The sequence below is a fragment of the Muntiacus reevesi genome, chromosome 22 (genome assembly GCF_963930625.1).
Source record: "Muntiacus reevesi chromosome 22, mMunRee1.1, whole genome shotgun sequence".
Classification (NCBI taxonomy): domain Eukaryota; kingdom Metazoa; phylum Chordata; class Mammalia; order Artiodactyla; family Cervidae; genus Muntiacus; species Muntiacus reevesi.
The window spans coordinates 48,444,628-48,579,330 of NC_089270.1; the positions used below are offsets into that span (position 1 = coordinate 48,444,628).

The 134,703-nt window shown below is 40.9% G+C and overlaps 1 protein-coding gene, 2 long non-coding RNA genes and 2 pseudogenes across 3 annotated transcripts; 2 read left to right on the forward strand and 3 right to left on the reverse strand.

Moving 5' to 3' along the window:
- The first annotated feature begins 16,667 nt into the window (after positions 1–16,667).
- Positions 16,668–19,221, forward strand: LOC136152849 (frizzled-5-like; annotated as a pseudogene).
- Positions 19,222–22,707: 3,486 nt separating this feature from the next.
- Positions 22,708–39,750, forward strand: LOC136152632 (uncharacterized). The gene is made up of 5 exons (XR_010660261.1): positions 22,708–22,964; positions 25,694–25,856; positions 28,881–28,988; positions 29,691–29,806; positions 39,501–39,750. It is a non-coding gene; the product is annotated as an uncharacterized lncRNA (long non-coding RNA).
- LOC136153055 (cyclin-Y-like protein 1) lies at positions 28,507–39,411 on the reverse strand. Its single transcript, XM_065914700.1, has 5 exons — positions 39,386–39,411; positions 39,098–39,218; positions 35,079–35,245; positions 31,698–31,860; positions 28,507–30,573 (listed from the first exon to the last, which is right to left on the reverse strand). Exons 1-5 carry the CDS (start codon positions 39,409–39,411, stop codon positions 30,466–30,468), a joined length of 585 nt encoding a protein of 194 aa, XP_065770772.1. The 3' UTR covers positions 28,507–30,465.
- Positions 39,751–54,163: 14,413 nt separating the features above from the next.
- On the reverse strand, positions 54,164–58,807 carry LOC136152931 (uncharacterized). The gene is made up of 3 exons (XR_010660300.1): positions 57,906–58,807; positions 56,949–57,074; positions 54,164–54,758 (listed from the first exon to the last, which is right to left on the reverse strand). It is a non-coding gene; the product is annotated as an uncharacterized lncRNA (long non-coding RNA).
- Positions 58,808–69,609: 10,802 nt separating this feature from the next.
- On the reverse strand, positions 69,610–108,317 carry LOC136152770 (centrosomal protein of 135 kDa-like; annotated as a pseudogene).
- Between the last annotated feature and the right edge of the window lie 26,386 nt (positions 108,318–134,703).

Consider the following 134,703-nt stretch of genomic DNA (forward strand, 5'->3'; position numbering starts at 1 on the left):
AGAACCCATTTCTCTCCTTCTTCATCAGCAGCCACCCGGCTGTGACCGACCCTCCTTCATCCAATATACTTGACTAGTTCTAAACCTTGTTATTATAGAACATTTCAGGCATACATGTAACCCCACCCCATCCCTCCACTTCAGCCTCAACAGCTATGCACTCATGGAGGGTCTTGTTTCATCTAAGCCAGTGGTTCTCAAACATGAGTGGGCATCAGAGTCACCTGAGGAGCTTGTTAAACCACAGATTGCTGGGCTCTCCTCTCAGGATTTCTAATCCAGTAGCCTGGGGTAGGACCTCAGAGTTAGGATTTTCCAAGTTCCCAGGTGTTGTTGATGCTACTGTTCAGGCAAGCACATCTTGAGAACCATTTATCTCTATACCCTGTCACTTTTTCCTCCAGTATTATTATTATTGAAGCCAATCTCAGACAATGTATCATTTCATCAGAAATATTCAGCGCTCTAAAAGATAATGGTATTCTCATACCTAAAAAGTAATGAAAACTCAAAAAAAAAAAAGTAATGAAAACTCATTAATGTCATTAGATATCTAGTAAGAACTCAAATCTCCAAATACCCCATAAATGTCATAAATTATTTTTTAGTTTGCTTACTTTAATCAGAATCCAAGTAAGATGTGTGTCTCATGGTCATGTGATAAGTCTTTAAGTCTCTTTTAATCTTTAACCGTTAACATTCCTTGAACTCTTTTATTCCTTGCAATTAACTTGTTAAGGGACCTCTTTTATTTTTTAAGAGGTAGAAGAACATAGTGGTAAACTGTCTCTGGAATCTTGGCTCCACCACAAGCCTTGTGACCTTGACCAAGTTAGTCAAACCTCTGTCAGCACAGGGGTACTGGTAAATGTTTAACAACCAGTCTGGGCACGGGGCAGGGGGTAGGGGCATGGGCAGAGTTCAAGCCCTAATTTGTACACTGGCCAATTTTTATGGTATAACTGCCTCCACCATGGTAGATGCAAGCCACCAACGTGATGTTGCAAAATGGAAAGCTGGGATGAGACTGTGAAGTTACACATTATTACACAATATTTCCTTCGTATGGGTACAACAGATGTATACCACCTCCAGAGCACAGATGATAGTGAAAAGTAATAAAATAATTAGGAAGTGATAAATTTGAATAGCTATTACCTTTGTTTATAATATAATTTAATTATAGTTTATGTATTTAATTGTTTAATATTTTGGCTACGCTGGGTCTTCATTGCTGCATGAGTTTTTCTCTAGCTACTCCCTAATTGCAGTGCATGGGCTTCTCACTGTGGTGGCTTCTGTCGTTGCGGAGCACAGGCTCTAGGGCACGCAGGCTTCAGTGGTTGTGGCCCATGGACACAGTAGCTATGGCCCCCAGGGTCTAGAGCACAGGTTCAACAGTTGTGGCCCATGGGCTTCATTGCTCCACAGCATGTGGGATCTTCCTGGCCCAGGGATCAAACGTGTGTCTCCTGCATTAGCAGCAGGATTCTTCACCACTGAGGCACCAGGGCAGCCCCATATATTTAACAGTTGTGTGTAACTGCTAGCTTGCCAAACTCCTTAAAGTTTACCGGTCAGTGCTGGTTCCTGCACACAGCTGTCTCTAAGTCTTGTCTCTCTTACCTGTGAAATGGCAGACATAATAGCAATGAGGCTTAGCGGTGAGGATGGAAGGAGATGGTCCATTTGAGCAAACAATACAGATTCGGAGCATGCACCTGGTCTGGTGGACATCAAATAGAGAATTACTCGCCCTGGCTGGCAGGGAAAGCAGTGATGTTGGGGCTTGTGATCACTAGATACAGTTTTCAGAATTCTCAGCCACCGAGACTCCAGGAATTGGCCCTTGGGCCTGTCTTGGTCACCACACAAATTCCAACTGCCCGAAAGAAATGCACTTTCAGCAAGCTGATTCAGGCTTGCTCCACCCTCCACTTTACACAGAGGCCACTCAAACTGTTTGATAAAGTCAAGACCCTTCTTTTGAGATAGATCAGGTTACCATCAAGGTGATTCTTGCTTCTAATGGTCTGCAAACAGGTTCTCAACTGCTAACCCCTCCAGCCTCTGGGGACACTGGGCCAAGCTGATGAGAAGAGTCAACAAAAGCACCAGAGCCTCAAGGGTTGAGAGAAGCTAAAAGAAAGAGGCTGGAGTTAGGAGGGCCCATTTCTAGTTAACGAATTGAAGCTCAATTCCAAGCTGAGTGCCCAACATCCACAGTAGTTCCCCAAACAGCCTGTGGCCCCCTCCTGGAGGTCTGAGATTCTCAGGAGGCCCAGAGTTTAAGTCGGGGGCAGGAGATTTCATAGGCACACCAATCATTTTCCACAGAATAAGTAAATAAAAGATGCAGGATGGAGTGGCACTAAATCTTCCAGTTGCTAGGCCACCACTTCCCATCTGTGAGTGTGACCTTGGACAAGTTACTGAACCTCTCTGAGCCTCCATTTCCTCATCTATACAATGATTTCCACTCTGTGAGACTGTGGGATGAACAGAAGACAATGTGTACACAGCACTTAGGAAAACACCTGGCACATAACAAGTACACAATAAATAGTGGCTGCTAGGGACTTCCCTGGTGGTCCAGTGGTTAAGACCACGCTTCCAGTGCAAGCGGCATGGGTTCAGTTCTTAGTGGGGATCCCACCTGCCATGAGATGTGGTCAAAAAGAAAAATAGTAGCTGCTAATAATTATTTAATGCTTGTAGATTCTGTCATAATTAATAAAACACTAATCTCTTTAGAGATACATTTAATTTAAAGTAGCTTTTAATTTCCATGTACTGTTTCATTCAAAAGATATTCAAGGTATTATAGGGAAGGTCTTTGGGGTGTTTTGACTTTAAGAAAGTGTCCTTATTCCTGGGGAACCACTGATCTAGCCTCTAGGAGAGCAGCACTTTCTCTATGCACCTCAGGAGGTCTCGAACCCACAAAAAGTGACAATGTTTTTTGCACAGCTGACATGGGAAGAAAAAAAAAGCCATAGGGATCAAACAGCATGATCTTAGCTATCAAGAAGACAGAGGCTGGGATGAGGTGGAATGGAAAGGTGTACCACTCTTAAGAGAAAAACTGATTAGAAAACATATCATCAGAGTGTTCTTTTTCCCCTTAGTGGTGCCCACAAAATCTTTCTAAGCACTTTCACGTGGAAAGAATATTTAACATGAAAATAGGAATTTGCTGACACTCAGAAATGTCCATCTCTGTCTTGGTGTTCAAGGCACAAAATGCCTTCCTTTGGTTCTAAACATTGCCATGACGCAGGGTACAGCCCTGTGAATAGGGTGAGCCCATTTATGTGGAAGTGTATGCCTAGAAAGAGTCCATGGAAGGTTACTGCCTGAAACAGCAAACAGTGGTTAGCTCAGAGGTGCAAAATTCGGATATAAGAATAGCTTTTTCTTACTTCATTACTTCAGGATAAAGTCTTGTGACAATCATGAACTACGTTTTCTACTTTTTAAATTTAGATATAACTTACAACGTAAAAGTGTACAGATACACAGACTGTTCTAACAAATGCATATACCCATGGAATCCACAGCTGCATCGAGATATTGAACACTTTTAACACCCCCAAAAGTTCCCTCATGCCCCATCCCAGTTAATCCTTTTCTTCTCTACCCCTTCTAGCCCCCTATTCTTCCAGCCTCTGCAAGCAAACACTACTCTGATTTCTAGTTTTACCTGACCTAGAACTTCATATAAACAGAACCATACAGAATGAACTCTTGTATCTGAGTTCTTCCACTCATCATAATGTCTGAGATTCATTATTCATACTGATACATTTGTGGTCAAATTTATCAGTAGTTGATTCCTCCTTGCCTAGAAAACACCATGAACAGAAAAGCCTGGCGAGTTATAATCCATGGGGTCACAAGGGGTTGGACACAACTTAGCGACTAAACCACATTGTATTGGTGAGTAATATTCCGTGACATAAACCACAGTTTATGTAGCCATCTGGCAATGGATACCTGTGTTGTATTTAGTTTTTTATTATTTTGAATAAAGATGCAAAAAAAAAAATTTATGTCCAAGCCGTTTTGAAGGCATATGTTTTCTCTCTCTTAGGCAAATGTCTAGGAGTGGGATTGCTGGATTCAAGTTGACTGTTTTATGCATTCCTACTCAGGGCCTCACGAGCCACTGTCAGGATGAAATGGAGGCAAAGAGAGTTGGGGAGAAAAAAGTAAATCTGGAATGAGGAGGATGTGGCATTGTAAGGCAGAAGATAGCATAGAGGGTGACTTGGGAGGCCTCTGATTTCAGCCCCAAACTGGCTCTTCGTCTTTGGGGAAATCAGTAACTCAGGGGGACTTCCCTGGTGGCCCAGTCATTAAGACTCTGAGCTTCCACTCTAGGGGGTGCAGTTTTGATCCTTGGTCTGGGAACAAAGATTCCACATGCTGCAGTCGAGCTTAAAAAACAAAAGCAATTACTCACGGTCCTGGGTTTCTCATCTGGAAAAGAGGAGCAAAAATGCTAGAGATGGAAGGTAGGAGCAGACCTTTTCAGGTAGACACACCAAGAATGCAGCAAGGATGGGGTCATTATCAGACCTCTTGCCCTTTGAGGTGGGAAAACATGGTCAGCATCCCCACTGGTGAGCATCCATGAGGAATAGGTATTGTTCATCACGACTTTCTGTATGTGGCTAGGGGAGAAAGAAGGAAGGATGAGTCTAGCTCTGCGCAGTCTCCGGCTCACAGTTTACCAGGACCAATTTCCTGTCTTCTGAAACTCTTTTTCCTTCCTCCACAACCCAGCAGAGCAGGGTATCCAAACACAGATTTCACAGACCAATATCTAAATTCTCTGGTGGGATGAGCTTGGTGCTGATGGGAGTGGTGTGCTATGTGGACGATCGAGGAAGGTATGGGGAATGCCCTTTAGTGCTTGTCCAGGGGAGCAGTGCCGGTGAGCCTTTAGCCCTGGACCGGGGGCAGGCAATGAGAGGATCCCAGGGGGTCATTGATCACTATCTACCAGGCCCTGTGGTTACTCCTGGGTTTGGTTTTCCCTGCTGCACTTAGATCTCCTAGATGTCTGGAGAGCTGTGTTTGCACTTCGTATCTCCACAAGTTCCCTGGAAATAGTGAGGGTCCTTTGAGTTGTGGCTTTTTGTTCTGTTTTGTTTTCTTGGTCCGACCACAGCACGGGGGCTTCCCAGGGGCATCAGCCATAAAGAACCTGCCTGCCAATGCAGGAGACGCTGGAGACACAGGTTCGATTCCTGGATTAAGAAGATCCCCTGTAGAAGGAAATGGCAACCCACTCCAGTATTCTTGCCTGGAAAATTCCATGGACAATGGTGCCCGGTGGGCTAAAGTCCATAGGGTCACAAAGAATTGGACACAACTGAGTGACTGAGCAGGCACACACACAACATGCAGGATCTTAGTTCCCTGACCAGGGATCAAACCCACACCCCCTGGACTGGAAGTGTGGAATTTTAACCACTGGACTGCCAGGAAAGTCCCTCCTTGGACTACTGAATAAATGAACAAACTATCCTTTTTGTGACTTCAAGTTGGGAAGAAAAGAAGCTGAAACAACATTTTTAAGGTCATTCAGGTTGGTTGTCCCCCTGAGTGACCAAGCACTGGGATCATTCTTTGCTGAGCTCTAGATTTTCCTGCTGCTCATTCCAATACAAGTCTCAAAATTCTAAGTCCCTTCCCTGAAAATTTTCCCTTTGTTTACAGGCAGGAATAGTTCCCCTCTGTATTCCTGCCTCTGGCAAGATCTTAAACATCATCAGGGCAGAAAATTACACAAAGTAAATAGAACTTGGGGCAGTGGGGTGGGAAGAAGAGAGGTGGATGTGAGCCTTAGGATTTTACAGGTTCCCACACCTGGCCCAGGCTGTGGCTCTGGTCACAGTAATTTCTCCTGGATCTCTTAGCTCTTATTTTGTCAAAATGACTTACCCTTGCTTTCCCCTCCTCCCTCCTGAAGGCTTGGCCTTGGGAGGGAGATGGTTTGGCACCTATAAGAAAGGCAGGAGCAGGAGAGAAGGCAAGGGCCTGATGCTAACGCCCACTGCAACTCCTGCACAAAGGCTGAGGCCCCTCTGATGACAGCCCCCAGGGAGCAATGGACTTAGACGTGGACTTAGATTTTCGTTTCAAAAAAAAAAAAAAAAAAAATCAGCAGAGCTTGGAAAGTAAACTCAGGTTCTTTGGATTGCAGTCCTGGCCACTGCTAACCAGGGTAGCCTGGACAGGCCACTTCAAGTCCAGGGGCCGCAGGGAGCCTTCCTTCAGACACCCAGGGAGAGCAGCAAGATAAAACTGACAGAGAAAAGAGACACAGAAGTACAGAACAGACTTTTGAACTCTGTGGGAGAAGGTGAGGGTAGGATGTGACTGGATATCTGCATGGGGACAACTCCATGCTAAGGAATGAGAATGAATGGATGGGGTGAACTGCCTCTGCATGGCCACCTTGGGGAAGAAAAAGAATATTGTCCCAGTGAGCAATGCAGCAGGAACCATTCAAGTGAATCTCAAGAAATCTGAAATCTCTCCCCAATCCTTTTGCTCCATGAAAGTGAAAGTCTTAATTGTTCAGTCATGTCCAACTCTTTGTGACCCCATGGACTGTAAACTACTAGGTTCCTCTGTCCATGGAATTCTCCAGGCAAGAATACTGGATTGGGTTGCCATGCCCTCCTCCAGAGGATGATCCCAACCCAGGGACTGAACCTGAGTCTCCTGCGTTGCAGGTAGATTCTTTACAGTCTGAGCCACCAGCGAAGCCCCTTTTTCTCTGTGTAGAAGGAAAAAGCTGTTACCATGTGGTTTTACTGAAAGCATTCAGTCTCACTCAGCCTAGACTCATTTTGCTTATTTTCTGGTCTCCTTAACATTTCTTCAACAGCTGTGATTCTTAGAACTTCATGGACTCAAACCCACTCCTTAAACTCTGCATCCGGTTGGTTTTGTTGTTGTTGTTTGTTTTTTGGCCACACATACAGCATGCAGGGTCTTACTTCCCCAACCAATGATTGAACCCATGCCCCCACATTGGGAGCATGACATCTTAACCACTGGACCACCAGGGGAATCCCTCTGCCTTCTGTTTTGTCTTATTGAATTTTCACTTTCCAACCCCAGGTGGGGGAAAGCCTTCTCATCTCTGATTTTAAAATTTATTAGAGAATTTCTACTATTGAAGATGTACCATGCATTGGGAGAACAGATTGCTTTCATTGTTGGATTAACAAACTCTATCAGTAGCAACAAGTAGCATGACAAGGTCCTACTCATCAGAAACCTCTTTGCAATGTTAAAAACAAAACAACAAAACCCCTGAGGTCTTTGTAATTCATGGAGGATAAAGATTTAGACAAAACTTCAGGTAACAAGTAGGAGAATAACAGCAGTGAAAGTAATTAAATAATATATAGCTAGTGTTTAGAAGAACTTTTTGAAAATATTCTAAAGAAGAATCCTCCCACACTTTCCTTAATAAGACACCTCATGTATGATTACTCATGTCTCCTTCCTTATCATCAGCATTATATGCAAGAACTTTTTAAAAATTTACAACGATTTCCATTTTGTGGGTGCCTAGACACAGAGAACTGAGTTGAGGTTAATTCTTTCTCTGGTCAACCAGAAGGCCTTGGGTGTGCCGTGATGGAGAGCAGTCACTAGCTAAAATCCACTGCTCTCCATCACGGCACACCCAAGGCCTTCTGGTTGACCAGAGAAAGAATTAACCTCAACTCAGTTCTCTGTGTCTAGGCACCCACAAAATGGAAATCGTTGTACTTGGGGAAGAACAAGAGGACAAGATGAGATGAAAAGGAAGTATGTTTAAAATGGATAAAAGGAGGTACGTTTTTCCCACTATACACAAGTGACCTGGGGAACTCACTGCAGCAGGATATTAAGATCAATGGTGAAGATTTGTGTTTTAAAAGATTAGGCATTTCACATGCATATCATCAACAGCCACACACAATAGGATGAAAGTAAGATGGATGAAAGTTCTCAAGCTTCAGTGCAGAAGCTGATCACCAACTGGGTTAGGTGAAAAGAAAAAAGTTATCTACTCAAGTAAGATTTCACACAAGGGCAGAATTGGGGGGATTCCAGGCATCGCTGCCAAGTAACACCACTCCAAAATAGTGGTGTAAAACAACAGGCATTTTATTATGTGCCTGGATACTGTGGGTCAGGAATTTGCAGAGGGCACAGTAGGGATGGATGATATCTGTGGCCTCAGTTGGGAAGATTTGAACAGCTGGGGGTGACTTGAGGCTGGAGGCTGGAATCATCTGGAAGCTTCTTTACTCATATATCAGACACCTAACCTGGAATGACTTGAAAGCTCACTCGACTGGGACTGTCAACTGGAGCCACATCTTATGCAGGTGTCAAGTGGGTGTCCCAATCAAAGGCACTTCCAAAAACCAGGTGCCCCTAGGGAACCAGGTAGAAGCTACATGGCCTTTTATTACCTATCTGTGAAAACCCCATTGCATTACTTCCAACATAGTCTGTAAGTCAAAGCCATCACAAGTCCATTGAGATTCAAAAGGAGGAGACTTAGGACCTTTTACATCCCTCCCTTATGGGGAACTGCAGAAAAATATGTAGGATGGGAGACGTTTTTGCAGTCATCTTTAGAAAATGCAGTCTCCCAAGGAATGATTGGGTGATATGAGGTTGCAAGAACACAAAATCTAGTGGGAAAAACTGACGTATAAAGAGATAATCACAGCACAATAAAATAAATATCAAGGTAGTTATTTCCCCTCTTTTATAAGACTCCTTTTTTTTTTTTTTCTTTTTTGGTCCCTTTTATAAGAGTCATCACATTTAAATTTTTTCATTCATTTTCTGTCTTCCACTAGATTGGAATCTCCATGCATTTAGTTCCCTACCATAACCCCTGTACCTAAAACATTACCAAGCAACAAATAGGTGCTCAATAAATATTTGTTGAAAGAGTAAGTGCTGTAATAGAGAAGCAGTAGAAGGACTGAGGAAGTAAAGGCAACAACAAAGAACTCAGCTTGATGGAAATGGCATTTAAGTGGGTCTTGAATGCTTTTGAAGGATAGATACAATTTTTCTGGTAAAAGGAGAGGAATAAATTTTTGTCTTTAAATCTCCTCCAGAGTCTTCCATTAGCCCAGTTTAAGTGGGCAGATCCTCATCCTAAATATACAGATTTCATATAGTAGTTACAATGTTCTTGGTTGAAAGAGAAGGGAAAGAGGAACTCAGATGGATTAAGAAATAAGTAGTGTATTGTGTCACATAACAAGAAGTCTGGAGGCCTGCGGTCCAGGCAGCCTCAATGCCATCCTTCCTCATGGGGTCAGCTTGGTACTTTCACGGCTGCAAGCTGGCACCTACAGTGGTAGACATCACAGGCGGACAAAACAATACCCAGCAGGGGAGAAGACTGTTTCTTCTTTGGAATAAATCTTTCCCTTAATCCCCTGACAGATTACCTCACACTGGCCCCCATGGCATGCTTTATTGGCCACAATTGTGTCCCATGCACACATGTCACCCAAATACTGATAAGAAAAAGGGGAGCAACATGAGCAAATGGACTAGTCACACGTTACTCCTAGGGGTGTGCTGGAAGTTCCTGCTTATCCTAAAACACAGGGCTGTTCAGTAAAGGGTGGACACCCCAAAAGAACGAAACAAACCATTGGGGTTTAGTTAGAAGAAGAAAAGAGAGGTGACTCTTTAGCATATAATCAACCGTACATGGAAGTTCCCAAAACTTTCGCCTTGGAGAAGGTTAAGGTTTTGTTTTCTTTGTAGACAGATATTATCTAACGTTTCTATTTATTCTTTTTCATGCTTTTTGCTCCTTTCCTTTCTCCTTCCGTATAAGTAACTAGTTGAATAAATCAAGTGCTGTATCAAAAGGAAAGAGTGTTATGTGTAGAGTGTATATATAAGTGGAATTAGTCAAAAATACGTTGATTATACATGAGTGCACTTTCAGGTAAAAACCTTGATTCAGATGCTTCTGATGGCCTAGCCATGCCCAGCTGCTCACCACTTATATCATACACTTTCATGGCCTTGTGCCTTTTATTTGTACCAATTTTTCTGTCTAGGAAGTCCTTCCAGTTGCCTCACCTGTAGTAGATACTGGGGATTGCCTTTCTAGCCTCCATTCTGCTGCTAAGTCCCTTCAGTCGTGTCTGACTCTGTGCGACTCCATAAATGTCAGCCCACCAGGCTCCCCCATCCCTGGGGTTCTCCAGACAAGAACACTGGAGTGGGTAGCCTCCATTCTATCCTTCTAGCAATTTACTTAAAGAGATTGGGAATTGCGAAACTACTTCTTGCAGACTCCCTTGCAGCTAGGATCTGGCTCTGAAGTAAGTTCAGTCAATGAGGTACACTTGTGGGAGATTTGGAGACAGATGCAAGAAGAAGGTATCATTCTGCTGCTGGTGCTGCTGGCAAGCAAGGTTTCAGCAATAATCCTAAGAGGCATTTAATGCTGTTGGACTCCATGTCCTGTTTTGGGGTCTAGTCACCAGTTTCATGGGTGTGAAGAGCTGTTGCTGCAGAAGCACCATCCCGACTTCTGGAACACAGCTACTGTGGTGGGCCCTTGAACTCAATAGCCCAGGAGTAGCCCCCTGACTTCTGGCCCCCAGCCCATCAATTTTGTAAGCCTCTGCTTGATTCTCAGTGTTAAATCTTTCTCTATTTGAAATACCTAGAGTGCTTTCTGTTTCCTGTGCTAAACCCTGACTCATAGATCACCTAATTCACGTTTAGCCTGCTAGACACCAGATTGGGCCAGATGCCCCCTCTGTCCTCCTTCCATGCTCTTCCTGCTGAGCCATGCCTCTTCACCTTTGTACCCCAACACCAGTGCTTGGCTCACAGCACGTGCAGTGTCAATATTTACTGAACTGAAACTTCCTCTGCCAAGATACTAGGAAGGTCCTGAAATCTAGACAAAGGTTTAGATTATGCCCATCTCATGCCTGTTCTGCAAAGTCCAAAGGACAAGTTCATTCTAGACTACAACTGCAATTCTAGAGGAATCCAGAGCCCTCAGCAATTCCATACTTTAGCCCACTACACAAGAAGTCACACCAGAATTGAAGATCCAACCTGGTGCCCAGGAAAAGGATGATAAGGAGCAAGGGAAGCTGCTTATCTCAAGAACTATGATCTGGTGGTTCTCAGGACCTTCTACTGCTGGGCCTACAACAGGGCCTGCAATTAGCGGCATAGGCTTTGGAGTGAGCAAAACCCAAGTTGGAAGGTATGTGTCCCTGTGTAGCAAGTTATTAACCTGTCTGGACCTCAGATTCTTCATCTATAAAATGAGGTTGATAATATCAACCTCACAGGATTCTTGGAGTAGAAGAGATTATATATGTAAAGTGCTTAGCAAAGTGTGTGAAACATTGGAAATGTCCAGTACCCATCCATCAGTGGCTTTTATTATGGTCACCACTGTTCTTGACTGTGCCATCACTATAAAATTCTGTTACATATTTTTTTACTTTGCATACATATATTTTCCTTCAGCCCAAACAGACACACACACAATCAGACTAGAATACGCTTTTCTATATCCTCTCCCGAGATGTTCCATTTTGTATTCTGTTGTGATTAACCCTTTTTTGCAGAAGATCCATTTAGGCACAAGACTGGGGCTGTGCTGAGAAAAAACAAAAACCATTTGTGTCAGTGGTTCTCAACCCTACCTGAAGTTCAGGATCACTTGAGAGTTAGAACACAACAAAAATAAACAAAACAAAAGCAAGAAACAACGTGTGGGTCCCTCAGCCAGAGACTCTGATTCAATAGGGCCCAAGCATCAGTATTTCTTAAGGCTCCCTACGTGCTTGTAATGCACCTGAGAGCCACTGCTCAGTGGGGAAAAGATTAGTACGTCTATTGCCTCTGGGAAAGAGGAAAGCAGCTCTTACTTTTCTATAATCTCCACTACAGTGGCAGAGGGAAGAGGACTAAAGATTATAGTTACATGATTCCACTTACAATGTGAACAAGGCATTCTTATTATGAACTTGGATAAATGACTCATGTTAATCCTTTGGTTAGTGTCATGGTTTCTCCTTTAGAGGTGTCTCATGAGAAGAGGAGTGATTAAAAATGCTCTAGGACATGAAAAAAACTAGTCTGGAAATACCCAGTTGGCTTATAGGTATTTGTTCTGTGCCAGCTCTGTGTAAGCTTGCACACTTTTGGGCTGATTGCTGATGTCAGGTGAATGTACTTTGTACTTTGATCCAGAGCAAGTGAAATGATCCCTGCTTTGGCATAAAATCTAGCTAATATCTAAATACTAGAGACAGTTGGTGACAGCTGGAAGTGTGCTTGGACATAAAGTACAAGCCTACCTCATTTTACTGTGCTTCGCAGATATTGCTTTTCTTACAAACTGAAGGTTTGTGAAAACCCTGAGTTGTCAGATGATTACTAGTATTATTTAGAGAGAAAATATTTTTTAATTAAGGTATGTGCATTTTTTAGACATAATGCTATTGCACACTTAAGAGACTGGAGAATAGTATAAACATCAGTTTAGACACTATTGGAAAAGCAAAGAATTTGTGTGATTCAGTTTATTGTGATATTTGTTTTATTGCAGTAGTCTGGAATCAAACCCATAAAATCTCTGAGGTATGCCTATACATCTAAAAACTGCAACTTTTTTTCCCATTTTTAAAGTGACACAAAAAAGAAAATAAAGAAGAGTACTGTGCTAATTCACTTCAGTCATGTCTGACTCTTTGTGGCTCTGTGAGCCTGCTAGGCTCCTCTGTCCATGGGATTCTCTAGGCAAGAATACTGGAGTGGGTTGCCATGCCCTCCTCCAGGGGATCTTCCAGACCCAGGGATCGAACCCACGTCTCTTATGTCTCCTGCATTGGCAGGTGGGTTCTTTACCACTAGCACCACCTGGGAAGCCCAAAGAAGAGTGGAGAAACAGAAAAATACAATAAAGCCAGTAGAAACTAATAATAGAATTACATAGCGTTCGTTACAAGGTGCAAGGCATGGTTCTAACCCTTTACTACGTAAATGCATTTACTCCTCTCTACAGCTCTACAAGGTAAATAACTATCTGTGACTCCACTTTACAGATGAAGAAAGAGGATCTGGTGCTGTTAGGCGACTTGTCCAAGGTGGCACAGCTAGTAGAGGGAGAGCCACGGTCTGGACGCATGTTGCATTCACAGGGCCTGGTCAACCTCAGAGACAGCGCATAATATAAGCTTTATTCACGGATTCAATACCACTTGCTAAAGTTAAAAAAGTTACTCTCAGTTGCCATTCACTCATCCATTTATTTCACAAATATTTATGGAAGGCATCTATGGGCAGCATACTGTTCCACACTGGGTTATCAAGATATTGAAGAGTAACAGAGGCTAATCGTCCAGTCATCCCTATAGCACTAAACTCTCAAGTGTCTCCCCAGAATAATTACACAGTTATAATCAACAAAAGTCTTAAGATTAGAAATGCAGTAACTATTCCCTGAATACAAAATCCAACACTGATAACTTCAAAACTTTTGGAGTGTTACTAGATGGAATGTTTAGCTTACTAGATGGAATGTTAAGCATGACCCTCCGTATTTTCATCAATTAATAAGTACACCTGGGACAATAATTTAAGTTGAATCTCATAAATTTCACTTTGGAGTAACATGCTTAATATAGCAGTAGTGTCTTCAACTCAGAAATTTGATGCTTTTGGATGGATGGATAGATGAATGGATGGTTAGATGGAAGACAGATAAGTGAATTAATAGGTGAAAAGGCATAGCAATGTTCTAGTTGCTTAAAAATTGCATCTTTAAAAATAAAGATGTGTTTTCCAGTTTTGTTAAACAGTAACTATTACTCAGGAGAAAAATCAAGATTTCTGCCCTTTCCATGGACTAAATATGTAATTTCAAGCAAGTCATTATGGTGCCAATTCTATCAGATTGTTGTGAGGATTAAATGAGCTAACTGAAATGAATTATGTAGCACATAACTCATGTTAAACAGCATATTTTAAACTGCCTTTAAAGTGAGGTAATATAGGTGAAAAAGCAAAAATTCAAATGACATGAAAAGCTATACAATGCAAAATAACTTTCTTTTGGCCAAATTTTCCCACTGTTATTACTATTATAATACTCTTATTAGAGATCTCCAAGCAAAAATAACACCCTGTTGACTGAAAAGGGAAAAGCTTACAGACCAGGAGATAACATCCTTTGAGTCAGAACCAAGTGAAATAACACATGTATTCTGGCTAAATTCCAGCATGAGTGATTAACATTCTCCAACTTCAAATAATTTTTATCATTAGCCAACACTTGTCCATCCCCAATAATACACACTTTGCATAAAGGCCACAGAACGAGGCAGCCTCTCTTGGCATGTTCACAATCTGTGCATACTTTCCACTGAGGGTTTCCCTCTCTTTTGGATTGCTATTCCATAGCTGAAAACTCCCACTGCTTTCACCCCTGGGATGTTTGCCGACACTGACTGCCAAGTAGTTCCCCAAAACAAACAAACAAACAAAATATATAAGCACAGGTACAATCACAGGGAATGAATATAAGTAGTATACATTTTAAACATATTTATTAATAGTTTTGATGTTTGTGAAGCGATTGATATTTAACTTTGAGGCTGGAATTAACACACATATTCTTCATTACAAGTCTTGTTGATAAGCAGGGAGGAGAGGACTGTTCTGCAATTTAGTTTCCCAGTCTATGTAAGTGGGATACAGGACACAAGAATGACAATAGCCGCGGTGTGTCTCGGTCCTTTAGTCCAGTCCTAAGTATTTTGAGAACTCAGGCCCTCCTGCCCTTTTTTCAACCTTCTTCCCAGTAGAAGGAAGGGGCTGGGGAAAGGGAAACAATTCAAACCCTCTTTGTAAGCGTGTGAATGAATTTCAAGAATGCCAAACACCTCAGTCTTCCAGCCTAATTAGAACACGTAGAAAAGAGGCATTTTCAGGACATTTAAAACTTGCAGCATAACAACCCATCTGGAGAGCGCCACAGTGCGTCCCAGTGGTTGGGGCTCCCAGCAGGTCTTCCCGTGGGCTCCCGCTGCTCCGTGTGCCCCGGATCCCTGGCGGCCAGCGGTGTAGGCCTCGGGAGCGACCGGGGCTGGCGGGGTAGGGGTAGGGGGTACAGCCCCGTGCATTACACCGCCGGAGCCAGTGTTGCTTTTCTCTGCAGGCAGCTTCGGAACTGCCTGGATTTTTAACCCGATAAACTGATAAAGGACTAGCATGTTTGGAGTCTTCCAAAGACGGAAAGAAAATCACTTTCTTGTTGCAACAGTAAGATTTTGTTACGAAATGCAAAAGTAAAGGTTAAAGCCTGGGAGATAACCAGTAGAATATGAGGCGGGGGGGGGGGAGGGGAAAGAGGTGGTAGAAATTGTGGATGTCGCGGCCCAACTATCTCGATTCGAATCCCGGGTTTCTCGATTGGAATCCCGGGTTTCCCATTTGAGCGCCTACTCTGCGCCAGGCGCTCGGAATACCGTGCTGAACAAGATTATCTACGTTGTGGTTTTCTTGGGGGGCATTAACATTAGCTCGGTTGCCTTGGTCAAGTTTCTAAACTGTTTCTTCACCTGTAAGGAGTGTCTGATTCATAGAATTATTTTAAAGATCTGAGACATCCTGTATTAAGATGTGAATGACGAACGCGCTGTCCGACACAGTTAGGACTTGGTAAGTGTTTGTTCCTCTCTAAATCTGAGCTCACCGGGTGTGAGGGTGGCTGCAGAGTGGAGACAGGTGCCACGGTTAAGAGTGATTCTTTGAGCAGTCTTTTAAACAAGCGCTGGACTGTAAGGATACTTAACTGCTGAGAAGAGATCTGGTAGGTGCCCTGGAAGCAAGCGTTCATAAGCTAGAACATTACGGGAAAGTGAGCCCCGCATAAGCGGGAATCAGCAGAGAACTCTGGAGGGACTTCTAGGGTTTCCCGCTCAGGGTCTCAAGAAGGCGTGATTAGCATTCGCCCCGCCCCCCCCCGCCCCCCCATAGCTTCCCGGCCGGCGACTGGCCAGCGCTCCTCGGCTACCCGCTCAGGGCTGGACCCGAGGGCTCCTGGGGCGAGGCCGAACCGGCGGGGCAGTGGGCGGGGATGCACGGAGAGTGTGGCGGGGCGGCCCACCAACCGAGCCCCAGCGCGAAGGGGCGGGGCCAGGGCGGAGTCTCCCGGCGGGCATTAGAAGCAGGTGACCCGGGCGGGGCGGGAGAGGCCAGTCCGACCGCGACCGTGACTCTGCTGTGGCCACCGCTGCCGCCGCCGCGTGCAGTTCAATACCGGGCGGAGGTGGGCGAAAGGGTGTTAGAGTGCGGGGGAGGAGCCGAGCCCGGCGCGTCCCGGGAGCACCGCCACCGCCCCCAGGAGTCCGCTTGGAGCGCGGAGCCCCCTGCAGGGGAGGAGGCCAGCGGCAGGCGGGCTGGACGCGGCGGCGGGCGCGCACCGTGCAGTTCCGGCAGGGCCAGCGCTGGCTGCTCGCGGTGCTGTGAGGCGGCGGGATCCGCCAGTCGCCTTCCTCTCGCCCAGGTGCACCAGACGCACTCGCCCCTCTGTCCAGCTCTCAGACCCTGGTGGAACACACGGCCTGTCCCCGCCCTGCCCCCGCCCGGATCAGGCGGGGAACCCCGGAGGAGGAGAGGGCGAGTGACCGGTCTGCGGCGACCTCGTTCAGGGGGCGACCCCCTCTCTGAGACGCCCCCACCTGCTGCCATGTGCTGCTGCCTCGGATACCCAGCCTCTCGCCAAACTTGCCCGATGCCAGTCCGTCTCTGAGAAACGGGGAGTGTCCCAGAGACGGGGGACCCAGGCTGGCTACGGACTATCTGCTTCTCTCCGGATTCTAGGAGGTGAGAGCCCCCGCCTTCCCCTTCTCCTCATTCTTTTCCCTACCCCTCAGCCCTTTTCCTGGGGGGCTGAGCGCTATGACCTCGGCAGGCCCAGGGAAAAGGGAGGAAGGGTGAGGGACGGGGAGTCTGTAGTTGTGTTCCAGGAGGTGAAGGGGAGGGAAGGGAGAGAGGTTAACTTAGAGATTTGGAGACCGCTTGCGGGATTGTACCATTGACGCCCCTCTAATTGGGAGTGGTTGCCATTTTTCTTCTTCCCCACTTTTTTTTTTTTTTTAAGAGTACTTTCCCCAGAATCGGAGCCTAACCGTCCCTCTCCAGCCCTGTCCAGCGAAGAGCTGAGCGCTCCCTGCGGAGGTAGCGTCCTCCCGAAACAGTTGGTCTTTGGACGGATTTCTTGAAAAAGAAACCAACAGGTTGCCAGCCCCGGCGCCACACAAGTCCGCGGAGAGGGAAGCTCCGATCCCGGTTTCCTCCTGCCTGAGCTGGCCCCAAGCGGGCTGCGGGAGACGCGGGGAGGGAGGGGGCTATGGCTCGGCCTGACCCGTCCGCGCCGCTTTTGCTGCTGCTGCTGCTCTTCCTGGCGCAGCTGGTGGGCCGGGCGGCCACCGCCTCCAAGGCCCCAGCGTGCCAGGAGATCACAGTGCCCATGTGCCACGGCATCGGCTACAACCTGATGCACATGCCCAACCAGTTCAACCACGACACGCAGGACGAGGCGGGCCTGGAGGTGCACCAGTTTTGGCCGCTGGTGGAGATCTACTGCTCTCCGGACCTGCGTTTTTCCTGTGCTCCATGTACACGCCCATCTGCCTGCCAGACTACCACAAGCCGCTGCCGCCCTGCCGCTCGATGTGGTAGCCGCCAAGGCCAGCTGCTCGCCACTCATGCGCCAGTACGGCTTTGCCTGACCAGAACTCATGAGCTGCGACCGCCTCCCAGTGCTGGGTCGCGACGCCGAGGTCCTGTGCATGGATTACAACCGCAGCGAGGCCACCACGGCTCCCCCCAGGCCCTTCCCGGTCAAGCCCACCCTCTCCAACCTGCCGGGGTCGCCGGCCTCAGGGAGCGACTGCGCCGCCGGGGGCCGTCGGTGTTCATGTGCAGCGAGCCCTTCGTGCCCATTCTGAAGGAGTCACACCCTCTTTACAATAAGGTGCGGACGGGCCAGGTACCCAACTGCGCGGCGCTCTGCTACCAGCCGTCCTTCAGCGCCGAGGAGCGCACGTTCGCCACCTTCTGGGTCGGCCTGTGGTCTGTGCTGTGCTTCATCTCCACCTCCACCACAGCGACCACCTTCCTCATAGACATGGAACGCTTCCGCTACCCGGAGGGCCCCATCATTTTCCTGTCAGCCTGCTACCTTTCCGTGTCGCGGGGCTTCCTGGTGCGCCTGGTGGTGGGCCATGCCAGCCTCTCCTGCAGCCGCGAGCACAGCCACATTCACTACGAGACAACGGGGCCTGCGCTGTGCACTGTCGTCTTCCTGCTGGTCTACTTCTTCGGCATGGCCAGCTCCATCTGGTGGGTCATCCTGTCACTCACCTGGTTCTTGGCGGCCGGCATGAAGTGGGGCAACAAGGCCATCGCGGGCTACGCGCAGTACTTCCACCTGGCCGCGTGGCTCATCCCCAGCATTAAGTCCATCACCGCGCTGGCCCTGAGCTCCGTGGACGGGGACCCGGTGGCCGGCATCTGCTACGTGGGGAACCAGAACCTGAACTTGCTGCGCGGCTTCGTGCTGGGCCCGCTGGTGCTCTACCTGCTGGTGGGGACGCTCTTCCTCCTGGCGGGCTTCGTGTCGCTCTTCCGCATCCGCAGCGTCATCAAGCAGGGCGGCGGCAAGACGGACAAGCTGGAGAAGCTCATGATCTGCATCGGGATCTTCACGCTGCTCTACACGGTGCCGGCCAGCGTCGTGGTGGCCTGCTGCCTGTAGGAACAGCACTATCGCGAGAGCTGGGAGGCCGAGCTCACGTGCGCGTGCCCGGCCCGGACTCCGGCCAGCAGTGCGCCAAGCCCGAGTGCTGGGTGCTCATGCTCAAGTATTTTATGTGCCTCGTGGTGGGCATCACATCGGGCATCTGGATTTGGTCCGGCAAGACTGGAGTCGTGGCGACGCTTCACCAGCCGCTGCTGCTGCCGTCCGCGGCGGGGCCACAAGAGTGGCGGCGCCACGGCCGCGGCCGCGGGGGACTGCGCCGAGGCAAGCGCTGCGCTCACGGGCAGGACCGGGCCCCCAGCCCAGCCGCCGCCGCCGCCTACCACAAGCAGGTGTCCCTGCCGCACGTGTAGGAGGAGGCGGCCAAGGGACCAGGAGCTGGGCGGGAGTTGAGGGAGCTAGGTTGTTTTCCTTTGGTAGCTTTGCCAAGGTCACTTCCGTTTTACCTTAATGGTGCTGACGCCCCCTCTTGGGGCAACTTGGAGAGGAGGGGCAGGGGCTGTTTCCAGGGGGCACCTGTCCCAGGACTTCTCAGAGGGGCTCAGCTGACGTCTGCTCTATCTTCCTGCCTTTTTGAGGGGAACCATGTTTTTAATTTATATGTCGTTTTCTTAATTTTTAACTTTGTTGCATTTTGGCAACAAAATTTACCTTTGCTTTGGGGGGGTTACAATCCTGAGGTTGGCATTATAATGAAGGCCCACTTGGTTCAGGGTTCTGTGAACTGTGTGGTCTCAATTGGGAAAATGTATTTCTTATACTTGCGTCTTTAAAAATAATGTGAACAGTGAAAGTTTAGGTTGCTGTGAGCAGGAAGTTTCCCGTGGGCTTCTCCAGCTTACTTCTCCTTCCACTGCTTAAAGTGTCCCAGATGCTTTAAGATGAGCTGCTTGGCCCTTTCCCTAACTTTGGGGACACCCTAAGTCACACTGAGGAGGGGGAGCATAATGGGTTTACGCCTCCGGAAAGTGACAAGGTTAGGAAGTGTTGAGAGTTTCTGTGTGTGTCCTAGCTTTGTTTAGCAAGCTTGAGTTTCTTTTCTGTAGTCCTTGTAATCATTCTCATTCTTAACGGTGCAAGCTTTGCTTGAATGACTTAGAGGTAGCATTGTAAGTGTCCAGAATAAATGTTTGGAATAGTGCTAACCTAAGGGATGGCGATTGGTTGAACTTCAATTCCAGACTGTTAAGATGGCAGCTTTGTGCTGGAGGAGTGGGTGGTTCTTAATAGACTCTAGTGATCTTACTTAAAAAAAAAAAAAAAAAAAAAAAACTTGTGTTATATTTTGGTAAAAATGAGCCCACTTCCTTCTTCTGAAAGTACTTAGTGATAGAGCTGAAGGGGTCTCCTTTTTACATTTAAGTACTAAACTGGATATACCTCCTGTAATTAACTAAATTTCCAACACTTCTCTTATCTGCTCCTCCCCCATCCCACCTCCTTTATCATGTTAAACAGTCCTTTTGCTTTTCTTATTCCTCCTCTCCTGGAGAGCTGTGATTAGAAACCACACCCAACCTTGAATGAGGTGCTTGAAAGGGAGGCTGGCTACCTGTGAACAAATATTGGCAGCAATGAGGGAAAATGACTGTCCCTGGACATTGGACTAGATTACAGCCAGATATTTCAAAAGCAGCGAGACACTGCTCTCTGCAGCCTCTGACAACAAATGAGACCCATAACACACTTGCTTAAGCTTTTGAAACGTGAATCAGTGTAGCAAAAGAAAGCCGTTTTCCCCACCCCACCTCAATATATTTTTCTTTTCCTCCTCTTCTGAGAAAGCCTATATATTGGTGAGCACACCCTCACACACTTTACTGTTAGAGAATTCTGTTTGCTTTTCTAATCTGTTGAACCATTCCCTCATTCATATATGAAAGCCTGCGTATTGTTGAATACACACGTACACACACTACACACACACACTTTACTATTAAAAATGCTGTTGCTTTTCTAATCTGTTTAACCATTCATTCAAGAAGAGTGTGAGGCTATAGTTGGGGAAGGGAGTGACAGTGCATTTTCCGGTAAAATACTGGGGACTAAATTTAAGAAGCTAAAATGGCAAATGCAATTAAAATTTGGGAAGGCCTCTCTAGAAAAATGACAAGTATAACGATTTGCACTTCATTTATACCAAAGTTGGAAAAGTAAGATTTAAGCCCAGGTCAGCTTTTACTTTATGGATATTAAGTAAACAAGTGTGTATTTTCCACAATGGATTTAATAACTATGCTGATGGAAAGAAGCATGATGTTAATAGTTTTCATGAACTTTCAAAGGCTGTTCATGTTTATAAAAATGCACTGCTCTTAAACACTCATCTAAATCAAAATTAAATTTCAGTATATTTGACAAAACATGGTACACTGAGCTACAGAACTTTCTGCCCATCTAATTCATCTGCTTTTTTTGCAGCTGCTTAGAACCTTGAAATAGATCCCCTGCCTGAGGGCCAGTTCCTCTCCTGTTTTTCAAATGAGGACCTTTTCTGATCACCTTGACCTCTTCCCAGAAAGTACAGAGATTATTCTGCTGCCTTCAGTCATTGTGTCTAATTTGGGTTGTTCCTTTTCCTTTTATTTTTGTGGAAGAGTGCAAAGATGATGCAGAATTTATCTAAAAGTTGTGAGAGGATGTGGTTGAAGTGATTTAATTCTTACTTTTAAAACAATTATTTTTTTATTTCGGCAACATACCAAACCTAAAAAGAACAACCAATTTACTGTAAAAACAATTTAAGACAGTTAAGAGAAAGGATACTAAGGCAAACAGCAGTAATAGAGGTAATGCACTGGAGGTTTTTTAGGTTCATCCCAGTTCTTAGCGTTGCCTGTTTTCAGTCTCTCTCTCTCTCACCCCTGCTCTCCCTTCCCTCAAAGATTAAGCCCACCTGCTTCCTGAATTCTTGCATCAACCACCCCTCCCCCTACCCAGGCAGAGAAACCCATCTATTTATGCTCACCCCCTGTTTCCATCTCATACTCAGTTCTCTCCTGATTTTTATTTTCATTAGGCAGACCATCCATACTCATGAAAGCAATGATAAAATGAAAGGTTGTGAGGTAGCTTACCAGCTTCTTTACAGCCAGCTCTGATTTTAGTGAGGATTTAAGGCCCCGTTTAGTCTCATGCACAGCTTTGGGCTGTCCCTTTCGTGGTTCAGTTTTAAGCAATGTCTCTCAGCATAGATAGGAGGGTGAAGATTTAGAAGGAACTAACATGCGACCTATCAGTGAATCAGCTGACAAGAACCTTAGGAAGTCTTTTTACTATGTATTATTAACCTCACATTCTGAAGCTGCCTAAATTGACTGGAAGAAAGTTCTCTTGGTGCCTTATTGGTTTATCCTTGCAAACCTATGTCATACTTTCTTGCCGTCGCTTCCAACAATGGGCCCATGTGTGTGTTGTGTGCCACTGTGCGCATGTACAGGCTTAAATAATGTGCCAGCAGCCCTGTTTCCAAGTTGGTATTCATTAGGCCCTTTCCTCCTGGGCTAGGGCTGCACTAATCCTGACACCGGCTGCCAGGAGAAAACCTCATGGATCCCACACCGAACATTAGTAACAGCATCCGTGACCTGCCGTCTCAAGTACAGAATGGGAACCCCAGAGCTAGGAGACATAGTTGTATATTTTAATGAACTGCCACCCCTGCTAAGGAAGCTTCTTTCACTTTTGTGCTCTACAGAAAGACCAAGGGGGGTAGGAGGGACAAAGCTTTGAATCACTGCTTTCTAACACCAAATGGGGCCAACAGGACAGAGAACATCACAAATCTTGGCAAGTGTGAGGTACAGTGGCAGAGAATTGCCTGCTCCCTCTGCATGCCCTTTCTTGCCTCCAGAGTCCAATCAAGTGATCCTGGGAACGAAATCTGCCTGGGTTGAGGAGGGTGGTTCTGAAAGAAAAAGCTACCAAGACATGAAAGCAGGGTGAAGGGTAGGCAGGATGAAAGTAACTAAGTAACCCGACTCAGAACTCTGAAAAGCTTCTGGCAGCTTGATGACAACTACAGGATTTATTTCAGCCAGGATAATGTCTGTGGTACATCATTTGAAGACAATATTACTTCATGTTGTTAAAAACTGTATGTATAGTATGTATGTGTTGTGGGTGTATATAAATAATTTATATATATGGGAGATTTAGTGATTTTGATACGGGTTTGGTGCAGGTGAATTTATTACTGAGCCAAATGAGGCACATACCGAGTCAGTAGTTTGAGCCCAGGGCATTCACTACTTTTTCTGATTTCCACATATGTGTATTGCCTGTCCCATGAGGTATTGTCGATGTCATGTCAAATCCAGAACTCATAAAGCAATGCCAGTGGTATTTTATTTGTAGACAATCAACTCAAATCTATAAATTATTACTGGCATATGATTATAATATTGAATCTCTTAATACTAACAAAAGGAAATCCAGATCGTCTTGATAAGAAGTTTTTTGTTTTGTTCCTGGAAGTCAGTAGAACAGCAGTTGTATGTGGTTATGTTAGTTTCAAGGTACTTAATTTGCTGACACTATTTCAGATAAAAAATCTGTATGTATTATATTTGTGGGAAGCTAAAATAATGGTTTGAGGTTTTTATCAAATATGGAGAGTAGTTATTTATGAAAAACCAAGAAATGTCTGTTTTTGTTTCTTTGTTCCCAATTAATATAGATAAATTTTAAAGTGCATTAAAGCAATGGTAAAGTAAGTAAAAAGATGCTACACAAGTATTTTTCTCTTCATGCTTTTACAAAGAGAGACACTGCTTTCTAAGTGATTCCCTGGAGTAGGAAATGGCAAACCACTCCAGTATTCTTGCCTGAAAAATTCCAAGGACAGAGGAGCCTGGTGGGCTACAGTCCACAGCATCTCACAGAGTTGGACATGAATAGCATGGGCTGGCTGAAGGCGCTATGTGGATTCTAACTTAATTATCAGATTTCTCAGATATGAGTGGCAACCTTTTTATTGATAATGAAATTAAGCAAACTCCAATCACAGAAGCAGAACTAATGAAAACATGTTTTACTTGAATATACTTCTTAGGTTTCTCCTGCCAATCCTGTGATTGTTTTATGATTCACTTGAAGAAGGGAAATACACAAGAACAGAGGCACTGCCTGACATTGTGTTGTTTCGTCAGCTCTGTCTAGACTGCTGAAGCAATTTGGATGAAAGCGGTGCTGTTCTGTGTGTGTGCTTCCCAGTCATGAACTCCCCAAACTTGATCATTCAATTTACAACTTGGTATTAAGGCCTCCCAGGTGGCTCAGACAGTTAATTATGTGCCTGCAATGCTGGAGACCTGGGTTCAATCCCTGGGTCTGGAAGATCCCCTGGAGAAGGAAATGGCAACCTACTCCAGTATTCTTGCCTGGAGAATTCCATGGACAGAGGAGCCTGGCGGGCTATAGTCCATGGGGTCACAAAGAGTTGGACATGACTGAGCAACTAACACCTTCACTTTCATTAAGGTCTAAACACCAGTCAAGGAGCCCAGATAAGGAGATATATATTCTCCCTCTATATTTGTGGAGAACTGGTTCCAGGAACTTTCCCTCCTGCAAATACCAAAATCCACAGATGCTCAAGTCCTTTATGTAAAATGGTGCAATATTTCCATATGACCTACACACAGTCCTTCCGTCTTCCCCCTGCATCCTCCCATATACTTTAAATCATGCCTAGATTACTTCTAATATCTAATACAAATCCTCAGTAAGGAGTCGTTTTAAGTATAATGCAAATGGTTGGTGGTATGCAGCAAATTAAAGTTTTGTTTTTCGGAACTTTCTTAAATTTTTTCCCCAAGTACTTCCAACCCATGGTGATTGAATCCACTGATCAGAACCTGTGGATACAGAGGACCTAGTGTAAGTTGATTTAAAGTTGCCACTTCCCTGACAATATGGACAGATGCTTAGCAAGCCTGAGAGAATGTAGTGTCAAAGTAAGATGAGCATTGTTAGATTGGTACACATTAGGGCATTTGAGAGAATAGAAAATACAGCAGTTGAGCTGGATCCTGGTAGAAGAGCCACTGTGCCTTCCCCATACAGGTCTCCATAGTTGACACATCTTCCTGATGCTTTCTCATTGCTTATTCCCCACCAGTAGGAAAGGGGCCTGTTAGACTTGGGTGGCTAGAGAAATAGGTCATAATGCATTGTTAGTGGTTTAGTTGCACAGCTCTTTAGTTGGTCACATCCAACAGAAGGAGAGGCAGTATAATTGTTCTATGCATAGATTTGGGAGCTAGACTGACTAGGGACTCAAATTCCAGCTCCATCAATCATGGGCTGCTTGATCCTAGACAGATTGTTTAACCTTTTAGTACTCTCATCTTAGTACTTTCTCATCTATGAAAGGGCGATAATGATAGTATTTATATTTTAGAGTTGAGAGGATCTGAAGGATTAAACCAGGTTGAGGTAAGTATCAATAAAATGAGGAGGAAGCAGCCATTCAGGCATGGGATGGGAGAGAATTGAAAGACTAGTTTTCAAGTTTGTGTCTGTGTAAGAATCACTGGGGGTTCCTATTAGAAATGTAGATTTCCTGGCTTCACTCCAGGAACTGAGATTCGTTTAGTCTAGGGTCCAGGAAGTGGTTCTTTTTGTTTTGTTTGCTTGTTTAAACTTTTAGAATTACTTTAGGTTTACACAGAAGTTGCAAAAATGTATACATCTTGCCCTAATATTAACATATTATCATAGCACTTTTGTTAAACTGAAGTCAAGATTATCATATTACTATTAACTCCAGTCTTCATTTGGATCTCACCAGATTTTCTACTAATGTTTCTTTATCTGTTCCAGGATTCCACTCATTTCTTACAGGTTTTCAGCCCATGAGAAGCAGATGGTCTAGGGACCACATCTTGTGAGATACTGGGACACGTAAAGGACCAAACAAGGTCAAACTGCCCTATCCTCATGTTGGGAAGATGAATGCAATTTTGAAGCAGAAGGGAATAAACCGGTGAGGCTCTGGAGGGGATGGGGGTGGATATAGCAGTTTGATTTTAAGCCTTGGGATGGAATTGCCTCCGTTGGATGACAGGGGTTACCTTAAGAGTGAGGCATCTGTTCCTAACACCAGGTGAAACAAGTTGTGGAGTCTGGAACGTGGGGTTGCTGCTTAGCCTGAGGTGATACGTCTAGAATTGTGGGCAGGTCAGGGGACTGAGTGCAGCAGATGGGGAACAAGCACCTTGAGGAGGGCCCAAGTAGTTGATTAAAGGGGATCACAGGGACCAGTTAGCCTGTGAGCCATATAAATCCTGTACTTCCTGGAACCTGCTAAGGCTTTGAAAGTGGATCACAGTAGTAACCAGCATCAAGCACTGCCACATTTGGCACTAGCAGAAAGTTAGAGGGTGAAGCTGAGATGATCCTCTTGAGAGAGGCCAGTGGGAGGTGACCAAACACTGAACCTTTGCCCTTGGAAGAGTCAGTTCTCACAGGGAGGAAATACAAGGCCACCGTCTGGGGAGCCAGAAGTAAAGGTTGGAAATGAGAATGCTAGGATGAAGGAATAGATGTTTTAAGAAAAAGTAAGGAGAACAATCTGAGTAGATATGGACACATTCTTGAGTACCTTAGGTTCTGAGGCTGTCACTGAATTTTTCTAATATTCAAATTACTAGCTCCCTTCACATTTACCTGGGCCTTTTTTAAAGAATGTTAACCACCTTTCATTTGACTCTGGATTCCTCTTAATTTCTATTTCACTTTCCTAGTTCTTTCTGCATCCTAGAGTTCCCTAAACCACAAAATGGTATTCTTAAAATTTGTTTCACATTAAGTAAATTGTTCTCTCATCTGCCAAACCCATTTAAAATAGACTAAATTGCCTCAGAAACCAGACTGCACCTGTGTACAAGGGACCAGACTTTGCTGAAGGGCTCCTGGATTTTATTTTTGCTGGCAGTATCAGGCTAGCCAGGGTGGTAAGTGGCCAACGGTTGAGATCTTAGGTGATCTAATCCTTGGTAGATGCTAGGGATAATCAACAGATTCTGCACAGAAACTAGCGCTTGCCTGAGAGAGGCTCTGCCAGCCATCAGGTGCTTTACCTAGTAGCTCTGAACTCACAGACCACAGCTTCTGGGCGAGGAACAATCCTTGTCACTCTACACATGGTTAGAAGGCTTATGTGATCAGAGTCCAGGTAACCTACATGCTGTATGGAAACACTTCCCAAAACATTGCATAACCTGAAATATAGAGTGAATGATTTTCCAGTAAATACTGACTTCATCAGCACTTTTAAAAAATCAAGTAATGGTATATCTTATAAAATGGGAAAACTAACAAATGAAACATGAGTTGTTATAAAACCAGGATTTAGCAATGTTGAATTTCAATAATGGGCATACAGGGTACTTTAGATGTGATAGAATAGGATCAGGAGAATCTGATACAGAATGGAAAAAACTTCTCAGAAACACTGGGCCCTAAGTTGTCTTAGGGTGAACCACGTGAATTTAATGTAGAAAAATGACAATTTCATTTGGTTCAAACATAGATTTGAAACCTTTGTCTTGTCCTTATAAAGTTCAGTTCACAGTATTCCAGTTAAAATTGCACCGTCAGTATATTCCAAAAACCAAAAATGAAAATAAATTTGAGTTGAGGTATTCTTTTATAGTCTTAGTACTTTAGGGAATAAACTCTTCCTAGGTATAAAATCTCAACACTACCCTATGGCCCCTACTAGGAACTAGTTTTCATGCCCTATAGTACTTATGAGAACCTTTAAGTTTTCCATTTATCAAAATGGCTGTAATTGTCTCTAGAATTAACACTGAAAGAGCAATTTTTAGTGATTCTAACTTGTCTTCAAGCTACAGTCGTGTCCAAGCAGTGTTCCTACCCCCACTTTTTTTTAACCTTTGACCACTCAAGATGTGACAGCATTTCTGCTTAGTAACTGGCATATTATTACATGGTACAAGCTATCTTAGTGATTTGTCATAGTTTTTCTCTCCTTCTGCACTAATTCAGATTATTTCTCCTAATCAACAACTTACCAAGAACAAAGTTAAAAGATCTGAACTTAGGTAGTGAATTAAGGTGGATGAAGACACAACAATACTATCAGGAGTGATGGAATATTGTGCGAGTGCAGTGACTAGGGTCTTAAAGAAACCTTATGGTGATCTGGTATATTACATGGCTTGCTTAGCAGTCACCCTCTTTATAACAACCGCAGTTCTACCTCCTCTTCTTCCACTTTCTTTCCTGTTCAGTGGCTTGAAATCCTCAGTAACTCACGTTCTGATTCACCAGTACTTCTGTAACTCTTTCCTGTGTTTTACCTTTTATCTTCCAATGTGCTTTTTTCCCCTGTTGGTACAATAATACACAATTCCAAAGTGCCATCGAATGCACTATGCCACTGAGCGCCACAGCCAGTGATTTTAAGTGTACTAAATTATCTTCTGGTTGAAAATAACATAAGCCAAAGAAATAAATGCCTCTTAACTAAAGGCAAAGGTCAAAGCAACTTTTGAATGCGTAGTCGGAAAATGTTTTCAGGCCTGCCTATCAGAGCGGATTGAGAACATTTGCACTAAGCAGAGCCGTGATGTTATGTGAGCAGTGAGAAGGTGCACAACAGCCACGTATTTTAATTAAAATAGAGTTTATTAGCTTTTCTTTTAATATAAACATGAGGAAGAAAAACCACACAAGTTGGAGCATTCTTTTCAAAATAAAACTGCAATCGATACTTGAATCTCCAAGCTCCATAAACAATATTTTTTGAGGTGGTAGACTGTAATATTTTATATCCATTATTTATCATTTATGTCTCTGTCCTTTAAAAATGATGGAACCTGTGGCACTCAATATAATGTGAAGCCTTGCTATAAAGAGAGGAAATATTTCTGGCCCAGAAATGCTTTGTTTACAGGCAAAGTTCCTAGAATTATGTTTGAGAAGGTAGGAGAAAGATTTTACATAGTTGAGAACACTTTTTTTTTTTTTTAAATGTTTCAAGTTTAGGTGACATCATTACCAATTTCCTAAGAGACTGATTACTGGACCTTCCTGTCTTTTAGTGGGCTTCCTGGTGGCTAAGTGGTACCCTGTGTTTTAAAAGCCTGAGGTAAGGGTTCCTAAGATTTATCTTTCCTCAAGTAACAACTTCAAGTGACACACCTACAGCCAGGTTAACACGCAGAACAGAAAAGCTGTTTCATGTCGCTTACTTTCCTGTCACCACTACTAGGGTCCCGTTCCTTTCAGTTTATTACTGAGAACTAATGCTATTGTTCGTAATTCCTTTACCAAACCTAGAAAAAAGAAACTTCCATGCTCAAGCAGATCAACAGCCCAGTCAGGCAAAGGACTATTTTAAAAAGAGGAGGCCAGGTCTATAAAGATCCAAGATATCCTCCTGAAGTCTTTGTGCAATTTGAAGCTGTGATACTTGTAGAAATATAAATGCTACAAACTTAAAAAAAATCACCTAAGAGTTTACTTGAATTTCTTCTAAACTCATTTAGTTTTGTAAATTTTAAACATTAAGCTCTTAATTTTAATCTTTTGTTTCAGACTATTGTTTGCCATCTTCAAGAGGGACTGAAACAAAAAATTCAAATTAAAAGCTTAACATCCAAGATTTACAAAACTAAATGAGTTTAGAAGAAATTCAAGTAGACTTTCAAGTGATATTTTGCGTCTGTAGCATTTATACTTCTCCGGCAGTGTCCTGGAGTGTCCAAGCACACTGTATTAAACCTTAAAATTGCACCAAGACTTTTGGGACACCTTCTATTTCACTATCTGCTTATTCCTGGACTAACAGGTTGGCTGGAATTACGAAAATATCCTTTAATACAAGTATTTAACAAAGAGGAAAATCATCAGAAAATGAGAAGCACCATTGGAGTTAACAAGAAACGCAGCGCGGACCCAAGAGAAGTAGGTAACAGCATGCTTTCTCTGCTTATGATCCCAAACATGCTAACATGCTAGTAAGTAGTGCTTGCAAAAGACTGAATGACAGGTGTTATTCAGCAGGTTTTTGGTTTACACTGATTGCCAAAAATGACTAGCAGCTTCAATGAAATAGGGAGGAAGAATCCTTCAAAACCTAACAATGCTACAACAGGCTGTTCCTAAGTGGCTTTATGAGTTGTTAGGAGTCCCATGTTTGAATGGTAATACTGCATTGATTCTAAAGGAATATGCAGCAATATGGGTGAGAAAAATAGGAAAAAGTAAAAGTTATATAGTGTCTTTAAAGTCTAAAAATTTAAACTATTAAAAAAAACCTCACATAGTTGACAGTTATCGGCCCACACAGTAAGCAAATATCTGTGGGTGGGTTGGGAGCTTTTAGCTTTGGAGTGGTTTTTGTAACTCTGTTTACATTAAAAAGGACAGAAGAGTGTGCTGCCTTGACAAGGTCCAGTTTTTTCCTATGACCATAACCTTTGCTGTCTGCAAGTCTCTTGAATTTAGTGTCTTTCTTCTAGGTGAAAATACTAACTTTGCTGGTTTCTGAGCAGGAGAGGTGGTATTTCTCCAGTCCTTGTTACGAGGGGTTCATGATGTTACAACCCCTCACCTCTCTCTGTTTATGAGAGGATGGCATTGGAGCGCTGAATACCAATGAAATTATCAGCGCTGAAAGACCTTCTCACAGCAACTCTGCTGTATTCATCTTCACACAGTCTGGAGATGGCCTAAAAAAGTCAATCAGATAGAACATAAGTATAATTGGGGGAAAAAAGTTCCAACCGTAAAGAAAGCAGCATTGATAAGCCACACATCTGCATTCATTTAGGTTGACAGTTGCTGCTACTTTGGATAGCTCATATCTACACTGCTGATTCCCGAAGATAATATTCTCCAAGGGCTATGATGAGATTGCTGGGGCAGGGAGGAACATATTTAAAAACTGGGTTCCCAAAATAGGCCCCATCTAACAGCAATATGATGTTAACTACATACTAGATCCTTAAGCATAATGAACACACCTGAGCAAAATCAGTGTTTACCCAGCTATTCAACCTCTATTCAGTCTTCATTATTTACTTCGCACTAAGAGCATTTTAATGAGGCAGGTGTGTGCTGAAGGCAAGAAAGGCCTAGTGATGAAGCACTACAAGGTGCTATTTCACATGCATGTAAACTATCGTAGAAAAATGTCTTATTTCTAAAGTACCAAGGTACTGGAAAATGTGTCAACTTTATATGTATTCATTTCAGTTGTAAATTTTGCTGTATACCCACCAGAAATCACAAATTACTTCAAATTACTCTTCAAATCACTACTACAAATTACTTCATCCCATGTATGTTACCACTTCCATTAAAAACCCACCTACTTTCTACATCCAGTTTCTGAACCCACATTATAATTTCCAAGTATAGGTCTCACAGGTTAGCCCCTGATGCTTCTGGTCTAATAAACTCATGGGGCTGAACTGTGATACACACAAACACACACTACAAGCTCAGGCAGTTAAGAGTGGTAAGTAATTATCAATGTACATATGATTAGGGATACAATTATAAGAAATTATTCCTGTATGGTTAAATGTAAGTGTGGAGATTCAAATGGAAAACCATTAAAAACAATTAAATCTGATTTAAAATATTCTGAATTATGGTTACATAAGAGATATCTGTAATTTTTTTAAAAAAAATAATGTGAGATCTCTGTCTAACCCATAAAAGACACAGGGAATAAGATGCCAATGGGTTAATAAGCTCTTCAAACTGTTAGTCACTGCGTAGTGTAAGTCAGCCACAGATGCTGGCTTTGGTGGCTGACAAAACCCAGTTAGTGAATCCCCAGTCTTACCTCTAGGCTCTGTGCTCTTTCTTTGCTAAGAGGAGCAATTAGAAAACTCAGGTTTTTGTCATCTGCTAAGAAGCAAAGGTCAAAGTAGTATTTGGCATAAACACTGGCGGGAACATGAATATTAAACTGAAGGAGCTCCAGAAAGTGCCTGTGCATCTCATTCCTGGGGGAGGAGAAGACAAACCAACACAGGACAATTTTAGTCAGCTGGGCTACCTTCAGAAGCCCATTCTGTGCCACAACAGCTCTAAACACAGTTTGGAAACAAACAATGGCTCCCCAGCTGGATTAACACACTAATGTTCAAACAAGGTACAGCTCTTTGTGGTTCTTCCTGCGTCCTGGCATTTGGAGTTTGGGACAAGGTGGGGCGGTTACGGCCCTCTTATGCACCCATGCTGCTGACTCGGGAGCTCATTCTTCAGAGTTCCATTAGTGCAGCTGGCATTCATGCTCCACGCTCACTCACAAGGCCCCGCTATCGTCATCAGATGAAAGGAATGATGTATGCTGTTTATTAGCTCTGGAGAACTTGCAGACATTTTCACCGATAACAGGAAGGGGCTTATTGAAGTAGAGACACACCAAGAAAAGGAGTAGGCACATCACCGCGGCACAAATGGGGTCATGGAGAGCCACTGCTATTATCTCTGAGGGGAGAAGACTCTTGAGGCAACAAGGATTCATCTCAGATAAATAAATAAATAAGCTACACTCGATGTGAAAGGGAATCCCCTCCCCCCGCTCCAGTGCAGGGGACTGTGGCAAAGGGCAGAATGCAAGTTTCTGTTCCTCTTAACCCCAGTAGGACCAGAAGGTGTTCCTGGGACAGGATGGGATACACTTTTTAAGATATGAGAGGCAGTAGGATTAAGGGGAGACGTCTTGGCTAGACTAAATGCACCTGAGCAATGATCCCGATGGAGCAGTTCCCCCTGTGCTCTGTCCGCCGGCCCTGACTAGGACAGAAGGCGCACAGGCACGCAGGGGGCGAATTCAATGAAGTGGGAAAGTAGGGTCCTGGGGGCAGATCTTTCCTGTGGGACCATACACAGTCATTTGCTTGTCTAATGTTTAAGTAAATAAAATCAGAGTAAGTCTTACCACTTTCACAGCAATCATTTTAAAGAGTTAATTATATACAAATGATAAATACCCAGACAAATGAAAGTGACTTATTTTTCAAAATATTTGCTTCCTGGTTTTAAACTGTTAATCTTTTATCCATTGGTAAGTCATCAAATGTTTGATGTTCTCCTGCGTGGAGAGCAGAGTGTGAGCAGAAATGAGGTTTCTCATTTGTTGAATGTTAAACCTAACTGAACCTACCTCCAAAATTAATTTCCTGTTCATATGGCCATAAGTCTATAGAAATATAAATCAGAAAATGTTTTGATAATCAGCTAATCAGGACTTAATTTACTACAGGAATAAATGCACTTCACTATCCCTTTTATATTCTCTTCCACTAATATATTTTAATTGTGTGGAAATACAGTACTTCATAGGATTAACATGTCTATTAACAGAACTTTACTTACTGAAGAAAAAAGCATTAGGACTACAGAATATGCTTCTGCGTTGTTTTTTTTTTTTTTTTTTTTAAATGACTAGATGACTGAAGAGCATGCCATTTATAGGGGCAGCAAATTTTCTGAACAGCAGCTGCTCAATATATTCAAACAAGATACATGGATGTTAGAAAACTTTTAAGGAAAAGCTGATAGATGCCAATTTTTCAATGTAGACTCAAAATGAGACCATTACAAATAGCTGCCAACAGCAGGGGGATGAGACAAATGTGACTTGAACACTTGGCTGTAATGCTTTCCAGTTTCCAAAGATCATAAGCAAAAGCAACCTATTACGAACATAGCTCCTGGTGATTCTGTTGTACACAGAAAAGCGCTGTTTACAATTAGCTTCTTCCTGTAGCTAGACACTGCCATCAGTGCTATTGGGCTCACATCTATGAACATCCACACACCTTCCCCTGCATGTTCTCTGATGCTGTAACTGGACCCAGAGCCCCCGTCAGCTTAGTTGCAGGTTCTGAGAAAATTTCAGCTGCCATCATGGCAGACCTGGTGTTTATGATTACACATTTTCCTTCCTTCAAGGAACCAGTTTAAAGATGGATGCTAGTGGTGCTCAATGTCACCTTAGTTTCTACAAATTCTAAAAGTACTTCTACTTATCTCGAATTATCTGCCGTAACACTAAGGTGGCTACCAGCAATATCACCATGACACTTTTTATCATCAAAGTGGACATTTTCACCAAAAGCCACTTTGACAGCTACCAACAATCACTGGTCCCTTCTCTTAGTCACAAGCTTCTTTGCTTCAGTTGTAAATATGCACTTTGGTAAATCTGAATTAAGAGTCAGGGGCAAAGGTAACAAAAACAAACTCTTGCCACTGCCTGCCATGACCTCTGCTGTTCACTATAATAAAGAGGTACCCCTTTACGTTTTCCTAAATGCCACCCACAAGGACATTTTTGCTGTCAAGTGAACACTTCTAGAGTCTGCTGCAAATACCTCTCTGGTTCCTGCTGCCTCCCACCCTCGGGGCCCTTCCCTGCAGCCAGACAGCAAGCCTGATGTTTCATGCCCATGGGAGCATGCCATCTGTGAGGAACCCCCCAAGTTAACTCGAGGCCCCACCAAGTACCGCTGTGGTTGCTGAGTGCCCCGGGTGAGGCCCCACTGACACTTCCCGGGCTACCTGAGACAAAGGAGTTTCCTAACTCAGAAGACCTACTTCTAAACAGGGGGAACACTCCTGACAGTGGAGGAGACAGAACACAGAGATCTAAAACCTTTCTATTTGGTCATCTGTACATCATGGTTTCTGTAACAACAGAACCTTAGAGACAACCTCAGATTACAAAAGAAGAAAAGACCTGCAAAAACAAACATACAATGTGTGACTCAAGTTGAAGTTATAACCTCAGTAGTCTGGAGGTGCTAAGACCTCAGCAGTGACCACTTAACTTCCAAGGCCAGACATGTGTCTCTTAAAAACAGACTGGACCTGGTAGACAGCTTTAAGAAAGACGTGAAGTTATTTACTGCACCATGCTGTTCTGGTAGTGAGCTTGTAAAATGGTAAAAACCACCAGAAAAGTAATTTCAATTTATCAAGCAGAATATTACAACAGTAACACACCAAGATTTAACTAATGAATGATGGGAAATACAAATGGTTATACTACAGCTAGACAGAAAGAAGTCTAATTTTATATTTATACCTAATTCAGCTCTCTGCGCAATGTAACCTTTCTTAAAATGTAACATTTCTTAAGCTGTAAACTTTATGGGAGCAAATAAGGTATTGGAAAATGGTTAGACAGTTCACCGTAACCTTACAAACTCACATGTCCTCAACTGTAATGTCCTTTAGGATCTGGCAGTAGTCCACATTCCAAACAGCCTGATCGTCCCAAACCTTGGAGGCAAGAAGAATGGCTCCCAAAACAATTCTTTTCCAGTTAGTGGGGCAAATGTCGATCTCAGCATAAGTTAAAAGCCTTTCTAAGTAAACCTGCAAAAGTAGAGGACTGACCTTTGGTTTTAGTTCAGTTTAAGGGCTGTGATAGAATTGTTAGGAATGATAGGTTTCATCTGTTTTTAACATGTCTTTTATTCTTTGGTTCTACAGAGACTTCTGCTCGGCCAGCCAAGGCCAAAGGCCAGGTCACAGTTGTAAGGCAAATATTTCTGTCAGTCTGGTATTTCTACTCTGCCCATGTGAATTTCCAACCCAATTTTGGTCGCAGGAATGAAAGGACATCTCAGCATTCTAAAGACAGGCATTGTGTTATTACCTTTCCACTTGTAAAAGGCAGCACGTATAGCCCAGCATCGATTCAAATGTTCAGTAAATGTTTGAGTGCCTACCGTGTGCAATGTACCTACCATACTGGTGGTGGGTACGTGGCAATTTTACATAAAGCTTGAGTATGTAAAACTCTGGTAAGACTGAGCAGTTCTTTATCTTCTCTTCAGAGGGTGAACCTGAAGATAATAACTGGTGGTCAAGAGAGCCTCCCAGTGGCTGCTGCGTGGCAGAGCAGGACAGGCAGCACAAAGCAGCTGTGCTTTACACTTGGTCAGCCTTCTTAGGGAAGATTCGTGCACAGAAAGAGCTTTTTGTTCACATCTCCGTTATTTCATAACTCATTTGTCTTACATATTCTGCAACTTAGTCAATTTGTTTGGTTCTAAGGTGGTTAAGAGCTGCCGGTGTCTGAATCCCTGGGGCTCCTCTAAATCTGCCAGGTAGTCTGTGGGATGACTTCATGGCTTCTTTTATATGTGTCAAATGGCTATTCTATAACGAACCAGACCAAGTTAACAGCTGAGTAAAGATTAAAGACATAAGTTGTGATGGTGCTACCTCTGCAGAAGAAAATATATGCCATTTGACAAAAAGAAAAATGTCCCGTTATCAGACTGACAGCTCCGATCTGCCAAAACTCTCCAAACTCAACTGTGTTTCAAACACGGTTACTGAGATTATATACCCTTAGTGAACTTCTGCCCCCCACTCCCCAGAGAACTCCGCGTGCGCCTGTACTCTCTAAGAACGAGTCTCCCACAGGGTCCGCCCCTCTACTGTATTATGGCACTGGTAAAGGCAATTCAACCTTAGGGGCAGTCCCTCAGCTTCCTCTCAGCTTCACTAAAGGCAAACCTGGTCTCATTTACACCACTTGCCCTCCTGTCTCAGTGGAAGGGACATCTCTTTCTTTTCCCTGAAGCTAACTCTTCTATGAATGAAGTCAGTCCCACCTCTCATTTCTGCACAACACTGTTCCCACAATTTATCTCTTCTTGAACAACCCCCCTTCTCTGTCAGAGATTTTCTCCAATGTTCTCTTACATGTTCTCAGCCCATCTGTCACCACCCCTTAGAACACTTCCTTCAGGAAATGTTCCAACACTGGCTCCTCATGACCCATCCTCTCCTTAGCCCATTTAGTCTGCCCCTGGCCGCCACTGCCCCGCTGAAATTACTGAGGCGTGGTCACTGCTGCCTTCATGACAAACAGTCAGCACTCTTCATCACGGCGCCCCACTCCCCAGGCCTGCCCTCAGAGCTGAGAGAGACTGCCACATGCCTGGCTGCCAGGACCAAAGACCTCCGCTTGAGTTATCGCACTGCCGTCTGCTGGGAATTCTCATCTCCACTTTCACTGGTCACCTGCCGGCTCTGCTCTTGTGTCCGTCACTTCTGGCTTCTATCACTGCCATTGCCTCCTAACTTCTCTGCTTCCACTGACCGCCAACCACCGTCTGTTCTCCCCAGAGCAGCCAGGAGAGCCTCTCAGATTAAGTGCGCTTCACGGGCCTGCTCAACATCTGCCAGGGCTCTCCCATCAAACAGGTCACTTCTGTGGCCTGCTAGTTACGAGGCCCCGTGTGAGAGGCCATCGTCCTTCTGTGACCTCATCGCCTGTGCCTTCCCTCATTCCCTACGCTGATCACAGGGGCACCTTGCTGATCCCTCAGCACAGAACCCGTTCCTGTCTGCGCCTTGTGCTCTGCCCCCTGCCTGCGCTACCAGGCCCCTCATCTTCCTCAGTCCAGCCAGGTCCTGGTTCAGATCTCACCTCTGTAAGGAGGCTCTTCCTGGTCTTTCTAGCGTGCATGCGTTAAGTCGCTCAGTCGTGTCTGACTCTGTGACCCCATGGACCCGTCTGGCTCCTCTGTCCATGGGGAATTCTCCAGGCAAGAATACTGCAGTGGGTTGCCACTCCCTTCTCCAGGGGATCTTCCCAAACCAGGGATGGAACCCAAGTCTCCTGCACTGCAGGCAGACTGCTTCCTGTCTGAGCCACCAGGGAAGCCCCTCTAATCTCTCCATGCCTTTACCTTGCTTTCTCTTTCTAGCTTTCACTACTACTTCAAACAGTCATCTTTTTAAAATACTCATTTTAAAAAGTCTTACACTCTGTGGTACACCCGATACTTACACACACTGTAAATGAGCCATACTCCATAAAAACTAGAGAAAAACAAAACCCTTATGTCTGCTATGCTCACCTCAGAAAGGCAAGGACTCTCCTCTGTGCCCAGCACTTAGAACCGTGACACAGGCAGGCATCTGGTGCCTGTCTATGCCCTAAGGAGCTCCTTGGCAGCACTCGGCACGTGCGCCGTGCTCTCCTTCCTCAAGCTCTCCTGGCAGCTCTTCTGAGTCTCTCCTGGGTTTCCTCCCACTCCAGCCACTCCTCTGGGGACGTGTCCTCTAAGTGCTGATGGTCCCCACAGATCTATCTTCTCCTCAACTTGTATTTAACGTACTTTCTCTGCATTTGAACAGCTACACGTAATTCCCTGCCTCTTGCTCAGCTTTAGGCTCCAATCCCATACAGTCAAATGACTGCTAGACACTGTCGCTCTGCTGTCTCACAGGTCCATCGGGCTTAACTTGTCTACAAAGAAATGCCCCTCTTCCAACCCACACACTCTCTCCTGCCTGCATTTCCCAGCTCTGCACGTGCCAGCGCCACTCCTGCCTCTCTCAAGCACATGCTAACTAAGCACCGTAGCTGGCTTGCAGCTCCAAGAAAAGGCCTGCGTCTGACCCGGGGCCCACTGAGGGGAGCCTCCTCTCCCACACTCTGCCTGCAGAGGCGCGGGCAGCGGTGGACGCAGGCCCTCCCTTCAGACCATGCAGCTGACTTTCCCCTATAGATCTGCTACAGGGAGGAGCTGGGCAATCCCCACTAGCTCTCAGCTGAGCATGATGTGTTACTGAAATGATAAAATCTTACCAGAGGAACTCGGTACGGATGACAGAAAGGTCCTCACATAGCTGGAGCTTGGCAGGCTAACCTGAGTAAGCCTTTCCGAGCACTGCTGACACCCCAGGCCTGGGCACCTTCACACGCAGGACCAGAGGACAGTAGAGATGGTTAACACTGCCGTCCAAGGCCAGGCAGGTGAAGGCAGTCGGTCTCAATCAAGACACACATCACAACTGCCTAGGCAACACAGCCTGAGACTCAGAAACACACTGAATCTGCACCTGCCGTGGGCCAGGAAGTGCAGTGACCGCCTCCATCCCACCACCCAGCGCACTTTGCCGGTGTGCACCTGTGTGCACTGTGTGCCCATGCGTCCTGAGGTGTGGAAGGAGAAACCAGACGTCTCTCCTGCTGCCTTTAACATCAACTGCTTTGTGATGAGAAAAGCAATGGCAACATTTTAAATCATGATGATTACTAAAGCTCAAATCTGTATGTTTTAATTCTTTTTGATACATTTCTCTTTAATAAAGTTCTGATGATCATTTCAGGAACCTACTTTCATTTGAAAAACAGGCCCATATCTTCTGTACAAGAAAAAATTTTCTAGAGATGCTTCTATTAAGAGAAAAATATATTACCAAAGTCACTATTGCACATTCAGCAGTCAGCCGGGCGGCACTGAAAAGAGTATGAACAAATCTGTAAATGAATTTGTGTTCAGGATCATGCTTAAAGTACTCCTCCAAGAACCCTTTCTCGCTGAAAGAAGAAAAAACACAATGTTAAGTATCCACTGAAGAAAAATACTTAAAAGTACCCTCAAGATAGCAATCTTCACACGTGGGCCCACATGCTACTTAAAATAATTTTGACTAGGTGACATATCTTGTAGTCTTTTAAATATAAACAATTGGATCCTAAAGTACCATAGTGATTCAATACTCACTACCATTCATTAAAGAAAAATGCAAGCACAACCTCAGAAAATGTATTTTCACCTTCTTCCCCAAAGAATTCTAACCAAATGCAAACTATTTTTAGGCTCAAAGTCCTGCTGATCACTGAACGTCATCATACTTTTCTGCAGTCAACCATGGAAACACCTTTCCACTGTCCTGTAACCAGAGGCTCTAAGAGTGTGCTCTTACACAGCGGTCACCAGTCATGTGTGTCTACTGAGCACCTGAAGAAGTGAGTTTTTAAACCCTGTCATTTTAATTAGTTTAAAATTTAAACAGTTTTTAAATTTTCTCCTTAGAGGCCTTACATATGTGTTAGGAAATGTTTATATTGTGTGATGCTATGGAAAATCATCCTTTAAAAAGCTACATTTTCTGTTACTTGGATATGTTTACTTACCTGCTCATTCGTCATACAAAGCGTAACTTGGTTCTTATCAGTCACACCCCTGACACAATATGCTTTTGGTAAAATTACTTGACATAATATGGGGTGGGGGAAGACTTAAAGGAAGACAATCTTGGCTTTGAGCTGGAGGCAATAATTTTCTTCTAGTAATTAATTTCAAAGCAAATCAGCATGAAATAAACACAACTGTAACAAGAAAAAAATACACCTTCAATAAAAGTGACACTTACTGTGAGTGGATGTGATCTCTCATCAAAAATGTCCAAGGACCTGTTGGCATCTCTATAAAATAAGAATGTGTATTTTAAAAATTAATTCAGGAGTTACTAGCTTAGTAAAATATCTGCTAAAAGTAGAGAGAGGAGTAGAGGAAGCTTAACCTTAATAAAGCAAACAGTTTTACATATTCTCCTGGATTCTGCCCTTAGAAAGGTTTTCTGACCTATTTTATACTCAGCACACCAAGTTGCATGAAATCTCTTCTACAACCAGCCAGAGCTGCCTTTACCCACACAGACCCCTTCTAACAGGCAATGTTCGTAGACCAATACATTTCCACTTCACTAACGTCACAATGGAATATATAAGAACATTTTATCAAGTGGTAGTAGTGGGCAATAAAGTCTAACTTCAATGAATGTAAATATGAGATTCATGATTTTTTCTTGTCTCCACCCCCTTTTGTTCTTCATATTATATTCTTATTGTTTATTTCTTCTTGTCTCTTTTAAATAGTTTGAGTTAAAAATTTTAATTGTCTTTTAAGAGAGACCAGGCTTTTTCTTTTAAATTCCACCACACTTTTCTGCACTGTGCCCATTTAAACAGCAGTTCTGCAAATGTGGTCTATAAGCCTCTGGGAATCTCCCTTGGCCCCTCTTCAGAAATCCTGTAAGTCCAAGAGGTCAAAAGTTTTTTTATAAGAATACCAAGACATCACCTGCCTCTACACTGTTTGACACTTAACTATGATTGTATAAAAGCAAAAGTGGGTAAAATTGCTCATTTCTGAGTGTGAATCAAGGCAGTGGTATGAAACTAAATTAGAAGTCATTCACTTATTCCTGGCCAAATGAATGTAAAAAATCTGCTTCACTTAAGAACATCCATGATGAAAGAGTAAAAATTAAGTGTTCTTAAACCTTTACTCTTCTTCTTCATATTCTGAGTAAGTGGAAAGTATGCATTAAGCACTTGTATGTACTGAAATATGGCTGTGCTAAGGAAGAGCACTTGTAACTTACTGGTAACCAAGTCACTTTTTCCCCACTAGAACATCACATTTAAACCACTTTTTTCATGAAACACCAATTGACAGTCATTTTTTCAAAAATGAACAAAGTGAGCCTGTCACTTCAAAGAAAACTCTAAACTATTTGTTGCCAATGATAAAATTCAAACCATTAAGCTAAAAATATTAGGATTTTTGGAAAATTTGTACCTTTCAGTGTGAGCTTTATTTATGGTGAGCTTGATTTACAAATACTTAAAGATTTTTCCGATAAGACTGGTAGTGATACTAACAAGAGTGAGTTTTTGACACTGTCTGAAGACATGTGAACCAATACTTTGCAAATGACAATGTATAATATTATAAAATCATGTACAGATAAAAAGATCCACTCAGTATACATGACAGATCAATGGGCATTAATTTAACATAGTATCTATCTCAAGTTCACTGATAATGACTTGGAGCTCCATCTTAACTAATTTAATAAACTGGCACATGTGGATTTTGGGGACAGTATCAAAGAATATGTCCAATTATCTCAAGGCTTTAAAAATTCACCTTTTCCCAACTATATGTCTGCATGTAGCTGGATCTTCATATTGCTTCTTCAAAGCAAATGACTGAAGACAATGTTGACATGAGAATCAACTGTCTCCTATTAATGAGATACTATTCTCTCCACTATTTTGTTGTGGAAAATGGTTATTTTTCATTTAAAAAATGACTTATGTTAAACACTGGGGTCCCCAGTCAGATGGTGATCTCATCCCTCAGGAGACAGTTTTCCTGTCCTAATGTGGAGAGAAGCAGATCACCTTACTTGCACCTACAGAGCAGAGGCCGGGGTGCTGCTAAATACTCTGTGACACACAGGGTGGCACCCCCACACCAAAGCCTCATCCAGCTCAAAACTTCAGCAGTGCTAAGGAAAGCCTGTTTTAACATACAGTGGATTTACTTTTTTAAATTTTAAATTTCAGTTTCTAATACAGTAAATATCCATATAAACCACATAAAACTTAAAGAATTAAGAGTCCCAAAATAAAAATAAATGATTCACTTTAATACTGTAATGAAAGCACTCTAACAGTAAAAGCTTACTCTAATACTGTCTATTGTTATTAACACTAAACTTGATACTGTGTAAATTAATTAGCTGGAATAACAAGACAGGTTTTAAAAGAGTTCACCTGTTCTTTAGGTGGTAATATATTGCTGAGATCACACTGTGGAGGAAAAAAAAATATTGTAATAATTGGTTTTTATCACATTAGGCCTGAAGACATTTTAAAGGGTTGGCAGAGAGGTAAGACCAACCAGATGCCCAGTGGGCCCCACACCCCCTAATTCAAAGCAGTACCCATAGGTGGTATCCCCCATGTTTTAGGTTCTTTGGCTTTTAGCAAAATTAGGAGACCCAAAATATAGATGTGCTCTTAGAAGACATGTTTGGGTTGATTATTGTAATATATAAATTATTATATATTTCCCCGGTCATTTGTCCTTCTCTGCACAGAATCTCTCATCCCATACAAGTTACATCATCTATCCACATGGTTAAATTTAAGCCATACAGATTTTGTGTGTGTGGCTTTTTGTTAGGCACTGCATTTCAGTTGATTCAGTTCGGTATTCCCCCTAACACATCTATTTTCCATTATTTCTCTAAAAGTAAGTAATACAAGTGCTCCATATCAAATAAAATGGATTTAAAATCACTTTCACACATAATTATTAGGAAATTTAATAGCAACATTTTACAGTCACAAAACTGAGGATAGGCCTAGTTACCCTGAAATGAGCACTGCTGTGAGGCGGCACAAGGCAGCACAGGGCACTGCTGACGACAGGCATCTCCACACTATTTTACATAAAGTCTAACCAGCCAACAGGTGCCAGACCTCAGGTAGTTCTTACATGACTGCAGCCCTAAGCTACTCACAGATGCTGTGTATTAGGCCATTAAGGAGTTCCCTGGTTAAGGTATTTGCTTCCCTTTGTTCTCAGTATCTAAAATGAAACTCAATAGAGAGAAGGCAAATCTGAACTTTGTAACTGGTCTATAGAATCTTAGCATTTGCAGAAAGGCCTGTAACACTGTTAGCATCAAAGATGGATACTTCTATACTGCTTCAAAGTTTCTTCAAATTGATTTTAAAGTCACAGAATTAAAAGTTACATGATAAAAAGGGCAACTGAACCTAATATGATACTTAACCCATTTTACAAATAAGAGAATCAAGGCTTAAAATTGACTTACTCAAGGTTCTACCAATTATCAGAAGTAGTTCTCTTTCTCCTACCCTCAAAGCAGAGAGTGGTTCCCAAGGTCAGCTGCACACTGGATTACCTGGGACGCTTTAAACACTGCCTGGCTTCTGCTTCAAAATGTTCTGATTTAACTGCATTAGGTACAACCTGGGCAACAGGACTGTATTTAAAGCTCCCCAGGTGACTGCAACGTGCAGCCAAGTCTAGGAATGAATGAGATCAGAATCTCTCAGGATGCTTTTGTCTATGAAATCACGCCTCACACATCATTCCTCAGCTTGTCAAAAGGGGTGTGTGTGTGAGAGAAAGAGACACAGGGACAGAGAGGCAGACAGACCCACAGACTGTGTCTTGAGGGCAGGGAGGAAAGGTGGAATTCATGTATGTGTTCAGAGACATACATCTTGAAAAAGTTGCATAAGTGATTCTAATAAGGCTCACCTACCCCAAATGAAAACTAATCCTATCGTATTTTTCAAAATCATTCCTAAAAGCCAATTTGCCCTATTAATTTCTCAGTAAACCTTTATTTCATCAATAATGAATGTGAATGGTCATTTTTAAAACTTAATGAGAAAAAAATTTACTGTATTTCCAAACACTAAGACTAGGTTGAGAATAAAAAGCATGAAACCTACTTGTCTGAGCAAGGTTAATCTTTAAAACTACTTCTGAATTATATACTGGAACATCAGGCTCTTTTGAATTCAAAAGAAGCTGTGAGTCTAGCCACAGTGAGAGTAGTTTTTAACCCACAGATTTAGAGTCTTGGCTGAATAAAAACATTCAGTGATTACGAGAGAAGTGCCAAAACTCAGGACTTTAAAGAGCAATGGGGCTCAGTTTTTGTTGAAATACGATTTGACCGAAACTAATATTATAAGAAAGTTACATTACTATGATTGTGAACTGGTTGTTTTTAATTAAAGTTAGAAGTTACTGATCATTTGAATAGCTAAAAAATAAAAAGCCTTGCACATTAAAAATTAAATTTATAAGCTAATTATATTTTTAAGACAGAAAAGTAAAATTAATGATAAGGATACTAATATTTTCAAGTAGCATTTCCCAAACTGTTCTGGAAAGTCAACATTCATATGCTAAGAAGACATTAGTTAATGTTCAATGGACAACCCCAAGGGAGGTAGGAAGGTCTGCATCCTGTTTGGTTTTTAATTCTCTCTCTTAAATAAACGAACATTCCCATGATTAGGGTGTTTTGAACTGTGCATCTCCAATTGTGGACTATGAGGGGCTTCCAGAAGTTGAGGAATAGTTTTCGTCATCGTAACACTGTTCGTGTCTTCTTAAGTATAAGCCTGGCCACAGCCTTGTTTCTGAAATTTCATCTCTTTTTTTGTTCTCTGCTTTGATTGATACAGCGTGTTAGAGATACACATATATAAACAAAAATTTTAAAAAAACAAAAACAAAATTAAATGTGTCTATTAAGTTAAAATCTCAGTTGAACAAATTTCATCTATGGAGAAATTAAGCTTGAGAGTATGCCCTTTAAAACGGTTTTGATATATTTTCCCCCTCTTTGGGGGAGAGGAAGGAGAAGTAAAATTTCCTACAGAAATATTGCAGGAAAAAAATGCACGGTGGGATAAATCTGACCAAGTCCAGTTAAATTTAACTGCAGATTCACTTCGGTGCCAGTAGGGGACAAGCTGTTCCTTCTTCTAATGGTAGCTTCCAAACTAGTATACATAGTTGTAGGACTCTCCCAACTCATAAAGAAATAATTTTTTTCTAGAAACACACAATAAACAGGTACCTCTGTTTCTCATTATGTTCAACATTGTCTTAATAACAATAGAAATGAATCAAATGAGGTTTACATTTTTCCTGGGATTTCTCACTTGCTGACTTTCCCCTCTATCATATACTCTATGATTAACATGGAAACTGAAGACTCATATTGAGAGGTCCTTGAAACCAACATAGAGTGGACACCAATTTCTTAACCTGATCACTGAAAAGGACAAACCAAACGAATGAAATTATGTATGGCGAGGATGCTTTCAGCATGAAGGGGGTCTGCCACTCAGCCTTGGCAACCTAGTTGTATTCACCATTTTATTGTGGTTCTAAGATTAGGCTGGCTGACTGTCCTGTCATCTAGAAATATGGTTGGGCATGAGCTATACTTTTTAGTAAGCTGCCCTGGAGATACCTGAAGGGGAAGGGAGGTAGAAGAAAATGTCACAGTAAGTTAAACCTATAAAAGTGTGTTTTTTCCTTGGTTAAAATGTCAAACGATAAAGCATTAAGATTTTCCTTATACTCCATGAACTGCTGAGTGTTGCATCACGTGCAGCTCCATGGGAAACCTCTGTACTCTAACTTCCACAGGCAAGATCTGAGAAATGTGGTAAAAACTGCTGCTCTTGAAAAAGGACCCACATATGAACCTGGCAAGCACCTATTATAAATTGCCTCATGGCAAAGAGACACATTTTGATATTGCAAATTTTCTCCTCCACAGAATGAAGACACAGATTGTGTCTCTTTGTTGGTGGTGGTGGTGGTGGTTTTTTTCCCTAAGAAAGTGAAGTCACTCAGTCGTGTCCAACTCTTTGCAACCCCATGGACTGTAGCCTACCAGGATTCTCCATCTATGGGATTTTCCAGGCAAGAATACTGGAGTGGGTTGCCACTGCCTGTTCTCCAGGGGATCTTCCCAACCCAGGGATTGAACCCGGGTCTCCCACATTGTAGGCAGATGCTTTAATGTCTGAACCAGTTGGGAAGTCCTCTTTTTTTTTTCCTATATGACTGTCAAATTATTCAAGTGTTATTTGTTGAAAATGCTTTCCTTCTCCCATTAAATTGCTTTTGGCAACTTTGTAAATGGTCAAATGACTGTGTAAGTGTTCGTCTAAAGTTGGGCTCTCTATTCTATTCCATTGATTTATTTGTCTATCCCTGCACCAGCTACCCACTCCAGTATTCTTGCCTGGAAAATCCCATGGACAGAGGAGCCTGGTGGGCTACAGTTCATGAGGTCAAAGAGAGCTGGACACGACTGAGCAACTAACACTTCCACTTTCATACCAGCCCCACTGTGTGCTTATTATTGTAGCTTTGTAGCAAGTCTTAAAGTCAGGTATCCTAAGTCCTTTTTGTTCATTTTTAAGATTTCTTTGGATGTTCTAAGTCCTTTGCATAGCCATATAAATTTTAGAATCAGTTTGTCAACTTCTACAAAAAAACCTCACAGGATTGTGTTTGAGATTACGTTGAATCAATAGATCAAATTGGAAGAATTAACATCTTAATATTATTGAGTCTTCCAACCTATAAGTGGCTAGCCATTCCCTCTCCAGGGGATCTTGCCGACCCAGGAATGGAACCTGAGTCTCCTTCATTGCAGGCAGATTCTTTACCATCTGAGCCACCAGGACTCCCAAGAACAGTACACCTTCCATTTATTTAGGTCATCTGTCAGCAAAATTGTGTAGTTTTCATTATAAAAATCATACCCTAAATTTTAAAATTTATTCCTAAGTATTTTCTGATCTGAGCTATTATAAATAATTTGTTAAAATTTCAAATTTTAGTTGTTTCTTGTATACAGAAATGCAGTTTATTTTTCTGGGTATTGACTTTATATTCTGTGATCTTGCTAAATTCACTTTATTTGTTCTTTTGTTGTCATGTATATTCTTTACAGTATTCTATATAAATAGTCATCTGTGGTGACAGAGTTTTACATCATCCTTTCTGATCTTTAGACATCTTTTTTAAATTTTCCTTCTCTTATTACACCAACTAGGATCTCCAATAAAATACTGAATTAGAAATGGTGGGTATGGACACTTCTGCCACCTTCTGATCTTGGGGAAAGAGTCTATATTTCATTATTAAGTATAATGTTTGATGTAAGAGTCTGTGTGTGTGTGTGAATGCCCGTCACATTGAGGACCTCAGGCTTTGCTTTGCCCTTGCTGAGCCACAGATACATTCTGTTTAGTTCTCTTAGCATCAGATGGGCTTCTGGGGGTTTGCCTCTTGTGGGTATTGTTCATGGGTCAGTCAGAGTTTGGGGAAGAAATTATAGACACAATTTGACTCTCCCCTCTGTGGTTTTCTCTTTTCCTGGATATATCCCTTCAATTTCCAGCTTCTGTAGTAGCCCCAAACTTTGTCCTTTAATTCCTTAAGCAAAGAAGACCACAGATTTTTATCCAAATTCTGCCTAGGAAAACCTCCCAAACAGGAAACTCTTCCAATGACATTTCTTTCAGATGTCCATTCTCTTCCAAATCTGTTTCAAGTAACACTCCAGTGCTTTCAGAGAGTCATGTTTTTTAAAAATGTTTAAAAATTTTATGTTTCATTTACAGTTATTACAAAATGTTGGCTTTATTTTCTGTATGGTACAATACATCTTTGATAGTTCTTTTTTAATATATTTTTCCAGGGTCAATAGTTGTTTTCCCTGAAAAATTTGGTCCAATATAAACAACTTCAACATTATTAGACATGGAACCTAATGTTGAAATAACGTGATCAGAATACTCTTATAGAGAATGTGGAATTTAAACAAAGATTTGAAAAAAGAGAAGGATTTAGCCAAATTGACAGTTTTTTGGTAAAGTCTCCAGGCAGACTAAGAAGCGATAAGCAAGCTAGGAGACGCCTGATATGTTGGAGGGCTAGCAAGAAGAGCAGGGTTTTGAGGAGAGCGGTGTGATCAGACATGCATTTCAAAAATAAAACCTCTGCTATTTTGAGAACGGATTATATGGATGCAAATATAGAAACAGTTAGCTAGAGAATTAGCTGTTACAAGAATTCACAGGAGAAATAATGGCTTCTCGAAACAGAGTAGACACGGTGAGACCAGTGAAGTGCTATATGTGATGTGAAGGAAGAACCAATAGATTTTTCAGTTGATTAGATATTCCGTGTGAAAGAAAGTGTTCAGAATGACTTCAGATTTTTCTAGCAAGTAAGCATGATTTCTGTATAACACAGAAGGATGGAATTGCCATCAACTGAGAAAGCTATGAGTAAATCAGTTTGATACCATTCAGGTATGACCTAAATCAAATCCCTTATGATTATACAGTGGAAGTGAGAAATAGATTAAAGGGATCAGATTCGATACACTGTGCCTGAAGAACTATGGACGGAGGTTTCTGACATTGTATAGGAGACAGGGATCAAGACCATCCCCAAGAAAAAGAAATGCAAAAAGGCAAGATGGTTGTCTGAGGAGGCCTTACAAATAGCTGTGAAAGAAGAGAAGCGAAAAGCAAAGGAGAAAAGGAAAGATATACCCATTTGAATGCAGAGTTCTAAAGAATAGCAAGAAGAGATAAGAAAGTCTTCCTCAGTGATCAGTGCAAAGAAATAGAGGAAAACAATAGAATGGAAATGACTAGAGATCTCTTGAAGAAATTAGAGATACCAAGGGAATATTTCATGCAAAGATGGGCACCATAAAGGATAGAAATTGTATGGAACTAACAGAAGCAGAAGATATTAAGAAGAGGTGGCAAGAATACACAGAAGAACTATACAAAAGAGATCTTAATGACCCAGATAATCAGGTGGTGTGATCACTCACCTAGAGCCAGACATCCTGGAATGCTAAGTCAAGTGAGCCTTAGGAAGCATCACTATGAACAAAGCTAGTGGAGGTGATGGAATTCCAGTTGAGCTATTTCAAATCCTGAAAGATGATGCTGTGAAAGTGCTGCACTCCATATGCCAGCAAATTTGGAAAACTCAGCAGTGGCCACAGGACTGAAGAAGGTCAGCTTTCATTCCAATCCCAAAGATAGGCAATGCCAAAGAATGTTCAAACTACCACACAATTCCACTCACCTCACAGGCTACCAAAATAATGCTCAGAATTCTCCAAGCCAGGCTTCAACAGTCCATGAACCTTGAACTTCCAGATGTTCAAGCTGGATTTAGAAAAGGCAGTGGAACCAGAGATCAAATGGCCAACATTCGTTGGATCATTGAAAAAGCAAGAGAATTCCAGAAAAGCATCTACTTTGACTTTATTAACTATGCCAAAGCCTTTGACTGTGTGGATCACAACAAACTGTGGAAAATTCTAAAAGAGACGGGAATACCAGACCACCTGACCTGCCTCCTGAGAAATCTGTATACAGGTCAAGAAGCAACAGTTAGAATTGGACACGGAACAAGAGACAGGTTGCAAATCGGGAAAGGAGTACATCAAGGCTGTATTTTGTCACCCTGCTTATTTAACTTATATGCAGAGTACATCTTGTAAAATGCCGGGTTGGATGAAGCACAAGCTGGAATTAAGATTGCCGGGAGAAATATCAATAACCTCAGATATGCAGATGACACTACTCTTATGGCAGAAAGCAAAGAACTAAAGAGCCTAAGATGAAAGTGAAAGAGGAGAGTGAAAAAGTTGGCTTAAAATTCAACCTTCAGAAAGCTAAGATCATGGCATCTGGTTCCATCACTTCATGGGAAATAAGATGGGGAAACAATGGAAACAGTGACAGACTTTATTTTCTTGGGTTCCAAAATCACTGCAGATGGTGGCTGTAGCCATGAAATTAAAAGATGCTTGCTCCTTGGAAGAACAGTTATGACCAAACTGCACAGCATATTAAAAAACAGAGACATTACTTTGCCAACAGAAGTCCATCTAGTCCAAGCTATGGTTTTTCCAGTAGTCATGTATGGATGTGAGAGTTGGTCTATAAAGAAAGTTGAGCGCTCAAGAATTGATGCTTTTGAGCCGTGGTGTTGGAGAAGACTCTTGAGAGTCCCTTGGATTGCAAGGAGATCCAACCAGTCCATCTGAAAGGAAGTCAATCCTGAATATTCATTGGAAGGACTGATGCTGAAGCTGAAACTCCAATATGTGGCCACCTGATGCGAAGAACTGACTCATTGGAAAAGACCCTGATGCTGAGAAAGATTGAAAGCAGGAGAAGGGGACAACAGAGGATGAGATGGTTGGATGGCATCACCAGCTCATGGATATGAGTTTCCGTAAACTCCTGGAGTTGGTGATGGACAGGGAGGCCTGGTGTGCTGCAGTCCATAGGGTCACAAAGAGTCAGACACGACTGAGTGACTAAGTCCTAACTAAGTTAGACAAAGTCCTAACTAAGAGAGATATTTAAATAACTAACGTGATCGTCTAACTAAACTAATGAGGTAAGTGCTTTTGATATTATATTTCTTTGGAGACCAGAGGAGAAAAAAGTCTCATTTCATTTTGTGATGAGGAGGTAGGTAGTAACAGATCAGTATGTTGAAGAATACATAGGATGTGAAAGAATAGAGAGTAATAAATTACTAATGGAAGAATAATCCTGCCCAGGAATACAGATATGCAAACCTTCATGCTGAGGGCTTGGCAATGGGACACAGATTGGTATGACCTGAGGTAAAGATGTGTGATAATGATGGTAGGAAAAGGGATGGAGTATACGGAGGGAGGAAAACATAGGACAAAAGACCTAATCGAGCTAAAGAATATATTTACTGTACTAATGAGCTTATCCTTATCCAACAGGCATTGCGAAAGTGGAAAAAAAGTACTTTTAAACAGTAAGGTGAAAATCCTTGGATGGAAAATAAGCCAGTAATTTGTTTGTTTTCTTTTTGTTGTTGTTTTTTGTCCATAGGCAGTTAAACATATTATAAATAAATCACAGAAATATATATTCAGTGTTGTAGTTCTAAAGCATGGTCTACAAGGACATTCCTTGAGCTGTTCTATTGTGCTATTATGAATTTAATTAAAAACTTTTCTCCTGGCATGATTTAATGATTTTTCATATTATTAAATAGATGGGAAAAACACATACAAAGTGAATAGTGCCAGTTTTCCCATTCATTTGTATAGGATATTCACTGGTTGGTTGTTTGCCAGTGTATTCTATGAATCAAAAATGTTTTATAACAATTAGGAAAAAAATTAGTGCAACTGAAACTTGTGATTGTTTCTTTTCAAGTCACGGGCCACAGGGATGAGACATCAGGGGACTTTCAGTAGCAGCCATTCAAAATCATGAAATATATTTATTTCTATTACTCATTTAACAAAAGGTAGTATTTGCTGTAAACTGTTTGATGCTTTTGTGAGTATGTTAAGAAACATGTTAGTTGCTCAGTCATGTCTGACTCTGCAACCCCATGGACTATAACCCACCAGAATCCTCTGTCCATGGGATTCTCTGGGCAGGAAGACTGGAGTGACTTGCCATTTCCTTCTCCAGGGCATCTTCCTGACCCAGGGATTGAACCTGGATCTCCTGTGTTGCAGGCAGATTCTTTACTGTCTGAGCCTCCAGGAATATGTTAGTTAATTCAAGAGTACTGTTGTCTGTGGAGGTCTAGAAGAAACAAAGCAAAGAGGAACTAAAGAGCCTGTTGATGAAGGTGAAAGAGGAGAGTGAAAAAGCTGGCATAAAATTCAGCATTCAGAAAACTAAGATCATGGCACCTGGTCCCATTACTTCATGGGAAATAAGATGGGGAAACAATGGAAACACTGACAGACTTTATTTTCTTGGGCTCCAAAATCACTGCAGATGGTGACTGTAGCCTTGAAATTAAAAGATGCTTGCTCCTTGGAAGAAAAGCAATGGAAAACCTAGACAGCACATTAAAAAGCAGAGACACTACTTTGCCAACAAAGGTCCATATAGTAAAAGCTATGGTTCTTTCAATAGTCACATATGGTTGTGAGAGCTGGACCATAAAGAAGGCTGAGCGCTGAAAAATTGATGCTTTTAAACTGTGGTGTTGGAGAAGACTCTTGAGAGTCCCTTGGACTGCAAGGATATTATACCAGTTAATCCTAAAGGAAGTCAGTCCTAAATATTCATTGGAAGGACTGATGCAGAAACCGAAACTCCAGTACTTTGGCCCCCTGATTCAAAGAGCCGACTTAGAAAATATCCGATGCTGGGAAGATTGAGGGCAGGAGGAGAAGAGGACAACAGAGGATGAGATGGTTGGATGGCATCACCAACTCAATGGACATAGGTTTGAGCAGGCTCCAGGAGTTGGTGATGGACAGGGAAGCCTAATGTGCTGGAGTCCATGGAGTCACAGTCTCCTGACTGAATGACTGAACAAGAAGAAGAAGAAGAAACGCTGCCTTCCTTGGGATATTTTAGAATTATCAAATGTCTTGATTAGAAGGGATAGGGACCCTTTCTCCTATTAATTTATGACCGTTATTTAAGATGATTTATATTTATGATTTGTATCTAACACAGAAAGAAAAGCTTGTTTTAGTGCGAAGAGATGGGGATTTGATTTCTGGACTTTCCTCTCAGTAGTAGTTTGAGAGTGGCTAAGTCTCAAAATTTTGAGCTTCATCTTTAAAATGAGGATAATATCTTTTCTACCTTCATTCCTGGTAAGTATGAAGACCAAAGAGGAAATCTGTATAATGGCAACATGAACATTAGAAAGCATTGTTTGAATATGAGATATATTAACTCATATTATTTTCATATACTGTAGATTACATAATAAAAGTTACATCTTACCTGGTAAAGGGTGTAGGTGAGATTTAATTTACTGCTGAGATCATGTAGACTTACATAAAACTCCATGGATTTTTTTCATTTTGATTTTTATGATCTTAACATTTTTTAATCTACTCACATAGGCTTTTCCCTTTAGATTAAATAATAACCACACTAAAAATCAGTTTTCATGTGTTCTTTACATCACACCTTTTATATGTCCACATACCTGTCTTTTAAACAAATTTAATTAAGACAGAATTGTTCAGAAATGATGATCTGAGTTAAAAGTTTAAGAAGCACATGAGAGAACAGGTCTGTAATTGCAAGTTTCTAGTCCTAGTCCCCAAATTTTCAAATGCTTACATTTTTCCTGAGTATTTCAGCTACTGTGTGAGGTGTATTATTCACTACAACATGTAATTTTTAGTGAATAAAGCAGCACAGACCAGTAGATGGCCAAATTCAGTATAGTTCAGACTTACTTGGTAAGAGGATGGCTCTCAAAATCTACGAAGAGCCTTTGTTGAGTTCTTTCTGTCATGTATACATTTGTTGTTGTTGTAGTTTAGTTGCTAAGTTGTGTTTGACTCTGTGGCCGCGTGGACTGTAGCCCACCAGGCTCCTCTGTCCAGGGGATTTCCCAGGCAAGAATACTGGAGTGAGCTACCATTTCCTTCTCCAGGGGATCTTCCCCACCCAGGGATCAAATCCATGTCTCTTGTATTGGCAGGTGGATTCTTTACCGCTGAGCCCCCAGTGAAGCCCCCATTCATATATTATTGGCCCACATATACTGTAGTCAATTGAATTTGGAAATAAACGAATTTAAGTCATAGCTCATAAATTTGCAGTCTGTTCATCACCTTTATGCTGAGAGCAGCACCCTAGGTCCAGGTCTTAGGGCTCTGACTCCATGAACCAGCAGGGCGACAAGAGTAATATTACAAATCACATAGGCGTGTTTTATGTTAGGATCAGAAAAACCTGACTTTCTGAAAGTTTCTGTGCTTTTACACAGTCTCATGGCAACACTCAGCTGAATGTCCAGGATGCACCAAGTGTTAGAGCTGGAAGGACTGCCATCATTGCTGCAACTGATAACAACATTGCCAGTCAGTTCAGTTCAGTTCAGTTGCTCAGTCGTGTCCGACTCTTTGTGACCCCATGAACTGCAGCACGCCAGGCCTCCCTGTTCATCACCAACTCCTGGAGTTTACCCAGACACATGTCCATCGAGTCAGTGATGCCATCCAGCCATCTCATCCTCTGTCGTCCCCTTCTCCTGCCCCCAATCCCTCCCAGCATCAGGATCTTTTCCAATGAGTCAACTCTTCGCATGAGGTGGCCAAAGTATTGGAGTTTCAGCTTCAGCATCAGTCCTTCCAGTGAACACCCAGGACTGATCTGCTTTAGGATGGACTGGTTGGATCTCCTTGCAGTCCAAGGGCCAGAGAGGTTGCTAAGTTAACGGGTTGCAATACTCGGTCTTAGAGCACCTCTTCAGTCTCTCAGCCCAGTGCTCTTCCTTATATCTTAGTCTCTCATGGTCATGTCCTTTTTTGTTTCATTATATAGTTAGATACGCATAACTGTAATTTAATAGATACTACCAAGAGATTGTATATCTATATGTGACAGTGTATGTACCCACCCCAAAATGCTCATTTTTTAAAACCGTTTTTCATAAAATCTGAATTAAATGAAATATCATATAGGAGAAGGGTCTTATAAAACACTGCCAATTGCCAGCTAGGTAAGCTTGCCCCACAAGCACAGTCAAGGTTGTGAGCTGTGTTTAACACCCTGCTTTCTTGCGTTGAGCTGGTTGTCATGTGCTGTCGATGCCATCTGGATGCATCATAAGTGTGTGGTGATTTTGCAATAAACACACAGTAACTATAATGTAACCCAGAAGCAGAATGACTGTAAAAAAAAAAATAAATAAATAAGGTCAACTTTTTTAAAATGAAATCTATCCTTACTTGAAATTTCAAGTTGAGAAATTCAAATATATTATTGATACCTGACATTAGTGATTGAACATGAAAAATTAAATAAAGAAAAGAGGTCATTTCCTAAAGAGGTCAGTATGGACACACACATGCATACAGACACCCATGTTCACTTGGAGAGCCACCTTGCTAGGTTGGCAGGGCTCCATGAATGACAGCCTGTGAGGGCAGCAGATGATAAGGTTCATCTGTACTTTGCTCTCTTCATCATCCTGTCTCCAGAGTTTTTGTCTTCAGGTTTCCCTTTTCTTTTTAGGCAAACCATCAGCTAATGACCAAATTCCAACAGAACATGTGAAGTTTGAATTATTTTTAGAAAGAGCATGATTTTTCCTTTCAATTTGTCTGTAAAGACACACTTTTAACTTAAGGAAGTTCTTGCATGACCCTGCTTTTTTGGCCAGAATGACCAATCCAATATATCAGTTCATTCGCTCAGTCGTGTCCGACTCTTTGTGACCCCATGAATTGCAGCACGCCAGGCCTCCCTGTCCATCACCAACTCCTGGAGTCTACCCAAACCCATGTCCATTGAGTCAGTGATGCCATCCAGCCATCTCATCCTGTCGTCCCCTTCTCCTTCTGCCCCCAGTCCTTCTCAGCATTAGGTCTTTTCCAATGAGTCAACACTTCACCTGAGGTGGCCAAAGTATTGGAGTTTCAGCTTCAGCATCAGTCCTTCCAATGAACACCCAGGACTGATCTCCTTTAGGATGGACTGGTTGGAGCTTCTTGCAGTCCAGGGGACTCTCAACAGTGTTCTCCAACACCACAGTTCAAAAGCATCAATTCTTTGGCGCTCAGCTTTCTTCACAGTCCAACTCTCACATCCATACATGACTACTGGAAAAACCATAGCCTTGACTAGACAGACCTTTGTTGGCAAAGTAATGTCTCTCCTTTTAAATATGCTATCTAGGTTGGTCATAACTTTCCTTCCAAGGAGTAATCCAATATATAAAATATTTCTAATATGAAAATATCTCTATTTTATTATATGCATGTATTATTAGCTAAGATTCCTAGATTATACTGAAAAGGCCAGTGCAGGTAAGTATTTGACAAAGATACTGGAAGTAAAATTGGATTAGGGGTCAGACATCTAAAAATATATCTATCTCAGGGTTAAGTTTCTTCATCTATACAGCAAAGGCATTGGGTTAGAATTTCTTTTGTTTCTAGACATTCGCTGCTTTATCTCCTTCATTGGCCATAGTAATGTTAACCTAATTCCTCTTTCTCATCCTCTTTAAAACACAAGTGAGGGATAACGACTTGAATTATCCAGGGAACTATTTAGATCTGAAATATAGTGAAGGCTAGCAAACACATCCCAAGACGCCTTCTGGCTCTGAGAATGAATGGCTGAGTATAAAGCATGGATGATGAAGGACAGAGATATGCTCCCAACAGTCAAAACAATGCTCACTAAGAAAACTGCACTACAAGGAATTTAATCTTAAAACTAAATATTAGTGATGTTATTATATTTTTCTCCCAAGAAGGAAGAGGAGGAAAAGAAGGACAGAAGGAAAGAAAGAAGGAAGGTAGGAAGGAAAGGAGTCAGGCAGAAGGAAGGAAATATGTGAGTGTCATTAAACTCTTTTCCATCAGAGGAAAGATTAATGTAATGATTAATAATAATCATCAGGGCTTCCCTGATGCTCTAGTGGTTAAGAATCTGCCTGCCAATGCAGGGGACACGGGTTCAAACCCTGGTCTAGGAAGATCCCACGTGCCGTGAAGCAACTAGGCCCATGTGCCACAACTACTGAGCTAGGGCTCTACAGCCTGTGAGCTGCAACTGCTGAACCCATGAGCTGCAACTACTGAAGCCTGCAAGCCTAGATTCCGTGCTCCACAAGAGAAACCACTGCAATGAGAAGCCTGTGCAACACAATGAAGAGTAGCCCCTGCTCACGGCAACTAGAGAAAAGTCTGTGAAGCAACAAAGATCCACCACAGCCAAAATAAATAATCTTAAAAAAAATTATAAAAAGTAATGCCCCAATCAAATAGAAAATCTCTCTTTCAACTATCAAAACATGCAAAGTTGAACCTCTGTTTTTCTTCACTCGTCAAAAAAGATGCAGTTTATTACCTTTAAAGTCCACATCTCCAACAAGTTTTGTCTTTCCTGTGATTGGGTCATGGATATAGTTGATACTAACGTCGATTACAGTGGCACCTTCCTTAACCATATCAGATGTGATCAACTTTGGGATACCTAGAAGGAAAACAGAGTTGTAAAACACTGGAAAATACTTAAACTCTGTCCTTGAGAATAACAAGGATTTATACATCTGGTATTTTTGTTGTCATGGAAAGGTAGCACATGAGGGTATTGCTGGGTGAAATTCTGCTCAGGTTTACCCTTTCACCTTAGAGACTGCTTACAGACTTCAAATGGACCCAGCTTGAGCAGCCTCCTTTGTATCTCATGTACTATAAATATAATGGGGGAGATTATGGAGATAAAACAGGCTTCTGTTGAGGGTGAGTGCAGTGGAGTGAAAACAACTTGGAAAATGGAGGCAGAGACAAGGAAGTGAGGGAGGGAAGGAGGATAAAAAAGACAAAAAGTGAAATGGTACTATTCATATTTCTCAGGGTTGTGGTAAACTGTAAAGTGATGTGCACAAAGTAGTATCTTATCATTTCCAAACATGAAAGACTATCCTGCGTTGATTTTTTCTTGGTTTCTTTGATCATCACATCTGTATATAACTTGGAATGGTAAGAAACAGTACATTCTACTTAGTGTTTCTCCATTTGAATTTGAAAGATAGCTCTACAGAAATGTGATGTCACCATCTATTTTTTGTAACACTTTTCAAATTTTATTTCAGATGCAACAGTGCCAGCTAACAACGGCTAGTGCTCCCTTTTTTTTTTGCTATGAGTTAACAAATCATCCCTAAACTCAGTGTCTTAAACCAACAACTTATTTTTATTTTCCACAGTTGTGTGAGTTGACTGAGCTCAGCTGGATGGATCTTCCTGGGGGTCTTTCACATAAATGGAGTCAGTTAGCAGCTGCAGTTGGAGGCATCTCAACCTGTGACATTGCTGGTTGTCCGAGGTGCATTCACAGGCCTGCAGTTGAGCTCGTCTGGGGATGCTGATTGGAGCACATAGATGTGGCCTCTCCACGCAGCTCGGACTTCTCACAGCCCCGCAGCTGGCTTCCAGGAGTGCGTGTTCCAAGCGGCAGGAAATAGAAGGTACCCGTAGCTTGAGGATGGAACCTGGAAACTAGCACAGTGTTGTTTCTGTCATATTCTATTGGTCAGCCAGTGACAGAATCCACTTAGACTGAAAAGGAGGGGTAGAGATGCAACTTCCCAATGGGAGGAGAATCAAAGAATTTGTGTCCATCTTTATTCCATCAGAATGCCTCTGGATGACACTGTGTCTGGAATGTGATTTACTCATTTTCACACTACATCCCTTAACCAGAATAGGGTAATCTGTTTTGCATCATCAGAGGCTTTCTTCTATCATCTGAATATCCAGATGCTTTAAATGTCATCTTGTGACATATGATTTTTAGTGGTAGTAAGAATTAAAAGGCTAAAAAGACAGTGCCAAGATAGATGCAGCTAGCTGACAAGGTTCCTCAGCCACACCAACGATACAACAAAGATGGTTATCAATGCTTGAGAGATATTTTTTCTCTTGCTTTCCTATCCTGTCCCAGAGAACTTCTCCCTTTTTATCAGTTCTAGCATAGATATCAAGTAATGCTCCAAATAAAGTCATAAAATCCTGTATATTCTTGGCAGTCATTAGAAAAAGAAACCATAAGTGATATGACAGCAAGAAATATTTTTAAAATTAAAATGACAATGAAGTAGTTATTAAAATCCAGCTACTATGATTTTGGGAAAGATCCAGATCTCCCTCAATTAGGACCATTCAATTCACTATCTCAATGAATATCAATTGGCAGTGGTCAAATACACAGTTTTCCAAAGCGAGGGAAATGTGAGCTTGATTTTAATTCTCAGGAAAATTACAAAATGGAAAACCACTGAATGCATGCTTTTTTTTTTTTTTTTTTTGATGATGATGATGTTACATATGTCCATTGCAGAAAATGTCAAAAGTATCTAAAAGTTTAAGCTGAAAACAAAAATCACTATAATCTTGCCATCCAAAGATAATAAATGTATTTTTATTGTATTTGTTTCTAGGATTTCGAAATGCTTCTTCATTAGGCATAAAGCCTATAAAAGGATATATAATTTTGTTTGTATTGTGCCTCATTGTTTATCTTTGAATTAAAATTAAACTGTAAGCATTTTCCTATTTCATCAGTTATTTAAAATTTAAAAACCACACGAAATAAGTTATTATGTAAATTACCATAGTAAGTTATTCATTCCTGCAGTCTTTTCAATACTTTGCTATCATAAATAATGCAGTGATGATCATTTGTGCTCAGGAAACTATGATGATTTCTTATCTGCAGCAGCAAGTTTGACAGTTTTTCACTGAACCCTTATGATGGGATTCAGTGAAACATGATGGAAAAACATGGGTTGAATAAAAGCTCTCAATGGTAGTCATGACTGGTTAAATAATACATTCTGAAACAGCTTATCAATAAGAAGGTCTTCCATGAAAAGTATCTTTCAGTGCCATTTTCAAATTTTGTGAGAACTTGGAAGAACACATTGGCATCACAATAGTTATTTTACCTTTGTCCTCCTCCAGGTCTTTTCCACCCTTCTCTGCTCTACTTTATGGCAGGGATGGGACTGATTCTTATAGAGGTCTTGTGTGTTTCCTCTCTCTCTTGGAACCCTGTCACAGCCATGAGAACAAACACAAGCCTCCCTGCTGGCAGATCCAAATCCTGTGGAAGAGAGCTGAGTTGTTTCAGGGAAGCCATCCTAGACCAGTCATCTAGCCAACCACCAGCTGAAGGCAGATGTTTGAACAAGCCAAGTCATGGTCAGAATATCTGAGCTAAGGTCACCATAATTGACTAGCTGAACCATGCTCATGAGAAATTTATTTTAAAGGGTGGTTGTTTAAATTGACTGAGTTTGGGGGTGTTTGGTTGTTTTTTAATACAGCAAAAGTTGCATAATACATATTAGCAAATGACACAAAATTGGACAGAATAGCTAGTAGGTAGCTACTTTGGAATAGTGGACTATCAATAGCCATAGAATTTGAAAGAGGTTCTGTTTATCTGATCAGCTGGGTGTACTTGATTAAAAATTCACTAAAAACTCTTAGGTTGTTCCAAGACAAATAATGTCCAGATTCAGGGATGTAATGCTTTCCACTATATTTTCAGCAGAGTTTCTCTGAAAATGTTGGTTGTATTCTGGAGGCTGATCTCGAGAAGAATGATGAGAATGGATCTGGAAATCATGTCATATGGAACAAGTGCAATCAAACTAGTTGGTTCAACTGTTTAACCATCAGGTTGTGACAAGAAGAAAAAGTTTATGCCACAATGTAAATCAACTATATCAGTAAACATGCTTTTAAATTCAGCTAGCTTTAGTTTTTCATAGAAACAATTTTTCAATGATGATAGCAAATATGTTGATTTCTTTTTTTAAATTTTGGCAGTGCTGGGTCTTCTTGCAGTGTGCAGACACTGTGTTGTACCACGTGGGCTATGTGTTGCAGCATATGCTGCAACTAGTTGTCCCGTGACATGTAGGATCTTAGTTCCCTGACCAGGGATTGAACTCTTGTCCTCTGTATTGGCAGGCAGATTCTTAACCACTGGACCATGAGGGAAGTCCCAGCATGCTGATTTATATTCTGCCACAGTTCTTTATGTTGATGTGGATCTATAACTTACAGTTTCCAAAGGGTAAGGAACAGCCATGGGTTAGTATTGGTCCATACATTGAATATCTCTGAAACAGAGGAATGGTTGAATAAACTCAAGTTGCCTTTCTTAGGGGGGAAAAAAAACACCTAAAAAACTAAAAATAATCAAAACCCAATAATTGTGTCTTCAGTGTGTTAAACTGTATAGGGAGTTGATTTACTTTATATATTTCCAGAAGGAAGAATGAAGGGACAAGGAAGGGAATAGATTTTAGCTCAATACAGAGAATATTTTAAGAATAATAAGCCACAAAGAGAAATACTGTCCTTATTCCCCATTAGAAATGTTCACAATAGGGCAAAGATGAGATTGAATTGGGGAAGTTAATGATGCTTTCAAATTTTATGATTTAAAGATTCTCTTTTGTCTAATTAAAATAATTTTTTTTCTTTCTTCTCTCAAGTAATTCATTTCTGAACCCTTGCAGACTTCTGACCCTGTCATTCTGCTAAACAAAAGAAAGAAATAATACAAATTGTACTTAACAGTTGAAATGATAACAAATAGGCATATATGATACCTACTTCAGATATGTTAAATGAGCTGTCCACTGACATTGTTGTCTTGTAGAAACAAATGACTGGAAGTGAAGTTGTTCATTAATTGTACCTTAAAAGACACTGAAAAGAAATTTCTTAATTGGGTTCCCCAAATAAACAAATGCAATATATTTAAATTAAATTATTATCATTTGATAAAGTGACATATTAAAAACTAAACATTTGGAAAAGACTTTCAGTTTAGTTCAGTTCAGTCACTCAGTCATGTCTGACTCTTTACGACCCCATGGACTGATTTTAGATGTTAGTCTAAAAAAAAAGACTTTAGATACTAGTAGAATGTGAAGTCAGAAAAATTTTTTATTTGTTTTTTTGTTAAAGCTGAAAATGAACAGTAGTTTCAAGTGAACATTTCCTATGAGCTTTTTCTTTTTGATGTGATAGTTCCATAGAAACCTATCCTTAATTCTTATATAATTTGAAGACTCAAGCATTATATGTGAGAACCAAAACCATCCACATCCACATAACTTACTCTATACATTAACATAACTTTATTATTTCATTGTTTTTATCAATACAACTTTATTGCTCTAGGGAACTCTTGCTCAGAAAGATAAAAGTTTTAAGCAATTTTACTGTCTCAAGAACACATCAAAAGACTTATTTTAATTAACATCAAACTGTTTGACATCTCAACAGATAGTATCAAAATTTTCAAGACTCTTGGAAATCCTTGCTTTAAATCCTCTCCTTGTTGTGTCTTCAATCCTAAACTTTTATATTACGATCTTTACCTAATCCTACCGAAAATTTCTGATTAAGAGACTTGCCTTAAACAAACTTCATGTTTAATCTCTTGCAACCCCATGGACTGTAGCCCACCAGGCTCTTCTATCCATGGGATTCTTGAGGCAAGCATTCTGGAATGGGTTGCCATTTCCATCTCCAGGGGATCTTTCCCACCCAAGGATCAAACACACATCTCCTGCATTGCAGGCAGATTCTTTACTATCTGAACCACCAGGGAAACCCCCAAAAACAAACTTCAACATCTCCTAAATATTCCAACTTTGCTTCTACACCCTAAGATGTTATTGAGGTAAGTAGCTCACTGGGGCTGGGGGGGGGGGGGGGGCGGGGATTCCTGATTTGTGGAATTTGGTGATTTCTGTGGTATAAGTATTCCTATCATGGCTGACTTCAAGTTACCAAGGTGATCCTTCTCAGGCTAACAGGAGTTAGGTTCAGCACACCACTGCCTCTAAGGGACTATCAAGATAGTGTTCTCCCATGCTTCTCTAACCTAAACTCAGATTTGTCTTATTGATGGACTGTTTGGATGCCATCTGGGGGAAACCAATGTTCAACAATACTGGGGATCTGTAAAAATCTAATCAAGAACTTCTCTTGGCCATGGTCCAGGACCTCAAGTTGGAACCATGGTTGCCTCTTTGGCCCTTTGAGCCTCTTGCTGGTACAGGAAGCTGTTGGCCTCTGTGAGTGGGATGATGAGGTAAGTCTTGCATTGAGTCCCAACTCTGATTTCTTTTCTTTAAAGGTCCCCAAATGCTGAGTTTATTTTGTCTTCTTTAAATAAGAAACTCATTTTAGGAATCCTTTGATTATATGTTCAGTTAAATAACTTTTATCTTTGGTGGAAGTCAGTGCTATTACTTACAACACAATTTGTCTCTATCGCTGTCATCTTTTGTTGTATATTTACAAAGGAAGAGTTCACAGCGAGGGGATGTGGGTAAGGTAGATAAATCCATTACTCAAACTGACCCTGAGGACTGAAAAGTTCAGAAAGTGTCTTTTGAATTTTGGAAAATCCTGTGGATGTTTTGCCTCAGCTCACTTGTTTCCCTGACTAAGATGGTAAAAAATCTGCCTGCAGTGCAGGAGACCTGGGTTTGATCCCTGAGTCAGGAATATCCTCTTGAGAAGGGAATGGCTACCCACTCCAGTGTTCTTGTCTGGAGAATTCCATAGACAGAGGAGCCTGGCAGGCTTACAGCCCATTGGTCCACAAAGGGTTGGATACAACTGAAGTGATTTAGCACTAGCACAGCATCCCAAATATCCAATGTTCTGCTTTTTTTTTTTATGTTTCTGAGGGAATATCTAAGGCATTTAGATTCCAAAATTGTTCCCTTAAAATGTCTTCGCCAAGGCAAACAAAAAGTGAAAAACTAAAAATGGTCTCTTTTAGAGTCTTCCAAGTCTTAGTACAAATCAAATAGCTCTTTTATTATTTATCTTCCCCCAACTTAAGTTTCTCTACTTCCTTTGACTTCTTCCTTTTACCTCCTAACTGTCTAGAAAAATCTCCAAAGTGCAATTACTTCATAAAATTAACCACCCCTCCCCTCACCATCAGAAACAGGGAAAATTGCATTGTTTTAAGGTCTGGTCTCATACTGAGCCAAAAAGCCAAGTGATAAAATTTGCAGAGGAATTAGAAATAGTTTTAGGAATCAATAATCCAGTAACCCCAAGTGTATATCAAATAGTACATATGTGTTCTGTTATGAAAGAGTCGAATGGAAAGATAGGATTCAAAGACCCCAATTTGCATAAGAAATCAGAAGAATTTAGAAAAGTTGTGTATATTAGACAAGGTCTTTTGGAAACTCTCCCCTCCTGTGAGCACAGATTGAATGCTGATCCCGTCTTATAAGCAAAGAAAGGAACCATCCATTGGAGAATTCAGAGACAAGTTCTTTAATACCTTTAGACAGTTTTCATAAGTAACTCCTGCTGCAAATGTAATGAGCTTTCTACTAACTTTTTGCCAATACCTTTAAGCCTGAAACAGAAAGTTTAATACACTAGAAACATTTAGAATTTAAACATCTATAATTTAAAACATTCTAGAAAAACTAGAATGGAATAATAGACTCATTGCCAGACATTCAGCACTTCACTGAGCATTTTTAAAAGAATATGAGAACAAAGGGAATAAGACTCAGATAAAACAATTAGACATTCCCTATGAGGAGGAAGAGGAGGAGGAAAAGGAATCAAATGCCCAATCTCTTATTTTATCCTTGAAAATTCACAAGGAGAATGTCCTCATAATGTTAGAAGGCAACCTTTTGCTTGATCTGGGCACTACTTTATTAGTCTTAAACTGCTATTTAATTCAACATCTCCCTTGGAGAGATGGTTGTGGGTGTTTAAGAATACACAAGCGTTCCACATGTCCTGGCTGAGAGCAGAGGTGCAGTCTCGGCTCCTCAGTGACCCCACACTTGTGAATTTGACAGGGACAGATGTATGCTCAAAGTGGAATCATCAACAAATTAAGTGATTTCTTGACAGTCTCTTTCCTGAAAAGTCTGAGGACTTCCTATTTGTAATGAGGTTGCAACTAATTGGCATATTAACTTAGACTTACTGTGTCTAAATCAAGTCCAAATTGAAGATCTCAAAGAAATGCTAGAGTTTTTGTTGGTAACACTTCTATAAAACTGGCGGCATTAATAGGACTGAACCTCTAGCTAAACCTCTATCTAGTGAGAAAAGTACATTTGTTGAGACGTTCTTAAGTTTCAGTGAGTTTCACCTGGGGAGCTTGTTAGACTGCCTGTGTCCTGAGTCAGCAGGCCAGATATGGCCCAGGACTCTGCATTTAACACTTCTCCAGGTGACTCTGGTACATAATATTCTCTTAAAGCACTAGCTAAAGACAGACCAAAACTAACAGAAAATGGACTGGTTCTTAAAACTCCTGTCCTTCTAGGTAAAAACACCAATGAGTTGAGGATGTAGAATCATTCAGAATCTTAGATGCATAAATAGAATATTCATTCCCCAGTTCCCTGTAGTAGCAACCTCAAATTCTGTTTTATCCTTGTGCCTCCTGAGAGAATATATTTAGTTTAGACCTGTATTTTGTTTCCTTCAGTGTCCTTTCTTTAGTGTTAATTATAATTGACTATTATGATTTCTTTTAGATCATAATAATCAATACTTATTGGCCTTCTTCTGGAAATATCAACAATATACATATCTGGGCTATTGTTATACCTAGGAGTTTACTAAGTCATCCTCATACTTTTTCAGAATCCTCTATCAGGACCTAAAGAATCTGAAATTTTCCTGTAATTATATTCTTATCATTCAAAGGAAGATTTGCAGAAGAGCATATATTTTAGAAGATGTGAATCAGACACTGAATTTTAAGTTTCTAAAAATTCAAAATACTTTTAGGCTATGCTGGCCTATCAGCAGATGTATTCCTCAAGTAAATATGTAATAAGAAACATTACAAGTACAATAAAATAGCTGTTAGATTTTATATAAATATTTGTTATTGCAAACTCCCTCCTTTATAGTTAGCAATTTTCAAAACTCTCATATCAGTTCTTTAAATTCCTAATAAAACATATCAACTCTATATTCTAAGATATTCAGTTACATGAAATTTCATTGTTGCACACTTATAATATCATCAACATTTCCAGCTTTAACCCTGCAGAGCAAAAACAGTCTCGAGAAAGAACACAGCTGGAAGAATCACCCTACCTGATTTCAGGCCACACCACAAAGCTACAGTAATCAAAACAGCCTGGTATTGACACAGAAACAGACACACGGATCAATGAACAGATTAGAGAGCCCAGAAATAAACCCATGCCCTTATGGTCTATTAATCTATAGCAAAGGAGGCAAGGGTATATAACGGAGAAAAGACAGTCTTCTCAATAAATGGTGCTGGTAAAACTGGACAGCTACACATAAGAGAATGAAATCAGAACATTCTCTAACACCATATATCACAATAAACTCAAAATGAATTAAAGACTTCAGTAAAAACAACAACAACAGCTTATTAAAGACCTAAATTTAAGACCAAAAACCATAAAACTCCTAGAGGAAAACGTAGGCAGAACACTCTGACATAAATTGTAGCAATATTTTTTGGATCTGTCTTCTAAAGCAAAGTAAATAAAAGCAAAAATAAAAAGCGACCTAATTAAACCCAAAATATTTTGCACAGTAAAGGAAACCATTGACTAAAAAAAAAACCTACTCAATGGAAGAAAATATTTACAAATGATATCACTGACAAGGAGTTAATATCCAACATACATTAAAAAGCTCATATTAATACAACTCAACATAAAAAAAACAATTAAAAAGTGGGCAGAAAATATGAATATACATTTTTCCAAAGGGACATGAAGATAGTAGACAACAGGCACATGAAAAGATGCTCAACATCACTAAATGTTAAGGAAATGCAAATCGAAACTACAGTGAGATATCACCTCAAACCAGTCAGAATGGCTATCATAAAATGAACACAGATAATAAATTATTGGCAAGGATGTGTAGAAAAGGGAATTTTGTACATTGTTTGTGGGAATGTAATTGATGCAACCACTGGGGAAACAGAATGGAAGTTTTAAAAAAAATTAAAAATAGAACCAGCAATTATACTCCTGCGTATATATCTGAAAAAGACAAAAACACCAGTTTGAAAGGATAACACACCCCAATGTTTATACCAAAATTATTTACAATTGTCAAGATATGGAAGCAACATAAGTGTCTACCAACAGGTGAATGGATAAAGAAGATGTGATACATACACACACACACACACACACACACACACACACACACAGGAATAATCCTCGGCCATTAAAAAGAATGAAATTTTGTCATTTGTAGTAATATGGATGGATTTGGAGGGTATTATGCTAAGTGAGATACTTCAAAAGGGTAAGACAAATACTGTATGATACTGCATTTTTGTGTGAAATCTAAAAATACAACAAACTTGTGAATACAACAAAAAGAAAGCAGAAATAAATATAGAGAACAAACTAGTGGTTACCAGTGAGGAGAAGGAAGGGGGAGGGACAATATAGGGGTAGGAGAGTAAGAGGTACAAACTGTGATGTAGAAAATAAGCTACAGGGATATATTGTACAGCAGAGAGAAAATAACCAATATTTTATAATAACAATAAATGGGGTGTAACCTTTAAAAATAAATTAATTTTTAAAAAATTCTAAAAGACAGAAATATAGATCAATGGAACAGAATAGAAAGCCCAGAGATAAATCCACATACCTATGGACACCTTATCTTCAACAAAGGAGGCAAGAATATACAATGGAAAAAAGACAGCCTCTTTAACAAGTGGTGCTGGGAAAACTGGTCAACCACTTGTAAAAGAATGAAACTAGAACACTTTCTAACACCACACAAAAATAAACTGAAAATGGATTAAAGATCTAAATGTAAGACCAGAAACTATAAAACTCCTAGAGGAGAACATAGGCAAGACACTCTCGACATAAATCACAGCAAGATCCTCTATGACCCACCTCCCAGAACATTGGAAATAAAAGCAAAAAGAAACAAATGGGACCTAATGAAACTTAAAAGCTTTTGCACAACAAAGGAAACTATAAGCAAGGTGAAAAGACAGCCTTCAGAATGGGAGAAAATAATAGCAAATGAAGAAACAGACAAAGGATTAATCTCAAAAATATACAAGCAACTCCTGCAGCTCAATTCCAGAAAAATAAATGACCCAATCAAAAAGTGGGCCAAAGATCTAAATAGACATTTCTCCAAAGAAGACATACAGATGGCTAACAAACACATGAAAAGATGCTCAACATCACTCATCATCAGAGAAATGCAAATCAAAACCTCAGTGAGGTCCCATTACATGATGCTCAACATCACTCATCATCAGAGAAATGCAAATCAAAATCTCAATGAGGTCCCATTACATGCCAGTCAGAATGGCTGCTATCCAAAAGTCTACAAGCAATAAATGCTGGAGAGGGTGTGGAGAAAAGGGAACCCTCTTACACTGTTGGTGGGAATGCAAACTAGTACAGCCACTATGGAGAACAGTGTGGAGATTTCTTAAAAAACTGGAAATAGAACTGCCATATGACCCAGCAATCCCACTCCTGGGCATACACACCGAGGAAACCAGATCTGAAAGAGACACGTGCACCCCAATGTTCATTGCAGCACTGCTTATAATAGCCAGGACATGGAAGCAACCTAGATGCCCATCAGCAGACGAATGGATAAGAAAGCTGTGGTACATAACACCATGGAATATTACTCAGCCGTTAAAAAGAATTCATTTGAATCAGTTCTAGTGAGATGGATGAAACTGGAGCCCATTATACAGAGTGAAGTAAGCCAGAAAGATAAAGACCAATACAGTATACTAACGCATATATATGGAATTTTGAAAGATGGTAACGATAACCCTATATGCAAAACAGAAAAAGACACACAGATGTACAGAACAGACTTTTAGACTCTGTGGGAGAAGGCGAGGGTGGGATGTTCTGAGAGAATAACTTTGAAACAAGTATACTATCAAGGGTGAAACAGATCACCAGCCCAGGCTGGATGCAGGAGACAAGTGCTCAGGGCTGGTGCACTGGGAAGACCCAGAGGGATGGGGTGGAGAGGGAGGCGGGAGGGGGGATCAGGATGGGGAACACATGTAAATCCATGGCTGATTTATGTCAATGTATGACCAAACCCACTACAATATTGTAAAGTAATTAGCCTCCATCTAATAAAAATAAATGGGGAAAAAAATTAAGGAAATATAAAAAAAATTCTAACTTATAAATAAAATGACATACTAAAGACTGAGAGTAAGAGGATTCAAGCAATAATAGTAATAATTAAAACAAAAAGACAAGAAGATGGAGAGAAGTGCCAACCACAAAATTTTGAAAGCCAAATAGCAGATGGACAACTACTAATTAAGTAAGCAGACCCAAGAAAGCTGAAATCTAAGCCACCTGCAGGAAAAACCCAGAAAGTAGATCAATATGTACTGCAGAATCCCAAAAAAACTTCAAAAGAAAGAAAAGCTCCTTTAACTTGGCCTTTTAACTCTATATCTTTCTCTTCCTTTCAAAACAGCAATAGGATTTCATGGGAGATTGGTATGAGAACAAATTGTGGTGATAAACATGATGCTTTGCTCAGACTCACTTTGCCTTCTGACAACTGAGGCTTGTAACTGGTCCAACCTAGTGAATCTCCCCTCCCTATCCCTCAAAGCTAAGTCCTTAACATTCAACTAACATCCAAGCATTAGTTAGTGCTACCCACTGGAAGATACACATAACCCAACATGATTGAATCCCAAGCAAACACTTGACTCAGAGTCAGGCTAAGACCCATTCAGTAGTTTGAGAAATAGGGAATTATCCCAAACTGACCTGACCCATAGATAGGCTAGAAAAGAGGGAAAATAAATATGAAAAAACAATAGAAAATTCTGCTTTGGGCACAGGATGATAGTAGAAACTACTAACTATGAAGGGATATCCCTAAAATCCATATACTACAGTAATATAAAGGATATATACTGGTTCCATTATAGTTAACTGGTGTTACATAATCAATATCTTATATAAGATACTTGGTTTATCTCTTTCTGCTGTCAATAATTTAACATTGGACTGTATATCCACCATGTGCTTTTCAAATCTTTCTAGCATACGCTGAAGTTCGTCTCTTTCTCTTGTGACGAGATGGATATCTGAGTCGCAATCACCCTGAAACATAATTCAAGACAGCAGTTATCATTTCAAGACAATATTGTTTCAAGATAATTCAAGACAGAATTATCACCACATGGTTGGCACAAGGATGCTGAAGATGAGACTGACTGAAAGATGCTAACAGACAAAAAGAACACAACTTCCTTTAATGTAATTAAGGAACACAATTATTAATCTATAAGGAGAGCAGGAGAGAGAATGCTGGCAATACTGGGGCAAATTTCCAGACCTTCGAGTTCCCAGCAAGAGACCCAGCTGCCACTGATCCTACTTGATGAGACCCCATCAGATGCTTCAAGTGTCACTCTACCCCAGTTGTGTATACTGCTGTTGTAACTAAAGTATAATCCCCAGACTGGAAGCATACAGTATCTGCGAACATGCAAGGCATGCAAATTTTGAGGTATATCCCAGACCTACTCAATCAGAAACTATGGGGGCAGGGCCCAGTAACTGGTTTATCAAGCCCTCCAAGTGATTCTGATTCATTTGGAGCTGGGAATCACTAGTTCATAGCCCTCTCCATGGGAGGAATCAAGCGGGTATGTGAATACCTGCTCACCTGCTCACCCAGCACAAGTAACTTAACAGCCTAGCACATTCCTCAGTGTTTCCTGAGACTAAATCCAAGATCAATTTCCCAGGCATACCAGCCCCCAACTGTCCCAGCACCAAACCTATGTGAGCTCTATTTTTTCTGCAATCAGATAAATATAAATATTTCTACCAGACGGTGCACATTAGGATATTCACTGAATAAGCAAGTACTTCCAACATTCCTAAAACAAAATTATACCTATTACTTCAGTACAACTTAAAAAAAAAACCCATTAACTTCATAGTTATTGTAGAAAATAAATATGGCAAATGTACACTTGGGGTCTATGGCATATTAATGTTCAAGTACTATATGCAGAAGCTCCAGAGATAGTGACAATCTGGTATTTTGCTACATTGGAAAGCATTCTGATCTATGGTATTCAATATCTACTATGTACATACCATGTCCAAAGTACACTTGGTAAATGGTAAATATCCATGAAGTATCCTTCACCTGCCACTTGGAAATAAGTTATCCTCTTGGTTAAGCAAGAAAAGTCAAGGGAAAATGAATGAGATTAGCTATCTGGACACCTTGAAGGACAAAATGCATCTGTATTACAGGATAAAAGCAATTAGGGTGAGGACTTAATTAACATTTAAATAACGATAAAAGAGAACCTATGACGTAACCATATTTAAATAAAAATATTTTTACAGAAAGGAGGTGGTATGCCTAGATTTTAGAAAAGGAGAGCTCAACGAATAAGGATTTGACAGTCTGTTTTTCATTATTATCTAGGTCTCAGCTTAAACGCCACTCTCTGTAAGGAGTCCTTCCAGATTCTCCAATCTAATTTAGATCTCCCTCTATATACTCTCATAGCATTCTGAAAATTTCCTGTATTCTTTCCTCATTAATACTTACTATAAATGAGATTATAAAGTTATTTACACAACTGGGTGTTTAGTGTGTCTTTATCACTAAAATCAGAGATCAAATTGCCAACATCCACTGGGTCATAGGAAGAGCAAGAGAAATAAAAAAAAAAAAAAAGAATCTGCTTCACTGACTGTGCTAAAGCCTTTGACTGTATGGATCATATGGATCACAACAAACTGTGGAAAATTCTTAAAGAGATAGGAGTACCAGACACCTTACCTGTCTACTGAGAAACCTGTATGCAGGTCAGGAAGCAATAGTTAGAACTGGACATGGAACAACGGATTGGTTCAAAATTGGGAAAGGAGTACATCAAGTTTTGTATATTGTCACCCTGCTTATTTAACTTATATGCAGAGTACATCATGCAAAATACCTGGATAGGTGACTCACAAGCTGGAATCAAGACTGCCAGGAGAAATATCAACAACCTCAGATATGCAGATGTTACCATCCTAATGGCAGAAAGTGAAGAGGAACTAAAGAGCCTCTTTATGATGGTGAAAGAGGAAAGTGAAAAAGCTGGCTTAAAACTCAACATTCAATAAACTAAGATCATGGCATCTGGTCCCATCACTTTATAGCAAATAGATGCAGAGAAAGTGGAAAGAGTGACAGATTTTATTTTCTTGGGCTCCAAAATCACTGTGGATGGTGACTGCAGCCATGAAATTAAAAGATGTTTGCTCCTTGGAAGAAAAGCTATGACAGACCTAGACAGAGTACTACAAAGAGAGATATTACTTCTCTGACAAAGGTCTGTATAGTCAAAGCTACAGTTTTCCAGTAGTCATTTACAGATGTGAGAGTTGGACCAAAAAGAGGGCTGAGAGCCCAGGAATCGATGCTTTCAAATTGTGATGCTGGAGAAGACTCTTGAGAATCCCCTGGACAGCAAGGAGATCCAACCACTCAATTCTAAAGGAAATCAACCCTGAATAATCACTGGAAGGACTGATACTGAAGCTGAAGCTCCAATACTTTGGCCACCTGGTGTGAAAAGCAAACTCATTGGAAAAGACCCTGATGCCGGGAAAGACAGGAGGCAGGAGGAGAAGGGGATGACAGAAGATGAGATGGCTGGATGGCATCACTGACTCAACAGACATGAGTTTGAGAAAGCTCAAGAAGATGGTGAAGGACAGGGAAGCCTGGTGTGCTGCAGTCCATGGGGTTGCAGAGAGTCAGACGTGACTTACAGACTGAACCACCACCAACACTAAAACGCAAGTGCCCTCAGAGACACAGGAGGTCCTTCCCACCACACCTTCAGTACTTAGCATGTAATTCTAAAATGAATGAATTCCCCACTTCGCTAAATGTGTCTTGTATGTATGTATGAGTGCTAATAATTCCCTTTTATCACTCCATTTTTCCTAAACACACATGCACACATACACAAACTCATGTACACATACCCACAATGCTAGACTGAGGATAGGAAACAGGTCTTCTTTATCTTGTATCCTGGATGCCACATTCATAGTATGCTCTCAGTACACATCTACTGAATTAAACCTAACTTTCTATCTACACCTGATGTGCTTGGGAGAAGGAAACGGCAACCCACTCCAGTATTCCTGCCTGGAGAATCCCAGGGACGGAGAAGCCTGGTGGGCTGCTGTCTATGGGGTCGCACAGAGTTGGACATGACTGAAGCAACTTAGCAGCAGCAGCAGATGTGCTTTAAACCAGCAAATAATAAAGAAATAAAACATTTACTACGAATTAGATGTTATGTTAGACCCTTATACAATTATGTCATGTAATCTTCATAAGAGGTTGTAGATACATTCCTCACTTTGCAAATCAGGAAGCCATGAGTTAGGTAACTTGTCTAAGGTCATAAAGCCAGTGTCTGGAGTTGAAGCTTCTAATAAGGTTTCCAACTCCAAAGCATTTCCCATTACACTATACCCAAAACTCACATTTGGAAATCTGGTGAGTACAAGGTCAAAGAGACCAGCGCTGTCCCTACATAGACAACAGAGAACGAAAACCCTATATGCAAAACAGAAAAAGAGACACAGATGTACAGAACAGACTTTTAGACTCTGTGGGAGAAGGCGAGGGTGGGATGTCCTGAGAGAAGAGCATTGAAACAAGTATACTATCAAGGGTGAAACAGATCACCAGCCAAGGTTGGATGCATGGGACAAGTGCTCAGGGCTGGTGCACTGGGAAGACCCAGAGAGATGGGGTGGAGAGGGAGGCGGGAGGGGGGATTGGGATGGGAAACACATGTAAATTCATGGCTGATTCACGTCAATGTATGGCAAAAACCACTACAATAATGTAAAGTAATTAGTCTCCAACTAATAAAAATAAATGAAAAAAAAAATTACCGATACAAAAAAATGTCAATATATTTTCTGAGTTGCAGCAATCCCAGGAAACTCTGCCCAACAATTTGCTATAAAAAGCAGGGGTTGAAAACACAGCCTGTACCAAATCGAGCTTGAGACAGGTCTATGCTGTCTGCCAACAACTGTTTCTAAACAAGCTTAAAACACCCAGTTTTAGACTAGAATTTACTCCTTAGTTCACAGCACTCACAACTGTCTTACACTCCACCCATTTCACTCACGTACATCACCCATTATTCCCTATCACGCCTGAAATTTACTACTGGACTCTAAAATGCTACCAAGGTCCCAACTTTCTAAACTTTACAAAATGAATCATGTCAGGTGTCATTAGAACATTTCAAGAAACTAAATAAGATGAAGGGGGGAAGGCCCCTCCTAATTTTACCAGTAACTTACCCATATCTCAACTTGCCTTTCAACCATGAATTCACACCAAGCAAACAAATCCAACATTTAAAAGTACTGAGACACTTACCCACTCAGTTCTACTTAATAAGTTGATTAAACTAATCAACATTTTTGAAGAAGACTGTCCCACACAATGAAGGTGATCAATTCAGTGATTTCTTTTTCTTGATTCCTAAGTATATTTGGAGCTTAAAAAACAACTCAGCACACATAAATTAACTTAACTGTATGTCCCCACCCATTCATTGTGCTCTTAACAGATAACAAAGCACAGTGTTTAAACTAACACTCCAAATCAAATTCAGTCAGGAGCCAATGAAGTTACAAAACAGTCTAATCAGAAAATGTCTCAAAACCATTTGGCAGTAGGCAGATCTTCAAGAAAAAGATGACAGAGTTGGTAAATGCAGCCAAGTCTAAAATCAAATGTCCTGAGTTTTAATGACTGTACTTCCAACTTCTCTAATTTTATCCAGTATGTAGATAATGTGAGGGTCATAGAAGCCTCCAGGAATCCTCTAACTCCAACGTTTAAAAGAAAGAAGAATCTGGACACTGTAAAAGCAGTGCTAAGGGGAAGGTTCATAGCATTACAGGCTTACCTCAAGAAACAAGTCAAATAAACAACCCAACTCTACACATAAAGCAACTAGAGAAGGAAGAAATGAACCCCAGGGTTAGCAGAAGGAAAGAAATCTTAAAAATTAGGGCAGAAATAAATGCAAAAGAAACAAAAGAGACCATAGAAAAAATCAACAAAGCTAAAAGCTGGTTTTTTGAAAAGGTAAACAAAACTGACAAACCGTTAGCCAGACTCATCAAGAAACAAAGGGAGAACCAAATCAACAAAATTAGAAATGAAAATGGAGAGATCACAACAGACAACACTGAAATATGAAGGATCATAAGAGACTACTACCACCAGCTCTATGCCAATAAAATGGACAACTTGGAAGAAATGGACAAATTCTTAGAGAAGTATAACTTTCCAAAATTGAACCAGGAAGAAATAGAAAGTCTTAACAGACCCATCACAAGCACGGAAATCGAAACTGTAATCAGAAATCTTCCAGCAAACAAAAGCCCAGGACCAGATGGCTTCACAGCTGAATTCTACCAAAAATTTAGAGAAGAGCTAACACCTATCTTACTCAAACTCTTCCAGAAAATTGCAGAAGAAGGCAAACTTCCAAACTCATTCTATGAGGCCACCATCACCCTAATTCCAAAACCAGACAAAGATGCCACAAAAAAAGAAAACTACAGGCCAATATCACTGATGAACATAGATGCAAAAATCCTTAACAAAATTCTAGCAAACAGAATCCAACAGCATATTAAAAAGATCATACATCATGACCAAGTGGGCTTTATCCCAGGAATGCAAGGATTCTTTAATATCTGCAAATCAATCAATGTAATACACCACATTAACAAATTGAAAGATAAAAACCACATGATTATCTCAATAGATGCAGAGAAAGCCTTTGACAAAATTCAACATCCACTTATGATAAAAATTCTCCAAAAAGCAGGAATAGAAGGAACATACCTCAACATAATAACACAAGCTATATATGACAAACCCACAGCAAACATTGTCCTCAATGGTGAAAATTGAAAGCATTTCCCTTAAAGTCAGGAACAAGTCAAGGGTGCCCACTCTCACCATTACTATTCAACATAGTTTTGGAAGTGTTGGCCACAGCAATCAGAGCAGAAAAAGAAATAAAAGCAATCCAGATAGGAAAAGAAGAGGTAAAACTCTCACTGTTTGCAGATGACATGATCTTCTACATAGAAAACCCTAAAGATTTTACCAGAAAATTATTAGAGCTAATCAATAAATACAGTAATGTAGCAGGATATAAAATTAACACAAAGAAATGCCTTGCATTTCTATACACTACCAATGAGAAAAGAGAAAGAGAAATTAAGAAAACAATACCACTCACCATTGCAACAAAAGGAATTAAATACATAGGAGTATATCTGCCTAAAGAAACAAAAGACCTATATATAGAAAACTATAAAACACTGATGAAAGAAATCAAAGAGGACACAAACAGATGGAGAAATAGACCATGTTCATAAATTGGAAGAATCAGTATTGTGAAAATGAGTATACTACCCAAAGCAATCTATAGATTCAATGCAATCCCTATCAAGCTACCAATGGTATTTTTCACAGAACTAGAACAAATAATTTCACAATTTGTATGGAAATTCAAGAAACCTCGAATAGCCAAAGCAATCTTGAGAAAGAAGAATGGAACTGGAGGAATCAACCTGCCTGACTTCAGGCTCTACTACAAAGCCACAGTCATCAAGACAGTATGGTACTGGCACAAAGACAGAAATACAGATCAATGGAACAGAATAGAAAGCCCAGAGATAAATCCACGTACCTATGGACACCTTATCTTCGACAAAGGAGGCAAGGGTATACAATGGAAAAAAAGACAACCTCTTTAACAAGTGGTGCTGGGAAAACTGGTCAACCACCTGTAAAAGAATAAAACTAGAACACTTTCTAACACCATACACAAAAATAAACTGAAAATGGATTAAAGATCTAAATGTAAGACCAGAAACTATAAAACTCCTAGAGGAGAACATAGGCAAAACACTCTCTGATACAAATCACAGCAAGATCCTCTATGACCCACCTCCCAGAATATTGGAAATAAAAGCAAAAAGAAACAAATGGGACCTAATGAAACTTAAAAGCTTTTGCACAACAAAGGAAACTATAAGCAAAGTGAAAAGACACACTTCAGAATGGGAGAAAACAACAGCAAATGAAGAAACAGACAAAGGATTAATCTCAAAAATATACAAGCAACTCCTGCAACTCAATTCCAGAAAAATAAATGACCCAATCAAAAAATGGGCCAAAGATCTAAACAGACATTTCTCCAAAGAAGACATACAGATGGCTAACAAACATATGAAAAGAGGCTCAACATCACTCATCATCAGAGAAATGCAAATCAAAACCACAATGAGGTACACGCCAGTCAGAATGGCTGCTATCCAAAAGGGGTACACGCCAGTCAGAATGGCTGCTATCCAAAAGTCTACAAGCAATAAATGCTGGAGAGGGTGTGGAGAAAAGGGAACCCTCTTACACTGTTGGTGGGAATGCAAACTAGTACAGCCACTATGGAGAACAGTGTGGAGATTTCTTAAAAAACTGGAAATAGAACTGCCATATGACCCAGCAATCCCACTTATGGGCATACACACTGAGGAAACCAGATCTGAAAGAGACACGTGCACCCCAATGTTCATCACAGCACTGTTTATAATAGCCAGGACATGGAAGCAACCTAGATGCCCATCAGCAGACGAATGGATAAGGGAGTTGTGGTACATATACACCATGGAATATTACCCAGCCGTTAAAAAGAATTCATCTGAATCAGTTCTAATGAGATGGATGAAACTGGAGCCCGTTATACAGAGTGAAGCAAGCCAGAAAGATAAAGACCATTACAGTATACTAACACATATATATGGAATTTAGAAAGATGGTAATGATAACCCTATATGCAAAACAGAGAGAGAGAGACAGATGTACAGAACAGACTTTTGGACTCTGTAGGAGAAGGCGAGGGTAGGATGATCTGAGAGAATAGCATTGAAACATGTATATTATCAAGTGTGAAACAGATCAGCAGTCCAGGTTGGATGCATGAGACAAGTGCTCAGGGCTGGTATACTGGGATGACCCAGAGGGATGGGATGGGGAGGGAGGTGGGAGGTGGGATCAGGATGGGGAACACATGTAAATCCATGGCTGATTCATGTCAATGTATGGCAAAAACCACTACAATATTGTAAAGTAATTAGCCTCCAACTAATAAAAATAAATGAAAAAAGAAAGAAAGAAAAATCTAAAGAACCCAAATGATAGTCATAAAATTTTGAAAATAATTAAGACCTAAAATGAGGACATGTTTTTATTCTCATGTTTTTATTCATCATCGTTAACCTTATACATCTTCAGACCATCAAGTTGCAAACATGATTGTAGTGGACAAAGGGGATGATCTGTCCAGTGCTCACTACCATTTTTTACCCCTTCCTTTTGCACAGTTATCATAGAAGATGTCTGGTCTGTATAATGTGGCCTGCCTTTCTGACTGGTCCAAGAATGGGAATGGCCTGAAGCCACGTAGCCTGCCATGGAGACAAAGCCATTCTACTTAAAGAGAGAAAATGCAGATGATACCAAAAGTAAAGATTAGAAAGAGAGGAAGTGTCCAGCAGCATGAGTTCCTGGATCCAGTTTCTGGAAGCTCAGATGCCCCTGCACTCTTCCCAGATATATAATGAGCTATTCAATCTCCCTTAATTTCCAGGAATCAGTACCTTACACTTTGTTCTTAAGTAGTTTTCCTAATTAATGCAGTGTTCCTAAAGTCACAGACTACAAAATGGTCACAGAAGACTACAAAAATGAAAATTAAGAAAAACTTCCTAAAAATAAGTATGAATAACATTACATTATTACAATAATAAACCAAAAGTTTGCTCATAAAGCTCTTTTTTGCCTTATCAAACACTCTCACAAAGAGATATTACCTTTTCTAGTGTTTTAAATACTGGAATTTTTTCACATGTAGAATGACTTCTAGAGCAAGATCTTCGCTGTATTATATGTTGGAGTTTTTTTAGTTCTTTCTTATAAAAATCTCATTCATCTTCTATACCTTTCAGAAACGTATCTAAACGAGAAGGTGACTTGTCTCGTCATTTTATTCCATGTTCTAGTCTCATCCTCTCAATTTCCACAGTAAGTTCTCTTTCTGCAAATTAAAGTCATAAAATCTTAAAACAATGTTGCATATAAAATGTATAATCAGCCAAATAAACTATAATTTTTACAATGAAAGCTACTAAAAATCATTAGCTGTTTTGCATATCACCTACAACTGCCAAATATCAAAGAGGTAAATGCTGAAAGGAAAAGATTTAAAAAAAATTATATTAAAAGTTTAAATAAAATCCAATAAGTCAAGTCCTGCTTTTGTCATATACAAGTCTGGGTACTATTCAGTACTACACAGTGAACAATAAACTCTCACATGGTACTTACTCTCTGATGACCTGAAAATGCACTAAAAGAAAATCTACCTGTCAAACTGGTTATAATATGCGTGACTTTAACATGAAGCTTAAATTTAACATAGTATACACAGAATAACTAGTCTTTCCTCACACAAGCACAATTATTAACTTTTACCATAGAAATGACATTTTCAGGAGTCAAAAGTAGCCTGTGCATGCATGCATGCTAAGTCACTTCAGTTGTGTCTGACTCTAGGCGACCCCATGGACTGTATGTAGCCCACCAGGCTCCTCTGTCCACGGCAAGAATCCTGGAGTGGGTAGCCATGCCCTCCTCCAGGGGATCTTACCAACCCAGGGATGGAACCCCCATCATTCATGTCTCCTGCACTGGCAGGCAGGTACTTCACCTCTAGGACCACCTGGGAAGCCAAAAGTTGCCTAATATTGGCAATTTTGTATAGTTCAATCTAATTTAACTGATGTTCTTTACAATTCAAAGTCATGAAGTGATTTTCAAGACATATTCCAAGTCACTTACCATCTTCTTTCATTCATTTGACAGATAATTATTGAGAATTTACTGTAGGTCCAGCATGAGCTAAGAATACAGTATGAAAAACATGTCCAAGGTCAAATAATTATTCTAACTGTAGCAGGACAAGAGTCACAAAAGAACAGTGTGCAATACAATCCAGAGGATGAACAGCAGAATTTATTCTGAGTGACCAGAGAGGTTAAGAAAGTAAGAGAGCTGAAGGAATGGGCAAATGCCTTAAATGGTAAGTCAAACTGATGAATGAAAAGTGTCCACTGTATTTGGCACAATGGAGGTGACTGGTGACCTTAACGAGAGCAGTTGTACTGGTGAAGTAGAGGACAGAAGCAAACTGGAGTGGACTGAGGTGCTAAATGAAGAAGGAAATGGCAAACCACCCCAGTATTCTTGCCTGGAGAACTCTGTGGACAGAGGAGCCTGGTGGGCTGCCGTCTATGGGGTCACACAGAGTCAGACACTACTGAAGCAACTTAGCAGCAGCAGCAGCAGAGGTGCTAAAGGATAGAAGGTGATCAAGCAGAAAAGCAGGGATGAATGACTTTTCAAGATGTAAAAGCTATAATGAGGAGGAAAGAGTAGCTGGATAGGGATGGGTCACAGTTTTTGCTTTAGAATGGGAAAAGGGAAAAGCATGTTTGAATACCAATGGGGAAAAAACAGTACAAAAGCTAATGTTATCAAAAAGAGATAATATGTAGCATTTTAAAGTGAGAGAGAATGGGACCTAGAGAACAGATGGAGGCAGTGGCCCATCATAAAAGCCAAATGGCTCCACTCTAACAGGGAAGATAAGGATGGACAGGTTCAAGATCTGGGGACAGGAAACATGGAATGCCTCCCTGATGGCTTCTGTTCTTTTAGGAAAACTGGAGGTAAGATCATCTACTCAGAATGGGTTTACTGAGAATGAAAAACACTTGAGTATGTTCCCGCAGGATGGGAGATCAAGCAGTAAGGAATATAGAGTAAGATCTCCATACCTCACTGAAGGGGGCGCTGTGGTTCGGGGCCATGTAACTTCCAGTGCTATAGCTACCGTCCGGGGCACACGCTTGCTCCTAGGAAGAAAAGTTATGACCAACCTAGACAGCATATTAAAAGCAGAGACATTACTTTGACAACAGAGGTCCATTTAGTCAAAACTATGGCTTTTCCAGTAGTTATGTATGGGTGTGAGAGTTGGACTAAAAAGAAAGCTGAGTGCCAGAGAATTGATGCTTTTGAGCTGTGGTGTTGGAGAAGACCCTTGAGAGTCCCTTGGACTGCAAGGAGATCCAACCAGTCCATCCTAAAGGAGATCAGTCCTGGGTGTTCATTGGAAGGACTGATGCTGAAGCTGAAACTCCAGTACTTTGGCCACCTGATGTGAAGAGCTGACTAATTGGAAAAGCCCCTGATGCTGGGAAAGATTGAAGGCGGGAGAAGAAGGGGACGACAGAGGATGAGATGGCTGGATGGCACCACTGACTCAATGGACATGAGTCTGAGTAAACTCTGGGAGCTGGAGTGGATAGGGAGGCCTGGTGTGCTGCAGTCCATGGGGTCGCAAAGAGTCGGCTACGACTGAGTGACTGAACTGAACTCAACTGGGGCACAGGCAAGCAGCGCTTAGCTGCTCACGTGTGAATGTTTTAGCTGATCCACGGCTGGATTTTGGGTAGGAGGATGCATTCAAAACACAAAGAAACAAGGGAGTTTCAGGTATCTGAGAGATTATGCTGAAATGGCAAGATAGACATAGCATGAAAGGAAGTAAAATTGCTAACTTTCATATGTAGGCCTAAGCACTTTAATAATATATGAACTCATTTAATCCTCATGACAACCTTTTGGGTTAGGTGCCATCTTAACCACAGAGACAGGGAAACTGAAGTAACATTAAAGAACATGCTCAAGTCAAACAGCTGGTTAAGCAGACAAGGGGTCAGATAGATTAGCCCCACGGATGCTGAAGAGCCTAGGATACAGCAGCTTCTTAAAATAGCACACTGGCTTTCCTTCACTTCCTCAGACACATGGAGTTTGATGGCACCAGGATTCTGCACTTGTCATCCCCCCTGCCTGGAAGATTGCCCCAGATTGTCATAAGGCTTGGTGTCCAGCACTAAGCCCTTTGATCAGATGATCTCTAGCATACCCTCCCATTTTATCTAATACCCTGATCATCTGAGATTAATTCCTTCACTTATGTGCTACCAGTTTTTCTCCCTAACTATATTAAAGCCTCCACAAGAGCAGTGGGCCTGTGTATCTTGTTTACCTTTATACATCCCAGCACTACAGGCTCATAACCATTTGTCAAATGAATGAATGAATGAATTCTTACAAGTTCCTTAAACCAATTCATTTAGGATAAGGTACCTGGTAGAAAGTTAGCCTATTTCAAGTATGTTAAGTGTGTGCATGTGTGTGTGTGTGTGCCTGAAGGTGATAAAACTGCATTTACTTAAAAAGATTCTGTACTTCAACTTCCCACTATTTCATAATGGTCTTCCCCATAGTCTTAATTCTATTATCCTGTGTCTCAAAGAAAGATAAATTTTCATTGGAAAATATTCAGCTGGGGTTCCCTGTACCAACTAGTCAGAATATAAAAGGTTCCTGTAAGGTCCTTGAGGGAGAGAGATTTTCTACTGTATCTCAGTGCCTAGTCTGGTTTCTGATACATCGCAAACATGCAACAAATATTTATTGAATGAATGAATGAAAAAGAAACACCATCTACTACTAAAAATAAAACATTAAGAGGAAATCACACTTTTTAAGTTATTAACATTTTATATTTTACCTGTAACTGCAAAACTTTCAATTTTTTTGTTAAGTCTTTGCTTTTCTTGTTCAAGCTGATGAACAACAGTTTCCAGGTCTGATTTTTTAAGGAGTTCATCATTCAGCCTCTCCTGTTCTTTATGACATAAGCTTAATTCCTGAAAATTTTAACACTAAAATTAAGATTTCTAATATGTGTAACTCTATGGCTGATTCATATCAATGTATGACAAAACTCACTGAAAAATTAAAAAAATTAAAAAATTTTTAAAAAAAATTAAGATTTCTAGAAACTGTACAAAACATGAAAGCACACTTATTTAAGAGTAATTCACATACACACACTTTTAGTCAGTCAAATATATACCATTTCAATTAAAGTTAATTCTCAATTGAGGCTAAAAGCATCATAAAACCCAAACTCAACAGTGCTCCCTTCTAAAGTAGTAGAATTATTGGATTTTATTTTCTTTTAATTTGTTTAGCATATTGTCTTTCAAAAAAGTGAATATGACTTGCTCAATAAAAAATTTTAAGGCGTTTTTGTGTTTAAAGAAAAGTGAAAATAGACAGTGCTCTAAGACCACCACGGGTATACGTAAGCGCAGACGGTGCTCCGAGACCACCACGGGCATACGTAAGCGCAGACGGTGCTCTGAGACCACCACAGGTATACGTTAAGTGCAGATGGTGCTCTGAGACCACCACGGGTATATGTAAGTGAAGACGGTGCTCTGAGACCACCACGGGCATACGTAAGCGCAGACGGTGCTCTGAGACCACCACAGGTATACGTTAAGTGCAGATGGTGCTCTGAGACCACCACGGGTATACGTAAGTGAAGACGGTGCTCCGAGACCACCACGGGCATACGTAAGCGCAGACGGTGCTCTGAGACCACCACAGGTATACGTTAAGTGCAGATGGTGCTCTGAGACCACCACGGGTATATGTAAGTGAAGACGGTGCTCTGAGACCACCACGGGCATACGTAAGCGCAGACGGTGCTCTGAGACCACCACAGGTATACGTTAAGTGCAGATGGTGCTCTGAGACCACCACGGGTATACGTAAGTGAAGACGGTGCTCCGAGACCACCACGGGCATACGTAAGCGCAGACGGTGCTCTGAGACCACCACAGGTATACGTTAAGTGCAGATGGTGCTCTGAGACCACCACGGGTATATGTAAGTGAAGACGGTGCTCTGAGACCACCACGGGTATACATAAGTACGGGGTTATTCTGTTTCACCTACACAATGGGGGTAAGACCAGCACCTGGACACCGCGGAGTCATCTATGAATGACTCATCTACAGGTCCACCTATGGGTGATTCTATGAGTGTGAAACACTCTGTACAGTGTCTAACACACGGCAAGTACTTAATAAATGTTAGCTAATAATACTGTTAGCCTTTATCTTAAAAATACATAAAATGTAATACCAATGGAAAAAATAAGAAAGGTCAGAAAGTAGCTACATCTTGCTGTCAGGCAACAATATTGAAACTTGGTCACAGTTCTGAGACAATATTATAAATCACATACAACTGCAAACAGTGTGCATTACAAACAGCAGTGAACAAACAGCAAAATTCCCTGTCCTCATGGAGCTTACACTATAGTGAAAACATCATCAAAACATCTACTTTACATTTCCTGACTTCATGGGACACTTTTACGTATCTATGAAACTCAAAAGTGGACAACAACTAGCAGGCTTAGCTAATTATTCAGTGTTCAGCTGAACTGACTACCTGATAAAGTAGTTGGATAAAACAGAAAGGCATTGTGATACACTGTTCATAATGAACATAAGATAGTGAAAAACCAGTTAAGTATCTGAACACCTACTATGAGCCAGTGTATCACAAAAGGCTTCACTTTTTAATTTGCCTCATGACTGCCACAGAGTATTACTACTAGACTGTAAAAAGAGTGTAGTAATGAGAGAACTTGGAAGGTAGTATTAGTCTTTGTTTCCAACATTAATGGAGACTCATCCAATTTAGCAGGCTATTAAAAAAGTCTCAATTATCTATCAGGTGACCACCTAGGAATTTCTACTTGTACACAAGACATTCTTTCTGCCGGTTCTAGGCTATAAGATTATATCTAAGTTAGGTTACATCCAGGTTTATGCTGGGATGATTACTAGTTGTCTCATTTGAAGACCACCAGAATGAACAATATGACTAGTAAGATGGTTTGTACTTCCAAGCAAAATAATTAAAAGAAAACTGAGTTCTTTTTAATAAAGGTCAACAATTTTATCAAGTAATTATCAGTTTTTACATTTAATATTAGTAAAATGACGAGTCATGAAGTCATTTAAGTAATATAAAATTCCTAACAGGCTTTCCAAATTTGAGTGTAACTTGCTACCTATTATATATGAGATTAAAGAAGTATACAAATATACATTCTGACTGAAATAAGTCAGAGAAAGACAAGTATCATATGGTATCACTTATATATGGAATCTAAAAAATGGGTACAAATGAATTTATCTACAAAACAGATGTACAGTTACAGATGCAGCAAACAAACCCACGGTGAGCCGGAGGTAAGCAGGGAGAGGGCGTAAAGTGGGACTGGGCACGACACATGCACACTGATGTGTGTAAACCAGGAAGCTAGTGAGGACCCCTGTATATACACACTGCTGTACGTAAACCAGGAAGTGAGTGAGGAACCCCTGTATGTACACACTGCTGTATGTAAACCAGGAAGTTAGTGAGGACCCCTGTATGTGCACACTGCTGTATGTAAACCAGGAAGTTAGTGAGGACCCCCTGTATGTGCACACTGCTGTATGTAAACCAGGAAGTTAATGAGGACCCCCTGTATGTGCACACTGCTGTATATAAACCAGGAAGTGAGTGAGGACCCCCTGTATGTGCACACTGCTGTATATAAACCAGGAAGTTAATGAGGACCCCCTGTATGTACACACTGCTGTATGTAAACCAGGAAGTTAGTGAGGACCCCTGTATGTGCACACTGCTGTATGTAAACCAGGAAGTTAGTGAGGACCCCCTGTATGTGCACACTGCTGTATGTAAACCAGGAAGTTAATGAGGACCCCCTGTATGTACACACTGCTGTATGTAAACCAGGAAGTTAGTGAGGACCCCTGTATGTACACACTGCTGTATATAAACCAGGAAGTTAATGAGGACCCCCTGTATGTGCACACTGCTGTATATAAACCAGGAAGCTAGTGAGGACCCCTGTATATACACACTGCTGTACGTAAACCAGGAAGTGAGTGAGGACCCCCTGTATGTACACACTGCTGTATGTAAACCAGGAAGTTAGTGAGGACCCCTGTATGTGCACACTGCTGTATGTAAACCAGGGAGTTAATGAGGACCCCCTGTATGTGCACACTGCTGTATATAAACCAGGAAGTTAATGAGGACCCCCTGTATGTGCACACTGCTGTATGTAAACCAGGAAGTTAATGAGGACCCCTGTATGTGCACACTGCTGTATGTAAACCAGGAAGTTAATGAGGACCCCTGTATGTGCACACTGCTGTATGTAAACCAGGAAGTTAATGAGGACCCCCTGTATGTGCACACTGCTGTATATAAACCAGGAAGTGAGTGAGGACCCCCTGTATGTGCACACTGCTGTATATAAACCAGGAAGTTAATGAGGACCCCCTGTATGTACACACTGCTGTATGTAAACCAGGAAGTTAGTGAGGACCCCTGTATGTGCACACTGCTGTATGTAAACCAGGAAGTTAATGAGGACCCCTGTATGTGCACACTGCTGTATGTAAACCAGGAAGTTAATGAGGACCCCTGTATGTGCACACTGCTGTATGTAAACCAGGAAGTTAATGAGGACCCCCTGTATGTGCACACTGCTGTATATAAACCAGGAAGTGAGTGAGGACCCCCTGTATGTGCACACTGCTGTATATAAACCAGGAAGTTAATGAGGACCCCCTGTATGTACACACTGCTGTATGTAAACCAGGAAGTTAGTGAGGACCCCTGTATGTGCACACTGCTGTATGTAAACCAGGAAGTTAGTGAGGACCCCCTGTATGTGCACACTGCTGTATGTAAACCAGGGAGTTAATGAGGACCCCCTGTATGTGCACACTGCTGTATATAAACCAGGAAGTTAATGAGGACCCCCTGTATGTGCACACTGCTGTATGTAAACCAGGAAGTTAATGAGGACCCCTGTATGTGCACACTGCTGTATGTAAACCAGGAAGTTAATGAGGACCCCCTGTATGTGCACACTGCTGTATATAAACCAGGAAGTTAATGAGGACCCCCTGTATGTGCACACTGCTGTATGTAAACCAGGAAGTTAATGAGGACCCCTGTATGTACACACTGCTGTATGTAAACCAGGAAGTTAGTGAGGACCCCTGTATGTACACACTGCTGTATGTAAAACAGGAAGTTAACAAGGACCCCCTGTATATACACACTGCTATATGTAAAATAGGAAATTAACAAGGACCCCCTGTATAGCTCAAGGAACTCTACTGAATACTCTTGTAATGGCCTCTATACATAAAAGAATCTGTAAAAAAGAGTGAATATATGTATATTATAACTGACTCACTTTGCTGTGTATCTAAAACTAACACAACATTGTAAATCAACTCTATTCCAATAAACTTTTTTTAATTTCTAGAAATATAAATAATATAAATATAAAATAATAATATAAAAATAAATAAAAATAATATAAAAAACCAAATATATAATACAATGGGATATTACTGGCCATAAAAAAGAAGTAATGATACATGCTATGATATGCATGAACATTGAAAACAATGGGTTAAGTGTAAATCACACATAAAAGGTTTACATATTGTATAATTTCATTTACATAGAATATCTAGAATAGGCAAATTATAGATTACAGAGACAGAAAGCAGATTAGCAACTGTCAGAGGTTGAGCAGAGGAAAACGAGGATTGACTGCTAATGGGTACGAGGTTTCTTTCTGGAGTGATTAAAATGTCCTGGAATTAGTAGTGATGGCTGTACTACTTTGTATCTATACCAAAACCGCTGTACACTTAAAACAGTAAATATGATAGGTAAATTATATTTAGCAAAAAAATGTAAAATAAAACATAAAATTTTTAATGAAAATTCTAGCAATTCAATACAAAACCTACTCACCAGTTGAAGTTTTCCCATTGTTTCTTCAAGATTCCACATTTCAGAAAGGTTTTTTTTAATCTCTTTCTAGGAATGAAAAGCTTATTAGGTACATACCTAAAAGTCAAGAATACTTAATGCTAGGTGACAGTGAAGATGAGGCCAAGTCATTTTTGAGTAATTCATGTTCCCTGCCATCAGTGAGAGCCAAAGCTTCAGCCAGCTCTAGGCCTCAGTTTCCATGAAGAGGACGCAAAGTTTAGCTTTCTCTTTAATTTCTGGTATCCTGAATGCTTATAGGGACCTATTTGTAACACGTGCAACAAGAGAGCCACTTGAAAATCTTCTGTCTGTGTACTTGTAGGACTTTCCTCAAGCCTTGATGTTTAGAATTCCTCTTACGGCCCTGTCATTTCCTGACTTTCCTACCCTATTTGCTTTTCCACCACCCACTACTATCAACCTGGGCTTGTGCTCAGTGCTCAGCTGTGTCCAACTCTTGGCTACCCCGAGGACTGCAGCCCACCATGCTCCTCTGTCCATTGAATTCTCCAGGCAAGAATACTGAAGAGGGCTGCCATGCCCTCATCCAGGAGACGATCAACCTGGATCCTCTAAATGGCAACTAAGAGTGCTGAATGCCAAGGTTAAAATATTATGACCTAACAGGAATCTTTTACTCAGCCAAGTTGTCATTCTCAACTACTGCCCATGTGACATGTGAAACTGTTCAGTATGTTGTGCACACATGAGAGAATATGCAAAGAAAGTAGAAAAGGAGAGCAATGAGATAACAGAAATACTGCAAAGAAACCAAAGTCACAAAAGCAAAATTAAAACTGTACTAATCGAGACTTCCCTGGTGGTTCAATGGCTAAGACTCCATGCTCCCAACACAGGGGGCCCAGGTTTGATCCCTGGTCAGGGAACTTGATCCCACGTGCCAACTAAGACTGGTAAAATAAACAATTTTTTAAAATTGCACTAATTATGTTTTCTTCATTTTCAAGGTTGTTTTGGCTATTCTGGGTCCCTTGAGATCCATATGAATTTTTGGATTTTTTCCTATTTTTGTAAAAAAAACTATCCCTGGGATTTGGAGAGGGATCACACTGAATCTGCAGATTATTTTGGGTAGTGGGGACATTCAAACAATAAAGTCTTCCAATCCATGAACATAGGATATCTTTCCATTTATTTCTGTCTCTAAATTCTTTCAGCAGTGTTCTATAGTTTTCAGTATATAAGTCTTTTGCCTCCTTGGTTAAGTTTATCCCTAAGATCTTCATTCTTTTTGACGCTACTATAAACAGGATTATTTTCTTAATTTTCTTTTTGGATTTTAATATAGAAATGCATCCAGATTCCTATGCAATGATTTTGTATCCTGCAAGTTTGCTGAATTTATTAGTTCTTTTTTTTTTATTGGCATCTTTAGGGTTTTCTGTACATAATATCATCTCATCTGGAAACAAAATTTTACTTCTTTATTTCCAATTTGAATGCCTTTTACTTCTTTTTCTTGCCTAATTCCTCTGGTCAAGACTTCCAGTACTATGTTGAACAGAAGTAGAGAGAATGGACATCCTAGTCTTGTTTCTCATCTTAGAGGGAAAGGTTTCAGTATTTCACCACTGGGTATGATGTTAGCTGTGGGCTTTTCACATATGGCCTTTATTGACGCAGTTTCTTTCTATTCTACTAATTAATGGAGATGACACTGTATAAGATTAATTCATTTTAGTTTGATGTGAAGTAGTGACCTTAAAACTATCAATAGGTTATACTCATACTTGGGATAATATAAAGATTATCCAAGTATTATGCAAAACTATCATATACATACAGTTTTACAAAATCAATATCTGGATTCCTAATTTGCAAATATCCTTCTTAAAAATTATCTACCTGAAAACCTGTGGTCTAGGTATCATGTGAATTCTTCTTTCCCATCTACCCTCCCACAATTGCCTTTTGCCCACTTTTCAAAAGAAAAGCAAGCTTCTAATTTCATACTATAATATCTCTACATATAAAAAACTTCTGAAGTACCAGACAACACCTGAAATGTTGGGGCTGGTCAAAGCCTTTTATTAAGATGCTATTTTCTCCCATTATATCTTACTAAAAGATGTCTTTTCAGTACAATTTTACTTTTTTAGCTGATAAGTACCAACATTTGTGCTACATCTGTCACTTTGATCCATTGACTACTAATAATTATAATGATAACACTTTTTACAGGAAAATGCTAACATTCTGAACCTTACAGTCACAGGACATTTTTAAATTAAAAAAATTTCAATTCATGTGTGTTTTTAATTGCACAGACATTTGATAGTTATCATAAAAAGATATTCAAGCATAAAATATGTTACAATAAGATACAATTTTGTGGGGATTTCAAGAAGGGTCATTTGGATTCTACTGGCTATATTTATAAGAACAATATGACAACTTTAAGAGATCAATGTTTACAACTGATTAGAAATTACATCCTTTGCATCTATTTAAAGATAAAAAATGTTAGCTACCAACTTAAAAATGTACAAGGACATATACAGTTTCAAAAAATACCTTTAAAGGGTTCATGAGCACATAATGACCTAGAGGACAAACTTCAGAAGCCTGCTCATAATGCAGAGAAAGGACAGATGAAAATCTTGAGTGAAAAGAGGAAGGAATCTGGAGAATTGCCATAAGAATAGATGTGCTTCAGAAAGACGCGTGAACAACTGGAGAAAGTGCCAACATTTAGAGCATGTAAATAACACTTTAAAAAAGCTTGAATTACAAAACAAACCAAAAGACCTGGATGGGATATCAAAAGAACTCAAGCCCTCAGATTGGGAGAAAATAATAACAAATGAGGAAACAGACAAAGGATTAATCTCAAAAATATACAAGCAACTCCTGAAGCTCAATTCCAGAAAAATAAAAGACCCAATCAAAAAATGGGCCAAAGAACTAAACAGACATTTCTCCAAAGAAGACATTCAGATGGCTAACAAACACATGAAAAGATGCTCCACATCGCTCATTATCAGAGAAATGCAAATCAAAACCACAATGAGGTACCATTACACGCCAGTCAGGATGGCTGCTATCCAAAAGTCTACAAGCAATAAATGCTGGAGAGGGTGTGGAGAAAAGGGAACCCTCTTACACTGTTGGTGGGAATGCAAACTAGTACAGCCACTATGGAAAACAGTGTGGAGATTTCTTAAAAAACTGGAAATAGAACTGCCATATGACCCAGCAATACCACTTCTAGGCATACACACTGAGGAATCCAGATCTGAAAGAGACACGTGCACCCCAATGTTCATCGCAGCACTGTTTATAATAGCCAGGACATGGAAGCAACCCAGATGCCCATCAACAGATGAATGGATAAGGAAGCTGTGGTACATATACACCATGGAATATTACTCAGCCATTAAAAAGAATTCATTTGAATCAGTTCTAATGAGATGGATGAAACTGGAGCCCATTATACAGAGTGAAGTAAGCCAGAAAGATAAAGAACATTACAGTATACTAACACATATATACGGAATTTAGATAGATGGTGGCGATAACCCTATATGCAAAACAGAAAAAGAGACACAGAAGTACAGAACAGACTTTTGAACTCTGGGGGAGAACGTGAGGGTGGGATGTCTTGAAAGAACAGCATGTATACTATCTATGGTGAAACGGACCACCAGCCCAGGTGGGATACATGAGTCAGGTGCTCGGGCCTGGTGCACTGGGAGGACCCTGAGGAGTCGGGTGGGGAGGGAGGTGGGAGGGGGAATCGGGATGGGGAATACGTGTAACTATATGGCTGATTCATGTCAATGTATGACAAAACCCACTGAAATGTTGTAAAGTGATTGGCCTCCAACTAATAAAATAATATTTAAAAAAAAAAAAAAAAAAACAAAAGAACTCAAGCTCACTCCACTCCAGGAGAATTAACGAGCGCCCCCACAGCTGAGACGTACCTTTGCTTCCTCAAGTTCTTTGTCGGCAGTCTTGAGCACTTCTTCTTTATGTCTTTCCAACTGCTGTGCTAGCTGGTCTATTTCAGTTAATTCCTGGCAGAGTTTTTCATTTTTGTTACTTAAATTAACAACTTCAGATGTTACTGTTTCCTTGGTTTCCATAAGCTCTTGTATATGCTTTTCCAGGTCTTTATTAGCTTGCTGAAGAAAGTCAACCTAAATGGAATTTCTAATTCATAAATCAATAAATCGGAAAATTATCAAATACTGAACTTTCAAAATACTTCAAAACACTGTGTTTTTTAAAATACTGAAACTTAAAACTCCAGCTATTCTACATTTTCAAATTTATAGTTTTGATTTGTAAAACTGCTGATGAGTGGTTTTGTAAAAATATATATATGTCTTCAGTTTTCAAGCATGGAAGGAAAGGATAAGTAAGAAATTTGTGTGAGCCTTTTCCCAATATAGAGTTCTAAATATATGACAAGATTACCACTATGATGATATTAGTCTGGAGTGCGGTCCCATACAGTAGCCACTAGCATCTGCATATGGCTGCTGAGCACTTAAAATGTGGCTAGTCCAGAGGTGTGCTATAAATACAAAGAGGAGTCCAAAGACTCAGTACAAAAAAATAGTACAATATGCCAAAGATATCTGACAACACCAACTACATGTTGAAATGATAACATTTTGGATATATGTAAGTAGATACACTATTAAAATTAATTTCACTTGTTTTTACTTTTTTTAATCAGACTACTAGGAAATTTTAAATGACATATGTGGCTCATACCCTATTTCTACTGAACAGCACTGCTCAAGAGCTATGCTAATATTTGGGACTTAATCTACTCTGGCTGCAGTCCAGGCAGCAGTGATATCTATATTTCTAAAGATCCTATGGAAACAACCTAATGTCCTTGACAGATGAATGGATAAAGATGATGTAGTGTGTGTGTGTGTGTGTGTGTGTGTGTGTGTGCGCACAAGAGTATTATTCAGCCATAAAAAGAAGGGAATAAAGCCATTTACAGACACATGGGCAAACCTAGAGATTATCACACTAAATGAAGTCAGAAAGAAGACAAATACCAGGTGATATCCCTTATGTGTGGAATAAAAAAATACAAATGAACTTACTTACAAAGCAGAAACAGACTCGAAGACACAGAAAACAAATTTATGGGTACCAAAGGGGAGAGGGGATTGGGGAGGGATAAATTAGGAGTCTGGGATCAGCAGATACAAACTGTTGTATATAAAATACACAAGGTCCTACCATATAGCACAGGGAACTATATTCAATAACATGTAATAAAACATAATGGAAGGACTTCCCTAGTGGTCCAGTAGTTAGGAATCCCAGCTGCCAAAGCAGGGGACACTAGCGCAACCCTCATCCAGAAACTAGGATCCCGCAGGCCACGGGGCAACTAAGCCTGAAAAATGCAACTCCCGAGCCCGCCCGCTGCAACTGCTAAAGACTGGGCCCTGGAGCTCAAGCTTGGCAAGAAGAGAAGCCGCCTCCGCAAGACGCCTGTGCGCTGCCTACAGTCGCCCCGGCCGTGGGAACCAAAGCCCACGTGCAGCACAGGAGACCCAGTGCAGTTAAAAACGAAGAGCCACAACGGAAAAGAATATGAAAAACAACACTGATACAATACGGATAACTGAGTCACTTGCTGCACGCCAGAGAGTAACACACAGTGACTCAGCTGTGCTTCAGTTAAAAAAAATTTCTAAAGGCCATTTGTCATGTTTCAAGAAATCTCTTGTTCTTTCACTCTTAGGTCAAACGCATGGCAAGGCAAACTACTACATAGTTAAATAAAAACTATGTTTACTTTTTATATTTATTTTTAAAAATAATATTTGTAATATTATAAAAGAAATAAAAATTTTGAAAATGGAGAAAATCATAAAGAAGACTATCTCACCACACAAAGATAAACCTTTATTAGTGTATTTTGGCGTAGTTCTAGTGTTTTCTCTCTCTGAAAGTACATATACAATTTTTAAAGCAAATTGAGGATTACTTTTTACCTGTAGTTTATTCTCTTCTTTTAAACACCTAATACTGTGGTATTATCAATTCCTACACCTCATTAAATATAAAAACAGGATTTTTCAACAGCTGTACCCAATTTTGGATACTCTGACTCTATGTAATTTTTTCTGCTGTAGATAATACCCAAATAAAAAACGCTTCCACCTTTACAAACCCAAAGACTGTTAAAAACACTTACAACTTTATACGCTCAGTGAAATAATCATAAAAGTCGTGACCTGAATATTAAAATGAGCAATAAGCTTTTCATTGGCTTTATTTCTAGTCTCCAGAGAAAGGATATCAGAGGAGCGACCCCCATCCAACGCAATCGACAGTCGTTCTATCTCTCGTTCTCTAAGTTCAATCTGAAAACATAAAGTTGTGCTATCATTTTTAAAGATATGGTTTTGAACTGAAATGATTAACACTGCACAAATGTTTATTTGAATATACTTCCATTTTTCTTATGTCCCACAATGTACACAAAAGATTAGCATTCATATATGTTACTGACACATAAATGGTATTATGAGATCCATTTAAGCAGAGCAAAAATATACACAGAAAATCTCAACCTAAGAATTGTCAACACAGGTTTCATAAGTATTTTTATTGAAGAGATTCTTTCTAATTTTATGTTTTGTTTTTTCCCTCCTCTAAGATTAGGCAATGTTTATATAAAAAGAAACTAAGTCCCGGAACTGAGTTTGAACTACTTCAGTGCCTGGTGAAATAAATGGGAGATAAACAAATGAATATAAAACAAAAAGGAAAGTGATTTGCTATTGAAACTCATTATTAAAAAGGATATAAGGCCGGAATGAATTTGCTTTACTATCTATTATGTAGAAAAAAACAGACATACAATCAAAAACATCCCTACCAACCATGAATTCACATGCAAGAATCTACAAAAACACACACACTTTCAAACTTTGGTTTTCTTTTCAAAAAAAAAATTGAAAACAAAAACCAAGTATTCAATTTAACAAACAATTATTGAGCATAGTTCTAAATATACAAATATGAATAAAACATGATCCCTTACTTTCAGGAACACACAGCTTTACAGGAAAAGCAATAAAGTAAACCAATAATTGCTTTAATATGTTGTTCAATGATACAATAATAGAAATAGGTATATAGTACCAAAATAGTCAAGGGAACAAATAAGTCCAAAAAAGTTATAAAATATGCCAGGCAGAGAAGAAAGGAGGGATATTCTAGGCAGTGACAAAGAAGCACAGGCAACACGCTATGTTTAAAGGAGCAGAAGTGACTCAGTGTGACTGAATTACAACACGCAAGGGGAATTAACAGTTGGAGATGAGGCCAAAGAATTAGGCAGGAACTAATTATGATAAGCTCTGTATACTTCACTAGGGAGAAATATTACTCAGGACTAAAGGGTGAATGTGATAAGAATAGGGCCAGAAGCAAGGAGACCTACTGTAGGAACATATGAGAGATGATTAGAGCCTAAGAAACAGTGGGACAGGACAGAACAGAATATGTAAGTTTAAGAACTGATAGAACTCGGCAAGTGGTATGTGACAGGCAGAGAATGAGACGTATAAAGACTCCAGAATGCTGGCTTGGGTCGATGCTGAAGCTTCCAACCAAAGTTGAGCATATAGAAGGAGAAACGAATGTGAGACAGAAGCTGAAAGTTCAGCACTAGGCATATGTGAACACACAGCCTTCATCCAAATGGAAATGCCAGTGTCAAGCTGGGCATATCAGAACAGAACTCAGCAGAGAAGTGTCAGCCTGAGAGGCTGGGGAGTCACCAATATTCAGGTAATAAACTAAGAGAGTAGATGAGACTATCTGAGAAAACATGGAGAGGAGAAGTCAAAGAATCCTGGGGTTTGGTGATATTTTAGGGAGGAGGCAGACAAAAGAGCAAAGACGATATTATAAGAGGCTAAAAAAAAAAAGGCAAGAAAAGGAAAACAAAAAGAAAATGAAGCCACAGAAGAGTTTCAAAGAGAAATGATCAATAATGTCAAATACTGCAGAGTGAGTCAGGAAAATGAAGACTTAAAGTATCCTTCCGGATGCGGCAACTAATGTCAATGGTAACAGTAACTAGACCAACTTATACAGTGGGGGACAGAGGCCAACAGAAGGTTAAGAAGTGAACAGGAAGTGAAGAAGTAGAGAAAGAAGAATAAGACACCCTTTAGACTGGCTCAGACGGTAAAGCATCTGTCTGCAATGCAGGAGACCCGGGTTCGATCCCTGGGTTGGGAAGATCCCCTGGAGAAGGAAATGGCAGCCCACTCCAGTATTCTTGCCTGGAAAATCCCAAGGACCGCGGAGCCTGGTAGGCTACCATCCGTGGGGTCGCAAAGAGTCAGACACGATGGGGTCACAAAGAGTCGGACATGACTGAGCAACTTCACTTTCACTTTCAGAGAAGTAGGCATGAGGGAGAAGAAGGCCTTAGTTAGCAAGAGGGGAAAGGTAATTAAAAGATTTTTTAAGGGGTATTAGTGATGATGATAAAAGCATCTCCTCACAGTACTGAAAAAATGTATACTCATTAAAATGGCCATATAAGTTTGCTAAAGAATAACTGATTAAAGCAATATCCTAAGGAGAAGAGAGGGAATGGGGCCAAGCACACAAAACAGGAAGAATACCATCCTACCCATTAAGTCTTAAGGAGAACCTGTGAATATTGCTCATTTTAAAGGCAGAGATAGGAAAATGAAAAAGAAGATGATGTCCTAAGAAGGAGGGTGTTACAGGCCATGGAAAGAGCTTGAAGAGAACAGTAAAATCTGGAATATATGCTGAGAACAGAACAAACTCCCACCAAAAAAAAAAAAAAACTGATAGAGCAGACTCAATCAAGACTGATAACCACATGAAATTGGTGATTTCAATCAGAACGGTCAGGCTATTTTCTTCAAACGCCTCAGCCACCTCATGGAGACAATAAAGACTGATCAGTTTATGTTCATAAAGTACTTAGAAAAAAAATGTGATGAAAGAATGACTGAATATAAATTGAAAAATATCAATTAATATTCATCTCATATGCATATTTGATATGTTCAACATCTCTCCATAAAGTAAGTTTTTTGGATGACATTACTACAATTCCTTTTAACTCCATCTATCCAAGTGATCTTCAAAGTACTTTATAAACTTAACACTTATACCAATACACAGGTTATATCTATACTGGTATGTGCAGATTTCTTTACTCCAAAAAAACGTAGTTATGTGCAGAATATGAAAAACGTGCTACCTGATTTAAACTTCAGTAAGCATATTAAGAAAGAAAGCCTATAATTACCCAAATCAGAATTTATCCAAGGCACAAAAAGAAAGTATAAAAGAACAAAGGTTGTTCAAAGTTTTCATGTAACCCCGAGTCTATTTACTCCCTTGCTTCTTTAGAAAACCATCTTATGGGGCACCAGTGCTTATAGAGAAAGTTTTCACGTAACCCCAAATCTGTTCACTCCCTTGTTTCTTTACAGAGCACCAGTGCTTTTAGAGAAAACATTCAACAAGCATGGCCACTCGGAAGAGTAACTTTCAAAGACATACTCAAAATGATAAAATCTACAGAAAGGGTAAAACAAGTTTTTAAAAAGACTATCATAAAGCATAATACACTTCAATAAAATATCTCTTGAGATGGAAACAGTTAATATGGTCATAATATTTGGGGAGATATATGACTCACCTTAAAAAAAAAACAAACTACTACTCACCTCAATGCATAGTGCAGGGAATGAACTGAAGGCTCTGAAGCCATCTAAGCCATTCCATCTATTAATTCTATTAACGAATTTACTAAAAAGAAAAGCTGTATTAAAAACTCAGGTATCAGAAATATTAAACATAACCCAATTCTATTTACAGTCACAGCGCACTCACCTCAATCCCAACTAGATAAATAAAAAATCCTACCTGCTTGTTATAATCTCAGTCCACTTTCCATCACTGCTAACTTCTCTTGTAACTGGCACACTTCCTGTTGAAGTTCTTGAATTCTGAAACATATTTATAAGTAATTTCAATATATTTTTGATAAGAAATACAAAATTACAAAAGTGAAATTAGATGCCTTCTTTTAAAAACCCTGAACTTTTTGTTTCTCAGTGAGGTAGGAGGTGCTGGGCCAAAGGGTTCCCAGGCCACAGCACAGAGTACATTATCTTAGAGATTTAATTTTATAAGAACAGATACAAAACTGAGTGGTAAATAATCTGAAACTCAGAATCATTATGTCTCCTACTGCATTTTGAGTCTTAAGACAAATTCTTCTGGGTACTGTTGCCAATTCTTAGGTTCAGGGAACTAAGCATCAAATCTAAAACTCACAAAACTATTAAGTGAAATAAGGGACTAAATGTTTTCTGACCCCACATGACCCTGTATTTTCTAACAAATTATCTTGCAATCTTAGAGAGAAGAAAAATACTAAGAAATACCAATTTTCCAGGTACCTACAGCAAAAAAAAACCTACTCTTTCCTGGAACTTGTTAATTCCAAGAGAATCAAGATTTGTCTAAATCATCTGAATTGTATGAATGCTTAAATGTACTGTACTACATCAAACTTTGCCAAGCATTAACAAAACAGGACATAATCACTTTCATACTGGAAAAATAAAGCCTGAAGCCAGGTTTAATTTTGAGAGAGATTTTCCACAGGGTCGGCACAGCACCACTGAACACTGCGTGTACCTGCTGCTAGTACTACCAGAGCCAACACCGCCCACTAACCTAGGAGCAGGAGCGCAGCACGCACGCAACCGCACCCACACACGCATGCGTGACTGAACACAGTGCATGTGCAAAGTGAAACAAGTAAGATAATCAAGAGACTGATGCTACCTACGATGGCTTGACAGAAGAGAAGAATGCTAAGGCAAAGAAAGAGACAGAAAAGATACACATGTTGTTGTTCAGTTACCAAGCTGTGTCCAACTCTTTGCGACCCCATGGACTGCAGCATCCCAGGCCTCACTGTTCCTCACCATCTCCCAGAATTTGCCCAAGTTCTTGTCCATTGAATCGAATACATATGGAGCCGTCTAAAACTCGGTAAATAATACTAACATATTGTCTAAGTCCTAATTTATAAGTACCAGAAAAACACAAAATATTTCATGGGTAAAGTCAAGTAAGTGTATAAATACAGGTACATAATATTGTGTGAGAATAACTGAGCTGAAGACCCTAATTAGTCCCCCAATCAATGTCCTTTTTTTAAATTGCTACAGACATTAATAATAAAGTAGAAAACTCTCTCATATTGTCTACATGATCTACAAGTAAAAAGCCGGCTGCACTAGCCATTCCCACTAGTGTGTTCTGCACCTAAACCGCGTCTGCAGCCGAGACCTGAGAGGCTGTCACTCGCGCTCTCCTGCTCCTCTGCACCTTCTAACATGTTCTTAATGGCATTCTGTGTATTTCCCCTTGTCTCACCTTCTTACCGGGTTGTAAGTTTCTCAAAAGTTGCATCTTTACAGCCCGAGAACACTTACATAGCCTTTTCCAAAGAGTTTATTGAAATTATAATTAAAATAGAATTTACACCTGATTCCAAGTTAAGGAAACACCAACATACAGAGCTAGAGAATCATGAAGCAAGACTTTCACAGCCAGTTACAAGTCTACTCATGCTACTGGCATTTGAGAAAAATCTCAACTAACAGAGAATCTGTGGAAGATTTACTTGGGTGATAAAGCTGAATGTCAAAGCAACTCTACTGAAATAGGCTCTAGGTGGCACTAAACTGTTTCAAAGCAAATATGGACAGAAACCTCAGATATATGATTTACTTGAAATCAAATTTCAAAACAAGTGAAAACCCTCAATATTCAGAATATATTCAGAAAGCATTTACTGGATGCTTATGCAAAGTTCTATGCTACACACCAGAGAGAGGCTAGTTAAGAAGACAAAACCGTACCATCAAGAAACTTAGGGCTAACCAAGTGATGAGGTAACTAAAGCCAACAGAGGATTCTTTAATGCACCTGTCATCAGCCACGTGCAGGAGGTCTGCGATGTAAGGGCCATCCGGCTGAGGAACCGGATATGAACTGATTTCAGAGGGAGGGACCGGTTCATCAATCTGCATGCGCTGGCGCCTGAAAGCAATATTTCTTTTCTTGCCACCTAAAAAAAAAAGCAAATGTGTATTTCAAAAAACTGAAAACAAAACACTGTCTTAGAATTAAATAGTTCAGAAGGCTAGCCTTTTTGTTATAAACTATGTCTCTGGGTCTTATTACATAAGAGCCAGGTCAAATGTTTTCTCCCTTACATATAAATACCTACCTGATCTTTAACTGAACAACTCATTTCTGCAAACCTCAACAACACATGGTTAGAAAGCAACCTTTATTTTCTGCATGCTTGGTATATATGCCCAGATTTAATCTGTCCCTTCATGAGATGGGGACCAAACTCTGGCAAGATTAAAAGTTGAGTGTGCCTTGTGGTACATAACAGAGCCCAAGAAATCATCGCCAGCAGAAAACTGTCAAATGAGAAGCTTCAAGGCAATGATAACTAAAATAAACATGTTTATTAAGCAAGGCCAAAGGAGAAGATAACTGAAACTTTAAGAATCAAAATCAGTATATAGCAGAATATGTATCCTGAATTAATGGGGAATTTTCTTAATTATCCTTAAAACCAGCAGGAGTAATTTCTTTTAATGGCTAGATATATCCCATGTTGGTCCAAACCACAAGGATAATTCAGCTTTTCCAGTACCTGGTCAAGATTAGACACGTACTTGAAAAACTAACTGAACCTCACAAAGAACAAACACAACCCATAACTCTGTCTTCCTCAGAATCCTAACAAGTTTTCTATACTCCTACCCTCTTGTTTTGAGGATGAAGAAATCAGGTCAAGAGTATTTAGGTGACCTGCTTGTAGTTACACACCTGAACATGCAAACCACTTTCTTCTTCCCTCATCTCCTGGTTTTCCTCCTCGGCTGGTCCTTCTCAGTTTCTCTCAGAGACCCTCTTCTTCCATCTGTGCCTTAAAAGACAATTTCCTAGGGTCTGTCTTTGGTTCTCCTCTCTTTCCAATCTACATAATCTCACTAGTAACTCCTACCACAGTCAAAGCTTCAGTTCTCAGGATATTCCAATGATTTCCAAATGTGACTCTCCATCTAGGACCATATTTCTGAGGACAGATCTACATATTCCACTGCATACTAGGAGTTTCAATGTGAATGTCCTGTGGATACAACATATTCAACGAACCCTTTGTAGACGGTGGACTTCTGTTCTGTTTTCCATATTCCCTATCTTAAGAAATAGTACCAGGACATCCTTGGTGGTCTTGTGGTTAACACTAGGGGCGCAGGTTTGATCCCTGGTTAAGGAACTAACATCCCACATGCCCCATGGTGCAGCCAAAAAAAAAAAAGAGAAAGAAATAGTATTAATATCCTCATTCATCCACTCATTCACTTCAAACAGAAATTTGGAAATTCCTCTACATCCCAAGTTTACTAAATTTATCCATCCCTAAATTTTAGAGATTACACCTCTAAATCACCCTTGATCTAGGCCCACTCTTTTCTCAGAAAATCTAATTATCCTCCTTTTTTAGTTTTCTTAATCTTTTAGTTTCTTCTGAGATGTTCCCCCACATTTCGGCATCTCTTCTGCCCTTGGCTCATGGTCCTCGCTCTCCCAGCTTATTTTCTGCCACGGATTCCTCCCTGATCCTGGCCTCCCAGTTTGCAATTCTTCAGTTCTTAGAGTCTCCTCTTCACTCAGCTCCAGGCACAGAGTAACATGATTAAGCCTGGACTGTGTTACCAGACAGAACTGAGCCAGCTTCCAGATCTTCAGCTCTCTTCTGAGGCAGCCTTCATTCTGACCAAATTACTGCTGGTCCTCGCCGTGTTCTTTAATCCCTCAGTCTCTACCAAGTCTCATAATTCAGCACCTCCCTTCCCCTCATTTACTTCCGTGACCTTAATCTCATGGTTCAGACACCTCCATGGTCTGGTTACTACTACTGGGGGTTCTTCCATCAACTTTGAGCCTGGACAACCACTAACGCTGCATATGCCCCATCATTTCTTTTTCCTTCTCTGATAACTACTGAGCATTACGCTAAGAAGACTAAAATAAACTAAGAAATAACAAAGTATATCATTTTCAAAGTCTTTAGAGTATGAATTATTTTTATAATTAATAATGATAATAATAATAATAGAAAAAAGAATTCAAATTAATAATGAAAGAAAACCCTAGGCACTGAGGATAGACTACTTACACCTAAGAAGTTTACTGTTATATAAGTTTCTAAGCACATGTATAGAATATAAGCTGGGTCTCCAGAAATCAATTTTAAAGGTTCTGTGACTATCCAAATACATTTTTTCAAATACTAAAGTCTAAAGCATGAATACCCAAAGTCCCATTTCAGTCAACAGTTTTAACATCTTTAAAAGATTAGATGTATATAATTTGTTTTGAGAGGGAACAGATTCACCTGGAGTTTGAACTACAGCTTGCAAACTCTTTTCTTGAAGCTGTTGAATTTTTCCATTCTTAGCTTTACTTTCTTTCTCCATAAGTTTGAGTTTATGAATATATTGATTATTTAGAAATTTCAGATCAGCTGTTTCATGTGCGCACTTTTTCAATGTGGTTTTCAACTCTTAAAAAGATTTAAAGAGCATTTTATACATCAAGAAGTTCTCCCATTTCATAAAACAAAATAATCACAATAATTTGAAAGGCTCCACCTGATTCTTATATGCTTTGTTAGAAGGTTGTAACTTTTCTACCACGATTAACAAAACTGCAAACAAGTCACTAAGCACAAAAAGGAATTATATTTTTCTTCTGTGATGAGACTAATATGAGCTTTTGATCCAGTAAATTGGAAATGAAGCTAAGGGATTATCAATTCATGCCAAGCATTAGCCAGGGCTTTCTACTAAATACAAGAAGATTTTATAATAAGTTAGCCACATAATTTACCCTTTGCCTAGTACCTCTGAAATCATTCTATCTTCCAGGTCAAAAACAGGGTATAAAAGAATCAGAACAATAGACACACAACTTTTTCTCAGAAACACAGAAGTTGTTACAAGGAAATTTTTCTTCAGTACCAGCATTTAATATTTTCTACAGCAACTTCTGGGCTTCCCAGATGCCACAGTTGGTAAAGAATCTGCCTGCCAATGCAGGAGACACAAGAGATGCGGGTTCAATCCCTGGGTTGGGAAGATCCCCTGGTGAAGTAAAAGGCAACCCACTCCAGTATTCTTGCCTGGAAAATTCCATGGACAGAGGAGATTGGTGGGTTACAGTTCACAGGTTCACAAAGAGTCAAACACAACTGAGCGCACACCACAACCATTACAGCAATTTTAATTCTAAAAATGTAATCCACATTCAGTGAAGATGAATATAGTTGTGGAATGCAAATTTATTTTTCTTGTGGAAATTCGTCAACACACCCTACAATATTTCAGGAACTATCAGTAGGAAGACTATCACATTTTCTAATCAATAGTTTCAAAGGTAGAGTAGGATTTCCCACATATAAAATGAAAAGGGCAAAAATTTCAAAAGTCACAAAAATTTACCTTTAATATGTTGACCTGATTGTTCTCTCAGTTTCATTAATTCCAGGTATAATTCATTATTTTCTTTACTCAACCTTGCATTTTCAAGTTTATAAGGTTCCAATACAAAATCAAAATTGGCACTCTCTTTTTCAGCTTTCACAGCAGATAATTTTGATTTCCGAAGACTTTCTGTTGTATGAACTAGATCACCAACATTAAAGAATGGAAAATGCAAATACAAGGAAACATTCTATTAACTTTTAATAACTAAAAGCAGACTTCTAAAAGGACTTAAATGTTAATACTAACATGCTATCAAATCGAAAATCAAACATACAAAAACAAACACTAGAGGTCTTTCAAGGTACTAAGAAGGTCTCAAAACTTTCCTGTCGTAATTAAGTTATAAAACATATACATATAGGCAGAACCATCTTTAAACCTGATCTCACTCACCCCCCATGTCTAATTAGTCACCTGATCCTGTGGAATCTGTGAATCTTACTTGGTCATTTAACATTTACTGAATGCCTGCTACATGTTAAGTGTCAGGGATGCAACAAACACGGATCAGTTACCTACCTCTAAGAACACAGATGAACAGAATATTCACTACATCAACATTTACTGGGCAGGGAACATGGTAAGGAACCCACTGACATGGAGCTTATATCCTACTAACAATTTGTCAAAAGTTACGGTACTATGTGATAAACTCAATAAATATTTCAGTGCCGACCTTGTGTTCAGCCTGTCCTAGGTATGGCGGTGAAACAGTCAGTCTCTAGTTTCTTGGAAGTCTGCATTCTAATGGGAAGGTAAAACAAATTTCCAACAACAATAACAGCTAAGGTAACGTGCAGTATATGTGACAGAGAGCTGCAGGCCATATAGCTAACTGAGCGTAAAGACAAAGCAGGAAGGAGAGGAGAAAGAGACTTTACAGGCAGACAGAACAGCACATGGAGAGACCAAGGGCGAGAGCGAACATGTTTTCAGGAGCTTAGGTGGTTGGTGCAGGGAAGATGAAGGGAATGTAAAATCACTGGGGAAAATGTGTGTCAGTTTCTTGGAAAGTTAAACATACTCCCACCCTATAATTCTGAATTGCTGACCTAGAACTAGATCATGAAGGATTCTGGAGGCCATACTAGAGACCACAAAGTATCTTTCATCCACTCTCTTCTTTTCATCATTATCACTTATAGTCCTACTGCAAAAACTTCCTAGACCATTTCTCTGCTCTAATTAGTCTCAAATCACAGTAATAAGATTCATGTGGAAAAGAATAAAAATCACAAAGAATCTTTCAGCTAAATTAACATGTTCACAGCTAAAGTCATGATCAACCACCTTAGATCGGCATTATAAATGCGTAGCAATTAGAGACCAGTGACTAACATAATATCATGTCAACTGCATTTCAATAAAATAAAAACCAGTGAATAAAGCAGCTACAGAACTCCTAACTAGATCAGAAAATCACATTAAAAACTGTATTTTACTCACAGACAAAACCCTCAGAAACATTTACTCTAAACAGTATAGACTGCACGGTGACCCTGGAGTTTTGCGACGTGGAGAAGAGAGAAGCTTCAGACGATTTAAGGACTTTAAAAGTCTACCCATTTCTGTACTAAAGCACAAAGCTCAACAAGAAACTAGATAAAGGGGATTCAGGGTCACACAAGTTTGCAGTAGTGTTCCCATCTTTACCTGAAAAGTTTCTCCACCAAAGGTAAACAGTCCACTGTCAAAGTCTGGCGGTATCCCAACGGATCCAATCTTTTCCTAATATTAAGATACTTTCTTTCTGCAGCTGTAGTCATCTTGTGTTCCAAACTAGGTTTATTCACTTCCAAAAATTAAAATCCTATAAGAAAAGAGTGAAACATCATTCTATTATCAGTTATTATTATTGTTTAATGTTTTAAAAAAGGATTCTTTTATTATGAAGCAATTATTTTTTTTTTATTTCTTTTCAGGCAGACAGCTCTCTAGAATATTTAGATTTATTTAAATCCAATGCTAAAGATATCCATGTTGCTGCATTAAAATAAATATCCCCTCATAAACTTAATACACAGAAGTTAAAACAATAAAACCTCTAGACAAAAGAAAGAAGAATATTTTTTCAAACCTGAGACAGGCAGAGAATACTTAGAGAAGCCTCTTTTAAGTTTTTCTTTTAAATATAAAAGAGAAACTTGATAAATTGGATTTCTTCAAATTAAAAATGTCTGCTTATCAAAATATATCCTTTTATTTGACAAAACAAAAACTTAGAAGAGTAGGAGAAACATATGCATAATATCTAACAAAGGATTTGTATACAAAATACAGAAAGAACCCTTACAATTCAATAATAAAGATAACCCAATAAGAAATGCAAGGCTAAGATTTGCAAAAGATATTTAAATGAGAATAATCATATGAAAAGATGCTTAACACCACTAGACATCAGAGAAATACAAATTAAAACCACAATGAAATATAATTTTGTTCATACTAGAATGGCTAAAATTGAAGGTACAATACTAAATGTCTTCAAGGACTTGGAGTAACAGGAATTTTCATATTGCTACCGGAGTGTGAAATCACTGTGGAAAAAGTTTGTGGGAGGGAGGCTCAAGAGGGACAGGATATATAAGTCCTCATAACTGAGTCACGCTGTAGTACAGCAAAGCCAACACAACTCGTAAAGCAATTATCCCCCAATTAAAAATAAATTAAAAAGTGTGGCAGTTTCTCATAAATTTAAACATACTTCTAGCCTATGACTGTGTAATTCTACTCCAAGGTACTTACTCAAGAACATGAAAATAAACATCTATAAAGAGACTCTACAAGAATATTTGAAGCATCTTTATTCATGATAGCTTCAAACTGGAAACAACCTATACAGAAGAAGGATAAGGACACTATACTTAAACAATGTAATATCACTCAAGAATAAAACAGAACTGGTACCTGTCAACAGTATGGATGAATTTAAAAACATCTGAGCAATAGAAGCCATGATTATATGAAGTTCAAAACAGGCAAAATTAAACCATGTACATAGAAATCATAACAGCTGTCACCTAGGGTGATGGGGGTAGTTGGAGCCTGACTGGAAGGGCATGAGGGAGTTTTCTCAGGTAATGAAAATATTGTGGCAATGGGGACAGACATCACACCAATGTATACATTTATCAAAGCTTTTCAAATAGCATATGTAAAGTTTACTGAGATTAAAAAAGAAAGACCCCAACATGTAAGTAACTCTGGACATCTTTTTATCCTTGTCTTTTTAAATATCTATGAATATATCATCTATCAAACTGCCCTAAAATGGAGTTATCCAAAGATCACTTCTTTAAAAAAAACATGCTCTCTTTTCTAACCTTTGCCAGGTAAATGTGGTCCTAGTACTCAATATTTTTGTTTTACATCTGTATTGCTTTTCACAATTTATATAAAACATGCATGGATATGGATATATGCAAAATTGGATCCTCACAACTACTATGAGGGAAAAAGGGTCAAGGACACCCTCCACATTCAAAGATGAGGAAAGGCTGCCTAGAGACAGGAACTTTTTCTAAATCACAAGGTCACCAAGCAGGTGGGCAGTCAGGTCTCCTGAGTCCTGACCCAGCGCTCAGGTTTCTGCATTATGCCGCCTCAACGTACTAGATGACTCCTAAGTGAGTACTACTCCTTGATAACTTACTAGGTGACTCCTAAGTGAGGACTACTCCTTGATAACTTACTAGGTGACTCCTAAGTGAGTACTACTCCTTGATAACTTACTAGGTGACTCCTAAGTGAGTACTACTCCTTGATAACTTACTAGGTGACTCCTAAGTGAGTACTACTCCTTGATAACTTACTAGGTGACTCCTAAGTGAGTACTACTCCTTGATAACTTACTAGATGACTCCTAAGTGAGTACTACTCCTTGATAACTTACTAGGTGACTCCTAAGTGAGTACTACTCCTTGATAACTTACTAGATGACTCCTAAGTGAGTACTACTCCTTGATAACTTACTAGGTGACTCCTAAGTGAGTACTACTCCTTGATAACTTACTAGGTGACTCCTAAGTGAGGACTACTCCTTGATAACTTACTAGGTGACTCCTAAGTGAGTACTACTACTTGATAACTTACTAGGTGACTCCTAAGTGAGTACTACTCCTTGATAACTTACTAGGTGACTCCTAAGTGAGGACTACTCCTTGATAACTTACTAGGTGACTCCTAAGTGAGTACTACTCCTTGATAACTTACTAGGTGACTCCTAAGTGAGTACTACTCCTTGATAACTTACTAGATGACTCCTAAGTGAGTACTACTACTTGATAACTTACTAGGTGACTCCTAAGTGAGGACTACTCCTTGATAACTTACTAGGTGACTCCTAAGTGAGTACTACTCCTTGATAACTTACTAGATGACTCCTAAGTGAGTACTACTCCTTGATAACTTACTAGGTGACTCCTAAGTGAGTACTACTCCTTGATAACTCCTTCCTACAAATCTCTCCCTCTCCACATTCTCGTTAGCCTTTTCTCTGAATGACGTCCCCATTCTATGCTAGGTTCTTTCTAGGTTCCTTCCACAAGAGGGACCTGACTGATGCAGGTGTTCTAGAAAAAGTCCTGAAGAAGTCAGAAGTGCACCTGTCAGAACAAGAACCAGCAGGGCCTCACAATTCAAACATGCCTCCTTTTCGTCTGGTATCAACTTGGTTACCCAGAAAGAATACATCCTCACATCCTTCTGAGAGACAATATGAGTAAGTACTAAAAAAGAAAAATCATCAACACATACGACAGATGAAAAAGATTAAAATCCTCTCAGGAAGGACAAAAACACATTAGGCTTTCCCCACCCAAGCATGGGCTGCTGTCCTTCACCACCACCACAACGCGCCCGTCTACATCATCCGAACACTGCGGCCATACTGAAAGTTTTCCAGCAGAACAACACAAAAGGGAAGGTTTGGAGGTCCTCCACGCGTACGTGTTTGGAACCACCCACTTCCTTAACTTTAGGGAGCTCACGTCTGAAAGCCGGTGCATCTTATTTTTACAAAAGTATCCTGTGCGTGTGTGTGTATAATCTCCTGTGTATATAATAAATATGCACAAGGGCTAGACAAACAAAACACCCCAAACCATCATTAACTAGGTTATCTCGCGAATCCTCCCTCACTGAACTAAAAACAGTAGAGAGTGGAAGAGGGGATGTTTACTAAGGTGCCGGACAAAGGTTAATAAATGACTCGTCCTAGGCTTTGGGGCACTTTTGTTTTACAAAGAGCCTGTATGATTCTTATACGAAAGGGTGTTTTAACTTTTAAATCAACCCATCAGTCGGTAGGAGGCGGATCTGCTGGAACCGCACAGACGCGCGGCGAGCGGGGCCGGAGGAACCGGGAGCCCTGGCAACCCCAGGCCGACCTCCGGGCCGCAGTTCCGCGGTCGGGCGCTGAAGGGAAGGGGGTGTCCGCGGCGAGGCGACAGGGCTCCGCGCCCCGGCCGCCCGGGGCCCGCTTCCTCCCGAGGCCGCGCGGCCTCCCTCCCGGCAGCTGCCGGGCCCGGCCCGCGGGGACGGCCCTGGAGGCGGAGGCGCCGCCCTGCCCAGCCCTCCCGCCCCGCGCCGCGCTCAGCCGCAGCCCCGGCCGCCGCTCCCTCCGCCTGCGGTCGCATCTCCCCTCGCGCCTCGCCTCCCTCGCTGGCTCCTTCCGCCCAGACACCGGCTCCAGCGCTGGGACAGTTTGAAAATGGCGCGGAGAGACGATCAGGGCCGGCGCGGAGGAGGTGCCGCGGTTGCCTCGGTAACGGGAGCGGCCGACGTTTCGCCGCGCGCAGCGGGGACGCGCCCGACCGGGATGGCGGCGCTGGGCCCCGGTGCCCGGAAACGCAACGGCCCGCACGGCGCGAGGCCGCGGCGCCCCCTGGCGGCCGGCGAGCCCCTAACCTCAGCGGCTGCCGGCGGTAGGAGTCCTCCAAGTCGATCGCGCGCCTTGCTTGACCTTCTCGGCGCGGGGTCAAAATCCCGCCCAGCCCTGGTCCCTGCCGCGGATTAGCCTGCCTTCACCCGTTCGGGGGACGCCTTCGCCTGATCTCCAACGACAGGCGCAATTGCAACTTTCCGTGTCAGCCCCCTAACACAGTTAACTGTTGCTCCCACACCCATGCCCAGATGTGTAGACCCTTATAAAATACTCAGTCCGCTATGATGATATAACATCATGATGTTTTGATCCCGTGAGTTACAACTCATCCCGTCAAAACGTAATTATTTGTTTGTATGTCTCTCCCTGCCGTCCCCAGTTGTGAATTCTTGAAGTCAGAGATTATTTTACTCAGTTATGTTTCTCTGGCACTAACCGCAATAAACATTTGTGAATGGAATTAAATCCAAATCAACTCGGTTTAGAGAGTTTGTTCATAAACCGAAAACACATGGTCAAATTGTAGAATTCTATTTCTTGCGTGAAAACTTCTAGATGATCAGAGACGAGCTCATTTTCTCCTTTCTGATTACTGCTCTGGCAAGTAGGACTTTCATTCTGAAAAGGTATTGTCTTTGCATGTTACCTGACTGCTTTGTGGGTTGTGAATACTTTGTACCCATTCATGTATTGTTTTAGCCGTTTCCGTTGTGTCTTGTCTGCCTTCCGGCTGCTTTAAAAGTTGTTTTGTGGCATTTCTAAGAGGAAGTGAGTTAGGTTCTGTAGATGGCTTTTGTAGTCTTGAAGATGTACCTTTAAATACATTTTTTTTTTCCTGAACAACAAATATTTTTTTTTAAATCACACCAAAATGACTATGCAGTGGCCATCCAGTCCAGATAACTCTGTCCCAAATGCATAGCAGTTAGAAAATGTAAGAATCAAAGTCAAAGAAATTTTAAAAGGTAAGTGGGATACTGAAGTTATAGGCCAGTTTTGCTCCAGGTAACATGGAAGACCAGAGCAAGTTCACTGTTGGACTGAGGTCAGGGTCCCCGGTGCACACCCAAAGTTGTTGCTGTTTGCCACCCAGGTCCTAGGCTTTAGGGGAGCAGCAGGGCTAGGGAAGCAGAAGAAAGTAGAAACTGAGCTTGCTCTGGGCTCTCCCCAAATCACCAGGGGACGGGAGTCCTGAATTGGGGGTCAATCCTGGTAGGCCTACCCTCAAAATTGATAATTAGGAGGAGGTAGAGCTAGATGGGACCTGAATTGCAGGCAGATTCTTTGCCATCTGAGCCACCAGGGAAGCCCATGAATACTGGAGTGGGCAGCCTATCCCTTCTCTGGGGAAACTTCCTGACCCAGGAATCCAGAGGGAGTCAGTCTCCTGCATTGCAGGTGGATTCTTTACCAGCTGAGCTACCAGGGAAGCCCCAGAGAAAAAGAACCTTTCACTGAAAATGAGCTTGCAAACCAAAAACAATCAAGAAATCTGATGCTAACAAAGCCAACACAATAAAACATCAGAACATGAATTCTTGGGTTTCCCTGGTAGCTCAGTGGTGAAGAATCTGCCTGCCAGGGCAGGAGACGTGGTTCAGTCCCCGATCCAGGGAGATTCCACACACCCCAGAGCAGCTAAGCCCACGCGCAACAACCGCTGAGCCTGTGCTCGGGAGCCTGGGAGATGCAACCGCTGAGCCCGTGTGCCTGGCTGTTGAAGCCTGCGTGTCCTGGAGCCCGTGCTCCCCAGCAGGAGAAGCCACCTGAGCGAGAAGCGCAAACAGCAGCTAGAGAGCAGCCCTCACTTGCCGCAACTAGAGAAAAGTCTGCGCGGCAGCAAAGACCCAGCATAGCCAACAATAAACAAATAAAAATTCAAAAACCCATGAATTCTCTCTAGACGGAAGAGGCTGATGAAGCTTTAAAAATGCATATGTGTAAGGTGATCTGGATCAAAGCTTTTTAACGTTGGCGTTTTGGACATTTTGGACTGAATAATTCTTTGTTTCAGAGGGCCTGTCCTAGGTGCTGTAGAAATGTCGAGTAGCATTCCTGGCTTCCGTCCACGAGATGCCAGTACCACCCACCAAGTTGTGACAATCAAAGATCTCTCCAAATACTGCCGACTGTCCCCTGGTAGGCAAAACCACTCCCGGTTGAGAGCCACTGGTCTAGATAGACGGAAGAAGTAACTTCCATTAGAAAGAACAAGAATTGTTAAATGAAACAAGAACAGATGCATATGAGAGGGAACCAGTCTGGATTTGGATTTAATTAGTTTTAATCTGGAAATTAAAATTATAGTCATCAAAAACTTTACATTATTAAGTGGAATGAAACGTAGATTATAGTTAAAAGAATCAGAGAATTTACCTAGAACCCATTTCTTTGCAGACAAGTACATTTAGAACACAATTAAGAAACACAAATAGTAGCTTGAGAGACTCTAAAGAGGCACAGAAGGGAATAGCAGCTATGGCAGGCAGACCTCTCCTCCAAAGATGTCCACACCCAAATTTCTGGTACCAATGAATATGTTATATTACTTGGCAGGGGGGAATTTACAGATGTAATTAAGGTCGTTAAAAGCCTAAGAATAGGCAGATTGTCCTGAATTTTTCAGGTGGGCCGAATGTATTTGCACAAACCCTTAAAAGCAAACAGATGTGAACAGGGCTTGACAGCTGCTGGGGGTCTGAGGATGGTGGGTGCATGCGATGAGTGCGGGGGTCCCAGGAGAGCTGAAGGAGGCTAACAGCCCGCAGGGACCCGTGAGCCTCAGCCCCAGGAACGGGGAGCTGAGTGCCTGCCGACAACTGGGATGGACGAGGAAGCAGATCTCTTCCTCTGTTTTCTTCCCTCCAGGTAAAAACTCAGACTGCTGACACCTTGCTTTTGACAGCAGAGCCCGCTTGGACTTCCGACCTACAGAACTATGAGATAATAAATTTGCATTGTCTTAAGCTGCTATGTTTATGTGACTTATTACTGTAGGAAGAGAAAAAACAACTCAGCAGAGAAGCAAGATTTGAAGAGATAATAGCTAAGAATCTTCCAGAACTGAATCAAGGTACACATCTTCAGATGAAAAATTTGCATCATTCTAGTTAAAGATGGAAGATTAAACGTATACATTAACTTTAACCTCTCTCCCTTCCTCCCTCCCTCATTGCTTCCTTCTCTCTATCCCTCCCTCCTTCATCCTTCTAGAATGATGATAAAGGAATTTTAGAGATACTTTTTTAAAAGGCTTTAGAACAAACAGAACAGCAGTAGAGACGAGATCAATAAAGTTTCAGGGCTGGCAAGCAGATGGGCAGCAGGAAACTGACTTCTCAGCCTTGAAAATCTTGAATCCCAACCAGCAGTGGGGAAAGTGAAGAAGCCACCTAACTATTCTGCAGAAACCTCAAAGGCCCAGGGCCTGGTGGCACCGGGTACCCTGCTGGAGCTAACAGCAGCACAGCTGTTTTTGGTAGAATGCTTCCAGCTGTCTTGCTCCCTAGACCGTCCGGAGCTGCTTTTGTGTGGTTTCACCTCCTCCTGGAGCAGACGCTTTGCGTCCTGACCTTTCTTACTTCATTACCGTTCTGCCAGCAGGACGGATCAATTGCAGGCTAAGCAAACTCTGTGTGTAAAACAAACAGGCGTTATTCATACTGGACATCAGCAAGTTATTTACTGACTGTGAGCCTCTCCAAGTAGTAAGGAGAAAGATGGCTGAGAAAACTTCTAGACACGGGATGCACACGCTTGGTGTGTATGGCTCTTGCTGGCTTGGTGTGTGGGGTGTGGAAGATAGGGATTTCCTAGACTCTGGGCTTTGACACTGATTCTATTAAGTCCATTTTGTCCCTTCCATACTTTTACTCCCTGTATTAGCTTCCTCAGCTGCCGTTATGTGCATGCGAGCGTGCTAAGTCACTTCAGTCGTGTCTGACTTTTTGCAACTCTATGGATTGTAGCTCACCGGGCTCCTCTGCCCGTGAGATTCTCCAGACAAGAATACTGGATGAGTTGCCACGCTCTCCTCCAGGGGATCTTCCCTACCCAGGGATCGAACCCACGTCTCCTGTGTCTCCTGCATCGGCAGGCGGTTTCTTTACCATCAGCACCACCTGGGAAGCCCATGGCTGCCCTCATACACGATCACAAACTAGCTGACTTACCACAACAGAAATGCAGCCTCTCAGGGGTCTGGAGAGCAGATGTCTGAAATCAGCATGTTGTCAGGGCTGTGTGTGCTCCCTCTAGAGGTTCTGGAGGGGAGTCCTTCCCTCCCTCGTCCAGTTCATGGTGGCTGTTGGCATTCTCTGGCTTCCTTGGTTTGTGACAACCTCACTCGCATTTCTGCCTCCACCTTTTCTTCTCTGTATCTTCCAATCTCCCGCGTGTCTTTTTTTTTTTTAAGAAGATTAAAAAAATTTTTTTGATGTGGACAATTTTTAAAGTCTTTATCGAATTTGTTACAATATTGTTTCTGTTTTCTGTTTTGGTTTTTTGGCCCTGAGGCATGTGGGATCTTAGTTCCCCAGCCAGGGCTCGAACCTGCACTCCTTGCATCGGAAGGCTCAGTTTTAACCACTGGACCATCAGGGAAATCCTCTGTTAGTTTTGTCGCTCAGTCGTGTCTGACTCTTTGCCACCCCATGGACTGCAGCTTGCCAGGCTTCCCTGTCCATCACCAACTCCCATGAGATTGCTCAAACTCATGTCCATCAAGTTGGTGATGCCATCCAACCATCTCATCCTCTGCCATCCCCTTCTCTTCATACCTTCAGTCTTTCCCAGCATCAGGGTCTTTTCCAATGAGTCAGTTCTTCACATCAGGTGACTGAAGTTTCAGCTTTGGAGTTTCAGCTTCATCATCAGTCCTTCCAATGAATATTCAGGACTGATTTCCTTTAGGATGGACTGGTTGAAACTCCTTGCAGTCCAAGGGACTCTCAAGAGTCTTCTCCAACGCCACAATTCAAAAGCATCAGTTCTTCAGCATCAATTCTTTATGGTCCAACTCTCACATCCATACATGACTACTGGAAAAACCATAGCTTTGACTAGACAGAACTTCATCGGCAAAGTAATGTCTGTCCTTTTCAATATGCTGTCTAGGTTGGTCATAGCTTTTCTTCCAAGGAGAAAGCATCTTTTAATTTCATGGCTGTAGTCACCATGGGCAGTGATTTTGGAGCCCAGAAAAATAAAGTCTATCACTGTTTCCGTTGTTTCCCCATGTATTTGTCATGAAGTTGATGGGACCGGATGCCATGATCTTAGTTTTCTGAATGTTGAGTTTTAAACCAGTTTTTTCACCTTTCGCTTTCATCAAGAGGCTCTTTAGTTCTTCTTTGCTTTCTGCCATAATGGTGGTATTTATAAAGACACTTATCACTGGATTTAGGACCCACCCAGATAATCCAGGTACTCTCTTCACCTCAAGGTCTTTAATTTAATTACATCTACTAAGATCCTTTTTCCAAATAAGGTAACATTTACTTGTTCTGGGGATTAGGATGTGGACCTATCTCTTGGCGGGGGTGGGGGGGTGGGGGGGGCGACCATTCACCCCACCACATTCCCCTAGTTTTTGACATTTTTATTTAGTCTGGGTAAGCAGGAAGACAAAAGACTGTGTCATATAGCCTATAGAGCCTTACACTTGCATTAAGGTTTTTCATTTTTTGTATCCTTTTTTTCCATCTTCACTCCCTCTTTGTCTCACTGAAAAGCTGAGAGCTTTCCACCTTTGCTTGTTTGTTTAGTTATGGCTGCAGTGAGAGAGGGATGGAGGGGGCAGTCTAGGTAAAAGTGAAAGAATCCAATGAAGTTTAAAAGCATTTTCCTACCATCCCTGTAGAGCAAACTAGAGCAGCCCAGCAAAATACGAAATAGCCTCTCATCCAAAGTGAAATAATAAAGCCAGCCTCTAGGAAAAATATCACATATTATCAAATACGTATTTTTAAACACTAGATCATATTCTGAGTGACTTCATGCTGAGTTCCCAAGAGGTTAAAGGAAATTGCATCTGACTGAGTGAACAGCAGAATCTCATCTTCCATCTCAGTCTCCCCTGAGTAGCATAATGTATTGTAAAATAGTGGGCAAAACCGCCCAGATTATTCAAATTGTGTTTTTCCTTTCTTCTTATTTTTATAGTTCTTTGCTGAGAGCATTTCAATGAATTTAAATGAGTGCTTTGTGATAGAACTCTATGTAGTGTTATGGGTTGAATTAGGTCCTCCCCGAAATTCATCTGTTGAAGTCCAAGCCCCTCAGAGTGTGATCTTATTTGGAAATAGAGTCATTGCAGGTGTCACTGATTAAGATGAAGCCACCTTGGTATAGGATGGACCCCTAATTCAGTATGCCTGGTGTACTGATGAAAAAAAAATACACTATGTGAAGAGAAACAGACACATGCAGAGAAAAGACAATATGAAGGCACAAGAAGCAGGCTTTCCTGGTGGTTCAGGGGTGGAGAATCCACCTGCCAGTGCAGGAAACACTGGAGGCGTGGGCTTGATCCCTGTGTCAGGGAGATCCCCGGGAGAAGAGCACGGCCAACCGCTCCAGTATGCTTGCCTGGGAAGCCCCATGGACAGAGGAGCCTGGTGGGCTGCAGTCCATGGGCTTACACAGGGTGGGACACAATGAGTGACCGAGCACCACCACACCTGAAGCACTAACGCTGATTTAACTGGGGTCAGGATTGTCATGCAGAGGGAGAAAATGCGAATTAGCTATTAGGTTACTGGGCTGAAGAAGAGTTCACAGTTCAGAATCAGGTAAAATAGATGAGAGTATCTGGAATTCAGATCCCCACCAGAATCAATGCTGGGTACGTCGTCCCTCCAGCCACACTAGCTTAAACAATCTTGAGCCGGTGCTCCCATCTGAGAAACCACTTCTCAAAAAAGTAGGGAACATCTGGGAATTAGAAATGACTGTCTGTGCTTGATTGCTTCTTTAAATCCAGTATGCAGGTTAACGCTGTGGGTCCTCCTTGCCTTGGACTTCCTGGGGAAAATATGTTCTTCATTCTCAAGAGAAACTTAGATGAGGCCTGTCGTTTCAACACATTCTTAGTGTATGTCTCCTGTATTTCTGGCTCCCATGACCAACCAAGTTTTTAGAGACTTCAGACATCCTAAAGATGGACACTTCTGTTTGGATTGACGCTCTGCTTCTTCTACCATAGTAGCCTTATCTATAGCCTTGCTTGCTTTAGAAAATACTTGAATAAGAAACACTGCTTGGAGAAGGAAATGGCAACCCACTCCAGTACTCTTGCCTGGAAAATCCCGTGGACGGAGGAGCCAATCCATGGGGTCACAAAGAGTCGGACATGACTGAGCTACTAAAAAAAAAGAAAGAAAGAAACACTGCTGCTGAAGCAGCTTATTAAAATAAGAAAAAAAGAAAGAAAAGTAACTTCCACAAGTCAGGAATTCATCTTTAAAGCACTTTCAAATGAATAGATAGTCTTTCTATTTTTGCTGTTTGGGTTACCAGCTTTTGGGGACTCTCAGAATTTACTGTCCCAGTTCAAACATTTCCATTAGAAAGCAGGCTGCTAGCTCTGGCGGCTTCCCCCCAAAGTCCAAAGTTTATCTAGTGCAGAATGAATGTCTGCTTTGAATCAAAGCAGCTGGTGTCAGGGGCTCATTGTGTTGGCAGCAAATCCCAGAAAGAAAATCTTTTTCCATTCTCCCCATCTCTGATGCTTCATGGGGTATCAAGAGTCTTGGCTGTTTGCATTCCCTTTTAGAGAAAAGGTCCACTGCCTTTCTCTATCTGGTTTGGAACTTCCCCTTCCTGGTGCATTTCTGGACTGCATGCATATGCATAGCTACTTATTAATCTGTGAAACCTAATCACTTACCCACTGTGACATCTGGGAGAGGCTAGCGTTTGTTTTAAAGAAGCATTGTTTTGAAGTAAGTCAGAAAGAGAAAGACAAATACCCTAGGATGTCACATACATGAGAACTCTAAACTATGATCCAAATGAATCTGTCTGTGAAAGAGAAGTAGAGTCAAGAACATAGAGAATAGACTGGTGGTTTCCAAGGAGGAAGTGGGTGAGAGAGGGGAGAAGTAGGAGTTTGGGATTAGAAGATGAGGACTGGTAAACATAGAATGAATGGACAATACAGTCCTACTGTATAGCACAGGGAACTGTATTCAATATCCTGTGATAAACCATAATGGAAAAGAATATGAGAAAGAATATGTGTGTGTGACTGAGTTACTTTTCTGTACAACAGTAATTAATACATTGTGGTTCAACGATACTTTGATAATAAATGAAGTATAAAAAAGAAGCATTGAGTGCTTAAGACTCTGTCCTTCCAACGCAGAGGGTAAGGGTTGGATTCCTGGTCAGGGAACTAAAGATCCCATATGCTGCACAGTGAGGCCAAAAAATTGAAAAACACAAAATTTAAGGGACTTCCCTGGTGGTCCATTGGCTAAGACTTTGCACTCCCAATACAGGGGCCCAGGGTTCGATTCCTGGTCAGAGAACGAGATTTCACATGTGGCTTCATGCTGAAACTAAGGGTTCACATGCCACATGCTGCAATGAAGACCTGGCACGGCCAAATAAAGAAATATTTTTTTTTTTTTTAAAGAAGCATTGTTTCTTTAAGAGGGTAATTTCTATCTGGATTTTGAAGAGAGTGTGATTATACGCCCCCATCCCTTGCCTTTCACTTTTTATTTATTTATTTATTTTTCCTCTCACTTTTTAATAAAAGACAAAATCAGATCTTGAAGCTGTTGGGTCATGGTTCTTCAGAATGCTTCTACCCTGGGGGCATTTCTGGTTCTAGTTCCGGCTTCTCCATCTAGTATTGGAGTTGCTTGAAGCAGTCCCTCTCACAGACGCTTCTTACTGAAGATTCTGAGGATGACTGACACATTCTTGGTTTTTCAAGTAATCATTCATGTCACTTCCCCAAACTCTGGAGTTTAAATTCCTCCCTCTCGGCTGGTTCTGGAGATGGATCTCTTCTGACACAGATTGGATTTAGGAGTCTTTTGAGGCTCGATTCAGACAGTCTGGGGTGCGGCCCTGACAAATTATTCCATATGAATGCCCCGTGGAAAGTGTTACTAAGCGGAAACACATTTCCTGGGGGTATTTAAACTCTCATCCTGACTCAGCCATGAAAAAGAATGCAATCATTCCATTTTCAGCAACATGGATGGACCTAGAGATGATCATACTAAGTGAAGTAAGTCAGAGACAAACACTCCCTAATATCACTTACATGCAGGATCTAAACAATAGTAAAAATGAATTTATTTACATAGCAGAAACAGACTCACAGACATAGAAAGGAAACTTCCGGTTACCAAAGAGGAAAGGTGGGGGGGGGGATAAATTGGGAGCATAGGATTGGTAGATGCTAACTACCATATATAAAATAAACAGCAGGGTTTATTGTGTAACACAGGGAACTATATTCAATATCTTGTAACAAACTATAGTGCAAAAGAATTAGGGAAATGTGGATTCATATATATATAAAAACAGATAACTTTGGTGTATACCTGAAGCTAACAAAATATTGTAAATCAACTATATTTTCATTAAAACAAAACAAAGCCAAAGCTCTCACCCTGTCACCTTTCTGAGTGGGAGACTGGCAGAGAGGTGCTGTAATGCTGGATAGTCATTTGGCCAGAATGAAAATTCCAAAGAGAGTGCTTGCCAGTGCTTAAAACCAAAATCCCTGGACACTGCAAAATTAGAGAATCCGGTGAATTTAGCACAGAATATCCATTCTTGCTCCAGTGTACCCCCAAATACTCTCTATCTTAATGTTAAAAAAAAAAAAAAAAAACAAAGCAAAGCAAAAATCTGAAGCCCAGACCAAAGGTGATTTTCATGTGGGACCAGGAGAGTGGTGGGATGCTGTAGAGAATAAGGGGCGAGCTGTGCGGTGAGCCGCCTGTGACCAGGTCACTCAGGATTGGGGCTCAGGGCCCTTTACCTGAAGGTGGAGCCCATCTCTTCCCATCTGGGTGAGGCCGTCCTCTGCTCCACTTGGGATCAACCATGAGGATGTCCTACAGAGCCTAGAGGACATACATGTTCAGGTGTCCATTATAAGCATCTTTTCACTATTACACATATTTTAAACACCCTTCCTGTCTTAGTGCCACGAGTGGCCCAGCTCCATCCATTCTGAATGGAAAAGCAGAGACTGCCAGTACTTTCCTTAGGCTTCCCTTCCTCTCCATCCATGTGGAATTCCTCCTACCTTTCCTGTCCATTTCACTGTTGTGGATGGATTTCAGAGCTTGAATTTTATCCAGAATACAGTGGAGAATTATATAACATGTTTTAAACTGAAAATTGCAAGATGAAATTAGTCTGGGGAAAGTGAATCTGAGTAGTAGAAAAATTGAAGGGTGAATGGTGCAGAGAACAATATTATCGAGGACAAGAGGTTATTTTATTTATTTATTTATTTATTTTTATTATTATTATTTTTTATTATTTTTTTTCAGTGGGTTTTGTCATACATTGATATGAATCAGCCATAGAGTTACACGTATTCCCCATCCCGATACCCCCTCCCACCTCCCTCTCCACCCGATTCCTCTGGGTCTTCCCAGCCCACCAGGCCCGAGCACTTGACTCATGCATCCCACCTGGGCTGGTGATCTGTTTCACTATAGATAATATACATGCTGTTCTTTCGAAACATCCCACCCTCACCTTCTCCCACAGAGTACAAAAGTCTGTTCTGTACTTCTGTGTCTCTTTTTCTTTTTTGCATATAGGGTTATCGTTACCATCTTTCTAAATTCCATATATATGTGTTAGTATGCTGTAATGTTCTTTATCTTTCAGGCTTACTTCACTCTGTATAATGGGCTCCAGTTTCATCCATCTCATTAGAACTGATTCAAATGAATTCTTTTTAACGGCTGAGTAATATTCCATGGTGTATATGTACCACAGCTTCCTTATCCCTTCATCTGCTGATGGGCATCTAGGTTGCTTCCATGTCCTGGCTATTATAAACCGTGCTGCGATGAATATTGGGGTGCACGTGTGTCTTTCAGATCTGGATTCCTCAGTGTGTATGCCCAGAACTGGTATTGCTGGGTCATATGGCAGTTCTATTTCCAGCTTTTAAAGAAATCTCCACACTGTTTTCCATAGTGGCTGTACTAGTTTGCATTCCCACCAACAGTGTAAGAGGGTTCCCTTTTCTCCACACCCTCTCCAGCATTTATTGCTTGTAGACTTTTGGATAGCAGCCATCCTGACTGGTGTGTAATGGTACCTCATTGTGGTTTTGATTTGCATTTCTCTGATAATGAGTGATGCTGAGCATCTTTTCATGTGTTTGTTAGCCATCTGTATGTCTTCTTTGGAGAAATGTCTGTTTAGTTCTTTGGCCCATTTTTTGATTGGGTCGTTTATTTTTCTGGAATTGAGCTTCAGGAGTTGCTTGTATATTTTTGAGATTAATCCTTTATCTGTTTCTTCATTTGCTATTATTTTCTCCCAATCTGAGGGCTGTCTTTTCACCTTACTTATAGTTTCCTTTGTTGTGCAAAAGCTTTTAATTTTCATTAGGTCCCATTTGTTTATTTTTGCTTTTATTTCCAATATGACAAGAGGTTATTTTAATGATGAGATTAAGGCCTGAGGGAAAAGTGAGAAATACTACAAAGAAAGAGCGTTCAGGGCACAGTGAGGGGTCAGCGTCTCGAAGAGAAGTAGTGGAAAGAATCCAGGCAAATGTTAAGGTTTTGAGTTTCAGAGCCTGAAGAATGTGCTGTTGTGCAGCCCCCTGGGTGCAGAGTCAGGAGGCCACCTTGAAATGTGATGGGGGGCTTCCTTGGTGGTTTAGTGGTTAAGAATCTGCCTTGCAATGCAAGGCACACAGTTTAGATTCCCTGGTCTGGGAAGATCCCAAATGTTGTGGGGCAACAAACAAGGCCAGTGCGCCACAACCTCTGAGCCCGTGAGCTGCAACAGCAGAAGCCACTGCAATGAGGAGTAGCCTTGACTCGCCTCATCTAGAGAAAGTCCTCATGCAGCAAGGACATACCACAGCCAAGAAAAATAAATAAAATAAAATCAATAAATCTTTTAGAAAAAGAAAAAGAAATGTGTTGGGGCAGGAAAGAGGTAAGAGGTGGATAGTAAGTGTGGTCTCGGATGTAAGAGGCTCAATGTATTGCAAAAAATGTCCTGGCATGGCACAATAAGGAAGATGCTTGGTCTTTGTCCTCAGTCCTGGAACAGGACATCTAAAATTCTTAGAACTTCTTGAGTGACAGGGTAACAGGAGCAACTTTGTTTGAATGAGATGACTCCAGCAGGACCCTCCATAGCTGCAGGATGGGGCTGACCACCAGAACGGCCAAGACTTGATTAGACGCTTGGAATTTTCAGCACCACCCCTAGTCTCTAAAAGTGAGAGAGGGGCTGGAGAGTGACTTAACCACCAAGAGCCAGCGATTTAAGCAATCATGCCTGTCTGCTGGAAATCTGTAGCAACTCAACACTTCGGGAATCAGAAGGCCTCTAGGTTGGTGAACACACCAGGAACAGGAAGGGTGGAGCTGGAGAGGCCTTGGGCTCTCCCTGCCCCTTCCCTCCTTCCTTGCCATCTTTCCCATTTTGGCTGTTCCTGAAGTGTATCCTTGCTAATGAACTGGTATAGTAAGGAATGTGTCTTCCTGAGTTCTGTTCTAATAAATTGTCTAACCTGAGGGGGTTATGGGAACCCCCAATTTATAGCTAGTCAGTAAGAGGTATGTGGGCCCCAAAACTTGTGACAGGCATCTGAAGTAGGACTGTCATGTAGGACTGAGCCCTTAACCTGTGGAGTCTGTACTAACTCCAAGTAGTTAATGTCAAAATTGACATTGAATTTTGGACCAGTTGGTGTCCAGAGAGTTGGAGATGTGGTTTTGGAAAAGATACCATGTATTTGGATGTTAGGAGGAGAAAAAAAACCCAAAAAACAAAGTTGCATTTGGTGTTTAAAATGTTGTGAGTAAAGATAACTCACCAGGAAAGAGTTGGCTGTATGCAGGTAACATTAAGGAGAAATCTAGAAGTAAACTGAGGCTTCTCTTTCAGGTTTCTGCTCTATATGTTCGAAACATGTTCTATATATCTGGATGTTGCTGACTCTAATGTTGTCACGGATTATTCTGTTTCCCCTTTTAGACTGTGGGCTCCTGACAGTATACAGAAGACTAACGGGTTCTTCTTTGCGTCCGTAACTCAGGCAGAGTGTCTGGCACCTAATGAGAGATCAGGAATTATGAATTGAATTGAACAGAACTGAATGGAACTGGGTGAACCTGGCCTCGATACAAGTCCAGCATTTAGCATGGCTGCCTCCTTTCAGGGACTGGCCTGAAGATGGGGCTAAAAATATCAGCATTGCTGCCAACTAATTCAGGTCCTTTTGTTTAAACAGCAGGGACTTAATTTTCCTGTTGCCACAAGTGTAGGTTTGGCTGGCAATCTGATCATTTCCTGGCAGTTAAGGATAATGGTATTTAACAAGAAATGTCAATAACCTCAGATATGCACACGATACCACCCTTATGGCAAAAAGCAAAGAGGAACTAAAGAGCCTCTTGATGAAGGTGAAAGAGGAGAGTGAAAAAGCTGGCTTAAAACTCAGCATTCAAAAAATGAAGATTATGGCATCCAGTCCCATCACTTCATGGCACATAGATGGAAGAACAATGGAAACAGTGAGAGACTTTAATTTTCTGGTCTGCAAAATCACTGCACATGGTGACTGCAGCCATAAAATTAAAAGACGCTTGCTCCTTGGAAGAAAAATTATGACCAACCTAGACAGCATATTAAAAAGCAGAGATATTACTTTGTTGACAAAGGTCCATATAGTCAAAGCTATGGTTTTTCCAGTAGACATGTATGAATGTGAATGTTGGACCACAAAGAAAGCTGAGTGCCAAAGAATTGATGCTTTTGAACTGTGGTGTTGGAGAAGACTCTTGAGAGTTCCTTGGACTGCAAGGAGATTAAACCAGTCAATCCTAAAGGAAATCAGTCCTGAATATTCATTGGAAGAACTGATGCTGAAACTCCAATACTTTGGCCACCTGATGCAAAGAATGGACTCATTAGAAAAGACCCTGATGCTGGGAAAGACTGAAGCGAGGAGGAGAAGTGGGCAACAGAGGGTGAGATGGTTGGATGGCATCACTGACTCAATGCATATGAGTTTGAGTAAACTCCAGGAGTTGGTAATGGACAGGGAGGCCTTGGGTTCTGCAGTCCATGGGATCACAAAGAGTTCGACACGACTGAGCAACTGATCTGAACTGAAGGATAATGGTTACGATAGTTCCAGTCTGTCTGGAGACTTGCAGTGAGCCTCTGTAGTGACTTAGCTACAGAATGTTAAGAAAAGCTATTCTTTAGCAGCAGAGACACTGGGAAAATTACTGTCAAGAAGTGTGAGTCCCTTTTAAAAGCATGATGCCGAAGCATCTTGATGATGGAATACTTTATTTTATGTATCTACAAAGACATCAGAATGCTCATTTCATAATGTTAATGCAAGGAGCTACTTCTTTTAATCCCCTTTTGTAGATATGCATCAAGCAACAAAGGTTTATTGTATAGCATAGGGAACTATAGTCAATATCTTGTAATAACCTATGATGGAAAATAATTTAAAAAATAGTAAATGTGTATTTGTATAACTGAATCACCTTGCTGTGAACCTGAAGCATTGTAAGTCAACTACAATATAAAATATATATATATACTTAAAAATTCTCTTTTGGAGTAAGAGTAAAGATAAAAGTGGGGGCTCTGCATGAACAAAAAGATTGATAAACATTATATATTTTGAAAATATTCTACATGCTCTAACTTTCAAAAGAATCTTCAATAGTTCTATGGCCAAAAGACAAAGGATAAGCTGGGGGAAATGTTACAACTATTTCCATAGATCTAATATATAAAAAACTCCCATAAATTGATAGCAAAATGACTAACATGATAGACTATATCAGCAAAACAATTTTTAAATGGGAAAGGTATGAAAATTCAATTGCTCAAGTGGTTCTTTAATCATGTGACAAGAGAGACTCACTGAAAGTAAGAGATATAAATTAAACCAATAGACATGTGAAGGATGAGTAGGTAGCTAAATGAAAGATGGAGTAAGACAAGTGAAGAGGCTAATAAACTAGTAACCATTGGGTATTGAGTGCTTGCTAGGTTCTGTTCCAAGTGCTATGCATGCTTTACAGGCATTGTTTAATTTAATCACCATAATGACCCAATAAAATAGGAGGTATTGATATCCACCTTTTACAGACAAGATTAAATAATTTACTAGAAATCACAATGTAAGTGATAAAGTCTTGACTTCAACTCCAGAAGTTAAAACAACTCTGAATTTGGCAGACTATCAAGGAAGAGAACTCTACAGGATAATGGCTAGAAAAAGAATATTCAGATGATGATCAGTTAAACTTGGTGGATATATAAAATTGTCAGGGTCCTAAAATCTCAAACAGACCAACTTTCTAAATCAAATGCAAATTTCTTCTGCAAATCCTTCAACAGATGGCCATCGCAGCTGCCACCTGACTATTTCCGATGACAAGAGGACTCACGACTTTTCAAAGCAGCTCATTGTGTTGCTGAAATCTCTGTTAGAAAAAGTCTTCTTTATATGATGCTAAAATATGCCTCTTCTTGTATGTGAGCAGTCAAAAGGAAGTGAATCTCCGGTTATCTGTGGGATGACCTACCAGCATACTCAGATTCTTCCACCTTTGCTCACATGATATGGTTTCCAAGTCCATCACTTCTCCAGCTATCTCCTTGAGATTAGAAATACTCTAATTTCTCAGTTTTCTTATTGAAATGTACCCAGAAATGATTGAATCAGATTAGGACTGAGGCCAGAGATATATCTGTCTCCTTTGCTATATCTGCACAGTACTTTCAACCTATTACAATGTGTCCTAGTATCACTGAGTCACAGTCTCCAGTGAAGAACCATGCATGAGCCTCTTTCTACAGCTGGTTGGTTTTTAATATCTATATTTATTTATATTATCCTGAATGCAAATATGGGGTTTCTGGAGCAGAGATCAGTTTTTATTACATCAGTTGCTCTCTTTGCCCAGGGTAAGCTGAATGGAGTCAGATGCTCCCCTGTATGTTCCCGACTCTGTACTGCAGGAGAGTACAGAGTCTCTATCCCAATAAGCACCTCAGAATTTATACATGAGAGGAAGAGCTCCCTTCTTCATCTCACGAGAAAGGGAGGGAAAGCTCTTCTGCCTAATTAACACTAATTTTCTTGGGAAGATAAGGGAAAGGTCCGGTGCTCTTACCTTCTGGAATATAAATAGATGTCTCTGGGGGAAGGAAGACAAGTGAAGCCTCTCTGGTCTACAGGTCCTGACTCCAGATTTTTCCCCCATTTGAAATGTAAACACTTATCTCCAGGGAGGTAAATCTTTCTAGAGTCGTCTCACTAACTATTCTGTCATAGTCATAACTTAACTTCCAATGCTTGTTAAGCCCAGGTTCTGGTAAAACTTGCTTGGAAAGTCCTGACTGTGCAGAAACGTGAAATACTCACTTGCTGACTTGGACTCCAAATCTGTCTCTCTTTCTCTCTGTCTCTTTGTCACTCTGTCACCTCTCATCGCTTCCAGGGATTCAGCCTGAGTACCAATCAATAGGGGCTTCCCTGGAGGCTCAGAAAGTAAAGAATCTGCCTTCAGTCCAGGGGACCAGGGTTTGGCCCCTGGGTTAGGAAGATCTCCTGGAGAATGGAACGGCAACCCACTCTAGGATTCTTGCCTGGGAAATTCCATGGACAGGGGAGACTGGTGGGCTATTAGTTTGTGGGGTCACAAAGAGTCAAACATGACTGAGTGACTAACACTTTCACTTTTCACCAGTCAACATGCATTTGACTAAGGGTCAGAATGCCTGACTAAGAAGTGGTTAGGTAATAAAAGCATTTCGTGGTCTTGCTTGACAAAATGAAGTGAAGTGAAGTGAAGTCGCTCAGTCGTGTCTGACTCTTTGCTACATGGACTGTAGCCTACAAGGCTCCTCTGTCCATGGAATTCTCCAGGCAAGAATACTGGAGTGGGTTGCCATTTCCTTCTCCAGGGGATCTTCCAGACCTAGGGATTGAGCCCAGGTCTCCCACGTTGCAGACAGACGCTTTACCGTCTGAGACACCAGGGAAGCCCACTTAAAAAAACACCTACAGCATTTTGTACAGTAGCGAGGATAGTTTAACAGAGCAGCCAGTCCTGGTGTGGTTTGCAGTTCCATGGAGCCATCCAGGACCCGACGGCTGTCATGCTCCCATTCTTGCTTCCCCGGAGGTGACTTTCATCCTGGGACCTTTTGCCCCCTGGTCACAAGATGGCTGCCGCAAGTCTAAGAAACGGGTCTGCATGTATCAGCGCCCAAAACCAGAAGTGAGGGCTGGCAACAGGGATTTCATGACAAGGTTTTTTCCTCACAGGCCTCTTTCTCATCAAAGAGAAATGTCTCCCAGCAGCGACTGGTGGGGTTTCCTTTATGGCCCAGAACCGGGCTCCAGGCCCAACCTAGAGCAGTCTCTGGCAAAGAAGCGTGAGTCGGTTGTGACGTGGTCTCACACCAAGCTAGGGTTCTATGAACAGGTGTTAGAAGTGATCCATGAATTTTTGGAGAACTCTCTCCATCTCAAATCAAGAGAGCAAAGACATAAATTTGTGTCCTCTGAACAAAGGAGAGAACCCTCAGTTAAGGGTTCCCTCTCAGACATTGTGGAAACTTTTCCACACAGGGCTTCCCTGGTGGCTCAGACCAGTGAGATGCATTGACTCCTGGCAGGCGAGCTGCAGGTAACAGACACTCAGGGAAGGGAGGAGTGTCTCCAACAAAGAGTCAGGTCTAAATACCTGAGAGCAGATGCTGGCGCCCAGAAAGGCTGATCAGATAAGAACGTCCCAGCCTCTTCCCTCCTCTCCCTCCTTGGCAGTTTGGGAAGAGGAGGAGTTGAAGTGGGCCTGGAAAAAGAGAAAGCAAGGGTCACTTCTCCTTCTTTCTCTGCCCACATTGAGCCCACGCTGGAAAGAGTGAGAACACTGACTTCTGAGCCATGTTCCGGGCTCTGCTTATGACAGGGAACGGCCAGAGGCATTTCAGTGGCTGCCCAAGGACTTATTCCACTTCACAGACAGCAAAAAAGCCATGGGTTCTGCCTCAGTTATTATCCAGGGGCAAGAAGAAGAACTGGATGTGAGGAAATAACACATATTTTGACCCCTTGGAGCAAACTATATACTTCTTATCTAAACCTCTGATATAAATAAGCATGGCGACTTCTTTTGGCTTTTTTCCCCTCAAAGCCAGGAAAAATCATGTGAAGAGGAAGTTTCTCATTCACAGAGAACCTGCCTTACCTCACTCTTCCTAACTCACCAAAATTGGGTGATAGTGAACAGAACTTTCAGGAATATCCTCTACAGAGATTTAGGGCCTCAAAGAAGCGTTACTGTTGTTGTTCAGTTGCTAAGTCCTGTCCAACTCTTCGCGGCCCCATGGACTGCAGCATGCCAGGCTTTCCTGTCCTTCACTGTCTCTTGGAGTTTACTCAAACTCATGGCTTCCCTGGTAGCTCAGATGATAAAGAATCCACTTGCAATGCAGGAGACTGCAGTTCAATTCTTGGGTGGGGAAGATCCTCTGGAGAGGGATAAGGTACCCACTCCAGTATTCCTGGGCTTCCCTGGTGGCTCAGATGGAAAAGAATCCACCTGCAATGCTGGAGATCTGGGTTTGATCCCTGGGTTGGGAAATCCCCAGGAGAGGGGAATGGCTACCCACTCCAGTATTCTGACCTGGAGAACCCCATGGGGTTCTCTATATATAGTCCATGGGGTTGCAAAGAGTCAAACACCACTGAGCAACTTTCACGTTTACGTCCATTGAGTTAATGATGCCATCCAACCATCTCACCCTCTTCGCCCCCTTCTCCTCTGTCCCCTTCTCCTTTTCCTCCTATCCTCATTCTTTCCAGTATCAAAGTCTTTTCCAATGAGTTGGTTCTTCGCATTAAGTGGCCAAAGTATTGGAGTTTCAGCTTCAGCATCAGTCTTTCCAATGAACATTCAGGGTTGATTTCCTTTAGGATTGACTGACTGAATCTCTTTGCTGTCCAAGGGACTCGCAAGAGTCTTCTTTAGCACCACAGATTGAAAGCATCAATTCTTCAGTGCTCAGATTTCTTTTGATGCATAAAAATGGTCAAGGGAAAAACTGCTCAAGGAGAGTCTTATAAATCAATGGAAGCCAAACCAGTGATATTTTAAGGAATACCCTTAAGTCTCCAGTTGATGAAATGCCCAGTCAAAATCAACCATGCTCTCTCTCTCAGCCCCTCAGCACACATGCGTTGATTTCACTGGGAGGACCAAGTCCTGGGGGGCTACTCTGTGGGTCTGATCTGATACATTAATTATTTCTGTGCACAGAGCTCCCATAGGGAGCTGAATTATAATTGATTTTTAGACTTACTTAGCAGGACTGCAAGTTTAACTCACATCATACCTCAGAAGTTTGGAGCAAGTGTGGTCCATTGTTAACTAGTCCAGCCTTCTTCCCCCATCCCTACCTGCTGGTAAGAAGTAAAAACAAATAACTAGGTCTAACCGAGTGATTGAAATACATTTCCTGAGGGGTGTTAGAATGTCTCGGAAGATAAGAGCACAGTCTGTCAGACTTCTCACCCGGGGCTCTGCGATGGGAACAGGATGTGTGCATGTGGGGGTGGAAGGCCGCCTGGCCTCGCAGCTGAGGGAAGACTGTGCTCCACGGGAGCCTCTTCTAGGCCTGCCTGGCTGTTCCTGGTGTCTCTGGCACTGCAGCTGACGCCTGGGTCTGGTGTGATGTCTGGGTCTCTTTCTGTTCCTAGTTGGCCCTCTGACTCTCTCTGCCTCCTCAGGGCTTCTCCCAAAACAACCTGTTCCTCTGACTTCTGGCTGTGACTCCCACCTCATCCCAGCCCTTCCTACAGGCCCTCACCCACCTCACTGGCACAGGGGATCCCCACCAGATTCTCAGAGTCTCGGTCACTGGACCCAGTGAAGAGAGTATAGGCGATTCTAAAGTTAAACCTTATGACCTCCCTCTGTCTGGTCATGCTGGACCCTCTAGGGTTGATATGAAGCAGCCTAGAATGAAGCCTCTTCTCAGAGTCTCAAATGGGGAGTGGAGATAAGAACTTCCTTCCACCTTTGATGTCTTCCCCAATTTCATATCACGTGCCCAGGCTGTGTCTGGCAGCTCTGTTCCTCTGTTGCTCTTTCCTTCCCACAGTCCTGGGGCTGAAGATTAATGGCTTTCCTCTCTGTTCTTCTGTAACACACCTCACTTCCACTCCAGGAGAGAAATGACTGAGCCATGTCATCTAGGCTTAGTATCGAATGAATGGAGGATGAAAGCAGATAAAATAATTTAGAAAATCTCCTCCCAATATAATAGCCTGGCTTTTAAACTATTGTTTAGCTACACAATCTTATTTTGAAGGTTGTGCACGCACGCTAAGTCACTTCAGTTGTGTCTGACTCTTTGTGACCCTGTGCTCTTCCGTCCGTGGGATTCTCCAGGCAAGAATATTGGAGTGGGTTGCCATTTCCTTCTTCAGGGGATCTTCCCGATGCAGGGATCGAACAGGCGTCTCTTACGTCTCCTGCAATGGCTGGTGGGTTCTTCATCACCAGTGCCACCTGGGACTCCCCTTAAGGTCAGAAACTGAGTGTTAATTATGTCTTTCTCTTTGCATTCCATGTAAATTGCCTAGAGCAGTGCCTGGTGCCCTGTAAACAATCAATATTCTCATTCTGTAATAGATCTTTTATTATCCTGAGACTGGTTGATGTCTTTGGCCAACACATAGAAGAATATGTGCTAGGAAAAGCAAAAGAGAAAAATTATGCTGATAATGTCTAAGATATTAACCTTATTAACATTTCATTTTATCATTTTTCAAAGTTATCAACTAGTATTTGCTTGTAGAGGAATTCAAAATGTATAGGAGATTACAAATAGAAAAGTCCCAATAAAAATTTTAAAATTTCATTTGTTCTGTTCTGCTATTTTATACTTTTCTCTAAAAACAATGACTGTAAGCGTTTTGGCTGGATATTTTTACTTGCCCATCTCTACCATTACACAATAAGTTTTTGATCTTGTCTTTGTAGCCCCACAGGTGATTAGCATTTGATGAATGAATAAATGATTGAATAATGAATTACCAAATGATATAAGTAAATGAAATATCTTTAAAATATATTGTTATGTAAACTTGTTAAGAGGCTACCTTAGTTACTTTTCGGACTTTCTTCATAGGATTACATGTGATTCAAATATAATAGCGATTTAATTATGATGCTTTGTCTACAGTTTTCTTTTAAATGCTTCCCATGATGCTTCAGGAACCTTCTACTGAGTAACAGAATGAGAAGTTTGGATGATGACAAGGCAATTCATCAAGGCTTTTGTGTTTTTACGTGACTATCTGATCTCGTAGCAGTAACGCCCAGAATTTTCACGGCTTACTTTACTTTCGATATGTTATAAAGCATAGTCAATACATACTCTGCTATCTAATGTGCTCAAGTGAAATGAACTGCGCTGATTGATCATTTGGATTTGTCAATGTTTTAAAAATTAGTAACATAATTCTAAATTAAAAAAGACATAACGTTGGCAGTCTGATTAAAATGAAGGACGAGACAAACCAACCTAGTGAATAGATTACTGGTGTTATGAGTAAGACCCAGTTCATATCTAGTTTTCAGGTTCAGTGAATGAGGTTCTTTCCCAGGTCATTTAGCAGAATTTGTTGAAGATGTCTAAGATATTAACCATATTAACATTTCTCAGAAGGCTGGTTGAGGCTTGAAGCCTTCTTCTCTGCTTTGCCTCACAGGATTTGGAAAGGCGAATGAAACAACATTAGCAAGTTTCTAAGGACTTTGTGGGTAATGGCTTCGCACACAAAGGCCTGGAGAGACTTCCTCTGTCCTGGGAAGACGCAGGTGCGCCTGCCCGGTGGGTGACTGGGTCAGGGTGAGGAACGGACCCCAGTGAGGTGTTGTCATCTTTCGGCCCAAGGATGTTGCTCCATTTCATCCACTCACCCTGGAGAGCAGAGTCTGATTGCTCAACTGTTGCTCAGAAATGCGTCGTTGATCCATTTCTTCTTAAAATTGAATGCTTATTAGCACCGTGCTAAACATTTTACAAACACCATCTGATTTAATCCTTACAATGAACCTATGAGAGAAGCACTACTCTTTCCCTTTTACAAATTAGGATCCTGAGGCCCAGAACTAACTTACCTGCACAAGATCAGACAGCCCGAGAGAGGCAGGGTGTGAGGCCTGTGCTAACTTCAGAGTCTGAACTCTCAGCTCAGGTTACACTGTTAACTGATCTTCACGGGTGCTGCCCAGTGGGTGGGTGGCAGCAACTCAATGATGCATGTCTCAATTCCTTGACTTTATCAGACTACAGATACATCTAACTCCTCTGAGCTATTACAACACTGTCTGTATCATTCATTTGGCAAATACCATTTATTGTCTTATACAGTTTATTTGATTCTGTGTATAAACATATTTTAGTTTGCATTAATTGGGGATCTTCGGTTGCAAGCTACAGAAACTAACTTCAACTAACTTAAGGGCTCCCTACTACTCCCCGACTGCAATATGGGAAGAATATCGGGTGATTCACAAAATCAGAAGAAAAAAGAACCACTTCATCTTGGGAAGATCACAAACAAGGGCAACTTTGGAGATCTTTATAGAAGACATTTATGGGTGTTCTCTTTTGGTGTGAAACGGGGAGGATTTAACTCTAAGTACCTTCATTCAAGCAGTGTCGCCTGCCCAAGATTCACACTCCCCGCAGAGATGGAGAGTCTGATTGGCCCAGTTAGACCAATCATCTGCCTAATCCTTGCAGAGCATGGGGACTGTGATGGATAATCTTTCAGGATCCAAATGATCCTACTGTGATATGGGAAGAGACACAATCCATGTCTAGATTATTGTGATTAATTTTATATCCCCTGATGCAATACTATAATTTTTCAGGCAGAAAAGACAATCTATGGTACAAAGACAAGGCTAAGAGGCAGGAAATTATTAAGACAAAGGACCCAGAGAATAAGAAGAGAAATCACAATTCTTAGAATGATGATGCCCTAGGAAGAGGCACATAATTTCAGCCTCCATCAGTAAAAGCTAAAGTATTCATCTATTATACTCTTAGCTGTTCCTCTGCTCTCTTCTACTTTCAGAACTGTTCCCTGTGATAAATTTTATGGTTTGAGCAATCTTACAGGAGATTATTCCTCCTGAATAAACAAATATGGAAATGAATTTTTATGAACACAAGTTAGATGTAGTTCATTTCATTTATAGCTGTAGCTAAATAAACTTGGCTTTAAAAAAGCTAAGTAAAATTATAATGAGTGAATTTTAATACAAACCACTTCAAGATTTTTTTTTTTTTTTCAAATTTAAATTTAGGTTGGGCCTACAAACTGCCTTAGGAAAGCAGGTGATGTTTTGGATTAAATTTTGTATTATTCCACTACGTAGAAATCCTTTTAGAAAGTTCTCTTTCCCTAAGTGCTACAGTATTGACTGGTCAACCTGACCTCAAAGTAGTTGCAGAGGATCAATGTTGGCTTAGCTACAGCTTGGCAAAGACTGGGAGGTAAGATAAGAGCTGTTGGTCCAGAAAAACAACCCACGATAAAGCGTTCTTTTAAACTATAGCAAATGCATATATTCTAACAAAACAATACAAAATTTCTTCCAAACAACTCTCAGATCTCTCTACACGTATTTTAAAATCATCTGCAAAACCATAAGGATCATGGTTGTGTGATGAAAATTCAATAGAAACCTCTAAAGATTAATAGTAACATATGGATAATCATTAAAGAAATTACATTCAATACCCTAAATTTTCAAACAATTGCACCTACTCTGTTTATATACATACTTTTTTGACATGCTTGCATGTTTTAATACACATATATCATTGCATGCTTTACCTTTTTCTTTGATGGCTCTGGTAATCCTACTTCATGATCACAGCAGCCATGGCTCTCATCTCCTATCACAACATACCAAGAAGGAAGAAGATATAGAGGCTAAAGACCCTGTATGTCTTATGAACTTTCTTTTTTTTTTCAGGATGGACAATCTCTCTCGAGATCTCTTAGCAGACTTCCTCCTAGATCTCACTGACTAGAGCTGGGTTTACACAAATATGTACTCCTCAATCAAACATAGGCAAAGGAGAGCTGGACTGTCATGGCCTGCTGAGACCAGGCCAAGCATGCTGCCCATTATGGTTTGGGAGGCTTGTAAGAACCTGGGCCCCATCTTCAGAGATTCATATTTCTTTGGCTAGAGTAGGGTGCAGATATCAGGAGTTTTAAACATTTCCACAACTCTAATATGCAGCAGGTCGGGATCCAAGAGTCTATGCCAGCTTTGGTGTTTCACTTTTGTCTGGCCTGTTCCTACTCTGTAAAAAGCAGAGCTCTGTTAGCAGGAGGAGCAGGCAGACCCCACAGCTCACAGTGTCTACCAGAGGAGCTGACAGTAGATCAGGTACACGGCCTCCCCAAGAGAGCATATCTGAAATCTACAGAAGACATTGTTCATTTAGGCCCTTCATGAATTTAATTCGTCAATCTTTATAGAATGTATACCACTGTGGAGACCCTGTATATGTATAAGGTAAAAACTGGGAGTAGAGTATACTTTATCTTGTAAGTCCAATTTCCTTGTAACAACCTTCACTCAGCACCTAGAATGAGATCCACATCTAGTTACATTAGGTGCTAGGTTCAAGCAGAGAACAGAGATTCTGCCCTAATGCAACTTACTTTCAAGAATACAGTTGTGCTCTAAACACTGAAGAGAATTGTAAAGAAATTCATGCAATGGTTTCCTCCTTCCATGAGTTAACAATTCAAGGCTGCCTGTTCACTTTCTACTGTTTAAACTCAATATTTAAGTATGTACATGTTCTAGACAGATACTGTTACACAAAATAATCCTAGTCACAAAGACTGCAGGCTTAGATATAGGGGAGATATACTAAAGAAGTAGTATATTATAGTTAAGTGCCATGAAGGAAAAGAATAGGCTCTTATGAGAGAGTTACAGGGCAACATAATTGAAATGAAAGGAGATCCAGAAAGGCTAACTGTTTAAAGTGAGATGGAGACAAATTTAAATTCAGATTAAAGCACATTCCTTCCATTTCTTAATTTCTGTTTTACTACCTTCTCTTCTAGCTGACTACCTGGAACTTCTTGAAAGACTCACCATCTTGCCAGTGAAATTGATCGAGATGTTATCTCAGAGAAGCTGCTTTCTCAAGATTTTTTGAGCAAGACATGTGCT

Bases quoted from the DNA above. Each gene is read 5' to 3' on its own strand.
- LOC136153055 (XM_065914700.1), bottom strand. From the start codon at position 39,411: ATGGTAGTGAGTATTGAATCACTATG. The intron at 35,246-39,097 runs GTAATATATTTT...CTACTTTTGCAG, and splicing joins AATGTGCAATAGTGACTTTG to GTTTACTTAGAAAGGCTTTT. The intron at 30,574-31,697 runs GTAAGACTGGGG...TGACTTTTTTAG, and splicing joins AAAGAGCACAGAGCCTAGAG to GCCATCTCCAGACTGTGTGA.